Source organism: Pan paniscus, chromosome 6 (assembly GCF_029289425.2).
Source record: "Pan paniscus chromosome 6, NHGRI_mPanPan1-v2.0_pri, whole genome shotgun sequence".
NCBI lineage: Eukaryota > Metazoa > Chordata > Mammalia > Primates > Hominidae > Pan > Pan paniscus.
The window spans coordinates 149648977-149793155 of NC_073255.2; the positions used below are offsets into that span (position 1 = coordinate 149648977).

Below are 144179 nucleotides of genomic sequence, written 5' to 3' on the forward strand. Positions count from 1 at the left end.
ACTAGCTTTCTCATAACTTAGCAAAGGTGTTATGGTTGAAAATAAAATTCAAAATAAGTTGAACTGCTTAACTCATAATTACTAAAAGTTCATACTCTATAGTGCCATATGTAACAAGATTCTCATTTAAAAAAATAGATGCATACTAATTTAGAAACTACTGAGATGGTTATTTTCCTTTTTTGAGACCTAGCTGTCACCCAGGCTGGAGTGCAGTGGTGTGATCTCAGCTCACTGCAACCTCCGCCTTCCAGGTTCATGTGATTCTTGTGCCTCAGCTTCCTGAGTAGCTGGGATTACAGTCACATGCTGCCATGCCTGGCTACGTTTTGTATTTTTAGTAGACATGGAGTTTCACCATGTTGGCTAAGCTGATCTCGAACTCTTGACCTCAAGCAATCCACCCACCTCGGCCTCCCAAACTGTTGGGATTACAGGCATGAGCCACCCAGAAAACTACTGAGATTCTGAAACAAATTTAGAAAAAAGCATACAAACCAAAGTTTAAGGTACATTTAAAAGGCTTTCCAATTGTTGAGATTTCCATTTCTCTGACAAGAGAAAAACAGGGTTTAGAAAAACCAGCGTATCTCCTTTTACGCATTTAGAGATCTTTAAATTGTTAGCTATTGTAGCCTGCTTGTTCACTGGGTTTTGTAGTGTGTATATATATAGGCCACCACTAATATACTTCGGGAGCTTTGCATTCACAGTAGCTCATGGATATGACTTTAACATGAATTATCATACTATCATGGTTATGGCAATTCAGTATTTTTTAAGAATAAAGTTATTATAATACAAACATTCCTTGTAGTACATGTTTGTATTATGGGTTGTTTTTTTTTTGTAACAAAGAATTTGTTTTCTACCTTTGTTATCATTTAACAAGCAATTTACAAAACCAAGAAGGAACCAAATCTTTGATTTACATTTCTGCTGACCTAGTGTGTGGACTCTTGCAGAGGAATAGCATTGCTGCATAGTGCTCAGAAAGTGTGGGAAAACGGAACAAAAAGCTTGAATCCATTTTTTTTTTCTGCTTTTACATCAGAATTTATATTTAGGTTATACTTTTCTAGAGGAATGAACAATACATCTCTCTTATCCACAATGTGTAATTTGCTAGTTTTGTGTTTAAAGCTTTTCTTATTTCCTGTTCTACTTCTGTGAATTAAGGATTTTAAGCAGGGGCAAAACTGTAGCATCAGCAGGTAATCATTTTTGGATACAGATACTAAGTACATGTAGCATGCTTGTCTTCACTCTTAGGTCACAAGCTCCATGAGAGCAGGGGACAATGATCACTCCAATCCTTGCTGCTTTCCCAGCATATAGCACATGGCAGAATTCAAACATTTGTTTAATAAACAACAACAACAAAAAACCTTTCATATCATGAGAAAGACATCTGCTGTCCTGAAAGAACTGATAAATTATGTAGCTTACTTAAAAAAAAAAAAGAATATGATATGGTTGACATACAATAAAGTAGAATTTATGCTGTTGCCCTGCTTCTGCCATAAACATGACAAAACATGACAATGGGAAGTCACCTGAGTTCTCTGGATCTCAGTGAATAAATTTATGACATTAAGGGATTTAACAAAAATGAAACCCAGTGGGAAAATTGTACAAGTCACTCAAGTTCTAAATTGCTTCCCAATGCTGAAATCACTTAGTGAGATACATCAAAGACCACAGAACTTTCGGTTTATAAGTAACAGACAAAGAATACTAGAAAATTTAAAATTTTTAATAAATGTGCTTTGTTCACAAAATGTGAAAAAATACAACAAACACACACGTACATTTTCAGGTATGCTACCTCCCACCACTTGGCAACTATGGTAAAACCACATGATCTAGTCATGATACTGAAGAATCCAACCAAATGATTACCATTTGTTTTTGAAACAACCAAATTATTTTGGAGAACCAGCTGTGAATGTGACAGGAGGCCTCATAACTTCTTTATATCCAAAATGAAATAATTCTTAGGAGTACCCATACAGTATTAGAAGGCCCTATTAACTTCCACTTGTTATTACATACATGATCTGGCATCAAGCTGCAATGACTGCTTATACTTCAATACTTATACACTGAATTGGCTTTGGTGGAATGTGTATCAGTTTAAATCTGTGCTAACCTAATTTGAATAAGCTGAATTTACAGTAACAAATGATATAAATTCAAACAAATTTATACTAAGTGGTAGTAGGTTTTATAAAGAGACTTCCTCAGAGTACTACGTAAAATACATCATGCACACTTTGGAGCATAAGCAGAATCAACATCTGTAAACAATCAGAATTTATAGCACCAACATTTTCGCTGTAACACAAAGGCTGACTCCAGGGTCATACTATACCAGCCTTTCAAAAGCGCTGTTTTCATTTACTTTCAAAGCATTTTCATTTGGTGTATTGTTTTCTTTGCTCTTAAGATATTTACCCAAATCAAAAAGCAAACAGTATGGTAAAAGGTACTACCAAAATAGTTCAAAATAGTTCTGTATTATCCTTAACACAGTGCTTTTTTTTTTCTTCCCCTTCTCTTGGGGAAGCTACAAGACATAATCCTTTAGTGCTTAACTGGAAAGAACAGTCAATCCTAAATATTAAAGAATCTTATGCTGTTGAAAGTAAATGAAAAATTTCGAGTTACTTGTGGCATATTTGAGCAACCAATATTTATTGCATTTAATCAACTGACTTCTAAAAATTACAATCTTGTTACTTTCATTAATTTAGCATGTGAAATTTAATTAGAAATACTGGGTACATACACTCAACCATTTATATCATAAAGGATAAGTTTTATATTTCTAAATAAAGTTTGACATTCAAAGGTACTACGGCAATTCACAATAAGCACAAAAACATCAGCTTTACCAGAGTAAAGAAGTGCAGTTTATGAAATTTAGGATCAACTATTGAAAATGCAAGTTTCCTTTAAAAACATACAAACATACGCACAACATTAACCATGAAATCTGAAACTGTGATATTTCAGTGCAAAAACCTCAGTATGAGGTAATTTTAATGTAATAACCACTTGAAAAAAAAATCCACACAGTGGCACTCTTAAAAATGATAGCTTCCATGACAATTGCTGGCTGACAAGACAATGTGGACTAAATGTTCTTAATTGTTTAAACTAATCTTGTCTTGTTTGGACATACATTTTTCCCTAATCATTTGCTTCTGATTCAGAAACACAGAAAGGCATTTATTAATGTGGAAAGGGAAAATTCCCACAGCCAACTAATTGATATATTCAAAGAAAATTTTCTGATAAAGTTTAGATAGAAATTAAGATACCAAAAGGTCAAAACCATTTTATGAGATCACCAACAGAGGGTTAATTTTAGGTTTTTCCATATAATTTGAAACTTGTAGTGCGGCACCTCCTTAACGGAAAGGTGAGGACCCTATCAAAGTTGGTTTCAACAGAACATAAACTCTCTTCCAAGTGCAAACCCTTTCAAAAAGGTGTTTTAGGTCATTATTGAGTATTACATTGTTCCTTGCTTAAATAAAACATTTTGTAAATGAAGCCTAAGTTTAAGAAAAGTAAAAGTGAACTCTCAGGTAAATATACTTCACACCAAGGCCCAAATCAACAAGAAAGTTATGAAAATACTACTTTGGCAATGGTGTTTATTGGATAGGGCTAATAAAATTAGAATACACACTTTGGGGGACATCTCTCCCCCAATGTCTGATGCTGTCAAATGAGCTTTTAATATAAGGAAGAAAGAAAAAGAATTATCACCAATTACAAAAGATTCAGTAAATATTGGATCATCAGACAAAAAAGGAACATAAAATGACTTTCTGTAACATCACAATTTTAGTTAGAAAAAAGAAAAAGATAAGTGCATCACAAAACAACTAACCGATCTATTTTTCTGTATCACATTTAACTTGTGAGTCATCAAAGTGCAATCTACAGCTTTCTACATCTTAAAGTTTTCCATTCAATGGTTTATAGTCAACACTGAAAAGTTGAAAAGGAAAACATATAGCAAATTATGCTTGTTTTCACAATAGCACTAAAGAGAAAAAGGTACCTTTCTATGATAGTGCTAAATGCTAAAGTAACAGTAGTTTCTGCTATGACATGAGTCACTCTGCATGAAACTTTAAGCTTTCTATATAAGAATAAATTTTAAAATTGAGAAGTAGAAAAAAATAGCAAACTCTGTAAACCTCTGCATTTCTTTTATGCAAACCAGGTTTTCAGTACTGAGTTCATGTTAGTATTTCCAATTGGTGTAAGCAATTAGTTTAGGAGCCTGGACTGAAAGGGCCTTTTTGCTTCCATATTAACTTAAAAGTAATATGGGGTCTTCTAGCTCATAGAAAGGAATAGAGCTGGCTTGACTTTCTCCAGAATCTGAGTCATATGGCGCATCAGGGAGTTCTGTGAAACCATATGCTAGTTGTTCATCTTCTATATCTGATCGAACATAGCAGGAAGGGTTAGAATATTCCTCATCTTCTATACTGTTGAAATCTTGAGGAATATATAACATTCCTGGGTAGTTCCTACTAACCAAGTCACTTGTGGTTTTTAGAGAGATTTTCCTAAATGCCATCAGATGCATATGTGAAAATTTTGAGTACTTGAAGCGTTTAAAGCCCAGGGACTCTATAGCAATCTTCCAGCTTTTCATCATCATAGCATGACGGTTCTGATGGGAGGAATCAGGTGTGATGATTAGTAATAAACCATTTAACACTAACAGTTCATGGGCTTTCTTGCAGCAAATCCATCGCTGGTAAGGAGATGGAAAATAAGAAAGAAGGAGAGAGAAAACAACCACATGGAAAAGCTCTCCAGGAAGAGAATCAATAGGGTTTTTCAGCTGCTTCAAGAAAGCATCTATAGCATCCTGTGCAAGCTGGAGTGGTTGCTGAAGCTGTAAGTTCAGGAAATCACATTTATAGACACTCTGCAGAAACAGAAAACAAGGCATATTAAGAACTTCAAGATTATTTCCACTTTAATACACAGACTTTTCAGCAAACCATTTCACATATCATAGTAATTCCAGCATTGATTATACATTTTTCCTTTTAAATTATTAAACTTGAACAGATGTATTCAACCACAACTTTTACAAAAATCTCAAAGTAATTAAGTCCAAAGACCTGCTAATCATCATTTAAATATATATTTTTTGCCTAACAATTTAAAATGGGAAATAATTTGTGTATTTTGGGTTGGGACTTACATGAATTTTAATTTGGGTAGGAGTTTACAGGAATGACATTTCTATTTACATTCACTTTAACATTTACAGTTACCAAAAACAAACTAATATAAAAACGCTAAACAAGAAATACCATGAAATAAAGATGAATCAAATAAAGAGGATAATGAAAGAGGCATTATAAAATTTGTACCAGCAGAACGATTCCAAAACTTTAGTTCTTTGAAACTGTTAACTTTAACCATTTAAAAAGTAACCCTCAACATTACTTTTATTCTATTAAAAAGTTAATCCCTAGTTTGGAACAAACTAGATTTAGTTAGACAAATGACCATGGGAAACAATACAACAGAGGAATGAATAACAGTATATAATTTGCTAAATCTTAAAACTATGGAAATGAATCAGAATAAGAAAGCAATTTTAAAATTAGACAAAAATAACTCTATCATATACCAATAGTTATTAACAAAGATATGATCTAATACCTTAATCCCTCACTCATGTTAGTGTATATACAAGCCGGCCACATAGTCATCTGGACTGTTTATTAGGAAAAGTGATATGCAATGTTCTAGTACCTGAAAAAAAGATGCTTTTCTTCTTCCCTTTTTCTTAAAGGCAGCTTTATTGATGTATAAGTGACAAAAAGCATAAGTCTGATAAGTTGTGATGTATTTTTACACTCATGAAACCACTGGCATGGTCGAATTAATGAACAGATCCAACACCCCATAATTTTCCTTATTCCCCTTTATAGTCCCTTCCTTCTCTTCCCCTGCCAGCAGGCAACCATTGAAGTTTGTATTTCCTAGAATTTTATATAAATAATCATTTTGAGATTTTTCTTGCAGGTATTAATAGTTTATTCCTTTTTAAATTGCAGAATGGTATCCCATTGTATCAAGGATGTACCACAGTTGGTTTATCCATATACACCTGTTTATGGATATCTGGGTTGTTTCTAGTTTTTGGTTATTACATTTCAAGCTGCTGTGAGTATTCCCATACATGTGTTTGAATCAACATTCTTTAATTTGTCTTGGGGAAATATCTTGGGTGGCTAGATCATACAGTAGGTGGTGTAGTAGGTTTAATTTTTAAATAACTCCCAACTGATTTCAAAAGTGGTTATGTAGTTTCATGTTCCCACCAGGAGTATGTGAGAGTTCCAGTTCCTCCAAATCCTTATCAACTCTTGGTATAGCTAGTCTATTTCATTTTAGTAATTGTAATAGATGTGTAGTGGTATTTCAGTTTTAATCTGCATTTTCCTAATGAGTTAGTGATGTTTATCATCTTTTCCTGGACTTATTTGCCATCCAGATATCTTCTATGTTAAAGTGTCTGTTCAAATATTTTGCCCATTTAAAAATAATTGGGTTGCTTTAAAAGTTTTAAGTATTTTCTTTCTGGGTTTTGAGAGTTCTTTATTTATTCTTGATGCAAGTCCTTTATGATATATGACTTGAAAATATTTTCTCAGTATCATGTGCCTTATCTTTTCATTCTTTTAACAGTGTCCTTTGAAGAGCTGAAGTCTTTAATTTTGATGAAGACTAATTTATCAATTTGTTCTTTCTTAGATGTTGCTTTCAAAGTCAGGTCTAAAAAGTGTTTTCCTATCCCAAGGTCATAAAGACTTTTTTTCAAAATGTTTTCCTTTAGTAGTTTTATAGTTTATGGCTTTTTCATTTAGGTCTATGATACATTTTGAGTTTTTTTTGTTTTTTGTTTTTTTTTGAGATGGAGTCTCACTCTGTTGCCCAGACTGGAGTGCAGTAGCGTGATCTTGGCTCACCGCAACCTCCGCCTCCTGGGTTCAAGTGATTCTCCTGCCTCAGACTCCTGAGTAGCTGGGACTACAGGCATGCACCACCATGCCTGGCTAATTTTTGTATTTTTTGTAGAGACAGGGTTTCACCATATTGGCCAGGCTGGTCTCGAACTCCTGATCTTGTGATCCGCCCACCTTGGCCTCCCAAAGTGCTGGGATTACAGGCATGATCCACCACACCCAGCCAAGGTCATTTTTTTTATATGGAGTGTGGTATGGTCTGAAGTTTCTTCTTTTGTATATGGATACCCCTTTGTTTCAACACCATTGTGGAAAAGACTATGCTTTCCATCTTGGGCAAAAATCACGTATGTAAGTTTGGGCCTATTTGTGAACCATCTATTATATTTCACTGACATTCTTGAACATCAATACCACGCTGTCTTGAATACTGTAGCTTTATAATTTTGAAATCAGGTAGTGTTACTCTCCAACACTGTCCTTCTTCAAAGTTGTTTTGAGCTATTATTCTAGGTCCTTTGAATTTCCACACAGATTTTAGAGTAAGTTTTTCAATTTCTACAAAAAAGCTCACAAGAGTTTTGATGAGGACTGCACTGACTCTATACAGACAGGGTCTCACTCTGTCACCTAGGCTGGAGTACAGTGGTGTGATCTTAGCTCACTGCAACCTCCACCCTCTGGGCTCAAGCAATCTTCCCACCTCAGGCTCCTGAGTAGCTGGGACCACAGGCGAGTGCCACCACATCTGGCTAATTTTTCTATTTTTTTTGTAGAGACAGATTTTTGCCACATTGCCCAGGATGGTCTCGAACTTTTGGACTCCAACAATCCACTTGCCTAGGCCTCCCAAAATGCTGCGGTTACAGGTGTGAGCCACTGCACCCAGCTTAGGTCATCTTTACTTTCTCCTAATTTGTGGTTTGCAGCATGTGGATTTTTCTACTTTTGTCAGATTTATGAGCTACATATTTCATATATGCTCACATATGAAATAAACATTTCATATTTTTGATGCCAGAGTATGGTACTGTTTTTAATTAAAATTTCTGATTGGTTGCTGCTAGTATATACACACAAATTTCTGTATATTGATCTTGTCTCTTGCAACCTTGCTAAACTCATTTGTTAGTTTTAGGAGCTTCTTTGAAGAAATTCACAGAACAATCAAATAGATGATCGATGACACCTGTGAATACAGTTTTACTTCTTTCCAATGTGCATGCTGTTTATTGCTTTTTCTTGCTTTACTGAATTGTTAGAACCTCTAGTACAAATGCTAAATAGAAGCTGTAAGAGTAAACATCCTTATCTTGTTCTTGTGAGAAAAGCATTTTTCTTTCACCATTAAGGATGATGTTAGCTGGAGATTTTTCAGATACCCTTTATCAGGTTCAAGAAATTCCCTTAAATTCTGAGTTGTTTTTTTTTTTTTAAATCAGGAAAGTCCAGATGTTGAATTTTGTCAAAGCTTTGTCAAATGCCTTTTCTGTGCCTACTGAAATGATCAAATGACTTTTTCTTTTTGAGTTCATACGATAGATTGTTTTTGAATTTTAAACCAATCTTGCATTCCTGAGATAAACCAAACTTGGCCATTATATATTATCCTTTTAAAATACCTTGTTGGATTCAATTTGCTAAAATTTTGTATAGAACATCTATATCTATATTCATAAGGGATATGGATCTGTAGTTTTGTTTTATAACATTTGTCTGATTTTGATACCAGAGTAATGGCCTCATAGAATGAGTTGGGAAGTATTCCATCCATTTCAATTTTATGGAAGAGAATATATATAATTGGTATTATTTCTTCTGTAAATATTTGGTAAATTTTAACATGCAGGCATTAGTGCCTGGAATTTTCTTTGTGGGAAGGTTTTAAACTGCCAATTCATAATTTCTTCAATAGATTTAGGGCCATTCATCTTATCTGTTTCTTCATGAATAAGCTTTGGTGGTTATGTCTTTCAAGGAATTGGTCCATTTGAATTGTCGAATTTATTGGCATAAAGTTGTTCAAAATATTTTCTTATCCTTTTAATGTTGGTAAAATCTGTCATGATGTTACCTTTTTCTCTTTACTTCTGATCAGTAGGCTAGAGTTTATAAATTTTATTCATCTACTGAAAGAACTAGCTTTTGCTTTCATTAATTTTCCCTATTTTTCTGAAAGTTTTCTATTTCATTTGATTTCTGCTCTGATCATTATTTCCTTTCTTGTACTTTGGATTTAATGCTCTTCTTTTTTCTTCTAGTTGAAAAGTTGATGTCATTGCTTTGAGACAGTTACCTAATAAAGGTGTTTAGTGCTATAATTTTCCCCTAAGTACTACTTTTGTGACTTTAGTGACATTTATGCATTTTGATATCTTGTATTTTTATTTCAAAAAAGTTCTAATTTCCATTGTGAATTCTTCGCCAAGTGTTCAGTATACCTGTTCTAGGAATTATTTAGAGGGGTGCTGAAATCTCTATAATTTTATCAATGTTTATATTTCCTTGACAGTTTATCGGTTTTTGGTTTACATATTTGGAAGCTTTGTTATTAGGTGCATAGACCAAGTTTGGTTTAGGATTGTTATGTACTCTTGATGAACTGACCCTTTAATCATTATGGAATGGTCATTTTTATCCCTGATCATATTCTTTGCTCTGAAATATACTTTGCCTAATTTTAATGTAGCCATGCCAGCTTTCTTTTCTCCATCTTATTGCTTTCACTCTATTTGTGTCTTAATAATTGAAGTACATTTCTTATGGGCAACATATATTTGGGTCTTGGCTTTTTTCCCCCAATCTGCCAGTCTCTGCCTTTCAATTGGGGCATTTAGGCCATTTCTATTTAATGTGTTGATTGATGTGATTAGGTTTTAAATCTATAATCTTGCTATTTATTTTCTACTTGTCTCACTTGATTGTTGTTCCCTTCCCCCTCTTCCTTCATCTTTTGAATTAACTAAATTTTTTGATTTTATTAGCCTTGTTGGCTGATTAGGTATAACTCTTTTATTTCAGCAGTTGCTTTAACTTATCAGTCTACCTTCAAGTGATATTATAGCACTTAATGTACAAGAACCTCAAAGTACTAATATTATCACAGTGGACTGGTTCCAGGAACCACTGTACATACCCAAATCCACGTTCAAGTCCTTTATATAAAATGGTATTATTTGCATACACCCTATGCATATCTTCCCATATATTTTAAGTCATCTCTAGATTACTTACAATATGTAATGCAATGTAATGTTATGTAAATAGTTGTTATGCTATATTATTTTTATTGTTGTATTGTTATTTTTATTTATTGAGACAGGGTCTCCCTCTGTGGCCCAGGCTGGAGTGCAGTGGCACAATCTTGGATAACTGCAGCCTCAACCTCCAGGGCTCAAGCGATCCTCCCATCTGTCTCCTGAGCAGCTGGGACTACAAGTGCACCATGCATGGCTAACTTTTTTATTTTTTGTAGAGATGAGGTCTTGCTGTGTTGCATAGGCTGGCGTCAAGCTCCTGGGCTCAAGCAGTCCTTCTGCATTGGCCTCCCAAAGTGCTGGGATATTACAGGTGTAAGCCACCATGCCCTGCCGCAAATATTTTTGATCTGTGGTTGACTGCATCCACAGATGTGGAATCCAAGTATATGGAGGGCCAAGTATATTTCTGATTCTCTCATGTCACCCTTTATGCTACTGTCATAAATTTTCATTTTATCTATATTAAAAACCCCACTCTATATCATTATTTTTGCTTAAGTTGTTGTATTAGTTTGCTAGTGCTGTTGTAACAAAGTGCCATGAACTAGGTGGCTTAAACAATATAAATTTTCTCATAGTTCTGGAGGCTTAGAAGTCTGAGGTCAAGATTGTGGGAAGATTTCTTCCTTTTGAGGGCTGTGAGGGAGAATCTAATCAATGCCTCTTGCCTTGCCTCTAGTGGTTTGCTGGCAATCTTTGGTGGTCTTTGGTTTATAGATGCATCTCTCCAATCTCTGTGCTCATCTTCATGTGACGTTCTCCCTGTGTGCTTGTTTCTGAGTTAAATTTCTCCTTTTTATAAGGATACCAGAGTCTTATTGGACTAGGGGCCACTGTAATCACCCCTGTTTAATTTGATTACCTCTGTAAAGCTCCTATCTTCAAATAAAGTCACATCTTTAGAGTTAGAACTCCAAGATATCTGTTTTAGGTTGACATAATTCAACCCGAAACAATGGTAAATTATCTTTAAAGAGTTTAAACAACAAGAGAAAATCTTTTTAGCTGTATAGTTATCACTTCTAGTATTCTTCATTCCTTTGTGTAGAGCCATATTTCTAACTGGCTAAAGCACTTCCACCTTAACATTTCTTATAATACAAGCTTGCTAATATTGAATTATTTCAGCTTTTACACATCTGAAGAAAATCGATTTCATCTTCATTTTTGAAAGACATTTTGGCTGGGTATAAAATTCTAGGTGACTTTTTCCTTCAGTACTTTAAGGTGTCTTTACAATTTCTGGGAGCTTTTAAGATTTTATCACTAGTTTTAGAAGTTTGATTTGATGTTCCTTGGTGTAATTTTCTTGATGTTTCTTTTGTTTGGGGTTTGTTGGGCTTCTTTGAATTTGTGAGTTTAAAGCTTTAATTAAATTGGAAAGTTTTTGGCCATTTTTTCAAATCCCCCACCTTTTGGGGGATTCCAATTACGCTTATATTTAGTTGCTTAGATTTGTATCACTGATGCTCTTCTATTTTAAAAATTTTCTGTTTCATTTTGGATAGCTGCTATTGTTGTATCTTCAATTTCCCTTTCCTTCTGCAACATCTAATATGCATTAATCCTATCCAGTATGCATCTTCACATCACACATTATAGTATCTGTCTTTAGAAGACAGATTTGGGTATTTTAAAATATCTTCCTATTTCTACTTAGCTTTTTACACAGTTTTGATTTTTTTAAATAATAAAACTGTATTGAAGCATAACACATATAAGTAAAGAATATAAACTGTGTAAAAGTTTAGCTTAAGTAATTTTCCCAAACTGGTATTATCTCTATTTTAACGTCCCTGTTTCTGTGTCAGTTCAGGGTTGGTCATTGTTGGCTGATTTATCTCCTCACTGTGGGTCCTATTTTCTTGCTGCTTTGCATGGCTGTAATTTTTTTTGGATGCTAGACATGGTGAATTTTACCTTGGTGGGTTCTACATAACTATGGATTGCTATAAATATTCCTGAACTGTGTTCTGGGATGTAGTTAAGAAACCTGGAGACAATCTGAAGTTTTTAGGTCTTACTTTTAAGATTTGTTACGTGGGACTAGAGCACTAGTGTTTAGTCTAAGGCAAATTATTCTCCATTATTGAGGTAAGACCCTTCTCTGTGTACTCTATTAAATGTCTGTAAATCTTGAATGCTCCAGTATGGCTGATGGGAACAGGTACAATATTAATACTTCTCTGTGTGAGTGCTGGCCACTGTAATCTCTAAGCCTTTTGGACAGTATCTTATCCAGTCTCATGTAGTTTTCTCATATACATGTGTGCTGATTTGTACTCAGCTGAGTATTCAAAGGGGACCTTTTGCAGGCCTCTGGAGTTTTTCCCTCTATGGCTTTCTTATTTTCAGTAGACCATTCTAGAAACTCTAGCTGCCTCGGTCTCCTAGGACTCTCAACTCCCTAGGACTCTTCACAACTCACAGAATCACTTGAACTCTGCTTGGGTTTCTCCCTGCGCTATATCCTGGAAACTCTCTCAAGGCAATATCCTAGAGTAATTGTAGGGCTTGTCTCATTTGTTTTCCATCTCTCAGAGATCACTGTCCTTCATTACCTGATGTGCAGTGTCAAAATTATTTCAAATATTTTGTTGCTTCAAGTGGAAGAGGATAAAGCTGGTCTATCTTATCCCATCTTGGCTGGAAGAGTAAGTCCCTTTACTCTGTTTTAAAATTAGTTATAGGATTCTGAACTGTGAAACTCTGATTCTACTACTTAAGTTATGTATAGCCGTCTTTTGTCTTCCTTGGTGACTATACAATTCAGTGTTTATAAACTTATCCATAAATAGATTTAATGTTAAGCTTAAGGATCAGATCAAATGGTCATGGTGTCTCAGCAGTCCCTGAAGAACATCTCTCATGTATATCTTGAGGAAGGAAGAGAAGATAATCCATGCATGAAGCCACTTGGGCTTTAAAATTAGTTCCTGATGGCACAGAACTTCTCTGCAGTGGTAAGCTAAGAACAGTGATTTTATAATAGAGAAAACGAAAGTAGAAATAACAGTAATGGTTTTAGGACTTGCTTGTTCCTTGATGTTATACAGATTTAATCATGCTCATCAAAATGATTCATAATCAAAGTTTCATATGAAAGTTAAATCTTCATGCAGGAACTTACCAGTAGTAACAACAAACATTTATTTAGCAGGCACTGTATAAGAGCTACTATGCTTGGTGCTTTAAATACTTTTTTTTTTTTTTCAAGAAAACATTACAACAACCTATGAAATGTGGTCTACTACTAACCCCATTATACAGATGAGAAAACTGAGGATCAGAGACTAGAAAATGGTGATGGAGAGGTTCAAACCTAGGCTGGAAACATGATTCTATTCTTTTATTTAAAAAAGTATTAAATATACTAGGCACTCTTCTAGGTACTGGGAATACAGCAATAGAGGGAAAAAATCCCTAATAATTAATATATTAATACTCTAATCCATACTTTAAAAATAACATTAAAATGCATTTTGTAAATATTTAAATGCATTTTGTAAAAATTTTTATGTCTAGAGTTCTATCAAGAGTAAAATGGTAAACATAATGAATTAATGTTATTCTGGAAAAAAAGTCTTTTTCTGATATAAATAATGTGCCTACTTTAGAGTTATCTATCTTTAAAAAATGCCTTTAACACAAACTCTTGGCATCACATGATTAAGGTAAAAGAAAGTTCAAGCTGGCTGGGTGCAGTAGCTCATGCCTGCAATCCCAGCACTTTGGGAGGTTGAGGCAGGTGGATCACCTGAGGTCAGGAGTTCGAGACCAGCCTGACCAACACGGTGAAACCCTGTCTCTACCAAAAATACAAAGTTAGCTGGGCGTGGTGGTGCATGCCTGTAATCCAGCTATTTAGGAGGCTGAGGCAGGAGAATCACTGGAACCCGGGAGGCATAAGTTGCAGTGAGTGATCATGCCACTGCACTCAAGCCTGGGCAACAAGAGCAAAACTCCATCTTAAAAAAAAGTTCAAGCTGATAAGGTGATCCTGCTTCACTGAATTGAAATGATAGTGTCATAATAACTGACCCATAGGAAATGTTCTCAAAAGAAAGGATAGTATCTATCATTTATTGAGTTCCTATAATGTACCAGGCCAAGTGTTAAGTAGTTTCATCGACTCAAGTACAAACAAGCTGGATTTAATAAAGTTCTGGCTGATGCCAAAGCCCTTGCCTCTTTCTACTATTCCATAATGGCTCTACAACACTGTATATTTCAGAAAGAGATGCATTAAAAGAAAATAATAAACCAAATATAACAAAATGCAAAACCCAAACACTACAGCTATGTGGAATTCTGTAATCTACTGAAGTTTCTTTTTTTTTTTTTTAAACGGAGTCTCACTGTGTCACCCAGGCTGGAGTGCAGTGGCGCGATCTCGACTCACTGCCACCTCCGCCTCCCGGGTTCAAGCGATTCTCCTGCCTCAGCCTCCTGAGTAGCTGGGATTACAGGCGCTTGCCACCACGCCCAGCTACATTTTTTTTATTTTTTAGTAGGGACGGGGTTTCACCATGTTAGCCAGGCTGGTCTCAAACTCCTGACCTCAGGTGATCCACCCATCTTGGCCTCCTAAAGTGTTGGGATTACAGGAGTGATCCACCATGCCCAGTTGAAGTTTCTTAATTGCAATGATTTTGCTTTAACATAGTTTTAGATTATGGCTATTTAGATGATAAAGAAAATAAAGACAATATTTGGTTAAATGCTCAATTTTTCACAAAATGTATTTAGTTTTGAAATCTCTCCTCAATGGGTACACAGGAAATACATTTGCTATTTTAGGGATGCAAAGACAGTGCTTTTCTTTTGTAAATATACATGTAAAATATTAAAGTCCAAAAACAAAACTATGCATACCTCTACAGCAGGTACAATATCTATGCCAACAGTTAGAAATTCTTCAAACTTCAGAAATGGGTTAAAGCAGCTGCCAACATCAAGTAATCTGATTTTTCCTGAGGCTTGTAGCAACCTAAAAACAGATATTTTATAAGAACAAAATCAAATATGAGAATATAAGAAATCACATAGATTATCAGTTCTTTAACTTTTTGGTCTCAGGACCCTTTTACACATTTAAAAATTACTGACGGCCCCAATGAGCTTTCATTTCTGTGAGTTATATCTATTAATAATGATCATATTTGAAGTTAAGATGAACAAGTCTTAAAAATATTCATTTATTAGACTTAAAAAGGATAGTAAAAAAGTACAGCCTTGTTTTATATATATTTACTTATTTAATTTTTTAAAAATTGAGACAAGGTCTTGCTGTATTGCCCAGGCTGGTCTTGAACTCCTGAGCTCAAGTGATCCTCCAGCCTCAGCTCCCAAAGTACTGGGATTAGAGGCGTGAGCCACTGAGCCTGGCTCCCCCACCCCCAACCCCCATTTTTAAAAAATATATTTTTTCAAGTCTCTAATGTCTGGCTTAATTGAAGATGAATGAATTCTAATATCTGCTTTTGCATTCAGGCTGTTGCAACATCACATGCTATGTAGTCTCTGGAAAACTCCACTCTACACTCAGAGTGAGAGTAAAAAACAAATGAGAATCTGTAACAATATGTAATACTATACACACTACTAGTCATTCTTACCCTTATTGGGCTATGGTTAAGGAGTTCTCGAATCAGAAAGGCTAAGACCATAACCTGACTCTGACCCTTAACATGTAATACGGGGATAATAGTGGTATTTACCCTTAGACTTTTTCCCAGAATTAATAAGATAATACATTTAATACTTGACCCTATGCCTAGTACATGGTAAGTGCTCAAAAAGTGGTAGATATCATTGCTCACTATTACCATGTTATATAAAAAAAATTGTATTTCTTCCACTAATGATCTTCCCTAGTAAAAGCAGAATTTGCTATATGCTAAATTCTGTAGTATAGATTCTAGTAAACTGAGTAGCAAAACATTTCTGAGAGTCTTAAAAAAATATACTTCTTATAAATTGAATTTTCTTTCTCAATGAAGTATCCTAAACCATTCAAGTTACTTCAACATTATGGAACAATCACCAATAACTTAATCATATCATGGATTAGCTTAATAACTGATCAATTCTCAGTAATATACTAAGCCTATTTCAAATTATTTGGCTTCGCTCCTTAATTTTTTATTTGCATAAAATATACACAGTTTAAAGAACAGTCACTCAGTGAGTGACCATGTAATTACCACTCAGGTCAAGACATAACGACTGCATCCTGGAAACATGACCCTCCCTGATGACATCCCCCACACCTTTATTTTAGGTAGTCACTATCCCTATTTTAGTCACTTATCCTTATTTATTCCCTTGATTTCCTTTTATAGTCTTAAGTACCTACGACTGAATGTCTACAGTTTAGTTTTACACTACATTTTGTAACTTGCTGCTTTCATTTGCTGTTGTTTTTGAGTTGTTTGTGCTTCTATAATTCACTTTTACTTCTGTACAGTAGTACACTTAAGACTTTTATTAGCATGGCATTAAGTCTAAAGATCACTTAAGGAGAATTAACATGTTTACAATATTCAATCTTCAAATTCATGAACATGAATAGTTATCCATTTACTTAAAAAACTGTCAATAGTTTTGATCATTTTCTCTAAAAAGTTCCCTCACATCTTTTGTTGGAGTTATATTCCTTGGTATTTCCTAGTTTTTGATGCTTTTATTATCTTTTTTCCCATGGATACACTTTACTGTTTTTTTTTTTTCCAATTTCATTTTTTATTGTTGGTTACACAGATGCAATTCACTTGGATACAATACTCCCCCCTTATCTGGTGTTTCACCTTTTGTGGTTTCAGTTACCCGCAGTTAACCATGGTCTGAAAATGCTCAACAGAAAATTCCAGAAATAAACCAATTCATGAGATTTAAATTGCATGACATTCTGAGTAGCATGGTAAATTCTCACACCGTCAGACCCAGGACATGAATCACATCCATTTGTCCAAAGTATCCGTGCTTTTTGCATTAGTCATTAACAGGATATCTTATGATCCTGATATCTAACAATTGACATAGGCATGGCTTCATGATCTAGGATTACTGAAAGCAGGTGATCCTCCTCCTCCTGATGTACGGTCAGAAGGTCAACAGTAGCCTAATGCTAAGTCACCATACCTATGTCATTCACTTCACTCCATCCCATTGTATGGGCATTTTATCATCTCACATCATAAGTGTAAGTGAAGTACCATAAGACACTTTGAGATACCATACTCAAATACTTTAAAAATTATGTGAGTAAGTGAAGTACAATAAGATACTTTGACATACCATACTCACGTAATTTTTATAGCATTTTGTTATAATTGTTCTATTTTATTGTTATTCTTATTGTGCCTAACTTATAAATTAAACTTTATCATGGGTATGTATATATAAAAACATAGTATGTATAGGATTCAGTAATGTCTGTGGTTTTAGGCCTCCATGGGGGGTGTCAGCATGTACTCTCTGTGAAGAAGGGGTGGCTACTATGCATTATTTTTTTTAGATCCAGCAGCTTTACTAAATTTATCTCGATTGTTTATCTGTATATTATTTTGTGTACTCTAGGTACATAAGTTCCTAATCTGTGAAAAATGACATTTGTGTTTCATCCTCTCCTATCACCCACCTACCCATCCATTTTTTACCCCCTTACCACTCTGCTGAGGACTTCCAATATGTTGGTAGATAGAAGTGGGCAAGTGGATGGACACTATTAATCTTACATCAGAAGGAACATTCCAGTGTTTCACCATTAAATGTAATAACTGGTATAGGTTTTAGATACTACCCTTGATAAAGTTGAAGTTCCTTTTTTATAAACTTTTATTTTAGGTCCAGGGGTACATGTACAGGTTACACAGGTAAACTACGTGTCTCAGGAGTTTGGTGTTTAGGGAGTTTGGTGTACTGATTATTTTGTCACCCAGGTAATAAAGATAGTTCCCAATAGGTAGTTTTTTTTATTCTCTCCCTTCTCTGTCTCCACCCTTAAGTAATCCCCAGTGTATGCTGTTTCCCTCTTTGGGTCCATGTGTTCTCATCACTTAGCTCCCACTAACAAGTGAGAACATGAGGTATGTGGTTCTGTTCCTGAATTAGTTTGCTTAGGATAATGACCTCCAGCACCATCCATGTTGCTAAAAAGGACATGATTTCATTCTTTTTTATGGCTGCATAGTATTCTATGGTGTATATGTACCATGTTTTCTTTATCCAGTCTACTGCTGTTGGGCATTTAGGTTGATTCCATGTCTTTGCTATTGTGAACTGTGCTGTGATGAACATATGTGTGCATGTGTCTTTATTGCAGAATGATTTATAGTCCCTTGGGTGTATACCCAATAATGGGGGATTGCTGAGTCTAGTAGTAATTTTGTTTTAAGTTCTTTGAGGAATTGCTACACGGCTTTCCACAATGGCTGAACTCATTTACATTCCCACCAGCAGTTTATTAGCATTCCCCTTTCTCTGCAACCTTGCCAGCAGCTGTTATTTTTTTGACTTTTTAATTAATAGCCATTCTGATGCCTGTGAGATGGTATCTCACTGTGGTTTTGATTTGCATTTCTCTAACGTTTAGTGATGTTGAGCATTTTCTCATATGCTTGTTGGACACGTTTGTCTTCTTTTGAGAAGTGTCTGTTCATGTCCTTTGCCTACTTTTTAATGGGGTTGTTTTCTGCCTGCAAATTTGTTTAAGTTCCTTATAGATGCTGGATATTGGACCTTTGTCAGATGCATGGTTATATTTTCTCCCATTCTGTAGGTTGTCTGTTTATTCTGTTGATAGTTTCTGTTGCTGTGCAGAAGCTCTTTAGTTTAAGTAGGTCCCACTTGTCAATGTTTTTGTTAAAATTACTTTTGGCATCTTTGTCATAATCTTTCCCAGGTTTTATGTCCAGAATGGTATTTCCTAGGTTATCTTCCAAGGTTTTTCTAGTTTAACATTTAAGTCTTTTTAACTGATCTTGAGTTTACTTTTGTGTATGGTGTAAGAAAGAGGTCCAGTTTCAATCTTCTGCATATGGCTAGTTATCCCAGCACCATTTATTGAATAGCGAGTCCTGTCCCCACTGCTTTTGTCAACTTTATTGAAGATCAGATGGTTGTAGGTTTTATTTCTGGGTTCTCTATTCTGTCCATTGGTCTGTGTGTCTGTTTGGGTACCAGTACCATGCTGTTTTGTTTACTGTAGCCTTATAGTATCATTTGAAGTTGGGTAACATGTGATGCCTCCAGCTTTGTTATTTTTGCTTAGAGTTGCCTTGGTGATTTGGGCTCCTTTCTGGTTCCGTATGAATTTTAAACTAGTTTTTCTTAATTCTGTGAAGAATGTCATTGGTAGTTTGATGAAAATAGCACTGGATCTGTAAATTGCTTTGACAGTATGGCCATTTCAACAATAATGATTCTTCCTATCCATGAGCATGAAATGTTTTCCATTTGTTTGTGTCATCTCTGATTTGAGCATTGTTTTGCAATTCTTGTTGCAGAGATTTTTCACCTCCCTGATTAGCTGTATTCTAGGTATTTTATTCTTTTTGTGGCAATTATGGATGGGGTTGTGTTCTTGATTTAGCTCTCAGCTTGAATGTTGCTGATGTATAGGAATGCTGCTGATTTTTGTAAATTTATTTTGTATCCTGAAACTTTGCTGAAGTTGATCATCAGATCTTGGAGCTTTTAGCAGAGACTATGGGGTTTTCTAGATATAGAATCATGTCATCTGCAAACAGAGATAGTTGGACTTCTCCACTTCTATTTGTTCCTTTTATTTCTCTTGCCTGGTTGCTCTGGCCAGGACTTCAGGAAATCATTTTATGCTTAGCTAGGGTAGTTTTTCCTTTTTTGACACAAATCCATGTGGAATTTTATCAAATGCATTCTATATATTTGTGCAGATATGACTAATCTATGTGGTAGAAAAAAATTCATTAATTGTATAGTGTCAAATCAATCTTGCATTCTTTGGAAGGTCCTAATTTGGTTTCTATATATTATTCTTTTCATAATCTGAGGATTTGTTTTATATGTCTGTGTGTATATACAGTAAATTCTGGCTACTTGTGGTCATTTGGTTCTATGAAGTGACCATGAATGTTGAATTAGTGAATGCTAAACAATGGCTCTTATGGAAACTTCAGGATTAGGTCTCTGGTCACAACATTTTCATCAATACATACCTTGAATTTATATGTTTCTGTTTAAAAGCACTGTATTTAATACATATTGTTGATGCATTAACATTGAACTCGTGGCCAACAGCACTATAACTCATGCCTGAAGGAAGCTTACATAACACATGTATTTTTCTTTGTTAAGGCACAATACAGCTTTCTTGTGCTCAGGAACACTAGACTTCAACACCATATGTGGGGGTTGTTTTAAAAACAAAGACATCAACAAAAAGCACAAACAAAAAATGTAACACCAAATAGGCTGTGAAAAGGGTGTTTGTGTGAGAGAGTGGAAACAAGGCATAGCTCACCTTGTTGGACCTCAGTTGGGAGGTTTATGTGTAGAATGAGTCAAATTTTTTGCCACAAGTATTGATTGTAGGGTTACAAGTAAGTAAGTTTTAGTAAGTTAGGTAATTCACAGACAGGGAATTTACAAATGAGAATTGACTGTGTGTAGGTATTTTCAGGATTTTACATCTATGTTTATAAGTGGGCAAGTTTGTTAATCATGTTGTTCAAATATTTGATAGTCTTACTTTTTGAATGTTTCCTCAATCTTCCACCATTAAGAAAAAAAACAGAATAATCTCTGCAAATTGATTTAAAGGTATTTTATTTTCATATATGTTTATTTTTGCAAAAAAGAAACCTAGAAAGGATAAACCAGAAACTAATAAAACCTCAGAAGATCTGGAACAAGGTGGATGCTTTAAGTATGAGATGGGATGTCTGAGTATACCGTTCATTGTAGTTTTGACTTTTGAAAGTTGTTAATGTTTTACATATTCAAAAAATAAAACCACTATAAACTAATGAATCTAGTTAAATGTCAAATAACACAGAAGGAAAATCAATAATTCAATACCATTTGAGCATACTGTTCTAAAGACAATAATCTTGATGGGTAATATCCTAAGGACAAAAAAAAAGAACTGCAAAAATATCCTGAATTTTAATGTTTGTTGTTGTGGTAGTGCTGATATAGTCATCTTGAAATTATTTTGTGTGTCTTGAAGAGCTGAGCAAATAAACTAAAGTTGCTGAGAGATACAAACTCAGAATGAGGGAACGGAGGGAAAAAACCCTGCAGTGATGGATTAGAATTAGAGGTTTCATAAGAAAGGATGTCAAAGCAGTGACACCACAGTAACAAAAAGCATATCTAATACTCAGAATTTGGTTTCTAAATACCGTTCTCTCACTAAAAGGAACCTGTACTTCTTAGAGGAACAGCTTATGCCAGGGTTGAAGCAGAGAAAGTATACGGTAAGCCTCGATGATCTTATTGTACAAGAAAGTAAAGCACTGCTCAAACACTATGACAAGGTATAAGAAACTACTTTAAAGGCATTTCCATTGGCCTAATTTGGGATGATTTCACCATCATAAGAATGAACTTTAACACAATGATTTAAAATCTGAGTCTACAGGTACTTAAATAAGAAAGGGGGAGAAAGGAAAGATGTTTTTACAAAAGAATGCCAACCAATATATTTGAGCAAGATAGAAATTAATCACCATTTTGCAACCACTGTAATAAAAACAACTTGCTTTAGGCAAGACCACTAATGGATGCTAAAGCCACTGGTGAAAACAGAAACTTCACTTGGTGTTTATGTATATAATTCACTCCACAAATTACAGACTAAAGGTACTTGGGAGGAATCTGGTAGACATCACCTTAGTCAAAAGATCAAACATCACTGAAAATGGCACAAATTGACATTTGTCCCTGAGTGATGCCCTGAGAACCCAATATCACCTATGTAGCATGCTTACCAGAAACATTAATGTAATCACAGGGAGTTTTCTGTATTAATGCAGTCCAAGAGATATTTAACTAGATACTATATGTAATCTTTGATGAATCCTGGATCAAACAACCATCAAAAATAAATCTCCCCAAAACAACTATAGATTTGTCTGTCAATTTTCATTATATATATGAAGTGTTAATAAATTTCATTATTTATTCAATATTTGTTTCATATATGCATACAATACTATTAGGCACAAATTAAAAATTGTTATATTTTCCTACTAAATCACACCTTTTATCACAAAAAATGTCTCCTTTATCTCTAGCAATGATACTTACTCTAAAGCCTCATGTTTTGGATATCTCTCATAAGAGCATAAATTGGATTTTTATATTCAGAGTCTGACTATGTTTTAATTGGAATATTTTGATCTGTTATATTACTTTTGCACTTTCTATCTGCTCTACCTATTCTATGTTTCTTTTCTCACACTCTGTACTTTCTTTGGAATCACACTGGAAGTTTTAACAACACCCAGAGATTCTGATTTAATTGAGGGGTATGATGGAGTCTGGGCATTATGATTTTCAAAAGCTCCCTAGGTGAATGTATTGTATAGCTAAAGTTGAGAACTGGTTTTAGATTTTTCCTTTTTAAATCTTAATAATTCCATGTTTTTGATTTTGCTAATTTGAAAATTTTACATTGCCTTTGTCTTCACCCAGACCATACAAAACCTTGAGAACACTTAAAATTCTGTTAACCACATAAATTAGTCATTTTGTGTATTTCAATTCTATTATTATTACTGGTGTATATCTGTTTAGACTTTCCATTTGGGATCACTTTTTTTCTGCCTGAAAGATAGCTTTAGAATTTCTTTTAAGTGAGGTTTGGCTTTCCATTCTCGCCTCTCCTTCTGCAACTCCAATAAAGATGTAAGTTATACTTCATTTTTATCTTCTGTCTTTAACCATTTTATTTTTTTTATATTACATTTTCTTGTCTGTGTGAGGCAAGACAAGATAATAATGTTACCTGGATGATAATGTTTCCTAGTTTGATAATTCCTCTTCAATTCATTCCATATACTGAGTTTATTTTAAATAATTTTGGCTTTCCAAATGGCTAGTCTTTAAAGTTTCTATTTCCCGTAGAAATTTTCAAGCAATTCTTTTCTCTAAAATAGCATCATCCCTGGGATGCAAGGCTGGCTCAACATATGCAAATCAATAAATGTAATCCATCACATTAACAGAACCACATGATTATTTCAATAGATGCAGAAAAGGCCTTCGATAAAATTCAACACCCCTTCATGCTAGAAACTCTCAATAAACTAGGTATTGGTGGAACATATCTCAAAATCATAAGAGCTATTTATGACAAACCCACAGCCAATATCATACTGAATAGGCAAAAACTGGAAGCATTCCCTCTGAAAACTGGCACATGACAAGGATGCCCCCTCTCACAACTCCTATTCAACAAAGTACTGGAAGTTCTGGCCAAGGCAATCAGGCAAGAGAAAGAAATAAAGGGTATTCAAATAGGAAAAGAGGAAGCTAAATTGTCTCTTTGCAGATGACATGATTGTATATTTAGAAAACCCCATCGTCTCAGACCAAAATCTCCTTAAGCTGATAAGCAACTTCAGCAAAGTCTCAGGATACAAAATCAATGGGCAAAAATCACAAGCATCCGTATACACCAATAATAGACAAACAGCCAAATCATGAGTGAACTCCCATTCACAACTGCTACAAAGAAAATAAAATACCTAGCAATACAACTTACAAGGGATGTGAAGGACCTCTTCAAGGAGAACTACAAACCACTGCTCAAGGAAATAAGAGGACACAAACAAATGGAAAAGCATTCTATCCTAATGGATAGGAAGAATCAATATCATGAAAATGGCCATACTGCCCAAATTTATAGATTTAATGCTATCCCCATCAAGCTACTATTGACTTTCTTCACAGAATTAGAAAAAACTACTTTAAATTTCATATGGAACCAAAAAAGAGCCCGTATAGCCAAGACAATCCTAAACAAAAAGATCAAAGCTGGAGGCATCACACTACCTGACTTCAAACTATACTAGAAGGCTACAGTAACCAAAACAGCATGGTAGTGGTACCAAAACAGAGATACAGACCAATGGAACAGAACAGAGGCCTCAGAAACAACACCACACATCTACAACCATCTGATCTTTGACAAACCTGACAAAAACAAGCAATGGGGAAAGGATTTCCTACTTAATAAATGGTGTTGGGAAAACTGGCTAGCCATATGCGAAGAACTGAAACTGGACACCTTCCTTACACCTTATACAAAAATTAACTCAAGATGGATTAAAGACTTAAACTTAAGACCTAAAACCATAAAATAGCTTGTTTTATAAATTCTGATTCATAATTCTAATATACAAAGCCTTTATAGGTCTGTTCTTGCTGCCTCTGCTGACTTTAGGTCATACCTTGTTTTCATACATGCTTAGTAATGATTTTTACTATAAGCAATTTACATTTCCTGAAAAATTATTTATGAAAATTCTTTGAGTAGAAGTCTCTTTGCTGTGTCAAGCTACCTGGAGTACCACCAGTTTAGGGCCACTTTCAACTAAATAAATACAAGGTTTAAAGTTTTGTGGACCCACTTTGCAGATATGAATTTGTGCTTGGGATATACTATGGTTTCAACCTGTTCAGGGTCTGTCTGCTTTGGATGAAGGAATAGATTTACTTCTGGTTCACCAAATTGAGAAAGCAGCTGTTTGGAGATTCAATTCTATAAGAGGAGTGTAAAAGCCAACGCTCAAGTTTGCCAGTTTGGACCAATGCTCTTAGCTCAACAGAAGCTTTGTGCTTTGCTTACTTTTCTGGCTTCCTGTCATCATTTGGATTTTGGCCTTATCAGTTCTTACCTAAGAAGATTTATCCATCATTTTAAAAAAGTTTTCAGTTTGGGAGATAGGTTAGAATATCTAGATAATCATATTCCAGTTTAACTTTTAAAGTAAAATAAGTAAACAGATAAAATTATCTTAGTCTAAGTAGTCAGCATAAAATCAGTTTGTGACAACATAGTCAATAGTTACGAAAGTGTATGTAAATAAACAGTAGTAGTGTTTTGTTACTGTTCATTGATGTGAAAGTACTGTATTACATGAATACGTTAAGTATGCTAAAGACAATAGACTTTGAATATCTATTAAAAGACTGTACTTTCTTCATCAAAAAAGGCTAGAGGGCCAATCTTAAGTGATCTTAACTGATACACTTTACTTCCACATTAATATATGCAATGCACACAGCAGGAGAACCTAACTTGAGAATCAATCCCTCATTAAATTATTAAAAAACTAGAACTATAGAGAAGTGCTTATTATAACACAAGAGGAACTACCTGAAAATGCATGTTCAGTTGCTTAAATGTTTTCAAACAAATAAAACTTCTTTGCCAATTATAACTTAAATTCAGCAAATATTTAAATCATCTAATGAATAAATTTGAGTCTTGAAAGATTGTATCATACAACCATGTGTACCTTCTTCCTCTAAGTCAAAGGTTTTAAAATAATTTTTGGACCCTCAAACCCCTTTAAGCAGTCTGAAGACAGATCCCTTTTCAAAATGCTTTCAGAAATGCATGAATAAATCAAATCACAAAATTAGTTATCCTGAAATAGTTATCATACTATTACAAGAAAAACAAAGCTATGATATAGTAACAAGTTTCTTTAGTAACACATTAAATAATGAGGATTCAGCAATGTAATGACTACCACAATTTCTAAGTAGTGATGAGAATAAGTATTCTGATATATATAACTACAATATGATACAAACATCTGTAATTTCTCTAAGTAATAAAGTCATAGATACTAGTTTTGCTGCCTACATTCATAAAAGAAGGAATTGCTAAATTTTAATTGGAGTGAAACTAGAAAACTAGAAGAGACCAATAAATTCCTGAACACATATCCCCTTCCAAGACTGAACCAGGAAGAAATTCATTCCCTGAACAGACCAATAATGAGCTCTACAGTTGAATCAGTAATAAGTAGCCTACCAAACAAAAAATGCCCAGGACCAGATGGATTCACAGAATTCTACAGCTGTAGAATTCTACAAAGAGCTGGTACCATTCCTACTGAAACTATTCCAAAAGACTGAGGAGGAGGGACTCCTCCCCAACTCATTCTATGAAGCCAGCATCATTCTGATACCAAACCTGGCAAAGAAAACAAAAAAAGAAATATCCTTGATGAACACTCATGCAAAAATCCTCAACAAAATACTTGCAAACCAAATCCAGCAGCACAATGAAAAGTCAATCCACCACAGTCAAGTAGGCTTTATCCCTGGGAAGCCAGGTTGGTTCAACATATGCAAATCAATAAATGTGACTCATCACATAAACAGAACTAAAGACAAAAACCACATGATCATCTCAATAGATGCAGAAAAGGCTTCTGATAAAGTCCAACATCCCTTCATGTTAAAAACTCTCAATAAACTAGGCACTGAAGGAATATACCTCAAAATAATGAGTCATCTATGAGATACTCACAGCCAACATTATACTGAATAGGCAAAAGCTGGAAGCACTCCCCTTGAAAACCAGCACATGACAAGGATGCCCTCTCACCACTCCTATTCAACATAGTACTGGGAGTCCTGTCCAGAGCAATCGGATAAGAGAAAGAAATAAAGGGCATCCAAATATAATAGAGAGGAAGTCAAACCATCCCTATTTGCTGATGACATGATGATCCTGTATTTAGAAAACATCATGGTCTTGGCCCAAAAGCACCTTCTGCTGATAAACAACTCAAGCAAAGTTTCAGGACACAAAACTCAAGGTACAGGAATCACTAGCATTTCTATACACCAGGAAGGCAATCCCATTCACAATTGGCATAAAAAGAATGAAATACCTAGGAATATGGCTAACCCGGAAGGTGCATGATCTCTAGAATGAGAACTACTGCTCAAAGAAATCAGAGACAACACAAACAAATGGAAAAACATTCCATGCTCATGCATAGGAAGAATCAATATTGTTAAAATGGCCATATTGCCCAAAGCAATTTACAGAGCCAATGCTATTCCTATCAAACTACCAATTACATTCTTCACAGAACTAGAAAAACTATTTTAAAATTCATATGAAACCCTAGAAAAGTACCCAAATTGCCAAGGCAATCCTAAGCAAAAAGAACAAAGCTGGAGTCATCACATTATCCAACTTCAAATGATACTACAAAGCTGCTACAGTAAACAAAACAGCATGGTACTGGTAGACAGACGCATAGACCAATGGGACAGAATAGACAGCCCAGAATAAAGCTGCACACCTATGACCATCTGATTTTTGACAAAGCTGACAAAAACAAGCAATGGGGAAAGGACACTGAATAAATGGTGCTGGGATCAGTGGCTGGCCCTATGCAGAAGATTGAGACTAGACCCCTTCTTGACACCATATACAAAAATCAACTCAAGATGGACTGAAGACTTAAATGTAAAACTTAAAACGATAAAAACTTTGGAAGACAACCTGGGCAACACCATTCTGGACATAGGAATATGCAAAGGTTTCATGACTAAGATGTGAAAAGCAATCGCAACAAAAGCAAAATTTGACAAATGGGATCTAATTAAACTTAAAAGCCTCTGCACAGCAAAAGAAACTACCAACAGAGTAAACAGACTAGCTATAGAATGGGAGAAAATATTTACAAACTATGCATTGACAAAGGTCCAATATCCAGCATCTATAAGGAACCTAAACAAATTTACAAGAAAAAACAACCCCATTATAAAAAGTGGGCAAAGGACATAAACAGACACTTCTCAACAGAATACATACACGTGGCCAACAAGTATATTTAAAAAAGCTCAATATCACTGATCATTAGAGAAGTGCAAATAAAAACCACAATGAGATACCATCTCACACAAGTCATAATGGTTATTATTAAAAAGTCAATAACAGATGCTGGTGAGTTTGTGTAGAAAAGAAAATGCTTATACACTGCTAGTGGGAGTGTAAATTAGTTCAACCATTATGGAAAGCAGTGTGGCGATTCTTCAAATAGCTAAAGCAGAAATACCATTTGACCTAGCAATCCTATCACTGGCTGTATACCCAAAGGAATACAAATCATTTTACCATAAAGACACATGCACATGTATGTTCACTTGCAGCACTATTGACAGTAGCAAAGACATGGAATCAACCTAAATGCCCATCAATGGTAGACTGGATAAAGAAAATGGAATAGTATTGCAGTCATAAAAAAGAACAATATAATGTCCATTGCAGGAACATGGATGGAGCTGGAGGCCATCATACTTAGCAAACTACTGCAGGAACAGAAAACCAAATAGTGCATGTTTTCACTTATAAGTGATGAGAACACAAGGACATAAAGAGAAAAACAACAGACACTGGGGCCTACTTTAAGGGCAGAGGTCAGGAGGAGGGAGAAGTTCAGAAAAAATTACTGTTGGGTACTAGGTTTAGCACCTGGGTAACAAAACAATCTGTACAACCTTTTTTTTTTTTTTTTTTTTTTTTTGCACGAGAGAAACAATTCTTTTACATTAATGCTAGGTATAGCTATCCTGGTTTCTCTCCAATTTACAAGTTCTTACAGGATTTGTAATCATACCTAGCAAACTAATGCAGAAACAGAAAACCAAATAGTGCATGTTCTCACTTGTAAGTGATGAGAACGTATGGATATAAAGAGGGAAACAACAGACACTGGGGCCTACTTGAGGGTAGAGGTTGGGAGGAGGAAGAAGATCAGAAAAAATAACTATTGGATATTAGGCTTAGTACCCGGGTGGCAAAGTCATCTGTGACATGAGTTTATCTATATAACAAACCTGCACGTGTTCTCCTGAGCCTAAAATATAAGTTAAAAAGAGGTGAATGAAAAAGATTTTTCTCTTGCTGTTCTTGGACCCCATAAAGGGTTAAGTGTCAAATGAAGTAAACCTGGACAGGTTCATTTCACACAGAAAAGGCTGTCAAATAAAAATCATTTTAAAGGAATGGAGCAACTTTCTAGGGAACCTACGGTGATGATGAGCTAAATATGTGGCCAACTTCTAACGAGTACACCAGCATTTTCACTGGTTTATATTAATTTCACTTCTGGTTCCATATTCATATATTTTATTTTCCTCATTTAAAAAATTGTATCTGTTTTTATAAGCCACTGTATCCTTTTTGGAATATGAGCATTCTAGAAATCTTCTGCAAATTAAATAGTTAATACCTAATATAAATATGAATAAAATTAAACTGAATTACTCATTTTTCCCATTTTAATTACTGCTTATAATTGTTTCTCAAGAGAGAATTCTTTTACATTAATGCTATGTATAGCTACCCTGGTTTCTCTTGGATTTACTCTTGGTAAATTCTTACAGGATTTGTAATCATGTAGTCCAAAATAAATCATTCTATAAGAACTACTTTCACATCAAGATAACTTTTATGTATGGAATCAACAACATTGATAAAGACTAAATTCCAGCACTAATCCTTATGCAAATTCTCACAGCATAATTTTACTCAGGGGAAAAATCTTATTTGCAAGTTAAATGGCAAAGTTCGTGGTTAGATATCTGGATTTCAAAAAAATTGCCTTAGCAAATTAAGAATAAATGATTTAACAGCAGAAATACTCAAATAGTACAACAGGATCTTTATTTTTCTTGATAATCCTAATTGAACTATTCTTTCTTACTATAATTAAAGGACCTGGAAATTCCAGTATTTTGTTATCCAAACTCTATTTCAGATTACCTTTTATTCACAGAGTACTACCCACCAAACATACATAAGATAAACCTGTGTCAGATCATAATTTGTAATTTTTGATGTGGAAAATATTACAACTATAGGCCAGGCATGGTGGCTCATGCCTGTAATCCCAGCACTTTGAGAAGCTGAGGCGGGCGGATCACCTGAGGTTGGAAGTTTGAGACCAGCCTGACCAATGTGGAGAAACCCTGTCTCTACTAAAAATACAAAATTAGCTGGGCATGGTGGCACATGCCTGTAATCCTAGCTACTCAGGAGGCTGAGGCGGGAGAATTGCTTGAACGTGGGAGGCGGAGGTTGCGGTGAGCCAAGATTGCGCCACTGCACTCCAGCCTGGGGAACAAGAGCGAAACTCTGTCTCAAAAAAAAAAAAAAAAAAAGAAAGAAAAGAAAATATTACAACTACAAGGACTGTCAACCTAGAAGCCCAAGTTCTAAAAACAGAAATATGAGTATAGGCCAGGTGCTGTGGCTCATGCCTGTAACCCTAGTGCTTTTGGGAGGCTAGGGCAGGAGGACTGCTTGAGACCAGAAGTTCAAGACCAGCCCAGACCACATAGCTAGTCACTGTCTCTTCAAAAAAATTAAAAAATTAAAAAATTAGCATTACAGGTCATGGTAGTGCATGCCTGTAGCCCTAGCTACTCAAGAGGCTGAGGTGGGAGGATCACTTGAGCTCAGGAATTAGAGGCTATACTGAGCTATGATCATGCTACTGAGCTCCAGCCTGGGCAACAGAGTGAGACTCTGTATCTTAAAAAAATTTTTTTCTGAAAGACAATAAATAATAGAGGCTTATATTAACTAACTATAATTATAAATATATAGCTATTAAAACTTTCTCAGTTTAGAAATCATTTTCATTTGAAATTTAGTGAAAAAGTATTTCAAATCTATAAAAATTCAAGTACCTTTAGCATCATTAAAAATACTTTACATGTATACATACCTATAATTTGACAAACATTATTGAATACCTATTCTATCTGTTAGCCTGTTTCAGAGCTTGAGATATAAAGTTGAGTAAGAGATTCCAGATACTCAAGAAATTAGTCCAGTGAAGAAGACACACGTGTAAACAGTGCAATGTTTGCATTAGGTAGACGAGTATACAAAATCTTATGGGAGTAGAACACTCACAGAAGGAAAGGGAAACTCAGAGCGCTGGAGCCTGCAGAATAAGTAAGGTTTTCCCAGGATCAAATGGAGAGGGATGGTGGAGAGTAAAGGAGAAGACTATTGAGGTGGGTGACTATCATTCTAGTTGGAAAGCATAGTTAACTGAAAAGGTGTATGTTTCTAAGTAGGTATGGACTTTCCACAGACTCTCTGAATCTCATTATAAAAGTGCCTTTTGAAATGTTGTGCAGTCACTTATTTCACTATATTATATTTCTTTAAAAATTCTCCAATGCGGGAGGCCGAGGTGGGCGATCACGAGGTCAGGAGTTTGAGACCAGCCTGATCAACATGGTGAAACCCTGTCTCTACTAAAAATACCAAAATTAGCTGGGCGTGGTGGTACACGCCTGTAATCCCCGCTACTCGGGATGCTGAGGCAAGAGAATTGCTTTAACCCGGGAGGCAGAGGTTGCAGTGATCCAAGATTGTGCCACTGCACTCCAGCCTGGGTGACAGAGCAAGACTCCATCTAAAACAAACAAACAAATAAAAAATTATCCAGTACTACTTTTTTCCCCTATGCTTAACATTGCTTTAAAACTCACTTTGATTTTAAAAATATTTTTTAAAAAGAAAATATCTTAAATGGTTCTTTCATTGGTTTCTGCAAGATTATTAAATCCAATTCTGCTACCACAAATAAACACACATATGTATATGGCAGCAGTTTTCAAACCAACTTATGCTTTAATATAAAAAAATCACAATGTAATTTCCCTTCACAGAAATAGAAAATAGTTTGGTACAGTAAAAAAAGACTCTGTAGACAGATAATCAACAGAGCTCTCTCTATCTTTACCTACACTTTACTAGTATGTGACCTTAGAAATTTTACTTATCTTCTTTAGGTCTCAGTTTCTTCATCCATGAAATGAGGGGGTAGAAGTAGATGACCTCCAAAGACCATTCTAACTATACAATTTTAGAGGACTCTTTAGGGTTTTCTAGGTATAATTTCATCAGCGAACAGAGAAAATTTGACTTCTTTTCCAATTTGGATGCCCTTTATTTCTTTCTGTTGCTCGATTGCTCTGGCTAGGACTTCCCGTACTATGTTGAATAGTAGTGGTGAAAGTGGGCATCTTTGTCTTGTTCCAGTTCTTAGGGGGAGTGTTTTCAACTTTTCCCCATTTAGCATGATATTGGTGGTGGGTTTGTTATAGATGGCTTTTATTATTCTGAGGTATGTTCCTGCAATGCCTAGTTTGTTGAGGGGTTTTATGAAAGAATGCTGGATTTTATAAAATGCTTTTTCTGTGTCTATTGAAGTGATCATATGGTTTTTGTTTTTAATTCTTTTTATATGAATGACATTTATTGATTGCATATATTAAACCATCTTTGCAGTTGGGCATGGTGGCTCATGCCTGTAATCCCAGCACTTTGGGAGGCCAAGATGGGCGGATCACCTGAGGTCAGGAGTTCGAGACCAGCCTGACAATGTGGAGAAACTCCGTTTCTACTAAAAATACAAAATTAGCCGGGTGTGGTGGTGCATGCCTGTAATCTCAGCTACTTGGGAGGCTGAGGGAATCGCTTGGACCCGGGAGGCGGAGGTTGTGGTGAGCCAATATTGCGCCATTGCACTCCAGCCTGGGTAACAAGAGTGAAACTCCGTCTCAAAACAACAACAACAACAACAACAACAAAAAACCATCTTTGCATCCCTGGAATAAAACTCAGTTATTCATGGTATATTATATTTTTGACATGTGTTGGATTTGGTGTGCCAGTATTTTGTTAAGGATTTCTGCATCTATGTTCACCATGGATACTGGCCTGCAGTCTTTTTTTGTGTGTGTTCTTGCCTGGCTTTGGAATTCGGGTGATATTGGCTTCACAGAAATTAGTTAGAAAGAATTCACTACACCTCAATTTTTGGGAACAGTTTCAGTAAGACTGGTACCAGTTCTTCTTTGTGCATCTGGTAGAGCTGGCTGTGAACTTGGTCCTTGGCTTTTTGTTATTTTGTTGGGAGAGTTTTTATTACTGATTCAATTTCACTATTAGTTATTGTTCTGTTGAGGATTTCTGATTCTTCCTGGTTCAATGTTGCAGGGCGCTGGATGTTTCCAAGAATTTACCCATTTCCTCTAGGGTTTCTAGTCTGTGCATGTAGTTTGTGCAAGACTCAAGGCATCTCTGATGATTTTTTGTATTTCTGCAGTATCAGTTGTAATGTCACCTTTGTCATTTCTAACTGTTGCTTATGTGAATCACCTTTTTTCCCTCAGTTAATCCAGCTAGCAGTCTATCAATTTTATCTTTTCAAAGAAACTTTTGTTTAATAAGTGACTTCAGTAAAGTCAAAATCAACATACAAAAGTCAGTAGCAATTCTATCCACCAATAACGATCTGACGGAGAACCAAATCAAGAACTCAATCCCATTTCCAATAGTTACAAAATATAAAATATCTGGGAGTACATTTAACCAAGGAGGTGAAAGGTCTCTACAAGGAGAACTACAAAACACTGATGAAAGAAAATGTAGATGATGACACAAACAAATGGAAAAACATCCCATGCTTATGGATTGGAAGAATCAATATTGTTAAAATGACTATACAGCCCAAAGCAATCTCAATCACTATTAAATTATCAACAACATTTTTCACCAAGTCTAAAATTCATATGGAACCCAAAAGGAGCTCAACTAGCCAAAGCAATCCTAAGCAAAAAGAACAAAGCTGGAATCATCATATTATTCGACTTCAAATTACACCACAAGGCTGTAATAACAAAAACAGTGTGGTATTAGTATGAAATAGATATATAGATCAGTGGAACAAAGCAGAACCCAGAAATAAAGCTACATACCTACAACCAACTGATGTTTGACAAAGTCAACAAAAATATACAATGGGGAAAAAAGCCTACTCAGTCAATAATGCTGGGAAAATTGGATAGCCATATACAAAAGAATGACACTGAACTCATATCTCTTGCCATATACAAAAATTAACTGAAGATTGATTAAAGATTTAAATGTAAGACCTGAAACTATAAAAATCCAGGGAAAACTCTTCTGGAGATTGGTCTACGCATGAATTCAAAAGCACGAGAACAAAAACAAACAGACAAATGGGACTTAAAAGCTTCTGCACAGCAAAAGAAGTAATCAACAGAGTAAACACACAACCTACGGAATGGGAGAAAATATTTGCAAACTGTGCATCCTACAAAGGGCTAATATGCAGAATTTAAAGGGAATTCAAACAACCTAACAAGAAAAATAACAATCCCATTTAAAAAGTGGGCAAAGGACATGAACAGACATTCTTCCAAAGAAGACATACAAGTTTCCAACAAATATATGAAAAAATGTTCAACAACTCTGATCATGTGAAATCACAATGAGATATCATCTAACACCAGTTAGAAAGGCCATTATTAAAAAGTCAAATAACAACAGATGTTGGCAAGGATTCCCACCACACAATTGGTAGGAATGTAAATTAGTGCCACCTCTATGGAAAATGGTGAACTAAAAATGTAACTACCATTCAATCTAGCAATCCCACTACTAGGTATCTACCCAAAGGAAAAGAAATTATATATAAAGACACCTGCCCTTGTATGTTGATCACAGCGCTATCTACAATAGCAAAGTCATGGAATCAACTTGTATCCATCAATAAATGGCTAAATACAGAAAATGTGGTGTATATATGTACATACACATCATGGAATTCTACGCAGCCATAAAAAATGAAATTATGTCTTTTGCAGCAGTATGAATGGAACTGGAGGCCATGACCTTAAGTATAATGACTCAGAAAGCCAAATACATGTTCTAACCTGTAAGTGGGAGCTAAGCAATGTGACAAACACATTGACATTGTTTGTCAATGTGGCAAACAGAGTGAAATAATAGACATTGGAGACTCCAAAAGGTGGGAGGGGAGTGGGGGATGGGAAACTACTTACTGGGTACCATTTACACTAAAAGCCCAGACATCACTACGCAATGTATCCATGTAACAAAAATGCATTTGTACTCCCCAAATCTATTCAAATAATAAGAAAAAAGTAAAAAATAATTATAAAATTTTTGGTCAGTCCTTGACAGAATAAAATATCACTCTCTTGCCCAATTCTAGTTTTTCTATATCAACTTGCAGCAGTAAATTATTTAAAAAATCACTCTCTAGTAAATTAAGAACCACATTTCATGAAAATCTAATTTGTCATGTTAATATACATCTAACAGCAGCAAAGCTCTAACAAGAACCTTTCTTAGTGTGTCATATATTGAATAAAAACTGGTGTAATCCTGGCACTGTCAGATCCAATGATAATGAACCAGAGTTTCTTTCACTGCCTCAACATGGAATCAAGAGTGTAAAGAGACTCTGTCACCGAGAAGCAAAAGACTCTCTAAAGGACAACGAACTAAAATGCTGTTAGGCTGGTTTCTGTTTTCAGCATATCTGCCCTACATTTCATTTGCATTTTGTAAAGTGATAAAACACACTAATTGGAAAACAAAGCTTGGCTAAAAAGTTTATTTCTGTTATGCTGCCTCTACATTTTAATGCTACTTTGAAATGTTCATTTATATTCCTTAAATTTTCACTTCTGATTCTTTAGACAAATTTATGCAGATAATCTTAAAACTGCATTATTTAAAAATATTTTTATAACTTAAGAATTTACAGCCCTTATAACTTCATTTGACATTTTTTCCTTTATTCAGCGGAAAAGAATTGAGGAAATACCCTTGGTATATATAATGATGTATATAAGCTATTCAAATTATAATTTTCTACTTAAATTTAAATTTCATATATAGTTTTTAACTCAATATTGTCTTTTCTTTTCCAAAACAGATTTCAAGATCGTATTTCTTTACTCTCGCCCCCTTGATTCCCACCCTGCTGGTTATGTATTTTAATAAGGAAATATAGGATTTTTATTTCCTACATAATTTTGGTGTGTGGCCAGTGCTGACAACAGCATTTTGAACTACTCAAGACATGTTAAGAAAGAGCTGTAATTCTAAGTAAGCTTTTTTTGCTTATTGAGTAAGAAAACCTGGCAATATTTACCCAAGTATGTAGTTTACAGTAGCTTTTTTGTTGTTTTTTCAAAGTGCTCTCTACAGAGCCGGAGGCATTCTCTAGAGTCAGTGAAGGGCCAGCAAAGGCAGATATGGGAGATAACAGTAGGCTATAACTTTTATAACCTTCAACCAGAACAGCAGTTTTGATTCATATGGTGGGCTTCCATAAAAGGTTTCTTCTGAATAAAGATTCTATGGTTAAAATACTTTGAAATCAATGATCTAGGCCTTATTTATCATCTCTGCTGCTTTGAAGTAGGGGAATGAGAAAAATAGGTTTCTATCTCATATCTTTTAGAGCAGGGAAAATTCAAAAAGAAAATGTGTTGAGAGTCAGTTTGTACACAGCATTGTCACTTCTTGAATTGATGACAGTCATACACATGAGAAATTTTTCTAATGTCCACTTTTGGGGCTGTTAGATGAGAAGTGGGTAAAATTTATTACTAGATACCTGAGATGACATAAAATCATTAGTTCCTCTTGTCTCAGTCATTTAAGGAACAGCAGAAAAAAATAGTTAGAAAATATCTGACTCTGCATGAGACTAGGCTTATTCTCATTTATTTGGCAACTTACCCTTAGCATTTTTCATATAATCCATTTCATTTCCGTATGCATAAAAAAATCCCTGAAATACTGACTGGTTAAAGATTATTGGTTTTGATTGCAATGTTTAAGCCAGAAAACAGCTTCTCCTCTGTATTTTGGTGATTAGGAAATAAAAAATTCATTGCAAGAGGTAAGTGTGGTGATCAAAGGTTACTTATGGGCTAAACAACCTGCACAAAGTAGATGAAAAAAATTCTGCCTATCATACCATACTTAAGCTTTAACAAGAAAAGAAAGGAACCAGATATTGGCTCATAGAATTAATGATTTATATCTGAAAAAAGTTTTTCTCAAAGAGCATTTCATGAAATAGTCTTGCAAGAAGCTCTTTAGTCAATAGGTCAATGAATGTAGGAAATGTATTCTCTTTTTGAAAAGCTACACAAAGAATGTAACCGTCTAATAGCTGTATGGTTAAGGAACTTAATTTCTTTAGTCCAATGTTTCCCCAAATTTATTTTGCTGACAAACTCCCTTTTCAAGAACATATTACTATCTTACAGACCTTTTCTGGAAAATTGAGACCAGAGATCTGAGAATAGAGGCTTCTTAACAAAGGCAAGTATATCTGGTTTCTAAGTAAAATATCTGGAAAAAACAAAAGGATAACCCAGAAACTCCATATACAGAGCTCAGAGAAAGGTATAAAGAATTAAGTAAAAAGATCTTAGCTATGGCTTTTTTCCCCGTAGATGTCCAGATTCCTGCTCTTATTGAGAATATTCTTTGTGTTGCTATCATCATGAATATCATTACCATATAACAATGACAGCGGCCACTGCAGCAGCAATGCAAAGTTCTTATCAGTAGGTACTACTACTCTCATTTTGTAGATGAGGAGACTAAGTCTTAATACACCAAAGGTCATATAGCTAATAAGTGATTTCAGATGGGATTAAAATATTTAGCAGCCTGAGCTTTTAATACTTATGCTTTCTATATCTAACATAGAAGGAAATGGCAGTTTGGATACATCTTAATCGTTTTCCATGCATAAGATTAATATGCAATGGAAATATATACTATGAATGTTATACTTCACTTTGAAAACAACCCTAGGTATTAGGTTTTTATTGCTGGGTAACAAACTACCACAAACTTTAACTTTAAAACGACACCCAATTCCATAGGTCAAAAGTGCAGGCAGGCATGGCTGGTACTCTTTTTAGACTCTAATAAAGCTGAAACCAAGGTGTCAGCTGGTCTGGGCTCTTATCTAGGGACTATGTGGGATAGAATCTACTTCAAGCCTCATTCAGGTTTTTGGCAGAATCTAGTTTTGCGTGGATGTAGGACTGAGGTCCCTGTTTCCTTGCGGGCTGGCTTCTGGGAGTCATTCTCAGCTTCTGGAGGCCACCCATATTTCTTAGATCACTGCCCCCTCCATTTTCAAAGCCAATAGCACATTAAATCCTTCTTATGTTTCAAATCTCCCTGACACCCTCTTTTCCCCTCCTCTTCTGCTAAATCTGAAGAAAGTTCTTGGTTTTTAAGGACTTAGATGATTAGGTTAAGTTTACCCAGATAATCTATTTTAAGTAAATTGATTCTGTAAAATCATTTCGGCAGTACCTAGATTAGCATTTGACTGAATTAACAAGGAATAACAATTTTGGAAGCGGGGGCACCCTCAGAATCCTGCCTACCTCACCATGCTTGGGGGAGATTAAAAAAAAAAAAACTTTTACTTTCTATTAGCCACTAATAGTTTTAGAAGTTTATTCAGAATTTTTACTTTTGTGGTTAGAGAGTGACATGGAAACACTGAGACTTAAGTGTTTCGTGTGTGTATATGTGCGCACATTTGCTAATAAAAACCCGGAACTTTATGTTGTTTCTTTGAAGCCATGAATATAAACAAGTATACAACTCGGAAATTCAGTTAAATGAATGTCATTTTGATTGGACTGTTACAAAATGAAGAAAAATCACAATGGCAGTAGAAATTAATACCTGAATTATAGACTTTTTTAAAAAGTGTATTATTTTTATTTACTTTTTTTTTTCTTTTTTTTTTTTGAGACCGAGTGTCACTCTGTTGCCCAGGCTGGGGTGCAGTGGCGTGATTTTGGCTCATTGCAACCTCTGCCTCCCAGGTTCAAGCAGTTGTCATGCCTCAGCCACCTGAGTAGCCAGGACTACTGGCGTGAGCCACCACGCCCAGCTAATTTTTGTATTTTTAGTAGAGATGGGGTTTCACCTTATTGGCCAGGCTGGTCTCGAACTCCTGAGCTCAGATGATCTACCTGCCTCGGCCTCCCAAAGTGCTGGGATTACTTATTTACTTCTTTGAGGATGTAAAGAAGCAAATACCAGCTTAGCAGCACTGACCTCTGCATATCTTTTTTGCTATAGTTTTGAAGTATTTGAAAAAGTTGCATTCAAAATTAACAACTTTTGCAAATAACAGAAAACATAAGGGAATATTAATATTTCGATTATCTCAAATAATGTTCCTGTACAAGAAAACTAAGTGATGTAAAAATATTTATTGTCCAAATGTATTTACATATTTAATTCAATTTAAATGAGTATCTCCTAAAACAATTCTTTTTGAACTAAAAGAAATGAGGAAAAATCAGAAATTAAACAATATTCAAAACTATATCGTAAATAAAACTGAACAAAGGAACAGAATACAGATAGCTTCAGCTCCATCTATAAACTTATCTGATAAGTTAGGTTCATTCATTCCCTAAATCACATATACACATAAACCTCAGGTAAATTGGTATTGAGTTACATATAATCTGAACACAAAGTATTTAATATAGAGTTTATGCTAAAGAAAAAAAATAATGAAGTCAGCAGTAAAATGTTCTTTTAATCTTTACAGCACTAAAATAAAACCACAAAACAATGGTTTGAATAAAAATATAAACACAATAAGAAAGTAAAAAACAAACTGAAAGCCATTAATACTAATCTATATTAGAAATCACAAAACAAATACAAACATGTATCTAAAGTCATAAATTACAAAAACTATAAAATTTACATATACACAATCATCACACACTAGTGACAAAATGAAAAAGTTTCAGAGCTGTGCTGATCTATATTGTGTCTTTGCATCACAGAAGAAGAATTTAGAAGAAGAGGTACCCCCAGCTTCTTCAAATAAAAATGTTAAGTTAGTCTATTCTGTATAAACTAAAGAACTGTATGCAATGGCCCAAGTTGCCTGCCCAGAGAGGCTTTCCAGAGCCCATGAAGCAGCAACTTGGCTGTGCAAATGTGTGTCACACATACCCTGAACCTGTAAGTGCACACACTGCCAGCAACCTATGACATCCCAGTGAGATGAGCTTGTCAGGGTCAGAGTAGGAGGTGAGCAAACACTGGGCATCCTAGAGCAGCAAGTAGGTCAGGGAGGTGTCCCCTGGGATGCACAATATGGCTGGGAAAGAGGAAGCAATGCTATGAGTATTTGGGTAATAAATGATGATGGTCTTTTTTGTTGCTCCAGGGCTGGGTTAGGAGGCAGGACCACCATTTGTTCTTATTTAAGTCAGTATAAACATCTACCCATGTGAATGGCTTACTCCTTGGATGTGGCTAACTTGTGTGGTGTGGAGTCTGAATACTATTAGTGGCAACCTTTTAAATTACTTTTAAATCAAAATGAAAATATTTAGTAAGAACTATGAAACATTCATAGTCTTTGAACTGCAATGTCACTATAAATTTTCTCTTAAGGATAACATGATAGAAACAAAGACATGAAGCATGAACTTGATTATACAGCCATTAAAAATAAACATGAAGACCACACTAGATACAGAATGTTTACCCTGACAGTAAAAACAGAATATAAATATACAGATTTTGAAAGCAGCAATGTAAAAACATATAAGAAAATAGAAGATAATAGTAATTCTGATAGTAAAATCATTACAGAATATTTTTTAAATGTCTATAATTTTTAAAATAAAAATCAAGTTGTTATTCTTAAATGCTTAAATACTTCTTATTTATTTGTTAAAAATCATTTTTCCAGTTAGCAAAGATAAATTTTTGATTAGATGTTAATCATAAATTCAAACTAATGTGATTTTAATATATGTCAGTGATTTACTTGTGAAAGTGTATATACTTAATGAAACATTTGGCTTTCAAGTTTTAACAAGGCTATTTGTACAGGGTGTCCACTACTATGTTCCTAAAAGTAGAGAATATATAATATTACTTACAAGTGTGGGAAGCCAGTATCAGAACTTCTATTTATCTGTGATTTTAATTTCTGAAAGAAATGAAGCTGTACTGATATTTAATACATGAAATGACACTTCGGACCCTGTGATGATTAATATTATGCATCAACCTGACTAGGCCATAGTACCCAGATATTTGATCAAATACCTGTTTAGATGTCGTTGTGAAGGCACTTAGATGAAATTAACTTTAAATTAGCAGACTTTGAGTAAAGCGGACTACTCTCTACAATGTGGGTGGGCCTCATCCAATCAGTTGAAGGCCTTAATAGAAAAAGACTGAGTTTGCTCCCAGAAAGGAAATTCAGCCTCCAGATTCAAGCTGCAATATCAACTTTTCCATGGGTGTCCAGCCTACTAGCCTGCCCTGCAGATTTTGGACCTGCCAGCCCCCACGATTCATGTGCATCAGTTCCTTAAAATAAGTTTCTATCTCTATATATACAGTTATGAGCCACATAACAACGTTTTCAGTCAATAATGGATGGCATATATGATGGTGGTCTCATAAACATAATGGAGCTGAAAACTTCCTATTGCCTAGTGATGATGTAGTGCAATGCATTACTAACATTTGCGGAGTTGCTGGTATAAACAATTCTGCATTGCCAGTCTTGGAAGAGTAAAGCACACAGAATTATGTACAGTATATAATACCTGATACTGATAATAACTATTGGTTATGTATTTACTACACTTTTGTTATATTAGTGTATTCCTTCAGGCAGGTCCCTCAGGAGGTATTCCATAAGTATTGTTGCCATGGGAGATGAGAGCTCCTTTGCCAGTAATGACCTGCCAGTGGGACAAAATTTGGAAGTGGAAGACAGTGATATTAATGGTCCCGACCCTGTGTAGGTCTAGACTAACAAATGTGTTTGTGTCTTAGCTTTTACCAAAAAAGTTTAAAAAGTAAAAAAAACAAAATTTAAAAGCTTATAGAATAAGAATATAAAGGAAGAAATTATTTTTTACAATGTGTGTTTTCAGCTAAGTGTTACTGCAAAGGAGTCAAAAAGTTAAAAATATTAAAAAATTTATAAAGCAAAACAGAGTAAGCTACGATTGATTTTATTGAAAACAAAACTTAAAAAGTAAATATAGTATAGCTTAAGTGCACAGTGTTTATAAAGTCTATAGTAGTATACAGTAATGTTATAGGCCTTCACATTCACTCACCACTCATTCACTCTCACCCAGAGCAACTTCTAGTCCCGTAAGTTCCATTCGTGGTAAGTGCACTATACAGGTATACCATTTTTAATCTTTTATAATCATATTTCTATGGTGCCTTTTCTATGTTTAGATACACAAATACCATTGTTACAACTGCCTTCAGTATTCAGTACAAAACATGCTTTGCAGGTTTGTAGCCTAGGAGCAAATGACTATACCATATAGCCTACAGGTATGTATAGGCTATACCATCTAGGTTTGTGAAAGTACACTCTATGTTCACACAACGATAGACTAATGACACATTTCTCAGAATGCATCCCTGTTGTTAAGTGACACATGACTATATATATATACCCATTCTATTCTGTTTTGTTCCTCTGGAGAACCCTAATACACAACCCTACACAGACAACCCTGTTATCTGATGGTTGAGCTTTCTGTTTGTTAAGGAGGAATAACAATGGCATCCCTGCTATTCGTTCCCTTATTGCATCCTGCGACTGTATTGAGTTTCCTTGCTCTTAGTTAAGTGCATACAGTGAATTATTGACTTAATTAAACTAAGTCTCACAAAGGAGTAGCTCATCAAGATTCTTTGCAAAAAAAACTAAAACTAATACAAATGCAAGGAAAAAAGTCAACAGATTTGTCAGGCGCTGTGGCTCACGCCTGTAATCCCAGCACTTTGGGAGGCCGAGGCGGGTGGATCACGAGGTCAGGGGTGAGGAGATCCAGACCATCCAGGCTAACACTGTGAAACCCCGTCTCTACTAAAAAAATACAAAAAAATTAGCCGGGCATGGTGGCGGGCGCTTGTAGTCCCAGCTACTCGGGAGGCTGAGACAGGAGAATGGCGTGAATCGGGGAGGCGGAGCTTGCAGTGAGCCGAGATTATGCCACTGCACTCCAGCCTGGGGGTGACAGAGCGAGACTCTGTCTCAAAAAAAAAAAAAAAAAAAAAAAGTCAACAGATTTGATACTTCTCTTCCTAGTAAAAACACTCTTTGCAATAGTGAGGCAAAAAGTGACTAAATCAGATCCTGACAAAAGCTGGAAAAAATTATAAAAAAGGCTAACGTAAATACAGATTTACATTTGCTCATAACATTGCCCTAAGTGATTATGTCTTGAGATATGGGAGTACAACACAGGTGAGTTATAATAATATTTTAAAATATTATTTCCTTCAATTATTTCATCTCTTATTTATAGCACAAATAACTTGTTGGCAACCTATACTGCAGTAGTTTTTGACAACTAAATTTTGTGGTAGGACATGTTTCTTTAACAAAGGGGAAGTATCTAGTGCTTAAGAATACATTTTATATTTCATAGAAATTTCTTATGATTTAATACAGACTTATCAGTCTTCTTAAAAATGACTTAGTGAGCTGAGTGTGGTGGCATGCACCTGTAGTCCCAGTTACTTGAGAGGCTGAGGTGGGAAGATTGTTTGAGCCCAGCCTGGTCAATACTGTCAGACCCCATCTCAAGACAACAGAATTTCTTGATAATAGGAGTAGACATCATGACCATTAGTGATTTTTATAGACATATAGGAGTTGGCTTCTACAATAAATATGGCTGTTTTTGGAATTATTTATTGCTTTTCTCTAAAACAGTTGGTCCCTTGACTCACTGTCACATTTTGTTATTAATAAATCTGATCCTTCTTCTGCCTTCTTGAGGTTTCTAATCTGCTATGCTTGAAAAATTCTCTCCTCTTCATTAAATATAAGTCAGCTGAAAGTGGACCTACTGTCTGATGCAAACTAGGGTAAGGAACTAAATAGTACAGCCATTAGATTACGAACATCTTCTGAAGATATAAAGTCCCCTTTTAAAAAAAACCTTTTCCCGAATAGTCTACTCCCTAACATTTTAATCCTTTGTTTTTCTCCTTGGGATCGTCCATAATGTTTTCATCTGTTGTATTTATGATTCCATCCTATTCTAAATACTTTGGGTCACATCGTTGTACTAAATGGTAAACAATTGAAAAGAGGCCAGGTACAGCGGCTCAGGCCTTTAATCCAAGAACGTTGGGAGGCTGAGGCAGGGTGGATCATTTGAGCTCAGGAGTTCCAGACCAGGCTGGGCAACACTGGTGAATCCCTGTCTCTACAAAAAATAAAAAATTAGGTGGGCATGGTGGCACATGCCTGTAGTTCAAGATACTTGGGAGGCTGAGGCAGGAGAATTGTTTGAGCCCAGCAGGTGGAGGTTGTGGTAAGCTAGGATCACGCCACTGCACTCCAGCCTGGGCGACAGGAATGAGACTGTTTTTTGTTTTGGGACAAACAAAACATGGAAAACATGGAAGAGATCTTCTAGGGGTAAAAAGAAAACAGGATTATTAATTTTCCCTGTTTCTAACCTCAATGTTGTCATCTTCATATTATAACGTTAGAGTTAACTTAATCATGAGATTGGCACTATTGGACATTTGGAAATTAACTCTATGGTCCCTTCTCACAGAGAATTTATTCATTCACTCAATTATTGGATTGCATTATATGCAAGGCTACTGGTGCCAGGCCTTGAGACATAGAAAATAATATAGTTCTAACATGTTTTCATGGAGCTTTACAATCTAATACAATGGTATGGAAAATTAAAATGCTCCTTGGGCCAGTTATTAAGTGAAGAATTAATGGTTTTAGAATTCTCTAACCCGGGCTGGATATGGTGGCTCATGCCTGTAATCTCAGCACTTTGGGAGGCCGAGGTGGCTGGATCACCTGAGGTCAGGAGTTTGAGACCAGCCTGGCCAACATGGGGAAACCCTGTCTCTACTAAAGATACAAAAATTAGCAGGGTGTGGTGGCAGACACCTGTAATCCCAGCTACTCTGGAGGCTGAGGCAGGAGAATCGCTTGAACCCAGGATGTGGAGGTTGTAGTGAGCTGAGATCATGCCACTGTACTCCAGCCTGGGCGACAGCGTGAGACTCCAGAAAAAAAAAGGGGGGGGGTGCTAGAATTCTCTAACCCTTTCTTAAGTTCTCAGCCACTATGACAGCTGATGAAACTCTGGCATCACACTACTTGACTTCAAACTATACTACAGGGCTACAGTATCCAAAACAGCATGGCACTGGTTTAAAAAAATACATATATATAGGCCAATGGAACAGAATAGAGAATCCCGAAATAAGATCACACACCTACAAGCATCTGATCTTCGACAAAACTCAAAGAAACAAGCAATGGAGAAAGGATTCTCTATTCAATAAATGGTGCCAGGATAACTGGTTAGTTATATCCAGAAGTTTGAAACTGTATCCCTTCCTTAAGCCATACACAAAAATAAACTCAAGATGGATTAAAGACTTACAGATAAAACTCAGAAGTATAAATCCCTGAAAGACAACCTCGGCAATACCATTCAGGACATAAGCAAAAGCAAAGACTTCATGATGAAGATGCTAAAAGCAGTTGCACAAAAGCAAAAATTGACAAATGAAATCTAATTAAAATAAAGAGCTTCTACATAGCAAAAGAAACTGTCAACAGAGTGAACAGACAACCTACAGAATGGGAGAAAATTTTTGTAAGTTATGTATCTGACAAAGGTCTAGTATCCAGCATCTACAAGGTACTTAAACAAATTTACAAGAAAAAAACAACTCCATTAAAAAGTGGGCAAAGGACATGAACACTTTTCTAAAGATGACATACACACAGCCAAGAATCATATGAGGAAAAGCTTGATATCACTTATCATTAGAGAAATGCAAATGAAAACTGCAATGAGATACTATCTCACGTCGGTCAGATGTCAAAAAATAACAGATGCTAGCAAGGTTGTGGAGAAAAAGGAATGCTTACACACTCCTGGTGGGAGTGTAAACTAGTTCAACCATTGTGGAAGACAGTGTGGTGATTCCTCAATGAATGAAATAAATAACTTTCCATCCCATTACTGGGCATATACCCAAAGAAATATAAATCATTCTATTATAAAGACACATGCACATGTATGTTCACTGCAGCACTATTCACAATAGCAAAGACATGGAATCAACCTAAATGCCCATCAACAGTAGACTGGATAAAGAAAATGTGGTACATATACACCACGGAATACTATGCAGCTATAAACAAATTAGATCATATCCTTTGCAGGGACAATGGCCATGGTGGCCATTAACCTCAGCAAACTAACGCAGGAACAGAAAACCAGATACCACGTGTTCTCACTTATAGGTGGGAGCTAAATGAGAAAACATGGACACAGAGGGGGACAACCCACACTGAAACCTATTGGAGGGTGGGAAAAGGGAGAGGATCAAGAAAAATAACTAATGGGTACTAGGCTTAATACCTGGGTGATGAAATAATTTGTACAACAAACCCCCATGACACAAGTTTACCTATGTAACACACTTGCACTTGTACCCCTGAATTTAAAAGTTAAAAAAAAAAAATCTGGCATTTGGACATGGGTTCTCCTGTGTTTTTATGATAAAGTTTAATGATAGGATACTGTGAATTCTATTTGTATTCAACCTGGAGTTAATCCATAACAGTACAAAGATCTTTGGGGGGTAGGCTTTTCCTCAAGAATGATTCTTAAACAAATACTGCTTAAAGGCTTAGAGAGTGAGTGAGTACTTCACTCTGAAGTACTTGACCACTCTACACTCATATTTACAGCTGAAAGTTCTGTGTTTTAACCACTATCAAATTAACACAGGTAACAATATTTCTTTGGAGTCCAAAACCACTGCTTTGGAGAACTGAGGTGGGAAAATAATCCAGATGGCTAAAGTTCTTCAAAAATTTATATATTTCTTTTTCTTTTTTGAGACAGGGTCTCTCTCTGTCACCTAGGCTTGAGTACAGTGGCACAATCACAGCTGACTGCAACCTTGACCTCTCGGGCTTAAGTGATCCTCCTGCCTCAGTCTCCCAAGTAGCTAGGACAGAGGTGCGTAGCACCGTGCCCCACTAATTTTTATATTTATTGTAGAGATGGGGTTTTGCCATGTTGTCCAGGCTGGTCTCAAACTCCTGGACTCAAGTGATCTGCTTGCCTTGACCTCTAAAACTGCTGGGATTACAGGTGTGAGCCACCAGCCCCGGCCTAAAAATTTCTGTATTTCAAAGATGGCTTCCACCTGTAGTTCACATTTCATCTTTGGTTAGATTTAAAATTAACGCTATACTCTTAATTTTAAAATTTTAAAATTGGCATTCTCAGTCGGGCACAGTGGCTCATGCCTGTAATCCCAGCACTTTGGGTGGCTAATATGGGAGGATCACTTGAGGCCAGGAGTTCGAGACCAACCTAGGCAACACAGCGAGACCCCCCGCCCCATCTCTCTCTTTTTTTTGAGACGGAGTCTCTCTCTGTCACCAGGCTGGAGTGCAGTGGTGCAATCTCAGCTCACTGCAACCTCTGCCTCCTGGGTTCAAGGGATTCTCGTGCCTCAGCCTCCCAAGTAGCTGGGATTACAGGCACACGCCACCACACCCAGCTAATTTTTGTATTTTCAGTGCAGACAGGGTTTCGCCATGTTGGCCAGGATGGTCTCAATCTCCTGAACTTGTGATCCGCCCGCCTAGGCCTCCCAAAGTGCTGGGATTGCAGGCGTGAGCCTCCATGGCCTGGTGTCCCGTCTCATTCATATATATACATATATTCATATATATATCATATATATACATATATTCATATATATATTTCATATATACATATATTCATATATATATTTTTCATATATATACATATATTCATATATATTTTCATATATATTCGTATACATTTTTTCATATATACATATATTCATATATATTTTCATATACATATATTCATATATATTTTCATATACATATATTCATATATATTTCATATATACATATATGAAATTTTTCATATATACATATACATATATACGTGTACGTATATACATATACATACACGTATATATGTATATGTATATACGTACATATACACGTATATATGTATATGTATATACGTACATATACATTCATATATATACATATATTCATATATATTTTTCATATATACATATATTCATATATATATTTTCATATATATTCATTCATATATATACTTATTTATATATTTATTCATATATATATTTATCTATATACATATATTTGCTACTTGGGAGGTTGAGGGGAAGGACTGCATGAGCCCAGGAGTCCACTATGATGAGCTATGATTGCACCACTTCACTCCAGCCTGGGCAACACAGCGAGACCCTGTCTCTTAAAACAAAATACCTAAAAAACTCATGATATTCTCCAGAAATAAAGCAATTACCCTCTAACATTCTATATTAGATTATTCAACTATGTATTAACTATTTACATGCCAGGCATTCCACAGGTTTCAATAATACAGTGATAAAGAAGACAAAGCTATTATCCTTAAATACACACAGCTAAAATATAATTTAGGTAATTGCTATATAAATAAAATGCTTTATGAATTATTGTTACATGCTTTTCTATATAGAGAGCTGAACTGAGGAAGAATGTGAACCATACACAATATAATAAATGTATAATACTACTGAGGACTGTAATTTAAAAAACAAAGAATAAGATTTGAGATTAAATGTCTATATATTTTTCCATATACAGTTGCTCAATACCAGGAATTTGGCTATTATCCACATAGAAAGAATAAGCTTACAATGGAATATATTATAAAACTTGGAATAGGGAAACATCTCAGAATTCTGTGCAACATTACAACTAAAGAAGCCACCTCTGCCTTTGGCCAACCCACAGCTAGGTAATCTCCTCAGGCCAAGTGAAACAGGGAGAGTGAAAAAGAGCCAGGGAAGGAAGGGTGTGAGTTCTAGTGGCCACCTGCCTGCGGCTACACAGCTGTTGCCTGGTAAAATGAAAGAAGTCAGGAAGGGAGTTGGGTGCAACCCAAGAAGAGGGCTCTTTTATAGAGTTTCAGTTTCTGTTGTACCTCTTTAAATAGCAGCTGCCCCATAAACTTCATGGTAGAAGGTTTAGAAAGCCAAAGACTCAACCTCCATTCTCCACTATAGGTCCCAAACATAGACTCTGCCCAGGCCTGAATACTACATCTCGAAAGTGTTTTAAAATTTCCTTTGTTTTCCAATTAGCAGCAGACTTCATACTAATCCCTGCTTTTCTTACCTGTTTTTTTTCCTCCTCTCAAGATGCTTTCAAACAATGTTACTGCTATACTTTCTCAAAAGAATGCGATTGTAAACAAAGTGGGGAAGACATTAAATACCAGATGAAGGAATTTAAAAATTGGGCTCTGTTTTCCCCTGCATATGCCATTGTCAATTATACGTTTTTGTAATGTCCATCATTTGATACAAATTACTGGAAAACTGAAACACAATACAGCCAAAATGTTTCAACATCTCCAAAGGACTGCACTAGCTCCCTAGCAATGGATCCTAACCTGAATGAAATGAAAATTAAAATAGTGTCAGGGATAAGAAGCTTAGTTGTCAATCTTAATACAATTGAGACAAAGATAAAATTCATTCAGCTTGCTTAAAACAGTGAATTTTCAACCTCTCAATTTTGTAATCACTGGACACGTAATTGAAAAGCTAAAAATTCAATCGTGTACTCAATTTTATGAATATTAAAGAACATGTATAACTACTGAAAATATATTGTTACTAATTCTGTTCAAAGCATGAGGCATAATTAAGAATTTTCTATTTCTCAAGGAAATGGAATTAAAAGGCTTCTTATAACTGTCCAACTTCTGAATTTCATATTACTCTTACAAAAATTTTCAGGAATTCTTTATGATACAAAACTACCCATATGTGAAGAAGTTATGGTGTCTATAGGTACAATGCCACTTAGTATGCTGACAGTCTAAGTAAAATTATTTTCTTACTATAGTAATAGGATAGGATTTTGCATGTGTCAAAACTTTTGGATAATGTTCCTGAATGGATAAATCATAAAACATGGAATAATATTCTAAAAAGCACAAGACCTTTTCTAAACTCTGCAGAAAAGAACTATATTTAAATAAAATGCCTATCAGTTAGCTTGTTTACCAAATACAGTTAATATTTAAAAGGAAACATGAAAAATTATGGCTTGGCTTTAGAACAGGGGTCCCCGACCTCTGGGCTGCAAACTGGTATTGGTCCATGGCCTGTTAGGAACCGGGCTGCATAGCAGGAGGTGAGCGGCCAGTAAGCATTACCACCTGAGCTCTGCCTTCTGTTAGATCAGCAGCAGCATTAGATTCTCATAGGAGCATGAACTCTACTGTGAAATGCACATGCAAAGGATCTAGGTGGTGTGCTCCTTATGAGAATCTAATGCCTGATGATCTGAGGTGGAACAGTTTCATTCCGAAACCATCCTTCACCCCTGTCCATGGAAAAATTGTCTTCCACGAAACTGGTCTCTGGTGCCAAAAGGGTTGGGGACTGCTGCTCAAGAACACCTTACACTTGCAAACTACTATGTCTACTATTAAGCAACCAAGAGTTTTGTCTTTTTTCCCCGAAAATGGTGGATTAGAGGCTTTCAGCATTACCCATCCACTTGGAAATAGCAAAAATAGTGCATAAAGATCAATATGTAACTTTAATTCAAGAAGGAAAATGGGAATTCACCAGACTAGTAAAGGATACCCTAGACCCTGGGGAGGAGAAGGCAAGCCAGCAATCTTCGTGAAGGTGTTTGGCTGGTTACATGAATGAAAGCCCCAGTATGTGAAAGGGGCAGTCTGTCTTCCTGTGTGTCTCACCTTTCTGCTAGTTATCTGTATAACCTAGGCAAAGGGAGAGCGCCCTGTTTCTCCCAAAACTGGGAGGTAGTGTGGGGAAAGGCTAAGAGATAGAGAGGGAAAGACACCAGGAAGCTGCAGGCATTTTCCCAGACCATTCAGGCTCACACAAAGTCAGTCACTGTTTGGCCACCTGGCAACAGCAGCCACTGCAGACATTTTAGTATCAGCCAGAGACTGGAGTGCTTGCTCTGGAGCAGGGAAAAGGCCCCCACAGCCAGAATCAAGCAGTGAGTGTGGAGAGTGCCCCAGCAGTAGTTGCTGGAATTAGGCTGTCTCCTGTTGCAAGACCGGAGTGGAAGGAGAGTTGCTGAAGCTGGTATTTCTCCTACGTGGTTTGACTTGCAGCCAGGGACAGCTTTGTGACCTGGAACAAGTCTGCATGGGTCACTGCTGGGTGTCCCGGGCTGCTTCCTTGGTTGGTTGCGGGAGAGTAGCCCACCAGTCCAAAGACAGGGAGGGAAGCAGTCTCCAGTCCCCTGGAGATTTAACCTTCAGTGTGGACTGCCCCAACAGAAGGAGGAACGTGGCCTGCCAAAGCCTTCCTTGGGTCAAAGGAAACAAAAGTGAAGCACAAGCCACTGAAGGGGGCAACAGCAAAGCCAAGGAATGAACTCGGAGAGCGGGGGTAATCTCTCGCCCCCAGCCCCGCTCATTAGTGCACTGGGACGAAGGCGGCAGCAGCTCTACATGCTGGGGACCAGAGCGTGTGGGCTGAGAGAGGTGCTGTGCAGGTCTCTCCAGCAGCTCCACTCCCGCTGAAGACCAGTGGCGCTGGCGGGGTAAGGATGCTTCTTTTGCCTCTGTCGCCTCCTGCTGGCTCTTACTCGTAAGCGCCATCTACTGGACTGCAGCCTGAATTACACCACCAAACAAGAATACATCTCTACACCAAGCAACATCCGAGAAAGCCACTGTAGAAACTATCTGCAACCAAGGAACCCATAACACATGAATACACCCAGAAATGAAATCAAATGATCATATTCAACATACACCAGTCATATCCTCAACGAAATAAAGCATAAAAATTAAAAAAAACCATCCCAATGATAGCAAATTCAAAAAAAGCAGCACCAGTTTCCTCGGATGAGAAGGAACAAGCATAAGAACTTTGGCAATTATAGAAATCCAGTGTTCCATCACCTCCAAAGGATCACATGAGCTCCCTAGCAATGGATCCTAATCAGAATAAAATGACTGAAATGATACAGAATTCAGAATATGGATGGCAAGAAAACTCAACAAGATTCAAGAGAAAGTTGAAATTCAACAGAAAACAGAAAAATGATCCAGGAGTTGAAAGATAATATAACCATATTAAGAAAGAACCAAGCACAACATCTGGAATTAAAAAATTCACTAGAGGAATTTCAAAATACAGTTGGAAGCCTTAACAGACTAGACAAAGCAGAAGAAAGAATTTCAGAGCTCAAAGACTGGTTCTTCAAATCAACCCTGTCAAATAAAAATAATAAGAAGAAAAGAACACAAACAAAGCCTTGGGGAAATAAGGGATTATGTAAAGCGATCAAATCTACAACTTACTGGCATTCCTGAGAGAGAAGAAGAGAAAACAAGCCACTTGGAAAACATACATGAGGACATAATTCATGAAAATTTCCCCCATCTTGGTAGAGAGGTTGACATACAGATGCAGAAATCCAGAGAAGTCCTGTGAGATACTAGACAAAATGACCATCCCCAAGGCACTTAGTCACTAGACTATCCAAGGTCAAAGCAAAAGAAAAAATCTCAAAGATTACCTATAAAGGGAAACCCATCTGGCTAACAATAGATTTCTGAGGAGAAATCTTACAAGCCATAAGAGATTGGGCTCCCACTCCCTGCCTTTTTAAAACAACATTCTTAAAAGAAAAGAAATGCCAGCGAAGAATTTCATATCCCACCAAACTAAGCTTCATATATGAAGGAGAAATAAAGTATTTTTCAGACAAGCAGTCGCTAAGAGAATTCACTGCCATCACAGGCCCTACAAGAGATACTTAAGGGAGTTCTAAACAAGGAAAAAGAACAATATTCACTACTACAAAAGCATACATAAACACACAGCTCACAGATCCTATAAAGCAACTACGTAATTGAGACTACAAAGCAACTAATAACACTATGAAAGAAACACAACCTCTCATATCAATATTAACCTTGAATGTAACTGACCTAAATGCTCCATTAGAAAGACATAAGTTGGAAATTGGATTAAAAAAAAAAACCCCACCCATCTTCTGTCTTTGAGAGACCCATCTCACATGTAATACACAGTCTCAAAGTAAAGGGATAGAGAAAGATCTATTGCATAAATGGAATATAAAAAAAAACAGGGGTCACTATTCTTTTATCAGATAAAACACAATTTAAACCAATAGTAACAAAGCACAGAGAAGGGCACTACATAATGATAAAGAGCTCAATTCCATGAGAAGACTGAACTACCCTAAATAATATAGCACCCAATGTTGGAGCATGCAGATTCATAAAATAATTACTTCTATAGTCAGGAAAAGACTCAGACAGCCACAGGGTAATAGTGGGGGACTTCACCTCATTCACAGCTTAGATCATTGAGGCAAAAAACTAAAATTCTGGACTTAAATTTGACACTTGACCAACTGGACCTAACAGACATCCACAGACAACTTCACCCAACAACCACATAAAACACATTCTTCTGTCATCTATACACAGAATGTAGTCTAAGATGGACCACATGCTCAGTTATAAAGCAAGTCAATAAATTTTAAAAAGGTCAAAGTCATATCAAGCATGTTCTCATATCACAGAGGAATAAAAATAGAAATCAATATCAAGAGGAACTCTCAATACCACACAATTACATGGAAACTAAATTAACTTGCTCCTGAATGACTTTTGGGTAAACAATGAAATTAAGGCATAAATCAAAAAACTATTTGAAACAAATGAAAATATAAACACAACATACCAAAACCTCTACAATGCAGCAAAAGCAGCATTAAGAGAAAAGTTTGTAGTGCTAAATGCCACACCAAGAAGATAGGAAGGTCTCAAATTAACAATCTACTATTGTACCTAAAGAAACTGGAAAAACACAAACTGATTGCAATGCTAGCAGAAGAAAAAAGTAACTAAAATTAGAGAAGTAAATGAAATCAAGAACAAAAAACCATACAAATGATCAATGTTAATAGCATAAACAAGATTGACAGACTACTAGTTAAACAAAGATAGACCACTAGTTAAACAAACAACCAGAATGTTCAAATAAGCAAAATCAGAAATGACAAGGTGACATGATACCAATCCCAAAGAAATACAAGAGATCCCTAGAGACTACTACGAACACCTCTATGCTCACAAAATAGAAATTCTAGAGGAAATTCCTAAAAACACACAATGTCCAAAGATTAAATTGGGAAGAAATTGAAACCCTGAAGAGACCAATGTGTTCCGAAATTGAATCAGTAATTAATAAAATCCAGACCAGAGGAATTCATAGCCGAATTCTACCAGAAGCACAAAAAATAACTGGTATCAATCCTATTGGAACTATCCCCCCAAAAAAATCGAGGAGGAGGAATTCGTTCCTAACTCATTCTATGAAACCAGTATCACCCTGATGCCAAATCTAGCAAAGACACAATGAAAAAACAACAATAAACTACAGCCAATATCCTTGATGAACATGGATGAAAAAATCCACAGTAAAATACTAGCAAACCAAATCCAGCAGCACATCAAAAAGTTAATTCATGATTCAGTAGGCCTTATTCCTAGGTTGCAAGATTGATTCAACACATACAGATCAATAAAGTCATTCACCACATAAACAGAATTAAAAACCATATGATCATCTCACTAGATACAGAAAAAGCAATAGAAAAATCCAGCATTCCTTCATGATAAAAATCCTCAACAAACTAGGCATCTAAAGAATATACCTCCAAATAATAAGAGCCACCGATGACAAACCCACATCCAACATCATGCTGAACTGGCAAAAGCTGGTAGCATTCTACCTAAGAATTGCAACAAGACAAAATGTCCACTCTCATCACTCCTATTCAACACAGTTGAACATAAAATGATAATGAAGTCCTAGCCAGAGCAATCAAGAAAGAGAAATAAAAGGCATCCAAATAGGAAGAGAGGAAGTCAATTATCTCTCTTCACTGATGGTATGATTCTATTCTTCAGAAAATTCTAGAGACTCCACCAAAAGTCTCCTAAACAGTCAGTGAAGTTTCAGGATACAAAATCAATGTATAAAAATCAGTAGTAAAAAAATAAAAAGAAATTTTAAAAATCAGTAGCATTTCTATACTATTTATAATGGCCATTCTACACCAGTAACACTCAAGCTAAGAACCAAATCAAGAATGCAGTCCTATTTACAGTAGCTGTGTGCGTGTGTGCACGTGCGCACGCACACCCACACACCCACACACACACACAAATACCTAGGAATATATCCAACCAAGGAGGTGAAAGATCTCTGACAAAGAGAACTATAAAACTGCTAAAAAAAAAAAATTATAGGTGACATAAACAATGGAAAAACATCCCATGCTCATGAACTGGATGAATCAGTATTGTTAAAATGTCCATACTGCCCAAGGCAATGTACAGATTCAATGCTCTTCCTATCAAATCACCAATGTTATTTTTCACAGAATTAAAAAAAAAACTATTCTAAAATTCACATGGAACCAAAAAACAGCCCAAATAGCCAAAGCAATCCTAAGCCAAAGTTAAAAAGCTGGAGACATCACATTACCCAATTGCAAACTACAATACAAGGCTACAGTATGCAAAATAGCATGGCACTGGTACAAACACAGATACATAGACTAATGGAACAGAATAAAGAACCCAGAAATAAAGCCACACACAAGGAGCTGATTTTCAAAAAAGTCAACAAAAATAAGCAATGGGGAAAGAAGTCCCTATTTAATAAATGGTGCTGGGGAATCTGGCTACCCACATGCAGAAGAATGAAACTGGACCCTTACCTCTCAGCATATAGAAAAATTAATGCAAGATGGGTTAAAGGCTTACGTGAAGACCACAAACTATAAAAATGCTAGAATAAAATCTAGGAAATACTGTAGTGGACATTGGCCTAGGCAAAGAATATATGACTAAATCCTACAAAGCAATTGCTACAAAAACAAAAACTGACAAGTGGAACCTAATTAAACTAAAGAGCTTCTGCACAGCAAAAGAAACTATCAATAAACAGACAACCTAGAGAATGGGAGAAAATATTTGCAAACTATGGATCTGACAAAGCTGTAGTATCTAGAATCTATAAGAAACTTAAATCAACAAGCAAAAAACAAATTACCCCATTAAAAAGTGGGCTAAGGACATGAACAGATATTTAATAGAAGACATACCTGTGGCTAACAAACGTTGAAAAAAATGTTCCACGTCACTAATCATCAGAAATGCAAATCAATACCACAATGAGACACCGTCTCCTATCAGTCAGAATGGCTATTATCAAAAAGCCAAAAAACAGATGTTGGCAGGGATACAGAGAAAAGGGAACACATACATTGTTGGTGGGAATGTAAATTAGTTTAGCCCACATGAAAAGTGGTTTGGAGTTTCTCAGAAAACTAAAACTAGAACTACCATTTGACCCAGCAATCCCATTACTGAGTATATACCCAAAGGAAAATAAAAAATACCAAAAAGACAGCTGTACCCTTATGTTTATCACAGCACTATCTACAATAGCAAAGACAGAAAATCAACCTAGGTGTCCATCAATAGTGGACTAAAGAAAATGTGATACATGTGTACCACAGAATACTATGCAGCCATAAAAAAGAACAAAATCATGTCCTCTGCAGCAACATGATGCAGCTGGAGGCATGTTCTCACTTCCAAGTGGGAACTAAACACTGGGTACATAGGGACATAAAGATGAGAACAAGGCACTGGGGACTCCAAACGTAGAGGAGGGAGGTAGGAGTGTAAGGGATAAAAAACTTCCCATTAGGTACTCTATTCACTATCTGAGTGATGGTATCAAGAGAAGCCCAAACCTCAGTATCACGCAACATATCCTTGTAACAAGTACCCCTTGAATCTAAAAATAAAGCAACCAAGAGTAATAATACAGAAATATGTTGAATTAAATATAAACTTAGCCATCTGTAACTTTACATATATTTATCTGTCTTAATCTTGATGTTTAAAAAAACCTTACCCTTCTTTTATTACTTTCCATGTTACCTAGCTAGAAATACAGTAACACTCAGCAAATATTTTTTTGAATGACTGAAAATATATCATTCTATGTGCTGTCATAACCACATAAAACCAATCTGGTTCAACTTTTATGTAAAAAAGCTGTGAGCTATTTTTCAGTTCCCATGGACCCTTAGGTCACATAACCTGATAAGCCCAGATCAACCAAGCATGCAATCACAGGGGGAATCTAAGTGCTAAGTGCTTAGACTGCATGGCAATATCCGTGATCCAATCCGACTGAGGTCTGGTATCACCCATCGCAGGATTCAGTCAGATGATGCCTCTGGCGTCACCTGACTGCAAGATCCAATCACATCTCACCTCATTACCCTGTGCTTATAAAACCTGACCCAGCCCCCAGCTCAGAGGGGCACTGCTTTGGGAACTCTTCCTGGTGTTCTCCTTACTTGTAATAAGTAACAAAATTCCCTTGATCTTTAATTGTGGTCACTGGGTTGATAACCAGCAAGTGATCAAACCCACGGGTTGTGTGAGTAACATTCTGGTTGCTTGAGGCTACTTGGTACTGTCATGGATAAAGCAGAAAATTTTTCTGCTTTTCAATTATAGCTTTTCAGACTGAATAACTTTTCAATTCCAATAGTCTCTACCTTTTCTCTTCTTCTTCTCTCCATCCCCTAATTTTGTTAATACTGTGTATTAGCATTAAAAATGAATTTACCTTAGATATTCAAAAGATTAATATTTTTCACTATAGATTTACAGGTACAAAATAATATGTGCTATAGTCAAGTTAGGTAGAACTGATCTGAATTTCCCTCAAGGCATTACCCCTTAACCTTTCCCTATCACACTCCTCTTAAGAGTATCATTACTCTATAAACATCCCACTTGAACTTCAAATCATTGAAATTTAGAGGTCACCCTTAACATTGCACAAATCCCTCTCAGGGTCAATGATGACTTAATCATTAAATCCAAGAACATCCTCTTAATCTGTATCCCACTGATGACTGACTTTCTGAACTGTTATGTTCACTGTGGCTTCATCATTGTTATATGTAAGCCTTCTCTAAAGTTCCACAGTTGAAGTTTCTCTCTTTCTATTTTATCATCTTTCTCCAGACGGATTCAGGTTATGTTCCAGATGACATGTGGTTCCACCAATCAAAATAATGCCAAATGTAGTAGAGACTTTTTTTTTTGAAACAGGGTCTCGCTCTGTCACTCAGGCTGGAGTGCAGTGGTGCAATCTTAGCTCACCACAGCCTCCGCCTCCTGAGCTCAAGTGATCCTCCCACCCCAGCGTCCCAAGTAACTGGGACTACAGGCACATGCCACCATGCTTGGCTATTTTTTGTATCTTTTTTAAAGGTGAGGTTTTGCATGCTGTCCTGGCTGGTCTCAAACTCCCGGCCTCAAGCGATCTGCCTGTCTCAACCTTCCAAAGTGCTAGAATTACAGGCATGCACCACTGCACCTGGACTGCAGTTGAGACTTCTGTATCTATTTTCTGATTTTTGAACGTGTTTCTTAGGTCCAGGCTAATATTTTCAACAACATGCAAGATAAATATTTTGGCAAAGGAGTCCTGGAAATACGTACAAATTCAATTTATCCCAAACCATACTAAACTTCCCATTCCTTAACTCTTTTTCTCATTTTTTACCCCATAATATGTTCTCTACCCCATAATATATCTTCTACTCTGTGAAATAACGCTAAGTTCAGCACAACCTTTGTATTTCCCTACCTCAACCAGGTATTACAACTCCGTAAAATCTCTTGTACTTATCTTCTCTCTGGCTCTACCCAGAGTTCACAGTCTCATCTATTATTACTGTAATTGGTTTCTCCATTAAAGACTATCTTTCAACCCATATAACGGCATATGGATGGAGAGACCTCCTCTTAAAAATACATTGTTTCTTAAGATGTTAAGATGGCTTCACCTGTACTGCAGAAACACAGGATAAATTGCTTGGCATAATATTCAAAGCTCTTTATTATCTAAAACTCAGTCAGCTGTACAAGTCACTGTTTTCTGAAAATACAATGTACTTATGTACTTATACGTCTTTGTTAATCTTTTCCTTCTCACTGTTAAGCCCTCACTCCTTTGCGAGTCATCCTTCAAGGTTCACACCAAATATTAGCTCTGAGATAAATTCATCAAATCTTCCCATAAAAATTATCATTAATTCCTCTGCCTTCACAGCACATTCCCTTTTACTACATTTATAACACTCTCTTGCTAGTTGCATTCACGGTCCACTGGACTATGAGATCACTGTAAATGTAAGAGGGTGCAAAAGAGGAAGAAACATGCTCTATTTATCTTTGTAACCCTTTATGACTAACCTATGTTAACAGCACATGCTTGCTGAACTTAACAAGTATTTACTGAGGGCCTAGTATGTGCTGCCAGTTTTCTAGGAGCTAAGTTATCCACAAGGCAGATGTGGACTTTACCTCCAGAGTTTACAATGTGTTCTAACAGGAAAGACAGACCATACATAATTATAGTAAAATCTAAGAAAAGTTAGAATAAAAATAAAATGTGTTACAGCAGGGGTTTTCAAACGTTTTGGTCTCAGAACTCTTTTGTACTCTTAAAAATTACCAAATACCCAAAAAGAGCATTTGTTTATGTGGGCTAAATGCATTGCTATTTACCATATTAGAACGTATAGGTGAAATACTTTTAAAAAATGTATTAACTCATTGAAAATAGCAATGATAAAACCATCATATACGAACATAAATAATTTCTGTAAAAGAACCATGGTTTTCAAAACAAAAAATTTATCAATAAGAATGGCATTCATATTTTTGTAAATTTCTAGTGTATGGCTGGTATAGTTTGGGTATTTGTCCCCATTCAAATCTCACGTTGAATTGTAATCCCCAATGCTGGAGGTGGGGCCTGGTAGGAGGTGTCTAGATCATGGGGGCAGACCCCTCATGGATTAATGCTATCACTGCAACAGTGAGTTCTTGTGAGACCTGGTTGTTTAAGTGTGTGGCAACTCCTCGAAGTCCCTCAAACTTGCTCCTGCTTTTACCATGTGACACGCAAGTTCCTGCTTCGCCTTCCGCTATGAATAATAGCTTCCTGAGGCCTTCCCAGAAGTTGAGCAATGTTGATGTTATGCTTCTTATATAGCCTGCAGAACCATAAGCCAATTAAACCTCTTTTCTTGTAAATTACCCGGTCTCAGGTTAGAGATAGCAATGTGAGAACAGCTTAACACAATGGCTAAACAGAAAATGGCTGGATAACTGTCATACCATCATGTTTTAGCATGTAGCAGAAGTACTTTTTCTGCGCTTCCCATTTCATCATGTAACGCAAACACAATTACTCAAGAGTTTAGTTTAATAAAATTAATTTTTACTGCTTCATCCATGACATTTTTAAGTAAAACTGGCTTTAAAAGAAATTGCTAATGTATGAAGAATGCAATGACTATTACTATAGTTTGGTGCAACTGCCTTGATTTGTGCCAAGGTGCCAGCAGTTTTATCCACTGTTGCTTTTGAACTATCAGTACAAATTGCAACACAATAAAAAAGGCAAATAATGTTTTAGTATGAATATAAAAATTCTTTGAATTCACAGACCATTCTCTTCCTCCCCCAACTCTATGAAAGGGCTTCTGAGACTCCTAGGGATCCACAGAGCACACAGATTTGCTGTGCTAGAGAAGTATGCACCCTGTTGATAACAACTCTAGGAGTAAAGGAAGTTATCTATCAGAAAGTTTAATATTTAACACTATATCTAAGGACAAACAGGAAATTATCCTGGTGAAGGGAATAAGCAATGGGTTGTAAAAGGATGTTCTAGGCAGAAGGGAAACACCAGGCATGAGCTGGAATTTTGCAGGAGCAAAATGAAGTTCAATATTACTGAGTTATACAGTTAAAAATGTACTGAGAAATGAGGGAGGCATATTTATGTTATATTAAGGAACTTGAATTTTATCTCAAAGGCAAAGTGACATCACTAAAAAGTTTTAGTAAAAGAGCTGGCATTATTGGGTTTGTATTTCAAAGAAACTCTCAAGTTGAATTGTGAAAAACAGATTGGAGTAAAACTGGAAAAAGAGACTACTTAGTAAGAGAAGAGATAGAGGTAGACAGACTAACACAAAATTGAGAATTTAGAATTGATAGTAGGACTTGGTGATTAACCAGATGTGCGAAGTAAAACAGCGGAAGGGGTCAAAAATAAATCTTAAAAGTTTCTGGCTTGGATATGTGTATGGATTTAATTAGAAATAGGGAACTCTGGAAGAGGAATCAATTTGAGTGGTTCAGGAGGTAGGAAAGGAGAGAAAATTAGCTCGCTTATGACACAAGGATATTTCACTGGCACAAAAAGCAACAGAGAGGTCTAGTGGGCAACTAGATATATGGAGGTCAAGTCAGAGGTCTGAACTGAAGACAGAGATTTGGAATAATCAGCATATATGTGGAAACAAAGCTATAAAAGTTAATCAAGCCGCCATGTGCAGCTGCCATATGCTGAGTGTGAAGAGTAGAGAATCCAGGACCAACAATTAAGAGAGACACAGAGAAAGGGAAAATACTGTTATTATGAAACAAGTAGATGGACTTATTTTTAAAAAACAGGTTTTTATAGCACAAGAATTAAGATGAGGATTTTTAAAAGAAGATAACATCGCAGTGACAGAAGAAAGATAGGAAGGAGAATACAGAAGTTGATTGTCGTTAACTACTAAATTGCCATTATTGCCACAAAATAAGCTAATACAGGCTCAGTACTAATCTGAAATGCTTAGGACCAGAAGTGTTTTGGGTTTTGGAATACTTGCATTATATTTATCTGAAATGCTCCAATGAACACTTCCTTCAAGTAACATATTGGAGCTTCAACAGTTTGAGATTTGGGGGCAATTTTGATTCTGAATTTTCAGATTTGGAGTGCTCAACCTGTAGAACATGCATCTGCCATGCCCATAAAATGAGTAATATTCACAGATATTTGCTCTGGTAAGGGTTTTAGCTTAAAACTCATTTGAAAATAGTCATTTGTTAGTTAAAACTAAACAGTGAAGACTCAATTCTCTAAATTATCTTTCTATAATTTTACATATAAGTCTAGTTAACCTTTTAAATTAAATTAGATTCAATTCTAGTTACTAAAATAATAAACAATTTGTTTTAGATAGTAAATATTTACTAGTTAGGGACATAATATACAGAACTACATTAAGAATCTTATAAACAGGTTAACAGAATAAATTTTTTGAATGCTGTACCTCTGACTAAGGAAACACATTTACTTTATGAATTCCTCCAGACAATTTCTTTCAGTAGAAAATATTCCGCAATCATCATTTTCATTTATACAGTCACATTATAGAAACCTGGATCATGACATTCTTCTAAAAAGAATTTGCCAATTGAGCTGTTACCCAAATGATTTGAACCTTATAATCATCACTATTTTCATTCTCAATGCCTAGAGCTTTGGGTCATGATCAGAAAATGTAGAGCTTTAGGGTTTTTAAACATAGTAATTCCCCCCAAAAAACCAGCTAGACGATCATACAGTATTTTTTTTATAAAAGAAAACGAGACTCAGAATGTTAGATATTTCCCCAAAGTTATTCCCTGAGCCAGTGCTAAAAATTAGGTAAGTAACTGTAAAGAAGCAACTGATAAGCACAGATCATTTGCACTCCATTTATTAATAAACTTCAATATAATTTTTTAAGTCTAGAAAATCTAAGGAGGGAAACTTAATTTTGAAATTGATAATAAGCACTCTTTCTGCATAAATAGCTTTAAAAACTAGATTATGCATTTTTTACAGAGGACTTAATATCTTAATATTAAATACTAAGCCTCCAGAGACATCTGGTATTTGTAATTATAAACTTATCCAATTAAGATTTCAGCAAAATACATGTAGGATTTAACTTTCAGGTTTCAATATATTTGTATATACATTTGATTAATATACAATGGATTTCAAACTAGAAGCAAAACTATTAAAAACCATCACTGAAATACTTACAATTTTGTATGTGTATATTATTGATGGCAGTGGTAGCCTGTCTGGAGTGGCTGCTGCAAAGACACTGGCTGCAGCAGGGGAGGTGTGGCCAGAGCTACACGCTCCATGAAGCTGGCAGGATCCGGGAACAGGTGGAAGACCCTTCCCCTCCCAAGTTGGAAGGGAAAGAGCCCCACCCTCCTGGGCGCAGCTGCTCAGCTGCGGCTGCAGACCCGGGCATCCCTGCGCTCTTGGGGGCCTGGGAAGCTCCACTGCCCCTCAGGCTCAGAAGTGCCTGCTCCTGCCGCCCACTCCAATTTCAGAGCAAAGTTGTGGGCCGAGTCCAGGCATTGTTGTAACCTGGCTGGGTGTGCGTGTATAGTGCTGACACTCCAGCCCCCTGCCACCTTGGCCCCCTCCAGACTTTGGGCACTGACGAGCATAGGAGGGAGGCCAAGGGCAGTGTAAGGGTAGCCTGGTGCAGGCACCCCTTGGCATGAATAGCCTGGGTGCCATGGATGACATGAAGCCCCACCTTCAAGCCAGGGACAGCTTGAAGACTCAACTCAGCCAGGGGGCTGAGTTGTCAGTTCCAGATGGAGTCTACCACCCAGATTGAGAGGTTATGGTGCTTTTTCTGGGCCTGCCAATGGCCCAGTCAGCACACACTTCCTCCCTTCTGAGTCCATAAAAACCCTTGACTCAGCCAGACTCAAACAGACATTGGGACTACCAGCTGCGGTAAGGAGCTACTACCCAATTCAGGTCTCCTCGACTCATTGGGATGACATGCCTGCAAATAAGAGCTACTCACTCCGGGTCTCCCCTCCATGGAGGGTTACACTCAGGACTGCCTGCCTACAGAAACAAGTTACCAACTCTGGGTCTCCTCTCCGCTGAGAGCTGGACACTTGTCAGGACAACCTGCCTGCAGAGAAGCTACCACTTGGGTCTCCTGAGAGCTGTTCTGTCACTCAATAAAGCTCCTCTCCATCTTGCCCACCCTCCAGCTGTCTGTGTACCTCATTTTTCCAGGATACGGGAAAAGAACTAGGGACCCACCCAAGACAGGACTGAAAGAGCTGAACAAAACAGGAGGCTGAAATGGCCCCCTACCCCGCTTGACACATTGCGGGCAACAAGGAGAGAAGAGCTGCGGCCCTTTGGGGAGCCCAGACCAATTGGCTCCCTGAGCCAAGGCTGTGAAACCCTCTTTGGGGCTCTGTGGTTTCTGGTGTCTCCATGCTTCCAGGCACCACTGCATTCCCCTTGTTCAGACATGGATGCCCACAGCGGAAGCTGCTTGTGGTACACTGGATCCAGCAGCAGGCTTGTCTGGAGCTGCATGCCCTGCCACAGCAGCTGGCACGCCTGGCTGTGTGCAGTGGCCGGACCCCATGTTCACTCACGCACCCCTTGCCACTCTGCACCTGGCTTGCCCTTGGCAGGCATGGGATCTGGGCTGGTAGCACAAGCTGATAACAACCTGCCAGGCTGAGTCAGCAGAATGAGCCCAGTGGGCTCAAGCAAAACTTGGACAAAGGCACCACCAGCCATAGGAATTTCTGGCTGGAAAAGTGACACCCTAAGGATCCAAAGACATTATGTTAAAAAGACATTTAACTGCCAGGTGCAGTAGCTCACGCCTGTAATCCCAGCACTTTGGGAGGCCGAGGCAGGAGGATCATGAGGTCAGGAGATCGAGATCATCCTGGCCAACATGGTGAAACCCCATCTCTACTAAATATTAAAAAATTAGCTGGGCGTGGTGGCACGTGCCTGTAATCCCAGCTACTCAGGAGGCTGAGGCAGGAGAATAGCCTGAATCAGGGAGTCGGAGGTTGCAGTGAGCCGAGATCACCCCACTGCACTCCAGCCTGCCAACAGAGCAAGACTCTGTCTTGAAAAACAACCAACCAACCAACCAACAACAACAAAAAATTTAACTTCCTCCTTTACTACTGTAACAGCTTTTTTTTTTTTTTTTTTAAAGAAAAGGACGTTTAACTTCCTCCTTTACTACTGTAACATCTTTTGCTCACTAGGATCACCTCCAATATTAAAAAGTCCAAGAAAATAAAAAGAATGTGAAAACTGAACAGAAATGAACTGCTAACTTAAAACAAAAACTCCTAAACCAGAGAGCATTAAAGAGGATATTAAAAAATCACGTTTAAACTGTATAAACTGAACTAGCAAAAAAGCATTAATATCTAATTCAGTCCTTTTTATTAGATAATTTCCTATTGTCATGCATTATATTACTCTTTGTCACAAATCTTTTAAGAATATGTCCAATATTTTATATCTTAAGGCAGAATGGAGATAAGGCCTATAGTAAGACTCTCGGATTGGCAGCGACCATCTAATATGTTTTGTACTCTTTCCTTTGGCTGACTGCCACTACTCCTTCCCCTCTTCCTTTTTTCCAGTTAACAATCTCAAGTAGATTGTTATAAAAACATGACCCTGCTATTCTAAATATGTCCTTCCATCCTTTCCATCCTTCTTTCCTTTTGTCTGTCTCTTCCATTCTTTCACCTGAGAAGCATGTGTTAAAGCCCCTCCTTCAATAACTACATATATCAAGTATATCTTGAGTACTAAAGAACTCAAATTGGTAAATACTTAATATCCCAAAACAGATAATTCTAAAAAACAATAGCAAAAAAGGAAATAAAGAAATGATTCTATTCACAGCTATGTCTTAGTTGCCAAGAAGCTTAAAGTCAAAACTGTATTCCTATTTATAGCAAGGGTAATGGACATAAATGGCAGATGAGGATGAGTTTCTTTTCTCAAACTGACTACTGGTAATGCTTCTTAGAGCACTGTGCATAAAGCATTCTTAGGCCAAGCCCAGGCTCTGTAGGAATGATCCTATGATAAATTACCTATATTTATCATAGATTTTGGAAAGTATGATGATGACATGCATGCCATACTTCTGCCATGGCAAGTACTAGAATTTCGCAGAATGCATTTTACTTTTCTGACTTCCCACTATTTTCCTTCTATTTTACAAATTTGCTTTTCCTTGTTGTATTTTATGTATCCATTAGAAATGCACACTAATACAATGGTGTATTAGTCTGTTCTCATGCTGCTGATAAAGACATACCCCAGATGGGTCAATTTATAAAGGAAATAGGTTTAAGTGACTCACAGTTCAGCATGGCTGGGGAGGCCTCAGGAAACACAATCATAGCAGAAGGAGAAGCAAACACGTCCTTCCTCACATGGCAGCAGCAAGGAGAAGTGCAGAGCAAGGAGTTTTATAAGCCCATTAATAAAACCATCAGATCTTGTGAGAACTCACTCACTATCCTGAGAACAGCAGCATGGGGGTAATTGCCCCATTATTCAATTACCTTCCACCCGGTCCTTCCCACAACATGTGGGGATTATGGGAACTAGAATTCAAGATGAGATTTGGGTGGGGACAATGCCAGATCACATAATTTTACCCCAGCCCCTCCCAAATGTCATGTCCTCACATTTCAAGACACCATCATGCCTTCCCTACAGTTCCTTGAAGCCTTAACTCATTCTGTTATTAACCCAAAAGTCCAAGTCCAAGGTCTCATCTGAGACAAGGCAAGTCCCTTCTGCCTACAAGCTTGTAAAATAAATGCAAGTTAGTTACTTCCTAGATACAATGGGGGTACAGGCACTGGGTAAATACACCCATTCCAAATGGGAGAAATTGGCCAAAACAAAGGGGCTACAGGTTCCATATAAGTCCGAAATCCAATAGGGCAGTCATTAAACCTCCAGGTTCCAAAATGATCTCCTTGGACTCCATGTCTCACATCCAGGTCATGCTGATGCAAGAGGTGGCCTCCCACAGCCTTGGGCAGCTCCACCCCTGTGGCTTTGCAGGGTACAGCCCCTCTCCTGGCTGCTTTCACAGGCTGGTGTTGAGTGTCTGTGGCTTTTCCAGGTGCACAATGCAAGCTGCTGGTGGATCTAACCATTCTAGGATCTGGAGGATGGTGGCTCTCTTCCTACAACTCTGCTAGGCAGTGCCCCAGTAGGGACTCTGTGTGGAGGTTCCAAGACCACATTTCCCTTCCACACTGCCCTAGCAGAGGTTCTCCATGAGGGTTCCACCCCTGCAGAAAACTTCTGCCTGGACATTCAGATGTTTCATACATCCTCTGAAATCCAGGCAGAGGTTCCCAAACCGCAATTCTTCTATTCACACACTTTGTATGCACCCACAGGCTCAACACCATGTGGAAGCCTTCAAGTCTTGGGACTTGCACCCTCTGAAGCAATGGCCTGAGCTGTACCTTGGCCCCTTTTAGCCACAGCTGGAGCTGAAGCAGCTGGGATGCAGAGCACCATGTCTCAAGGCTGCACAGGGCAGGGGGGCCCTGGGATCAGCCCATGAAACCATTTTTCCTTCCTAGGCTTCTAGGCCTGTGATGAGAGGGGCTGCTGTGAAGATCTCTGATGTTCCCTGGAGGCATTTTCCCCACTGTCTTGGTGATTCACATTTGGCTCCTCGTTACCTATGCAAATTTCTGTAGCCAGCTTGAATTTCTCCCCAGAAAACGGGTTTTTCTTTTCTATCGCATCATCAGGCTGCAAATTTTCCAAATTTTTATGCTCTGCTTCCTCTTGAGCACTTTGCCACTTAGAAATTTCTTCCACCAGATACCTTAAATCATCTCTCTCAAGTTCAAAGTTCCACAGATCTCTGGGGCAGGAGCAAAATGCTGCCAGTCTCTTTGCATAGGATGAGTGACCCTTACTCCAGTTCCCAACGAGTTCCCCATCTCCATCTGAGACCACCTCAGCCTCAGCATGGACTTCATTGTCCATATCACCACCAGCATTTTGGTCAAAACCATTTGACAAGTCTTTAGGAAGTTCCAAACTTTCCCACATCTTCCTATCTTCTGAGACCTTCAAGTCTCTTGGAAGTTCCAAGCATTCCCACATTTTACTGTCTTCTTCTGAGCCCTCCAAACTGTTCTGACGTCTGCCTGTTACCCAGTTCCAAAGTTGCTCCCACATTTTTGGGTATCTTTATAGCAACACCCCACTTTCTGTGGTACCAATTTACTGTATTAGTCCATTATCATACTACTAATAAAGACTGGGTAACTTATAAAGGAAAGAGGTTTAATTGACTCACAGTTCAGCATGGCTGAGAAAGCCTCAGGAAACTTACAATCATGGTGGAAGGGAAAGCAAACATGTCCTTCCTCACCTGGTGGCAGCAAGGAGAAGTGCTGAGCAAAAGGGGGAAAAGCCCCTTATAAAACTATGAGATCTTGTGAAAACTCACTTGGTATCATGAGAACAACGGCATGGGGGTAACCACCCCCATGATTTAATTACCTCCCACCAGGTCCCTCCTATGACATGTGGGGATTATGGGAACTACCATATAAGATGACATTTGGGTGAGGACACGGCCAAACCATATCAGATGGGATGCCATTTTATTCCATCATGTTAATAAAGAGTGAAAAAATGAAAATACTTAATGCTAGTGAGTTTTGGCAAAATGGGCATTTATATTGCTAGAGATAATGGAATTAATATTATCTTTCTGGAAAGGAATTCAGTAATATGTACAAGAGCCCATTTATACTCTTCAACCTAAAACTCCACTTCTGGGAATCCATCCCAAAGACATGAAAACTCAAGCACAAAGATTTATTGCTGAAATAAAACAGCTGTGAGAAAGGAAACAACCTAAATGTCCAATGAAAGAACAATTCATATAAAGCAAGATTCTTTCTACCATACTGTCCTTCAAAAAAGCATCAGCTTATGTTTGAGCCGTACAAAGTTTCTATGCTATTCAGCCCTCTCAATTTTTTTACTTTGAACAATAAAGACTATTTTGGGGAAAACTAACACTGGCCTGAAAGGACTTCATACAGTGTAGCTTGGTTACTTACCTGGTAAGAAATCACTTGATAAACTTGGTTCCACCATATCTCCCTGCCCCCACACAGAGGCAAAGAAATTTAGTACCAATTTGGTAATTATACATTGAAGTACAGCTTTCCAATGGCAATTATTGGATGTCTTCTTTAAAAGATCATACTGGGCCAGGCACAGCGGCTCACTCCTGTAATACCAGCACTTTGGAGGCCGAGGAAGGCAGATCACGAGGTCAGGAATTCAAGACCAGCCTGGGCCAACATGGTGAAACCCCATCTCTACTAAAAATACAAAAAATTAGCTGGGCATGGTGGCATGCACCTGTAATGCCAGCTACTTGGGAGGCTGAGGCAGAAGAATTGCTTGAACCAGGACCTGGGAGGCAGAGGTTGCAGTAAGACTAGAATGTGCCACTCTACTCCAGCCTGGGCTACAGAGCGAGACTCCATCTCAAAATAAATAAATAAATAAAAAATATAAGATCATATTATTCGTTTTTAAAAAGATTGTATTAAACAGCCGTATCATCAGGCAACTAGATAAATTCTCCAATGTCCTACTGGCCTTAGGTTTGTTTCCATCACCAGCAACCAAAGTGTAACTTAATCCCCAAATACAGATTCAGTCATTATCTAATAATCATGTTTATACAATCAGTCAGGAACAAGAAAATGTTAATTCACATTTGGAAATGGGAAAACTGGTTCAGTGTCTTAAACTTCATTCTCCTGGCCTCACAGAATGAGTTAGAAAGTGTTCCCTCTGATTCTGTTTTCAGGAACAGATTGTAGAGAACTGGTATTCTTCCTTCCTTAAATGTCTGGTATATTTCACCAGTGAAACCATCTGAGCCTGGTGCTTCCTGTTTTAAAAGGCAGTTAATTATTTCTTCAATTTCTGTAATAGATATAGGCTTTCCATATTATCTATATCTCCTTGTCTGAGTTTTAGTAGATTGTATCTTTCAAGGAACCAGTCTATTTCATCCAAGTTATCAAATATGCAGTTATAGAATTGTTCATAATATTCCTTTTTATTCTTTTACTATTGATGGAATCAGTAATGATGAGCTCTCTTTCATTTTTGGTATTAGTAATTTGTATCCTATCTCTTTTTTTTGTTGGTTAGCTTGGCTACAGGTCTATTAATTTTGTTGATCTTTTCAAATGAAACCTTTTGGTTTCACTGATTTTCTCTATTGTTTTTCTGTTTTCAATTTCATTAATTTCTGTTCTAATTTTTCTTTTCTTCTGCTTAGATTTAATTTGTTCTTACTTTTCTACTTTCCAAAGATAGATGCTTATATTATTGATTTTGCACCTTCTTTTCTAACATGTGCATTCAATGCTACATATTTCCCTCTAACTACTGCTGTCAGAACATACTACAAATTTGATGAGGTATGTTTTCATTTTCAGTTAGTTCAAAAACATTTTCTAATTCTTCTGAGACTTACTTATCTGACCCTTGTGCTATTTAGAGGTGTGATGTTAGATCTACAAATATTTTGGGACTCTTCAGTTCTCTGTTACTGATTTCTAGTTTAATTCTGTTGTAGTGTGAGAGAAGGCATACTCTGTATAATGATCTATCTTTTTAAATTGGTTAAGATGTGTTTTATGGCCAAATATGGTAGCATACTTGGTGAATATTTTGAAAAATTATAAATGTTTTTAAAAAGTCAGCAAAGTAAGTATTTTGTGATAATTACAAATATATGTGTACACAATGAAGGAGAGGTAGACACACAGCTTTCCTAGTGTTAGGGGAATGGGTAATTGGGGTTTGGGATAAAATTTCCAGTAATCATGCTATACACATATTCAAAAAGTGCCATATCTAAATTCTGAGATATAGATGACTTAAAGGTGACTCCAGTAGTAACAAAAATTGGGTATGCATGAAATCTAAGTGCAAAAAAGTATATCTTTACTATGTGAACCCTTGCTATCTGAACCCAGATATCAAATGACTTGAAAGATATTTGGAGATAAGCCTGAGAAAAAGATAACTCTTGATATCCGAACTTGCTATCTAAACTAAAAAGTTGAATAGTTTTTGATAGTAAAGGATACATATCTTCCTATATAATATCTGTGACTAAACCAGTAAATATCTGACCTTTATTTCATCTACATATTTAAAAGTGGTATGTGAGGTATGTATGTTTGAGAGAGAGAAAGATTTCTCTTTGGGAAATTGGAGTATTATTTGGTATTTCGGATCATTTTATATTTAGACACAAACAGTGGTAGATTTTCATGATGAAATATTATGCAAAACAGCATTCTAGTGGCATGGGAAGAGAAGTTTACAAAATACTTTATGCAACATAGCCTCTTTTGTTTAAATAACAATGCCTAGTAAAAAGACTAGAAAGAAGTGTACCTAAATGTAACCAGGATTGAGTGATCTTTATTCTATGTCTATAATATCTGTTCTATGGCAAATTTTTCATACCTCAATTTCATTTGTAGTTAGAAAAATGTTCAACAGTGAATTTTAACACAATATAAATACCACAACAGAGTTATAAAGAAAGTTCAATACTGGTATCGAAGAGTATCAATTCTTTTGGGAAGTTCTGAGAAAGTTCTGGAAGAGAACATGCTTCAAATATAGTCTAATATAAAATACACCAATAGTTTATCAGAATTAGAACGTATCCCATTTGCAATTGCCAGAAAGTGAGAACAAGCACGTACCACACTAGAGGAATTTAAAATAGGTCCATGTGACCAGAATACAGGCTGCAAGAATAGTGGGAGGAGAAGGAAGAATGAGAATACGCACACACACAATGGGGACTGATGCTATATTAAGGAGTTCAGAGTTTTTAGAATGAACAAAATCTAAACCAAGCCATCCAGGGCTAAATCATTTTAATGCTAAATTTCAATACTAAGTTAATCCCTTCCACGATTCAAGAAACAACTATAAAACTATCCTGGATAAGATCATCAAAAACAACTACTTTAGGGCTCAAACAAAGGCAAATAAGATGAAAAGTGTTTATTCATAAAAACCAGGTGAACCTAGTTTAGGAACAGTGAGGATCTGTCCTATCTTTGCCTGGAGCTGCTCTCACCACCCCCAACCCCTGCTTAGCTGGTATGAAACTTCCTCCAGGACAGGACTCATTAAAAAATAGCAGCTTCACTGCTAGAGGCGGCTAACTTGATTTGGAGCAAAGGGTAAAAAACCTACACAGAGCAGTGTCAGTAAAAGCAGCAAACTTGGAAGAAACAAGCATGGAAAGTCAGCAGCTACGCTAGTCTCAGGCTGTAGTTGTGGTTGGGTTGAGCTGCAGAATGGAGGACTAGTCAGAAATTTAACAAAGATCCTGGAAATGAGATAGATATAGAGGAGTTAGATAAGCTCCCCACAAAGCCATGGCTAATGGGGAGGCTATGTGAATATGCAGAGAAAACCCAAGAGGGCCTAGAAGAAAGTAAAAGGTGAGGCAGATTTGAAAAGCGCCTAAATGTTTAATGCACTCCCCAGTCAAGACGCACTCTACTGGAAGAGGGTGGAAGCCTTTACTGACTGAGGTGTTTGAGCGCAACCTCTAACCTATCATTGTTTGGCTACTAAATTATGCAGATACTGGTGCAACCCCTAGGAAATCAGCCTAAAAAATAACAACCCCCTCCACCTCTGAAAAAAACACTAAACATAATAAGGGAGACAGATTCCACAGATTAAGTCTAAGCAAATTACTGAGAAACAATCACTACTACTAACGCTTGTAGGGGAAAAAATCCATGACAGTTTCTATACTTTTTAACCACAAATTATGAGACATGCAAAAAAACCCGGAAAAGCATAGTCCATACTCAGGGGAAAAAAAGTAGTAAATGGACTCTTGAGTGAGCCCAAATGTTGGATTAAACAGACAAAAACTTTAAGGCAGTGATTACAAAATATATATATATTATAAAAATAAAAAAGTATACATATATACATATATATATAAATACTTTTTTTTTTTTTTAAGACAGGGTATCACTCTGTCACTCAGGCTGGAGTACAGTGAGAGGTGTGATCTCTACTCACTGCAACCTCCACCTTCCAGGCTCAAGTGATCCTTTCGCTTTAGCCTCCCGAGTAGCTAGGACCACAGGCACACGCCACTACACCTGGCTTTTTTGTTATTTTTTTGTAGAGACAGGTTTTGTCATGTTGTCCAGGCTGGTTCTGAACTCCTGGACTCAAGCAATCCACCTGTCTTGGCCTCTCAAAGTGCTGGGATTACAGGCATGAGCCAATGTGCCCAGCCATAAAAATATTAAACAAATTTAAGGAAATCATGCTTAAAGAATCAAAGGAAAATGCAGTAACAATGACTCAATAAATAAGGGAATCTCAACAATATAACAGAGCTATAAAAAATATAGAGAAATCTAAAGTTGATATTTTCCATACATATCTGTGTTTGATAGAAGTATAACTATATAATTTCTTTAACTGGCCAACACTTAAAATATTAATATTTAAGAACGTCCATAACACATGAGTTAAAGGATGTTTAGTAAGTCGTTATGCATTATAAGCTTTGTAGTAACCTTTCAATAAAGGTAAAGATGGCTTATGGTTCCCTACTGAAGTAATCAAAGATATTTTGATTTTTAAACGTAATTGCTTAAAACTAGGTAATATTTTCAACATGATTTAAAATCAAAGTAACCAAAAGTAATGCTTGTTATTATCTATAGTTTTGGAACTGCTTAAGAGTATCTTACTTTCATGATTATTTTCTGTGTCTATCAAGAATATTTCTATAACTATTCAAGTTTAGCATTTTCAAGTAATTAACAAAATACACTTGATACCACAAACCAACAGGGTAAAAGGGTATAAGAACAATTTTAATATTACAGCGAAATACCTCAGAGATACTACAGCTTTGGTTCCAGACTACTGCAATAAAGCAAGTTACAAAATTTTTTTGGTTTTCCAGTGCATATAAGTTATGTTCCACTACACCATAGTCTATGAAGTGTGCAATAGCATTGTCTAAAAAACAATGTACAGATCTTAATTTTAAAATACTTTACGGCTAAAAAATGCTAGTCATCATTTGAGCCTCCAGCAAGTTGTAATCTTTTTTACTGGTGGAAGCTTTGCCTTGATACTCATGGCTGCTGACTGATCAGCATGATGGTTGCTGAAAGCTGGGGTGCTATCAGAATTTCTAAAAATAAGACAACACTAAAGTTTGCCACATACATTGACTGTACCTATCATGAATGATTTCTCTGCAGCATCAGCATGTGATGCTGCTTGACAGCATTTTACTCACAGAATTTCTTTTAAAATTGGTCAGTCCTCTCAAACCCAACCACTGCTTTATCAATTAAATTTTATATAATATTCTAAATCCTTTGTCATTCTAACAATGTTCACAGCATCTTCACCAGTAGATGCCATCTCAAAAAGACACTTCCTTTGCTCATCCATAAGAAACAACTCCTCATCCATTCAAGTTTTATCATGAAATTGCAGCAATTCAGTCCCATCTTCAGGCTCCACTTCTAATTCTAGTTCCATTACTTTTTTTTCCCACCACATCTGCAGTTATTTCATCCATGAGGCTTGGAATAAACTCCTCCAAACTCATATTCATGTTAATATTCTGATCTGCTCCCATGAATCACAAATGTTCTTAATGGCATCTAGAATGGTGAGTCCTTTCCAGAAGGTTTTAATGGACTTTGCCCAGATCCATCAGAGAAATCGCCATGACAACTACAGCCTTACAAAATGTATTTCTTAAATAACATGACTTGAGCCAGGCTCAGTGACTCATGCCTGTAATCCTAGCACTTCCAGAGGCTGAGATGGGAGGATTGCTTGAGTCCAGAAATTTGAGACCTGCCTGGGCAATATAGGGAGATTCTCTCTCTACAAAAAATTTTTAAAAAGTTAGCTTGGCATGGTGGTGCATGCTTGTGGTGCCAGCTACTGGGGAGGCTGAGGTGGGAGGGTCACTTGAGCCCAGGAGGTCAAGGCTCCTGTGAGCTGTGATCATGCCACTCCACTCCAGCCTGGGCAACAGAGTGAGACCCGTCTCCAAAAATAAATAAATAATAATAATATGACCTGAAAGTCTAAATTACTCCTTGATCCATGGGCTGCAGAATGGACGTTGTATTAGCAGGCACGAAAACAACATTCATCTCCTCGTACATATATATCAGAGCTCTTGGGTGACCTGGTACATTATCAACGGGCAGTAATATTTTGAAAGGAATATTTTTTTCTGAACGGCAGGTCTCAATAGTAGGCTTTAAATATTCCGTAAACTATTCTTTAAACAGATGTGCTGTCATCTAGGCTTTGTTCCATTTACAGAGCACAGGCAGAGTAGATTCAGCATAATTCTTAAGGGTCCTAGGATTTTCAAATGGTAAATGAACACTGGCTTCAACGTAAAGTCACCAGCTGCATTAGCCCCTAACAAGAGAGGCTGCCTGTCCTCTGAAGCTCTGAAGCCAGGTATTGACTTCTGATCTCTAGCCAAGAAACTCCTAAAAGGCACCTTCTTCTTCCAATAGAAGGCTTTTAAATCTACATTAAAAATCAGTTGTTTACTGTAGCCACCTTCATGAATGGTCTTTGGTAGATCTTCTGGATAACTTGCTGCAGCTTCTAAATCATCACTTGCTGCTTCACCTTGCACTTTATGTCATGGAGATGGTTTCTTAGACCTCATAAACCAACCTCTGTTAAGCTTCAAACTTTCTTCTGAAGCTTCCTCACCTCTCTTAGCCTTCAATTGAAGAGAGTTAGACCCTTGCTCTGGATTAGGTATTGGCTTGAGGGAATGCTGTGGTTGGTTTGATCTTGTATCCAGACCACTCAAACTTTCTCCACATCCACAATCAAGTTGTTTTACTTTCTTCTCATTCCCGTGTTCACTGAATAGCACTTTCAATTTTAAAAATAACTTTTCCTTCACTTTGGGAGGCCGAGGTAGGTGGATCACGAGGTCAAGAGATCCAGACCATCCTGGCCAACATGGTGAAACCCCGTCTCTACTAAAAACACAAAAATTGGCTTGGCACAGTGGCACGCACCTGTAGTCCCAGCTACTCAGGAGGCTGAGGCAGGAGAATGGCGTGAACCTGGGAGGCGGAGCTTGCAGTGAGCCGAGATCATGCCACTGCACTCCAGCCTGGGCGACAGAGCGAGACTCCGTCTCAAAAATAAAATAAAATAAAATAAATGACTTTTCCTTTGAATTCACAACTCAGTTAATTCTTTGGTAGAAAAGGCCTAGCTTTCAGCCTATATCAGCTTTCGACATGCCTACCTCACTAAGTTTAATCACTTCTAGCTTTTGATTTAGTCAGAGGAGTGCCTCTTTTTACTTGTATACTTAAAGGCCATTGTAGGTTTATTAACTGGCCAAATTTCCCTAGTGTCTTATGGAATAGAGAGGCCTGGGGGTGAAGGGAAAGAGAGAGAGAAGAGGGGGACGGGGAGAGGGAAGAGTGGGGAGAGGGCAGAGAGACTGGGGAACAGTGGATCCATGGAGCAGTTAGAACATACATGACATTTATTGAATAAGTTCACTGTCTTATATGGTGCCCCTAAAAAATCTTAATAGTAACATCAAAGATCACTGATCACAGATCACCAAAACAGACATCATAATAATGAAAAAGTTTGAAATATTGTAAGAATTACTAAAATGTGACAGTGTATTAGTGCGTTTTCATGCTGCTGATAAAGACATCTCTGAGCCTGGGTAATTTATAAAGAAAAAGAGGTTTAATGGACTCACAGCTCCATGTTGCTGGGGAGGCCTCACAATCATGATGGAAGGCGAAAGGCATATCTTACTTACATGGTGGCAGGCAAGAGAGAATGAGAGCCAAGCTAAAGTGGAAACTCCTTATAAAACCATCAGATCTCGTGAGACTTACTCACTACCACGAGAACAGTATGGGGGAAACCGCCCCCATGATTCAATTATTTCCCACAGGGTCTTTCCCACAACACATGAGAATTATTGGAGCTACAACTCAAGATGAGATTTGGGTGGGGACACAATTAAATCATATCACAGAGCCACAGTGAGTACATGCTATTGGGAAAATGGTGCCAATCGACTTGCTTGACTCAGGGTTGCCACAAACCTTCAATTTGTAAAAAATGTAGTATCTGTGAAGTACAATAAAGCAAGCGCAATAAATGAGTTATGCCTGTACTAATAATTAATTGGATTATAATAGTCATGTACTTATAAAATTTATGCCTATATGCATATAATCTTACTAGCAGGCAGATTTTCTTACCAACAATAAAACAATGGTAATTGGTTCTATTAATAACCTTTCATTATTTTTCCTTATTTGTAAATTCTTAGTGGATAGCCACTTTAATTGTATTTTGCTGTTTTGATTCTTTGTTTTGATAATTACATAAGAATTACATATTGTTATATAATTATATATTACATTGTACATTATAACTATATAATACTATTATATAACAATTATATGTTATATACACACATATAGCCATAACATATATGTAATATATATAATTATGTAACATAATGTATAATTATATAATCGTATTTAATGAACTATTCTTTCTCATTTTCAGTTAGAACAACACATGCTACAGAACCACTAGTTTTCCAGATAGCTCTTACAATTTTCTGCTAGTTTTTAATCTAATAATATTACCTATCTGCATTTCTCAGTCTATCATGTAACTACTGGAGGAGCAAGTAAACTGCTCACTGTTTAGTATGAACCACTGCATTATTTCACATTAATACAGTTATCCAGGATAATCAAAGTAGAAAAAGTATACTTACTCAGTTATAAATTCAGGGTTTGTAAAGCTGAGGTTGGTTAAATGACCTTCAAGTTGAGAAGACTCATGCATATTTAAGGCTGGAGTGGTCTTAGTGGCAAGTACAGCTCTTTTTTCATCTTTCTCAAGTGCTTTTCTCTTCCCACCATTTTGGAAATATTCTCTGCATACACTACAAGTAAAAATAAAGTTGTATTTTAACATACTGTGTACGACTATAAAATAAGACGGAAAAATTGGCTTTTATTAATCAAGATGGGAAACTTTCAAATTTAAGATTTCTGCTTTGAAAATGTCAAACTGAGATAAATTTGAGCACCTTGTAGCACTTTCAAATTTTTAAAAATTACTATACAATAAAGAATGATCACAAATTATGTTTAGTAAATAAAAAATATGTTTTTTCAGGATTACAGATGTGTTTGTATATACTTTACTGAACTTCTCTCTTGACTAAAACTTCTCCAGCAAAGCTTACATAACTCTACCATGCAGTGACAACATCCAGAAGGAATAGTAGTCGCAGTTAATTTTGAGCTGGCTTTACTAGTAGTAGACAGATAACCCAACAGCTGTTCTTGAGGTCCCTCTTGGTTTATGATAACAAAGTCAGGGTGAGTGTGAGCACGCGCGTGTGTGTGTGTGTTTGTATGTATGTGTATATATATGTATATATGTATATGTAGAGAGAGAGCGAGCTCATTTTTCTTATTTGCACTTAATTTACTACATATAGCTCATACTTTACACAAAGCTACTTTATCATTCTCCACAGACATTGCTTGGTGAAGTTCCAAAAATACATGGCAAGAGAAGAATTGAAGAGCAAAGAATTCATGCAAAACTGGTTTCAGCAAGTACAACCATGGTCCAAGGGAACTATGCCCATTTCTCCTTCATGCTTACAGGATCCCATTAGTTCAACTTCAGTTTTTCTTAGTTCCTATTATGCAAGACTTCTTTAACTTATACTATGTAGATTTACTTTTAACTCTATACGCAGAAGTTGAAACTTATTCAGCATGAATTAAACATTTATTAAGTATGCATCATGTGTAGAGGTGCATAATGATGGCCAAATTGCAGAAGGCATAGTTGTTACCCTCAAGAAGCTATTGTTACCTCAGTAAAGGACACAAATAATTACTATATATAACAATAAAAAACATGATTGATAAACAGATAAACAAAGATAGTTATTTCTATAAATAAAGTACCTAACCCAATCTAAAATCAGCAATATAAATGGATTTTAGAAAGATAAGTAGGAATAAACCAGGAAAGTAAAGTAGAGTGGAAACTTCCTAGGCAGAAAGGACAGCATAAGCAAAGACATGAAAGAGAAAAGCAGAATGAGTCTTCAGAGATGTACCTCAGTTCAAGATACATGAAGTTTAAAGTACTGGGCAGAAGATGAGTGGACCTATTCTCAAATGAAAAAACCCTGAGCCTAGTGCACACATAAAGAGGAAGGAGAGCCAAGGTATGCAAGCTTCAAATCACGCAGGATCCACAGGCCAATTTTTAAATGCAGTCTTTACAAATCTAATCTAATGACAGAGAGCAGTTTAGAGGTTGCCTGGGGTAGGGTGTGGGGATGAGTGCAAAGGGGTACAAGGGAGCTTTCTGGAGAAAAATGTTCTATATCTTGATAGTGGTGGTGGTTACATAAGTGTAAACAACTGTAAATACCCACTACCTGTACACTAGATGGGTGCATTTTATTGTATATAAATTATACCTCAGTAAAGCTGATAAAAATGTAGACTTTATCAACTTGAAATTAATACTAAAAAGCTTGCTTATGTTTCTATCAGGTAGAACCATATAAAACTGGTGATATTCAAAAGTTCTTGAGCTACAAAAACTGCAATTTTATGTGGTCTAACCTAACAGCTACTAAGGCAGTAAAATACTTAAAGGGCCAAAATTCTAAGTTCTCATAGAATAATGACAACCATCTAAATTCCAATATCCACATATACCCTCAAAAAAACATACAGATCAATAAAGAGAGCGAATAAAAGCACTTACCATTTATACCTATGGCATAACAAGGAAATAAAAAGTAACACTTCATTTTACTTGTTATTGAAAATATAAAAATCTGAAACCGAGTTGGCTTTGGAGGCCACTCAAAGTACAGAGTCAGATGACGACTGCATAAAAGAGAGAAATGTATGAAAAGGTGGCCAAACAGAATCTGCCAGCAATCACCCCCTAGACCTGCAAGAATATCAAATTGAGTAACTATCCATGCAAAAAAGCACCTTCATAAGAACTAAGTCAGTAAAGAGATCACAGTTTCTGGTTTTAGCCTAACAAGAAAAGATGCATTGAAGATGATAGGAACTCCATAGACAGTCTTGAACTGTCTATACCATCCTCTCCCAAGCCCCGGCAGTACACCCCAGAGAGATAATCTTTGTGCTTTGTGGAGGGAGTGTGAAATAACTATGGGACTTTGCACTGGAACTCCACGTTGCCCTGTCACAGTGGAACACAGCACTGGGCAGAAATCTACTGGTGTCCACAGGGGGCATTTAGACCATCCTTGAACAGACAGAAAGAAGTCTGCTGCCCTAGTGGGAGGAATCTTAGTCCTAGTCTGCTTCGCTACCGGCTGAATAAATTGGCCTTGGGCTCCCAATAAATGTCAGTGGCAGCCAGACCATGGCAACTGTAGTCTTTGGGTGAGCCCCAGTGCTGTGCTGGTCTCAGCAGAGGCTGTGAGCCCAGGGTACTACAACCAAGTGTGACACCAGCTGTGGTGGCCATGGGAATGCCTCCATCACCCCTCCCCTCATTCTAGGCAGTGCAGTGTAGAGACTTCTTCCACTTGGGGGAAGGAGAGGAAGAGTATAGGAGACTTTGCCTTGCAACCCAGGTAGCCCAGCCACAGTAAAACAAAGCAGCAGGCAGAATCCTAAAGCCCCTGATTCCAGGCTGTTGTTCCCACATGGCACTTCTAGACCCACCCTGGGACAGAAGGGAATCCTCTGCCCTGGGGGGATGGACCCCAAGTCCCTGCAGGATTCATTACCTGCTGACTAAAGTGGCCTTGAACCTTCAGTAAACATCAATGACAGTTCAAATATGACCCAGCATGAGGCCAGCTGTGGTGGCCACAAGAGTGTCTGTGTCACCTCTTCCCCAACTCTGGTCAGACCAGCATAAAGAGACACTCATTCCACTTGAGGGAAGAAGAGGGATTTTGCCTGGGAACCCAGCAACTTCTCCTTTATCTTCAAGTCCATTAGGGCTGGGAATTCAGCAATCTGCAGAACTTGCAGTGTACCTGGGCTTAGAGTGCCCTCTAGTGCTGAAATGGTTACAGTGACCACAGGCTTAGATAATACTTTAGATAAACTCTGAATGCTTAGAAGGCCCTCTGAAAAAGGATGGATACTAACAAGTCCAGATTACAAAGACTGGAATAAATATCTAACTCTTCTATGCCCAGACACTGAAAAACATCCACAAGCATCAAGAACAGTCAGGAAAATGTGACCTCACCAAACAGACTAAATGAGGCACCAGTGACCAATCCTGGAGTAGTACAGATATATGACTTCTCAGGGAATTCCAAATAGCTTTTTGAGGAATCTCAATGAACTTCAAAAAAACAGAGAAGGAATTCATAGATCTTTCAGGGAAATTTAACAAAGAGATTAAAATAATTTAAAGAATCCAACAAAAATCCTGGAGCTGAAATATTCAATTAATGAACAAAAATATGTATTACTATCTAAACAGAATTGATCAAGCAGAAGAAAGAATTAGCTTAAAGACAGGCTATTTCAAAATACAGAATCAGGGGAGAAAAAGAAAAAAGGAGTGAAAAAGAAAGAAGAATGCTTACAAGTCTGGAAAATAGCCTCAAAAGGGCAAATCTAAGAGTTATTGGCCTTAAAGAGGAAGTACGGAGACTGGGGTAGAATGTTTATTCAAAGGAATAATAACAGTTTTCCAAACCTAGACAAAGATACAAATATGCAGTTATAAGATCAAAGAACACCAAGCAGCTTCACCCCAAATAAGACTACCTTCAAGGCATAAAATCAAACTCTTATAGGTTAAGGACAAAGAAAGGATCCTAAAAGCAGTAAGAGAAAAGAAACAGGTAACAAATGAAGGAACTCCAATACATCTGGCAGCACACTTCTCAGTGGAAACCTTACAGGCCAAGAGGGAATGAGATGACATATTCAATGTGCTGAAGGGAAAAAAAAAAAAAAGGAAACAACTTTCAACTGAGAATACTGTACCCCGCAAAGCTATTCTTCAAACACAAAGGAGAAATATGTAGATAAACAAAGATGAAGGACTTCACACCAGACCTACCTTACCAGAAATGCTAAAGAGAATTTTTCAACTTGAAAGAAAAGGATGCTAACACACAATAAGAAATCATCTGAAAGTATAATATAAAACTCACTGGTAAAGGTACATACATAGTTAAATTCAGAATACTCTAATACTGTAATTGTAGTGCATAAACTATTCATATATTCAGAGGAAAAAACCCAATAGGATAAATTTATTATATCTGTACATATATATATATAAAAATAGATATCTAAGAAGAGATTTGTAATAAGGAATTGGTTTATGTGATTATGCAGACTGAAATGTCCCACAATCTGCTTTGCCTAAGCTGTAAAACCAGGAAAGCTCCAATCCAAGTCCAAAGGCTTGAGAACTATTTTATAAGTTCTGGTCCAAGTCCAAAAAGGCTTGAGAACCATTTTATAAGTTGTAGTCTAAGTTCAAAGGCCTAAGAACAAGAAGTGTCAATGGTGTAGGTTCCAGCTAGAGGGAAGGCCTCAAAAGAGGCCTACTCACCCACAATAGAGAGGGCAATCTGCTTTACTCAGTCTACAGATTCAAATGTCAATCTCATTTGGAAACACTCTCGCAGACACAGCCGGAAATAATGTTCGGCCAAATATCTGCGTACCTTTTGAATCAGTAAAGTTGTGAATAATATTCCATAATACCTAAAATTAACATAGGCAACACAATATTGACAGAGAAAAACAAACTGAAGGACTACTACCAACTTCAAGACTTACTATAAAGCTATAGTAATCAAGACAGTGTGGTAATGGTGAAAGAAAAGACAAATACATCAATGGAACAATAGAGAGTGCAAAAATATACCTACAAAAATATGGTCAACAGATCTTTGAAAAAGGAGCAAAGGCAATACAATGGAGAAAAAAGATAATTTTTTCAACAAGTCATGCTAGAACTAGACATCCACATGCAAAAAAAGAAAAAAAGTAAATCTAGATATAGACCTTACACCTTTGACAAAAATTATCTTGAAATGCGTCATAAATGCAAAACTATAAACTGTCTAAAAGGTAACATAGGAGAAAACCTAGATGGCATTGGGTATGGTGATGACTTTTTAGACATGACACCAAAGGCATGATCTGTAAAAGAAAAAATTGATAAGCTGAATGTCACTAAATTAAAATTTTTTGCTTTGTGAAAGACATTGTCAAGAGAATGAAAAGAAAAGCCATAGACACTGAGAAAATATTTGCAAATCATACATATCAGGGGTCCCCAACCCCCAGTACTGGTCCGTGACCTGTTAGGAACTGGGCTGCACAGCAGGAGGTAAGTGGCAGGTGAGTGAGTGAAGCTTCGTCTGTATTTACAGCTGCTCCCCATCGCTCACATTACTGCCTAAGCTTTGCACCCTGTCAGATCAGTGACAGCACTAGATTCTCATAGAAGCACGAACCCTTATTGTGAAATGTGCATGTGAGGGATCTAGGCTGCATGCTCCTTATGAGAATCTAAAGCCTGATGATCTGTCACTGTATCCCATATAACCCCCAGATGGGACCGGCTAATTGCAGGAAAACAAGCTCAGGGCTCTCACTGATTCTACATTATGATGAGTTGTACAATTATTTCATTATATATTACAATGTAATAATAATAGAAATAAAGTGCACAATAAATGTAATGCACTTGAATCACCCCGAAACCACCTGCTTCCACTCCAGTCAATGGAAAAATTGTCTTCCACAAAACCAGTCCCTAGTGCCAGAAAAGTTGAGGACTGCTGACATATACAATGAAGAACTGTTATCTAAAATATAGAAAGAACTCTTAAAACTCTGTAAGAAAGCAAATAAATTTAAAAACCAGGTAAAAGACCTGAACAGACATCTCATCAAAGAAGATACACAGAGTGGAAGCAACAAGAATGCTTATCAAGTGCTGATGAGAATGCAAAATGTTACACTTTTTACAGCAGCTTTATTCATAATTATCAAAACTTGGAAGCAACCAAGATATCCTTCCATAGGTGGATGGATAAACTGTGATACATCTAGACAACAGAGTATTATTCAGCAGTATAAAGAAATGAGATATCAAGCCATAAAAAGACATAGAAGAACCTTAAATGCTAATTACTAAGTAAAAGAAGCCAATCAGAAAAAGCTACAAACTTTATAATTCCAACTATATGACATTCTGGAAAAGGCAATCTATGAAGTCAGTAAAAAAGTTGGTGGTTGCAGGCCGGGCGTGGTGGCTCATGCCTGTAATCCCAGCACTTTGGGAGGCCGAGGTGGGTGGATCACCTGAGGTCAGGAGTTTGAGACCAGCCTGACTTATATGGAGAAATCCGTGTCTACTAAAAATACAAAATTAGCCAGGCATGGTGGCGCAGGCCTGTAATCCCAGCTACTTGGGAGGCTGAGGCAGGAAAATTGCTTGAACCGGGAGGCGGAGGCTGCAGTGGACGGAGGTTGCGGTGAGCTGAGATCGCGGCATTGCACTCCAGCCTGGGCAACAAGAGCAAAACTCCGTCTCAAAAAAAAAAACCCAAAAAAGTTGGTGGTTGCAGATGGGTGAAAAGGCCGGCACAAAGGATTTTTAGGGCAGTTAAACTATTCTGTATAATACTATAATGGAGGATACATGTCATTATACATTTTTCAAAAACCATAGAATGTACAATATCAAGAATGAACCCTATGGTAAACTATGGACTTTGGGTGATAATGATCTATCAGTGTAAGTTTAACAACTCTAACAAATGTACCACTCTAGTGCTGGATGTTGACAGTGGGGGAGGCTATGCATGTTTGGGATGGAGTGGTTGTATATGGGAACTTTCTGTACTTTCTGGTCAATTTTATTGTGGGTTTCTGGTCAATTGTGTTGTAAACCCACTGCTCTAAAAAAAAAGTCTACTTAAAAGAGAAAACAAACCAACCTTGGGATAAATATATCATGTATCTCCTGATGTATTAAACTGAGAGGGACACAACATCACCTATGCAAAACTCTTGCTAATGATACACTTAACTTATATCTAATCACAAATAAACTACACATATCCAAATTGAGAGGCAATCTATAAAATGTTGACTTTTAAAAAATGGCCGCATAGGCCAGGCACGGTGGCTCATGCCTGTAATCCCAGCACTTTGGGAGGCCGAGGCAGGCAGATCACCTGAGGTCAGGAGTTCAAGACCCGCCTGACCAACATAGTAAAACCCCGCCTCTTCTAAAATATAAAAATTAGCTGGGTGTGGTGGCAGGTGCCTGTAATCCCAGCTACTCGGGAGGCTGAGGCAGGAGAATTGCTTAACCCAGGAAGTGGAGGCTGCAGTGAGCCAAGATCGTATCACTGCACTCCAGCCTGGGTAACAACAGCGAAACTGTCTCAAAAAAAAAAAAAAAGTCATATCATAAAAAGACAAAAAAGAAAAGAAAAAAAATGATGAATTTTTCTAGATTAAAGACCAAAAAGGCTTCACAACTAAGTGCAATGAGTTATCCCTGATAGGATCCTGGATTGAAAAAAAAAAATACAGGTATAAAGAACACTATTGTGAAAACTGGGGAAATTTGATTATGGATTACATTATTAGTTAGCATCACATTAATGCTAAATTTCTGGAGTGTGATAGTTGTATTATGATTACGTAGAAGAATGTTCTTACATGATACACACTGAAGTATTCAGGAATAAAAGTCTGGTAATTTCTGTAACTGACTCTCAAAAGGTTCAGCAGAGAGCAAGAGAGAAAAGGGACCCAGAGGAGAAAGAGGAACAAGAAACAAAAGTAAGACTAAGTAGAGTAACATTTTTTCAGAAGCTGAAGGAAAGAAAGTGTGAGTCAAGGATTTTATATCCATCCAAACTACGTATCTTGTAACAAAATTATACAAAACCAGTTTGTAAGATGGGTGAACTCAGAGAACATCATAATTCCAAGTTGTTTTTAAAAAATCTACTGGAAGATAAACTTCATCTATGAGATGATTAAGAAATGTTGGTGAAGAAGTAGGGAATAAAAAGCATTAAATCACTTTTTAAAAAGCGGGTACTTTAAAATGCTAAAGGCATTCAATTCACTTCAATTCCCAGTGAAGATATAACTATTATAAATAGTTATGTATCACTTATCACAGCAGACATCTTTACAAAGAAGAAATTCCATGAGATGTATGGAGAAACAGACAAACACCAACAACAGGGACTTTCCACTTTCAATCAAGAGAATGAAAAGGTTACAGAAGCCCTAAAAAACATAATAAAGTTTACCTTATTGCTAGAAGATGAACTCTGCATTCAGAGAGAACAGCTTCTTTTTAATTATACATGGAATAGTCACAAAAATTACCATATATGTGTATTAAGTCATGAAGAAAACCATAGTAAAAACCATAATGAAAAAATACAGACAAAATTATACAATTGCAATGCAATAAAATGAGAATTAACCAAAAACAAGAAATCCATTCTGCTATTTTTTAAAAAAGTAAATAACTGGGTCAGAGGGCAAATACTAATAAAATCACAGAATATCTAAAAAAAATTAATGAAAGCATTACAAGTCAGAAGCTAAGGAATGCAACTAAAATAGCAATCTGATGAAAATTGAGATGCTTTAATGCTTATATCAATACAAACAAAAGAAGAAAATCAAATGAAATAAACATGGAACTCAAAGGATTAGAAAATAAAGCAAAAGAAAGGAAGAGTGCCAACAAATACACAAAAACTTGTGCAACTTTTTTCCAGAAAAATACACCAAATATATAGAATAGAAAAATTTCTTAAACTTGACTCAGTAGAAATAAAAAGTTTAAACAAAATCCAAAGATGAAATAGTTATCAGAGTTAATCTTACCAAAAAGCACCAGTACAAGCCTTCAAAAACCAGATAACCCCTGTATTAATCATGTTTTTTACTTTATCTTTCATATTTTGATATTTTGGGAGGGGTGTTGGAGGGTGTGCTTATACATCCAGAGAGAGACTGCCCCTCTCAGGACCAGCTAATTCCTTAAGGCGGTAAACTTACTTGGGAAAACATTTCTCATATGCAAGCCAACCGCTATCTAACTTTTACACATAGAACATTAATTCCCCACTACTAAATCAACTCAAGACCATATACCAGACAACAACGGACAGCCTCTAGTCCCCAAAGCCTACTGAAATTATTCAACCTAGCCAATCCTAAACCGTTTACTCTGCCCTGCCTTGGCTTTTCCATAAAAAGGTCAATAACAGCTCTGGTCTAGGCTTTCCTTTAGCTCCTGCTTCTGACTCCTGACAAAATCTGGTGCTTCCTTTGTAGCCCTGCATGGTGCAGTATGTCCCCTTCTCTCAGGAAATATAAGTAATAAATAATTATTTCAATGGCATTGATCACTCCATGTTTTCCCTCAGTCACCTCTATAAATTAAAATTCCACTGATACATGTGAGACAACCCCAAAAGTACTTAAACTGTTCCAAACCATAGAAACAAAAACATTTTTCCAAATTCATTTTCAGGGAGCAAAATTACAATAATACTTATCTGATCTCATAAAGACTACAAAAATAAAGGCCAATATCACTTATAAATATGAATAAAAATATGAAATTAAATTTTAAACAGAATTAAATATGACCAAGTGATACGTATTTCAGGAATGCAAGGATGGTTCAACATAAGAAAATCCACTAATATAATTCACTATATTCATAAATCTAAGAAGAAAACACATTTATTCTTCTCCATAGATGTTGAAAGGCCATTCAACAAAATTCAAACCCATTCCTAATATAAACAATAAAATACAAGTTGGCAAACACTTCCTTAATATTAGAAATATATATATATATATACACACACATCAGCCAAAAAGCCAGCAACTTAATGAAGATACACCACATACATTACTGCAAAATGAATAAAGCACAGCTATGTAATAGACAAGAGAAAAAGATTTAGTCAAATGAATAAGAGAGGAAGAAATAAAACTTTGTGTATTTATAGATGACATAACATATATACCTTGACAACCCAAGAGAATCAATCATAAACTCATATAAACAGAAAGAAAATTCATTAAAATGGTAGGATGTAAAACACTAAAAAATGAAAATCATCCATATGTATATGTACACACACAACAATATCCTGTTAGAATATAGTCATGTGTTGCTTAACAATGGGGATATGTCCCAAGAAGTGCATCATTAAGGTGACTTCATTATTGTGAAATCACCCAAGTATACTTAAATCTAGATGGTATAGCCTACTACACACCTACAGCATGTTACCATACTGAATACTGTAGGCCACTGTAACACAATGGTTAAGTATTTGTGTATCTAAACATAGGAAAGGTATAGTAAAAGTACAATATTATAATCTTATGGGGCTACCATTGTATGTAGTCCATATATTTCCACTGTTGATGGAGATGTCATTATGCAGTGCATAGCTGTGTAACAGAAGGGAAGGGGACATTTACAACAGCAATAAAAATGACAAAATACAAAATACCTAGGAGTAAGCCCAACAAGAAATGTGCATAACCACTATACAGAAAACCTTAAAACACTACTTTGCAAAGTAGTCTGCTACTTTTGACTAAAGTAGACTAGAACAAATGGAAAGACATATCTTTTTTTTTTTTTTTTTGAGACAGAGTCTTGCTCTGTCACCAGGCTGGAGTGCAGTGGTGTGATCTTGGCTCACTGCAACCTCCTCTGCCTCCTGGGTTCAAGTGATTCTCCTGCCTCAGCCTCCCAAGTAGCTGGGACTACAGGTGCACACCACCATGCCCAGCTAATTTTTGTATTTTTAGTAGGGACAGGGATTCACCATGTTGGCCAGGATGGTCTCAATCCCTTGACCTTGTGATCTGCCCGCCTCGGCCTCCCAAAGTGCTGGGATTATAGGCATGGGCCACCATGCCCGGCCGACATATCTTTTTAATGGATAGGATGACTCAACATTATTGAGATATCTGTTGTTCCCAATTAATGAAAAATTAATGTAATCTCAATAAAAGTAATTTTTAAAATGTAGTTGGACCAGTTGATCCTAAAGTACATGTGGAAAAAAGCAAAAGCAAGAAAAACCAAGAAAACCCTGAAAAAGAATAGTGTGAGATGGGGGTATGGAGAGAAGATGCTACAGCGTACATAATCTAAACCTACTCCAATGCTAAAACTAATCATCCCAACAATTATATTACTACCACTAACATGATTCTCTAAAAAACGTATAATTTGAATCAACACAACCACTCACAGCCTAATTATCAGCACCAGCATTGTAAGTCTTTATGATTAAAATAGTGATAGTAGGCATGGATCAATGATATACACAATGGAATATGACAGAAAAGCTAAAACAAAACCAACTATGTGGGAAAACTTAGTACATCATCTAAGTGTCATATCAAATTACTGAAGAAAAGGTAAAGTTTTTAATAAATGTTGGGGAAATGGATAACTTTGGTAGAAAAAAAATTAGATCAATACTTCACAAGAAATACCAAATTTGACTTTTAAACAGGTCAGAGATTTAATGTAATAAATGAGAAATCCCCTAAGTACTAGAAGAAAACATGAGTGAATAACAAATTGTTATTTGAATTCCTACAGTCTGGTAATTAGGAAAGCTTTTCTAAGACAATAAAAATCTGGAAGCAATAAAACAAAAGACTGATACATCTAACTACACAAAAGCAAAAACTTTCTGTATGGCAAAAGATATAGTCAAAGACAAAGGGCACAAATATTTATAAATGATATAAAGAGCCCTAAAAAAATCAAGAAAAATTAGAGACCAAAAGTCAACAGAAAAAAAAAAAACTATCAAAAACATGATCACATAATTCACAGAAAAAAAAGGCAAATGACTCCTAAATATATAAAAAGGTACTTTACCTCATTCGTAAGAGAAATGTAAAATAAACTCAAGCTAGAGATACCAATTCCAATCTATCAGAGAAAAATTCAATAGCTGAGCCACATACTATGTTGGTGAAGTTATAAAGAAATAGGTATTCTTACTTATTTACTTATTTATTTATTTATTTATTTATTTGCTGGTGAAACTGCAAAATGATATAACCTCTACACAGGGCAATTTGGCAGCACATCTAATAAAATCACACATGCATTTAATCTCCATTCCTGCAATTCCACACCTAGGAATCTACAAATATACAATGACAAAAATACAAAATGCACATACACAAGGTTATTCATTACAGCACTATTTGTAATAGCAAAAGCTTGTAAACAAGTCATGAAAATGAGGAATATATCTGTATACCTGTGATGGTTAATTTTAGGTATCAATTGTCAAACATTATCTTAGGTGTTTCTTTGAGGGTGTTTTTGGATGATATTAACATTTACATTGGTAGACTAAATAAAGCAGACTGCCTTTCCTTAATGTGAGTGGGCCTCAGTCAGTCAGTTGATGCCTGAATAGAACAAAAAAGCTGACTCTCTCATGAATAATTAAAGAGAATTCCTCCTGCCTGACTGCCTTTGAACTGGGACACCAGCTTTTTCCTGGCTTCAGACTCGAAGTGGGTCTAGAGGCTGCTGGCCTTTAGACTGGATCTATACCTTCAGCTCTCATGGATTGCCACCTTGTCCCCTCACCTTGCAGATCTTAGGAGTTGTCAAACTCGATAATCATATGCATTAATTCTTTATAACAAATCTTACTATACACACAAACAGACACATCCTATTGCTTCTGTTTCTCTGAAGACTCCTGACCAATACCAAATACAGTAATTCTCATATCAAGTAAAAAAGAAAGGTACAGAGTATGTAACAGTATACAACACACTACCACCTACAGGGATAAGAAAGGGTGGATATATGTACATATGCATATGTACATGGATATGAATTTGTTTATTGTTGCAAAAACAAACACTGGTAGGATAAAAACGAAACAAATGAAAATGGTTACCCATAGGAGGTGTTACCCGGTGTAATGCCTATATGACAGTTGAATTCTGATCCTGCCCCAACTCTGCTTACCTTTAAGAAACAGGATACCTGTAATAAAAAGTTCCCTTTGAAATAATGAGACCAGGTGAGACTGGTTAGAACCAAGATAGCTGACCTAATGAAAAGACCTCATGTTTCATTATCATCTCATTTCCATGCTAAATGAAATGGTACTCCCACCAGTTCCATGACAGTTGGCAAATGACCATAACAACTGGAAGAAGCCATAAAAGGACAAAAAGGATGGTGGCACTCCAGTTCTAGAAAGTTCACTGCCCATTTCTAGAAAAGACATGAATATTAATCCTCTTGCTTTTAATGTCCAATGCCTTCATTAGAAAACCCTGTATTTTAACCCCCCAGCCTCTCACTAGTGGAGAAGTTGAATTGTGAGCCATGCTCCTGCTTCTCAATTCCATGGCCATCAAATAAAGCCTGCACTGCTTGATACTCACTTCTGGTTTTGTGTACTGGTTTTGTGACAATGAACAGGGAAAGACCCCATCTTTTGGGGAACCAGCTTTGTTGGTAACAGAGGCAGGTGTAAATGAAGAAAATAAAAGGGAGTCTTTTTTGAGTACATCTTTTTATAAGGTTTGACTTTTGAACCACGTAAATGTTTTATATTCTCCAAAATTAAAATAACAATAAAAAATGCCCCAAACTGAAAATTAAGTGAAATCAACTGTATAGCAAATTGGTATTACAACCATACAGAAAATAACTGTTTCAAGCAACTTTTAAGCATATATTCTGATCCTTGGTGGGATATGTTCTAAAGACAAAAGAACTGCAAAGAAATCTTACATTTCAGTTATTTTATTTTTAGAAAATCAGTATTGCAATTTTTAAATCATTTTATGTAAATTGTAGGAAAAGGCTAATGTATTAATGTAATTCAGAACCAAGTCCTTCGGTGTAACAGAAGAGAAATAAAAAACAGATAAGTTAAGCAAAAATAAATATAAATATAAAACAAAGTTGTTAAGCAAAAATCTTATAATATTAAACTGGAGTGGAAAATATCAATTAGGAATTTGATTGAATATTTATATATAACACTATATAATATTATATATTTTTCTAATTCTCTTTACCAAAAAGATGCAGAATAAAGCACACCCTGTGCACATCTAGTATCCACATGTTACTTTTCAAATGCCATTTCCCACTAAATGAAACTAGGACTCCCTGAAGAAACAGTCTGATGCCAGGTCTCGACGAGGGGAAGCAAAGACTCATCTTTGTACTACAGAGCAAGAAAGTGCTCACAGGTGACGTAAAACACAGAAGTAAACTTTGACTGGGCTCCTGCTGCCTAACATGAAATTATTTGAACACCCCACCCCCCAAAAAAAAGACTAATAATGAAAAATGGAATAAAAACCCAAGATGTTACTGTGACAGTCCAAAAAAATAAACCCCACAACCCCGTTGTCCTAACTGTAATTGACTATTATACCAATTGCTTTCGTGAAAATTGGTAATTAAACAGAATTACATATTTTTTTAATCTGATTTTCTGGATAACATGTAATCATCATTCACCATTTATAAAGGAAAATTCTTTTATTTACAAAAGAATGCCAGCTAATAAATGTCAAGAAATAATACAATTTTAAAAATAATTGTTTTGATACCCCAAATATTATTTAATAAATGGAAGTAAAACTGTTTGTTGAAAGACTTTAGGAAAGAGGATTGATCCACAAGCCAAAATATCACTGTACATATTACTTAATTATAAAGGGATAACTTAAGTTTACAATGGAAAGATTGAGTAGATACCACCTTAACCAAATGATAACATTTAGTATCTCTAATGGCGGTACACCTCACAACAAAAACCTACTAATATGACACAAAATGATGTATGAAGCTTCATCTAATAGATATTTTTGCAAAAATATCTGACCTGAATCAATCCTTTAGACCCAACTTTCAGTTTACAGGAAATAAATGAGATTGAGGAAATAATTGGTACCATGAGAAAACAATCAGATAATCCTGCATGTAGAACACAAAACTAGTTTGGAATTAGGATACAGATTATCAGAACAGCTCATATGATACAATTTAAAAAACAACCTATTAAAAAGAAATCATGAGAGATGAGAATGCAAAGGGGTCTAAAGGAAATAAATTACAGACAAGCACAAGTCCTTCCAAAATGAGAAGGGATCACAGGCACTGGGGAATTTGCTGAAATGGTACCTGGGCTGCAGAGAATCAAGCCTTCCAGGGTAGAAATACTCTGCTGGATTAAAGGGAAATGGCAGAGCTTTTAACAACTGCTTGGCTGTGTGACAGATTGATACCTTTAAGAAACTCAAATGTAGAGATAATTCTCCCCATTCTCCTCCTGATTCCCTCCACAGGTCTATTTATGAGTATGTGAAGGCAGCAACAGCACTGGTGGCTGCGAGTGGAACTAAAAAGCAGAAAAACATTAGGCTTATGTCCTGCAAGAGAGTTGCACCTGTAATACACACAGAACAGGATTCATTCACTATCAAAGCACTTGAGACCAGAAGTGAATTGAAACCACCTAAAGAGGTCATCCAGCTCCAATACAGCTCAACTCCTGATGGTATCAAAGTGTTCAGTCTTTCATTCCAGCTGCCTTTCAGAGCAAAAAAAGCATGTCTCTCTGGAGAAAAGGGGTATTTATGCCAATCTCTTCTAAACACAATGCCAGTATAAAAACAGAATTACCACACATAAAGCAGGAAAAAATGACCCATAACCAAAAGAAAAAAATAGCCAAAAGAAACAGACCAACAGATAAGACATGTTAGAATAAGCAGACAAAAACTTTAAAATAACTATTTTAAATTTTTTTTTTAATAGAGAAAAAGACAACCCAAATGGACAAAAACAGAGAACTTCAACAGAAAAATTAAATCTCTAAAAAGCCAAGTAACTATTATAGAAAAACTGGGAAAAATGGTATCTTAAAAACATCTTTATTGGTTAATGATAGATAAAAAAGCCAAGAAAGAAAAATCAGTAAAGATATATAGAATACTTGAACAACACTATTAACCAGCTTGAACCAACAATTGCAAAATGCAGAATGTGGGATATTCTACAAATTAACTGACATTTGTCTAAAAACTCAATGTTATGAAACAAACAAAAAAACCAAGAACCTAAAGAATTGTAACCACCAAATGCAATGTATGAGACTTGATTGGATTTAGAAAAAAAATATATATATATAAATTTTAAAATATATTTTGAAGACAGTAAGAAAAATCTGAACTTATGAACTAAGTATTTTAGAAAATTAGATTACTGTTAACTGTCTTAATATGATGACGGTGTTGTGGTTATGTAGAAAAATTTCCTAATTCTTAGGAGATGTGTGCTAATAGATTTAGGGATAAAATGTAATGTTATCTGTAATTTACTTTCAAATAGTTCAGGAAATAGTGTGTTTATAGTATATGTTTCTCTGTATTTAAAGAGCTAAAAAAGGCAAATTCCTTTATTGAAGGTATAGCTATACCTGTATATTGCATTTTTTCCCCTGGCTTTTAATGATTCATATTACATATAAAATTTTATTATTCTGTCCTTGGCAGGATAATGTCAGTAAGGCTTACCTCATATAACATAGTCCCATAAGTTTTAAGTATAACAAGAAGCAAACTTTTGTCCAACCCTTTTTAAAGCCCACTTTAGCTTTCAAACTGACATGCTTTTAGAATTATCAAAAAGAGAAAAAAACTGCATATAGCTCATAATTATATATAACTCAAATTTCAAAACATAATATTGTTTTAAAGTCTTTTCCCCAAACCTAGTTTTATGTTTAAAGATGTTACATAACTTCTCTTAGTATTACTTCTGATAGAAAAAAAATAAAGAAATTTAACCATATCTTGCCACTGTTCTTTTTTTAACAGTATGACCTAAATTCCTAATGATTTTTTCATCAGTTAACATAAAAAATGACCTCGTGATAATATAACGATTGATAAAACAAAAATCCAAGGAAAAAGGAAGAAGACTGAAGTTTGAGGCAGATTCATTGTTCAAGTAGAAGGTGAAAGCAATTGCTCCAATAAGAATACTACCTATCAAAGTTCATTTAAGAGATATAGTTTGAGGGCCTGCCTGCTGCACTGTAATAGTAATTTAAAAGCACTACGCTAAAATCCAACAATGATGGTCTTAAACAGCAATAGTACTGATTTCCTGACTTTCTGTTACAGGGGAACTATTTGGTTCAGTAGTATGCCTCATTTTGTGTTTCTTAACTTGAGGGAGAAAATGTATATTCTGTAAAACAGTCAGATTTATAACCATCTTCTCACCCCAACCATCCCATTTCCTATTATTTTGGCACCTTTCTTTAGTTCCTTAACTCCATTATTCTTTGACTCCACAATCCACTGATGGTACCACTTTCTCACTATACCTTATATTTTCAATTCCCTTACATATCATAATCACTAAAATGTGTGCCCCATCACCTCCCTGGCTCCTCTGAGTCATTATACTTATTTGAGCATTAATCCTAGTACACTGTCCTGTCAACTCACTATCTCATTCACCAACTGTTTAACTATAATTTCGTGCCATGATTATTGAAGTAGTTTTCTAACTGGGTTCCCTTACTGACACCCTTGCCCTTCCTATAGTCTATTCTTAACACAGAAATTAATTCTTAAGAATTCTTGACATCTTGCAAAAGGTTAATAAAATCCTGTCACTTCTTTTGTCAAAACAGCCATATGACTTCCCATGTCAGAGTAAAAATCAATGTCTTAAAATGGCCCACAAGACCCTACAAAATCTAGCTGTTCATTATCTTATTTTCTACCTCTCTCCCTCTGTCATTTTGCTCTGGCCACACTGGTCTCCTGGCTGTTTCTGAAACATGCCAGCATGCCTCTTCTTCAAGGTCTTCAGACTTGCTAGGGCTGGCTTACTCTCTCATTTCCTTTATATCACTGGCACACATCACAACAGTGAAACCCTCTTCCCCTACCTTACTTAAAATTGTTTTAGTTTTCCTTGCTTTATTTTTCTCATGGTGCTCACCACTGTCTGAACTAGTATAAATTTAACCAACATATTGTTTCTGGCCACTCACCCCAACTAGCACGTAAGCTCTATGAGAGCAAGGATTTTGTGAGTTTTATTGTACTCCTAGTGCCTATAATATGACTGGTACAAAGTAGACAATCACTAAATATTATTTATTAAATAAAAGAACTAAATACATATTTTTCTCTGAATTATTTGTTGAATGAATGAAATATGCATTATTACAGTTTTAAAATGAGATGTAAAAATTTTTGAATAAAAATGGAAAGAAAATGTAAACCAGAAGTTATCATAAACTTACTGTCCATGAGAAAGACAATGCTTTATTTTTGGGAATTCATGTTTATTTATTTAGCCTCTAGGTTTTTTTTTTTTTTTTTGGTCCAGCGTTACTTTTGCAGGTTTGTTATATAGGTAAATTGCACGTCACAGGGGTTTGGTATACAGATTATTTCACCACCCGGGCAATAAGCATAGTACCCAATAGGGAGTTTTTCAGGGAATTCATGTTTAAGTTTAGTCAATATACTTATCCTTTCTTATAATTTTACCACATTAAGAGAACTAGTATCTGCATTATTTCATTTTCTGATATTTTTAGCATTAGAATCAATATCATGAGAAAATAAACATTATCCAAAGTCAATATAAATGCTGGAATACCCTGAACCGTACATCAAAAATTCAAGATTTAAAAAATTTTAAGATGTTTTAAGACTTTATAGAACTCACTTTTACTTGAATCTAAATAATTATCTAAAGAAATTTTTATACCATAACTTATTAATGAGTCAAGTATTAAATCATTATATTTAAATGTATTGTATGTATTAAATGCATTTAAAGCCATATCTTTTAAAAGTTAAAACAAGTGTGTCAAAAGCATTTTTATTTAAAAAGGTGAATGAAACACCTAGGGAAAGTGAAGCAAAAGGGAGAAAAGTTGTTTTAAAAGACATGATCTCTTTCACAGTATTTCTGGTATTCTATTTTGGCACTACGAATTATACACAGCATCACTTAAGAGTTTTGGCCAGGTGCGGTGGCTCACGTCTGTAATCCCAGCACTTTGGGAGGCTGAGGCGGGCAGGTCACGAGGTCAGGAGTTTGAGACCAGCTGAAACCCCATCTCTACTAAAAATACAAAAATAGCTGGGCGCGGTGGTGGGTGCCTATAATCCCAGCTACTTGGGAGGCTGAGGCAGAAGGACTGATTGAACCCGGGAGGTGGAGGTTGCAGTGAGCCAAGATCACGCCATGCACTCCAGCCTGGGTGACAGAGCAAGACTCCGTCTCAGGAAAAAAAAAAAAAAAAAAGAAGTTACAACAATACATTCGAAACCAAAAACGTTAATTCATAAAAGTACTTACCTACAACACCATTCAATACGACCTTCGCCCTCACAAGTTTTTGCCCAATGATTATCTGCCAAATTTTTCATTGCAACGGCATATTCACAAAGAGTTTCTTCATCCTCACAGTGTTCTCGCCAGATCTTATCAAAATCTCCCACTAAAAACAAAGAGATAAATGAATTAAGTTTACACTGAAACATGTCAGACTCTTGAAATAAGTTTTAGCACAATCTGAAATTATTTAAAGATAAATACAAGCAAAATTATAAAGTAAAACCATAACATTTTAAACATTTAAAATGTTTAAATAAATGTTTACACATTTAAATAAAAATAAAAATGTTTAAATAAAAGTTCCTTTATGTAAAGGGATGCATCGTTTTAATTATTTTTAATAAATAAATGAATGATAACAGATTTGTGAAGCTGGAAAAATTGACAACATATACGCAGATACTGTATATATGAGTTATCAGTTAATAATCCAAAGACATGCTGGTAAGAAACAATTACAGCTGAGTACTCAAGAATTAATTTTCCTGTTACTGTTGGGCGATATAACTTTGCAGGAGCTCAGTACAAACACATAAACCTGCTTCTTGACTGTTATTTTCTTGTGTTTCTGTTGACTGTTATCTTCTTGTATTTCTACATTTACTAAAAAGGGGTTGGTAGGTAAGATGACAATGTAAATTAAGCAATGAAGTAAATATTTCTATTTACACACTTGGACTTGCTCTAGGCATAATGTAGTTTAAAAATTTATAATTCTAGGTAAAAAAAGTCAAAAACTGCCTTAAAGGAAATTACTTTGGAAGCCTCTCCAAAGTTTGTAAGCCTTAAAAAATGTCCTATATAAAAACTATAAGCTGACTACATTATCCATTCAACTACTACCTTTTATTTAAATAAAATTAAATCAGTCATCACAACATGAAATTGAAAACATCACTGTGATGACTAATAAAGGTAGGAGAATGCTATTGCTAAATAAAGGACATTAACGCAACTGTAATGGTAATAGAGTAAACAAAATTTACAGGGTAGTTTCATTCACTGTCCTTGGACATAGGAGTTAGGTTCTCACACCCCATAATGAAATGTAGGCCATTAATTGGGGACAGAATGAACTTAAAACTATAAATAGAGGGGGTCAGAGCCAAGATGGCCGAATAGGAACAGCTCCAGTCTACAGCTCCCAGCATGACTGAAGCAGAAGACAGGTGATTTCTGCATTTCCATCTGAAGTACCGGGTTCATCTCACTGGGGAGTGCCAGACAGTGGGCGCAGGACGGTGGGTGCAGTGCACCATGCGCGAGCCGAAGGGGGGCGAGGCATAGCTTCACTTGGGAAGCGCAAGAGGTCAGGGAGTTCCCTTTCCTAGTCAAAGAAACGGGTGACGGACAGCACCTGGAAAATCGGGTCACTCCCACCCTAATACTGCGCTTTTCCGACGGGCTTGGGAAACGGCGCAACAGGAGATTATATCCCACACCTGGCTCGGAGGGTCCTGCGCCCACGGAGTCTCCCTGATTGCTAGCACAGCAGTCTGAGATCAAACTGCAAGGCGGCAGCGAGGCTGGGGGAGGGGCACCCGCCATTGCCCAGGCTTGCTTAGGTAAACAAAGCAGCGGGCAAGCTCGAACTGGGTGGAGCCCACCACAGCTCAAGGAGGCCTGCCTGCCTCTGTAGGCTCCACCTCTGGGGGCAGGGCACAGACAAACACAAAGACAGCAGTAACCTCTGCAGACTTAAATGTCCCTGTCTGACGGCTTTGAAGAAGAGAGCAGTGGTTCTCCCAGCACGCAGCTGGAGATCTGAGAACAGGCAGACTGCCTCCTCAAGTGGGTCCCTGACCCCTGACCCCTGAGCAGCCTACCTGGGAGGCACCCCCCACAAGGGGCAGACTGACACCTCACACGGCCGGGTACTCCTCTGAGACAAAACTTCCAGAGGAACGATCAGACAGCAGCATTTGTGGTTCACGAAAATCTGCTGTTCTGCAGCCACCGCTGCTCCAGGCAAACAGGGTCTGGAGTGGACCTCTGGCAAACTCCAACAGACCTGCAGCTGAGGGTCCTGTCTGTTAGAAGGAAAACTAACAAACAGAAAGGACATCCACACCAAAAACCCATCTGTACATCACCATCATCAAAGACCAAAAGTAGATAAAACCACAAAGATGGGGAAAAAACAGAGCAGAAAAACTGGAAACTCTAAAAAGCAGAGCGCCTCTCCTCCTCCAAAGGAACGCAGTTCTTCACCAGCAACGGAATAAAGTTGGGCAGAGAATGACTTTGACGAGTTGAGAGAGGAAGGCTTCAGACGATCAAACTACTCCGAGCTAAAGGAGAAAATTCAAACCAAAGGCAAAGAAGTTAAAAACTTTGAAAAAAAATTTAGACGAATGTATAACTAGAATAACCAATACAGAGAAGTGCTTAAAGGAGCTGATGGAGCTGAAAGCCAAGGCTCGAGAAGTACGTGAAGAATGCAGAAGCCTCAGGAGCCGATGTGATCAACTGGAAGAAAGGGTATCAGTGATGGAAGATGAAATGAATGAAATGAAGCAAGAAGGGAAGTTTAGAGAAAAAAGAATAAAAAGAAACGAACAAAGCCTCCAAGAAATATGAGACTATGTGAAAAGACCAAATCTACGTCTGATTGGTGTACCTGAAAGTGACGGGGAGAATGGAACCAAGTTGGAAAACACTCTGCAGGATATTATCCAGGAGAACTTCCCCAATCTAGCAAGGCAGGCCAACCTTCAGATTCAGGAAATACAGAGAACGCCACAAAGATACTTCTAAAGAAGAGCAACTCCAAGACACATAATTGTCAGATTTGCCAAAGTTGAAATGAAGAAAAAAATGTTAAGGGCAGCCAGAGAGAAAGGTCGGGTTACCCACAAAGGGAAGCCCATCAGACTAACAGCAGATCTCTCGGCAGAAACCCTACAAGCCAGAAGAGAGTGGGGGCCAATATTCAACATTCTTAAAGAAAAGAATTTTCAACCCAGAATTTCATATCCAGCCAAACTAAGCTTCATAAGTGAAGGAGAAATAAAATACTTTACAGACAAGCAAATGCTGAGAGATTCTGTCACCACCAGGCCTGCCCTAAAAGAGCTCCTGAAGGAAGCACTAAACATGGAAAGGAACAACCAGTATCAGCCACTGCAAAATCATGCCAAATTGTAAAGACCATCAAGGCTAGGAATAAACTGCATCAACTAATGAGCAAAATAACCAGCTAACATCATAATGACAGGATCAAATTCACACATAACAATATTAACTTTAAATGTAAATGGACTAAATGCTCCAATTAAAAGACACAGACTGGCAAATTGGATAAAGAGTCAAAACCCATCAGTGTGCTGTATTCAGGAAACCCATCTCACATGCAGAGACACACATAGGCTCAAAATAAAGGGATGCAGGAAGATCTACTAAGCAAATGGAAAACTAAAAAAGGCAGCGGTTGCAATCCTAGTCTCTGATAAAACAGACTTTAAACCAACAAAGATCAAAAGAGACAAAGAAGGCCATTACATAATGGTAAAGGGATCAATTCAACAAGAAGAGCTAACTGTCCTAAATGTATATGCACCCAATACAGGAGCACCCAAATTCATAAAGCAAGTCCTGAGTGACCTACAAAGAGACTTAGACTCCCACACAATAATAATGGGAGACTTTAACACCCCACTGTCAACATTAAACAGATCAACGAGACAGAAAGTTAACAAAGATACCCAGGAACTGAACTCAGCTCTGCACCAAGTGGACCTAATAGACATCTACAGAACTCTCCACCCCAAATCAACAGAATATACATTTTTTTCAGCACCACACCACACCTATTCCAAAATTGACCACATACTTGGAAGTAAAGCTCTCCTCAGCAAATGTAAAAGAACAGAAATTATAACAAACTGTCTCTCAGACCACAGTGCAATCAAACTAGAACTCAGGATTAAGAAACTCACTCAAAACCGCTCAACTACATGGAAACTGAACAACCTGCTCCTGAATGACTACTGGGTACATAACGAAATGAAGGCAGAAATAAAGATGTTCTTTGAAACCAATGAGAACAAAGATACAACATACCAGAATCTCTGGGACACATTCAAAGCAGTGTGTAGAGGGAAATTTATAGCACTAAATGCCCACAAGAGAAAGCAGGAAAGATCCAAAATTGACACCCTAACATCACAATTAAAAGAACTAGAAAAGCTAGAGCAAACACATTCAAAAGCTAGCAGAAGGCAAGAAATAACTAAAATCAGAGCAGAACTGAAGGAAATAGAGACACAAAAAACCCTTCAAAAAATTAATGAATCCAGGAGCTGGTTTTCTGAAAGGATCAACAAAATTGATAGACCACTAGCAAGACTAATAAAGAAGAAAAGAGAGAAGAATCAAATAGATGCAATAAAAAATGATAAAGGGGATATCACCACTGATCCCACAGAAATACAAACTACCATCAGAGAATACTACAAACACCTCTATGCAAATAAACTAGAAAATCTAGAAGAAATGGGTAAATTCCTCGACACATACACCCTCTCGAGACTAAACCAGGAAGAAGTTGAAACTCCGAATAGACCAATAACATGCTCTGAAATTGTGGCAATAATCAATAGCTTACCAACCAAAAAGAGTCCAGGACCAGATGGATTCACAGCCGAATTCTACCAGAGGTACAAGGAGGAACTGGTACCATTCCTTCTGAAACTATTCCAATCAATAGAAAAAGAGGGAATCTTCCCTAACTCATTTTATGAGGCCAGCATCATCCTGATACCAAAGACTGGCAGAGACACAACCAAAAAAGAGAATTTTAAACCAATATCCTTGATGAACATTAATGCAAAAATCCTCAATAAAATACTGGCAAACTGAATCCAGCAGCACATCAAAAAGCTTATCCGCCATGATCAAGTGGGCTTCATCCCTGGGATGCAAGGCTGGTTCAATATACGCAAATCAATAAATGTAATCCAGCATATAAACAGAGCCAAAGACAAAAACCACATGATTACCTCAATAGATGCAGAAAAGGCCTTTGACAAAATTCAACAACCCTTCATGCTAAAAACTCTCAATAAATTAGGTATTGATGGGACACACCTCAAAATAATAAGAGCTATCTATGACAAACCCACAGCCAATATCATACTGAATGGGCAAAAACTGGAAGCATTCCCTTTGAAAACTGGCACAAGACAGGGATGCCCTCTCTCACCACTCCTATTCAACATAGTGTTGGAAGTTCTGGCCAGGGCAATTAGGCAGGAGAAGGAAATAAAGAGTATTCAATTAGGAAAAGAGGAAGTCAAATTGTCCCTGTTTGCAGATGACATGATTGTATATCTAGAAAACCCCACTGTCCCAGCCCAAAATCTCCTTAAGCCGATAAGCAACTTCCACAAAGTCTCAGGATATAAAATCAATGTACAAAAATCACAAGCATTCTTATACACCAATAATAGACAAACAGCCAAATCATGAGTGAACTCCCATTCACAATTGCTTCAAAGAGAATAAAATACCTAGGAATCCAACTTACAAGGGACGTGAAGGACCTCTTCAAGGAGAACTACAAACCACTGCTCAAGGAAATAAAAGAGGATACAAACAAATGGAAGAACATTCCATGCTCATGGGTAGGAAGAATCAATATGATGAAAATGGCCATATTGCCCAAGGTAATTTATAGATTCAATGCCATCCCCATCAAGCTACCAATGACTTTCTTCACAGAATTGGAAAAAAACTACTTTAAAGTTCATATGGAACCAAAAAAAGAGCCCGCATCGCCAAGGCAATCCTAAGCCGAAAGAACAAAGCTGGAGGCATCACGCTACCTGTCTTCAAACTGTACTACAAGGCTACAGTAACCAAAACAGCATGGTAATGGTACCAGAACAGAGATATAGATCAAAGGAACAGAACAGAGCCCTCAGAAATAACGCCGCATATACAACTATCTGATCTTTGACAAAGCTGACAAAAACAAGCAATGGGGAAAGGATTCCCTATTTAATAAATGGTGCTGGGAAAACTGGCTAGCCATATGTAGAAAGCTGAAACCGGATCCCTTCCTTACACCTTATACAAAAATTAATTCAAGATGGATTAAAGACTTAAACGTTAGACCAAAAACCATAAAAACCCTAAAAGAAAACCTAGGCATTACCATTCAGGACATAGGCATGGGCAAGGACTTCATGTCTAAAACACCAAAAGCAATGGCAACAAAAGCCAAAATTGACAAATGGGATCTAGTTAAGAGCTTCTGCACAGCAAAAGAAACTACCATCAGAGTGAACAGGCAACCTACAAAATGGGAGAAAATTTTCGCAACCTACTCATCTGACAAAGGGCTAATATCCAGAATCTACAATGAACTCAAACAAACTTACAAGAAGAAAAACCAAACAACCCCATCAGCAAGTAGGCGAAGGACATGAACAGACACTTCTCAAAAGAAGACATTTATGCAGCCAAAAAACACATGAAAAAATGCTCACCATCACTGGCCATCAGAGAAATGCAAATCAAAACCACAATGAGATACCATCTCACACCAGTTAGAATGGTGATCATTAAAAAGTCAGGAAACAACAGGTGCTGGAGAGGATGTGGAGAAATAGGAACACTTTTACACTGTTGGTGGGACTGTAAACTAGTTCAACCATTGTGGAAGTCAGTGTGGCGATTCCTCAGGGATCTAGAACTAGAAATACCATTTGACCCAGCCATCCCATTACTGGGTATATATCCAAAGGACTATAAATCATGCTGCTATAAAGACACATGCACACGTATGTTTATTGTGGCATTATTCACAATAGCAAAGACTTGGAACCAACCCAAATGTCCAACAATGATAGACTGGATTAAGAAAATGTGGCACATATACACCATGGAATACTATGCAGCCATAAAAAATGATGAGTTCATGTCATGTCCTTTGTAGGGATATGGATGAGACTGGAAATCATCATTCTCAGTAAACTATCACAAGAACAAAAAACCAAACACCGCATATTCTTACTCATAGGTGGGAACTGAACAATGAGAACACTTGGACACAGGAAGGGGAAGGTCACACTCTGGGGACTGTTGTGGGGTGGGGGGAGGGGGGAGGGATAGCATTAGGAGATATACCTAATGCTAAAGGACGAGTTAATGGGTGCAGCACACCAGCATGGCACATGTATACATATGTAACTAACCTGCACATTGTGCACATGTACCCTAAAACTTAAAGTATAATAATAATAAAAAAAGAAAAAAACTATAAATAGAACAGCCAAATGTGGGAGATAATTATACTAAAATTCTTCCTCCACTTAAGATTATTGAATTCTTACATCTAAGAGGTTTTTTTTAAACAGAAAAGGAATTATAATAGTCCAAATGTAACAACCAATACTTAACTATTCAAATTTGAAAATCTTTCTGTTAATCCCAGTTAATGGGTATTTTAGGGTCTACAGTCTAATAAGTACTGAGTTGAAAACCAAACTATTAGCCCTCTAATTTGATCAGGAAAGAAGAGTAAGGATACAAACAAACCCTCTCACACATTGTTAAGATGACTATATATCAGTCTGAGTCTTGGCCTGAATACTGATTTTAAACCTGAGAGAATTATTTTTGAGGGGGCTATGTACTCATATACAAATATTTCCATTAATCACTAACATTTGGGTAGTGACTGGCCTCTCAATTTGTTACATATCAGACTGGCAATAACTATTAACTTAAAAAAAGCAGGGAAAAGTTTTCTAGATTCTCAAATAAAAATTCCTCAGTTTTAGAAATGTTAAGGTATTCAAGTTCAATCATGTTAAATCATAATAAATTATGATTTATTTTAATATAATGGCCAATGTTATTTTTTTTTAGCAGTTTGACTTGAATTCCTATTAATGTTTTTTTCCAGCAGTTTCATTTGAAAATGACCTTCTGTGATAAAATAACTATTCATAAAACACAAGTCCAAGGAAAAAGAAAAAAGGGTGAAGTTTGAGGCAGATTCAATGTTCAAGTAGAAGGTATACACAAATGCTCCTGTCAGAATACCACATACCGAAGTTCATTTAAGACATACAGTTTGAGGGCCTGCCTGCTGTATTGGAATATTAATTTAAACACACTACTGCTTTCCTCAGTTTTAGCAACATCTTTCAGATGTAGTTATTTATCAAGTCTCTAAATAGAACTTCAGAAACTGAGGCATTTGAAACAATATTTTAATTAATGACACTTTCATAAACCCATGATGGTACATAACACTATTTCTGACTTTATCCATCAAATTTGAAACTAAATCATTCATTAAGGTATTGTATAATTTTAAAGGTGAATCGTCAAGTCTAGAAGGCCTTTTTTTGAACTTTTAAGTTTCACTGCCCTATAGAATCTACACATTATAAATAAATACATAAATGTATTATATGTGCTGTTAATAGGAGTCATTCAAACAAAAGTTCTATGATAACATATACCTGGGAAAAGCTATGCTTAAAACAAACATATTTTCTTTTCCTTTCTGCAAGACTTAGCATCTATAGAATGTACAACTTGGTTGGGTGTGGTAGCTCTTGCCTGTAATCCCAGCACTTTGGGAGGCCAAGGCCGGCAGATTACCTGAGGTCAGGAGTTTGAGACCATCCTGACAAACATGGTAAAACCCTGCGTCTACTACAAAATACAAAATTAGCCAGGTGTGGTGGCGTGTGCCTGTAATCCCAGCTATTCGGGAGGCTGAGGCAGGAGAATCCCTTGAACCTGGGAGGTGGCTATGAGCTGAGATCATGCCACTGCACTCCAACCTGGGTGACAAGAGCCAAGCTCTGTCTCAAAAAAAAAAAAAAAAGTACAACTTAAGACAAAGACCTGGGTCCATGTAGTTTAATTGGGTGAGAATCCTAGGAAACAGGAGTAAGGAAGTAGAGAGAAAGATGGGAAGGAGAAAAAACTAATACAAGGTTGCTTTACTGAGGTTGCTGCTGTTGGCAAACTGAAAAGCATACCGAATGTGTCCAGAATTGTGTACCTAAAGAATGGGAGGCCACGGCATTTATCGCTAAGTTCTTATCCCCATTAACTGAGAATTATTAACAATCTGCACTGCTAGTCTGCGCTTAGCCACTGAATAAGGGGACAATCTCAGTGGGCTCCAGCAGTGTGGGAGAAAGGCAGAACACAAAAAAGCAGCACTCATTTAAAGTGGGTCTATGTAAGGGCTAGTGAATCTGAGCTCAAAGTGTCTATCTACCATGGGTGAGGACAAAGGGTCTGCTATGTGAGGCAACAAAGGCATCTGTTAGAAATTCTTAGAGTCCTTGCCATGTCACTATATACTTTGAAACCCAATTTACTCTATAATTATTCTACTAGCTATAAGATGCAAAGAACTGAAAATATACAGAAACCTACTACCCTACAACTTTTTAGAAGACCTCTAGTTTTTCATACTCAACAAAATTCTATGAAATACCACCTAATGAAATTTTATGGCTATCTACCTCACTGAAGTCCTAAGGAAGAATTCAAACTTTGTAGGCTAATGCAACTCAGATTAACCAAACAACTTCAATTTAACGATTTCATTAACATTGAGGAGTCTGCAGACTCTCACAAAGTGTGTTGACACTGAAAATTGATGTGATTCATAAAGTGAAGTATACTTAAATATATAACTGACAGTAGATGATGCAACTGTATATATTTTTCCTTCTTTCAACAGATTTTCTTTTAAAAATACTCCATATTAAATGCTACAGAAAATAAAGTTAATGAGCAGGCATTGGTATCAAAAAAAGGGGAGAAGACATGTAAAATGTGGAAATGCTATAAAAGAGATATGAACCTGACGGGTTCCCTATATCCTATGCAAGGCATCCTGGACCCAAAACTTTTATTTCATATATTTATAAAATAAAAATGTTTCAAACTCTGACTACTGTGTATACATTTTGTTAAAAGTCTGGTGGTTATAAAATTGAACAAAAAACATAGCTGGCCTTTAGTTATGAGAAAATTCCACTTCCCAAAATACCTCTGAAAGCTTAAGGTAATTTTAAAAATAAATGAAATTATTAAAAAGGAATGAGAAAAGGTAAGTATTTTCATAATAGCCCATTTTTTGTTTTTATAGTATTTAAAATAATGGTATTTAAATTTTGAGCAAAGTTTTTCAAAGTAATCTATGATTCAGGTTCTAAAATCCAAAAAAAGTTAGGGTTCACCAGTGCCCAGTATAATATTTAAAACTCCTCTACCAACTCAAACTGCATATACAAACAATATATTAAAACTCAATTTTAAGGATTTTTTTATCACTTAGTTATTAGGTCAACTAATAATTAAAAGATATACTATTTAAAAGGACAACATTTTTTCATTATTAAAAGGTAAATCAGGAGCTAGAACTTCTTGAAGTTTGCATGAAAGGTCTAGTCAACACAGTATAAGAAACATTTAGGTCTTCAAGTTCTATCAGAACTCTCAATGAATTAATAATTAGCCTTATGATTTATTTTAATATAATGGCATCTGTGAATGACTCAAAAGTGTTGTAATTAATAACCCATTTTCTTACCAATTTCTTATAGGCATTCTAGAAAAAATACATGTGTCTTAAAGTAAAAGTGAGACAGAGAGAAAGAGAGAGAGAAAGAGACAGGTACAAGGGGAAAGGGAGGCGTGGAGAACAAAATCTGCAATGGGTACACACATTTTACTTTGACCAACTACAGAGAATTCACAAATTATTTTTAGAAAGCACAATTTAAAAATATATGCTCTACAGCTTAAATTGTCTTACAAAATTCTAGAACAAAGTTCACATTAACATGACTTCTATTTAGTTATCCCATAACATTTAAATTTTTTAAACACCCATTTTAAAAAACAAATTCATAATTTTAAACATGAGTGATGCCAACTTAAAGTTGCCAAACCAAGTTCAATATGATAATCAATGAACCAAATTATTTTGAATCTTATGTCAAGATAATACCATAACTATTGCATTGACTAAACTCACCTTCAAAAACACTATGTCACAACTAAAAAATAAATTAGGAGCTACTAATAAAAGGACAATGACAACTAGCAAAGAATAGCACCTTCATTAATTTAAAAAGAGTTCCATTTTTAATAACTTTGTGATTAAGACATTATTACAATGCAACTGCCTTTGTAAAAAAACAAGTACAAGGAAATGGGTTTAAAAGTATTTTTGCTCTACGTAACATCCAGAAGCGCAGCTCTAAAACAATTCCAAATTAAAGTGAACCAATGGAATCCCTAAATTATTTATTTAGAGTTGATATTATTCTTTCTTTATGAATTAACCTCTCTCCTGCCATCTGGTACAGCATTTTTTTTCCTTCAAAATGTAACTGAATTCATATTTTCTTCAAGAGGGTTTATCTGCCTCCCACTTTATCATCTTATACCTCCCTCATCTGCCATCCTTACGGTACTTTGTCACTCATTTATACATATTGTCTGTTAAAACCAGGTGTGATTTTCCCAATAGAAAGTATAAATGGAAAAGCAAAGACTACTTTTGATTTATAATTTGTATAAATTAGAGAAGTTAATTAGGGTGCTCAGTCAGTGGAGGACAAAATATTTAAATTTTCATCATGCTCAAATAATAAACATGAAAAGTATAAACAAATTAAATTGCTAAGATAAAATTCAAACTACAGATGATGGCTGTCAATAAATAGCAGTGACTCAAAAGCAGAATTTAAATTTTTCACAATAGTTACTGTTTTCAAAGTAAGAGTTCCAAGGTCAGAAAAGCAATAATTTCAATGTCATTTTTCTAGAGACCATTGTTTTAAGCTTATTAAAAAGGCTTTTTCATTTTGTGTTATTGTCAAAAGAAAACCTTGCAGCTGACAGTCCAGTCATATCCATTAAGTTCTTTAATAGCAGTACACAGATCTTCTCGAAAAATTTATTAGCTCAAGGAGAAATGAACAGTAACACCACCAAATAGATAAAGAATTACTTATATGTGAAAAAAATGAATAGGTGGTGCGAAGGTTCATGCATTTTTACATGCCAGGACCACTTGATTTTTATATACTTGATGTATATAAAAATAATATTTTTTCTCAATAACTATCCTAATTCTCCTTTTCAAAACATATAAAGCACAGAAAATAAGTTAGCAAGTATATATGTGATGCCATTTTAAGATAAAAATATATTTACAAACCATATACCTGACAAGGGGTTAATATCCAAAAGATATATAAGAAAAACTCATACAAACTGAATAGCAAAAAAACAAATAATCTGACTAAAAAATGGGCAATGACCTGAATAGATATTTTTCCAAAGACAACACAAAAAATGGCCAATGGGTATATAAAAGGGTGCTCAACAAAACTAATCATCAGGAAAATGCAAATTAAAACCACAATAAGATACTACCTCCCATCTGTTAGGATGGCTATTATCAGAAAGACCAGAGATAAGAAGCATTGGTGAGGATGTGAAGAAAAGTGAATACTGTATACTTATGTTGGGTATGTAAATTAGTACAGCCAAAACAGTATGGAGGTTCCTAAAAAAATTAAAAATAAAACTACTACATGATTCAGCAATCCCACTATGGGTATTTATCCAAAGGAAACGAAATCAGTATGTCAAAGAGATATCTGCAATCCTATAATCATTGCAGCATTACTCACAATAGCTAAGAAACGAAAATAAATGGAGGTGAATCTATAGTGAAAAGACATGTGAGACTGAGAGTATAGAGAGAGACTGACTGCAAAGAAGTATGAGAAAATTTTGGCAGTGATGAAAATGTTCTATGCCTTATTGTGGTAATGGTTTTACAGAGATGCATGCATTGTCAAAACTTACGGAATTATATACTTTAAAAAGACACAATTTACTGTACATGAATCATACCTCAATAAATTTAATTTTTAAAAATGATGTGCCACAAGCATGGTATATGTTACAAAATTAAGATTATATTTCATTAAATTTGAGGGACATCAAATTCTCTAAAGAAGCAAAAAAATACATGAGTATCAAAAGTCTTAAACTTTTAGAAATTCAGAACAATTTATTTGGTTCTGACTTAGGCATATTGCCAAATACGGGCCCTAAGATGCCTTATCTGTAGATGACAAGACTACCAAATTCAAGTTCAAAGTACCTTTAACGGTCATTTTCTCTAACACAAGGTAAGTAAAGAAACTCATGACTAAGTGCAAACAAGTTCAGCTACCATTTCAAGGCATTAAAACAAAATGTTCAGAATTCAGATTGTCTCACATAGTTAAGCCATACACAGACCAGTCTTCTCAGCTCTTGAGCACCTGATACAGTGACACATCTAAAAGTGGGATAAAAAACATCCAAGGTGTTTGGTAATTAAGAGCCAAAAAGTAACCAGAAAACAAAAAGTTTGAAAACCTGCATCTTATAGCCAACATGTTATGAATAGTTATTTCTCTCATGTGGGAAGAGACCACCACCAATATTCTGACATGCTAAAAAGGTTGGACTTTTCATATAAAAACTTAGAAACACAAACAGCAAAAGGGGCAAAAAAAAAAAAAAAAAAGAAGAAAAAGAAAAAGTCATTTTAATACTGAGAAGACTACAGAACAGTCTAGGTAAAAATTCCAGGAGCCATCCAGTCTTTAATGTCATAGTCCTTAAATGCACTGAAGCAGTATAGCTACAGATAAAAGAGCTGTTATTTTTAAATTTCTGTATTTTACAAGCTTAGTGTTTCCTATATGCCAAATGTTGTTTTAAGTGCTTTTCAAGTATTAACTCATTTAATTATAATACCAATCCATTGAGGCAGATATTTTACTTTATAGATGAGGAAACTGAAGTAGAGCGATTAAGTAAACTTTTCCAAGGTTACACAACAAACCTGGTAGTCAAAAGCTAAAGTCATGCTCCTAACCACAAACTTTGCTTCTCTTCATAAGTTTTTAATTCATGAACTTTCATGGATATGAGCAAAGCTTTGCAACAGAGGAAAGTACACAGACTCTACTAACCACAAACAAATGGTCTTTTGTCAGTCAAATGCAGTTATTTAGTCTCTGCAACTGCATTATTTGTTAGATTTCTGGCAGTGGTTCTCAACTCTGGCTGCCAATTCTGGCTGCACATTGGAATCACCCAGAAGTTTCATTTAACTGGTCTGGAGTGGCAACTGGTCATTTATTTTAACACTCCCCAGATGAATCCAACGTGTAGTTATGGCTTAAAACCAATGGTGTATAGCAAGGTTGTGAGCTTAAAAGCCTGGCAAAATAATATAGAGAGCAGGGGGATTGGGACAACCTTAAGAGTCCAATTTAATTAACAAAAAAAAAACACAACAAAACAAATCAATGCATGGATTAAACTTAATATCTACAAACATTGGCTCACGGTGTATCTTCTGTTCTTGGAACAGCCTTTTATAATAAACATATCAACGATAAAAATACTCCAAAATGCAAGTCTGTGAACACATCCTATAAGGGAGATGGAAAGAAATCAAGAAAAATCATAACCAATGTCACCAACATGTTATTCCCTTGTGAAAGTGAACTTCACAGATGGGTCTATGACCACACAGAGCACTTCCTTAGTTTAATTTTCAACTTTCAAACAAAAGGATTTATGAACAGCCTTTTGGAACTTAATTTTCATATGTTCAATGAAAAAGTCTTATCCTAATTTCTATATAAATGGAAATGGATACTCACATGCTGCTCTAAATGCATGAAGATTAACCACCTATTCTAAAATAAACACAGCAATGGGTATTAGTGTATCTACACTTAAAGCACAATAAGTCAGTATAGTTTAGTGGTTGTCAGATGTTAGATTTTGTAACTAGTATAAATTTCACTTCAAATTTAAGAGACTGATATACTGGGGTTGAAATTTTTTATCTGTAAATATAAACAAATACACAAAACTATTACTTTTTTTTTTTTTTCTTTTTTTGGGATGGAGTCTCATTCTGTCACCCAGGCTGGAGTGCAGTGGTGCAATCTCGGCTCACTGCAACCTCCGCCATCCAGGTTCAAGTGATTCTCCTACCTCAGTCTCACAAGTAGCTGGGACTACAGGCACATGCCACCATACCCGGCTAATTTTTTGTATTTTTAGTAGAGACAGGGTTTCACCGAGTTAACCAGGATGGTCTCTATCTCTTGACCTCGTGATCCACCTGCCTCAGCCTCCCAAAGTGCTGGGATTACAGGCATGAGCCACCGTACCCGGCTCACTATTACTATTTTTATTACCAACATACAGAGAGACATACATTATACCCACTACAACATCCTTATGAGAACAAATAAAGATACCATAATGAATGTAAGGATATATTTACCATTATATTTAGAGAAAAATAGAATGCTATTCAGAATAACTTGGACCATTTAAAAAAGGGTAAAATTAATCTAATATACTCAATTTAAGAAGACATGAGCATAAATTAGAAAAGATGGGTATCCACAAGTTAAAATTTTAAAGTTATGAATATAAAAAGATAAAACTCAACTATCTGGAAATATTTACATTAGCTTCTTTTGTGCGTGTGCCTTAAATCTACAAGGCCTGGTGCTATGTACTAAGGCTACAGAGATAAAAGGCAGAGTTTTACTCAAGAAACTAAGTTTAGTAGATAAAACAGACAAATGAACTGGTAAGTTATAAATACCATAAAGGTAGGCACAATCATGCTATGGAAGCACAAGGTAAGAGGGGCACTTAGGTAGGGGCACTTACTTATGTAGGATTCTGTGCTAGGTGCTGTACACAACTGTGTTTGTGGGGATGGGGTTGTGATGATTAATAAAAACCCAGATCTTGGTTTCAAGAGTTTACATTACAATAAACTGGCCTAAAAGACCAACCACGAAGAGGTCATTTCAAAAGAGGCCTGAAGATCGGACTCTAAGCCATAATCCTTAATAATCTAGATTTAAAGTTGTTAAAAACATTATGCTGCTAAACTTCCAGTACATCAGTACTTCTGATTTAAAGAGGAACATTTTAGAAAATTTTACTTGAATTGGTGGGGGAAGGAAGAGGGGCAGGGATAATGCCCAGGAGCCACCCAATCCTTAATGCTACCCTGAAGACATAAAGACAGAATAGCTACGGTTAACATCTCTATTATTTTTGTTACTTGAAGAGGGTAGGGATCCTGCTGCTTTTGCTAATTAGCAAGGACTAGTAAAAACAGGAGCTCCAAAAGTACTGTATGATAAAACAGGAAAGTCTCAACTTAATCGTCAAATGTGAACAATGTATGAGATTGCCCTAGGAAATTAACAAAAATACTGAAGAAGAGATGATTATAACAGGAACTATGTGACAAATGTGCCTGACTTATTTAGACACTATAGAAATGGCTACCAAAAGATAGAAAACTAATATAAAAATGTGTCAAAACTATCAATGAAGAAATTTAAAGACAACTTCTTAAAGTGTGCCTTAAAAACAAGTAGCTCCTTACACAGTGGTGTAGCGAGACTACCTATTATTGAAAAATCATTAACTAATTCAGTTATCTCAACTGATGTTTCACTCTGTATACTGTATTTTTATGACAGAAATAAATATTTCATAGACACATATGAGGAAGGAATGAATGTGAAAAACAATTTGAACTCCCAGGACGAGCACATCCTTTAGCAAAGTACCCTGCTTTTCTTTGCAACAAAAAATCTTAGTTCAACGTTTTCTCAAAAAGTGTTCCAATGATCACCTGAATTAGAATCACATGAGGGACATTAAGTATGCAGATTCCTGGGCCCCAAATCTCAGATCCACCAAATTGCTTTCTGGGGACCTAAGAATCAGCATTTTAAAAAGTTCACCGGAAGATTCTGGAGCCAACTAACGTTTTAAGAACCATGGCCTTAGACGCTTTAAAGGTGCAAACATGATATATACTTATTAAAGAAAACAAATGCACCAAAACCAACTGAAAATACTGATTTGTTTGATTTTGAAAGACTGGGACTCTTTGAAAATCAAAGCAAATCAATATTTTCTTAAGAAATATTATAGTAAACGTAATTTTACGTTTTCTTGAGGACTTTAGGCTGTCACTATGAACACCTTCACTCTACTGTAAATGAAGCATAAATGGCGGCAGATACAGTTCTACTACTGTGTTGGTACCCAGCACAGCAGACACCCGATCCCTGGGAGTACTCCCTGTGTTCTGCGATGGTTCCACTTTCTTCTTCCAAACTCTAACTACTGGTGTCTTCCAAGGATCTGTCCTCAGTTCTATATTACAACCCCATTGTGCAGTTTACTTGCCTCAAAGCTTCAGCCTCCACAGAGGGCTTCCAAATCCTAAACTTCCAAAGGATAGATTGCAAACTAAATCATTACCATTATCCCTATAACAAGCCAATCTGCCTGACTACCCTGTTCCTCTTGCCTCCAACTCCTACCATTTCCAAAGTGTATGCTAATAGCTATCTACATTTTTCCAGGAAAGAAATATTGGCATCATCTTTGACCCTTCTTTATTTTCACTGAAACTGCCTATTCTGATCTTCGAAGTCTGTCTTCTTCTATTTTCATCATCACTACTGTTATTTAAGCTATTATTAACTTTAGATCAGGTTAGTATAAAAGCCTCCTTTCTCCTAGATTCCTCCTACTACAATAGCCGTGTTTCTGAACCTCTTTGTCCACTGTGTACTCTGGGAGCTTTTATATATACAGATGTCTGTGTTCCACAAAGTTCCAAAGATTATACTGATGTGGAACCAAGGCTAAGAACCGCTATGTTAGTGGGTTTATTTTCCATTAAACAATCAAGGAATCTGCAACAATGCTTTTGGTTTCTAGTGTATCTTTTCAACTGCAAAAAGCCCCTAAAACGATACCTTGTCACAAAGAACACTAATAATAACAAAATCAAATAGCTAAACACTAATGTACATTGTATACCTACATGCCCTTCATTGAACTGACTATATAAATGGTCCCTTTATCTTTTAGTATTACTGATTACTGAACTCTTTTCATTATTTTTCTTCTGTTGGGAAAGGCAGTTCAAACTCTCCTAGTGCAAACTTAACAGGACCTTCTGTGACAACCTTCACCTTATTTATTTCACTGATCAGGCAAATATTCTATCACAAAAAGCTTTCTGATTCTATATCAGAATAAGTATAAGAAGAACACAAAAAGAAAACAGCAAAACCTCACTTGAGAAAAGAATCTGTTCAAAGTTTCTTAAGGTCTTGGACTTGGTCAAAATTTTAAAGCAGCTGTGTTTAAAGTCCACTGAGGAAAAAAAATAAGAAAAGTTCAATTAAAAGGAGTCTCATTCTAATTTTTAAAACAACTTCAAAACTTTGTTTCTGGAAAAACACCAACATTACATTCATTCTCTTATTTTTAGACTTTTTGGTTTAAAATTATTTTAATACAAAAGTTTTTCCCCTTCCCCCACAATTCTCATTTTAAGTGTTTGCTGAAGAATAGTCAATCACAAATATATTTTTCAGCTTATCCTACACTGCCGTGCTAACTCACCTGTTAAGATCACCCCCTAATTCCATGACCTTAAGAATACCTCTTTTAACAGTTTAGTACATACTTTTACTTTTTTTGTGATTGATTTATAAGCTGCAGGTGTTTATGTGATAAACTGTTTTAAATCTGTTTGGTATGCAGAACAAGTAAATTCAGGGATTGAATAATTTGATAAAATTCCCAAAGATATTCATAAGATAGGTTAAAAAAATAAAAACGAAATGGAATGAAAAGTGTACTTTTACTCCTGACAACTGCAGCCTTTTATATTTTCTTGGAATTTTTATATAAACGCTTTAAGTTTAGAAAGAGAAATGCCAGGCATAAAAGCAATCATTATAGGAATGGGTTCATGTGAATATGATTATGGAAAAAAAAATCATACAAAGACAACCAAAAACACACATGGCTCTACTTCAGTTCTTGATTTGATACATATTTGTCAGGCTCATCTAATTAAATAATGAAGTCCCTGTTTGAAAAGCGAAACTAGTTTTTTTTATTAAAAAGCTGTCTATAACTCTTATACATTTAAAATATTTTTGGTTTACATGGAGGTCAAATTTTAAAAATTATGTATGCAAAGACAGAAAACACCTATATGTGCAAGCATATTTCCATTTATAAATATGGATCTATTCACTAGATAGTGAAAAACCTATCTTATGAATATCTTATGAATATAACCTCACTTTAAAAGACTGTCTCTTAACTATCAATGGCAGACACCAGAAATACCCCTTTGCATCACCACTGCTAGGCATCTCCCTACCATTTCTTTTTAGTAACTGCTTCAGATACGAGTGCTGCCTGGAACACACCTTTATCTCCAGTTCTCACTTTACCTTTAGACAAATTGGTACAGCATCTCTTAAGTGGTGACACAGGGCAGGCCGTAAACTGGGGAAGGAAAAAGTGGTAAACGAAAAGAGTGCATTAAGCCTACCTGCGACTCTTTACAACCCTATTCACCCTTCCCCACCCCAAGCCTGTTCATCACCATCAACTAGCATCAGTTGGGCAAACGGTTGGAGAAGAGTGGAAAAAAATCTTTTCTTATCACAGCAAAAAAGAACAACACAACTTATTTTCATTGTTTTTCCTGTTTTATTTTCAATTCCACTAATAGAGATAAGGGAAAAGAAGGCTCTGTTCTCCAACCTCCCAGTCACTATCTAGTCCTCACTCCTGTCCTTAATATTCAATGGCTGTTTTGCCTCCTTATTCTACCCTAACTTATTTCCTTCCCTGCCATCTCTCCCCAAAAAACCCTCACCTTGTATAGCCCCAACTCAGCTAATCATACCTATCCTATGGATCATCCATTCCCATCAATTTATATCTTTTCACCTAATGGAAATTCTAGGGCCACTTCCTGCTTCTCATTTTCCCTCCTATTCTAACATTTGGAGTCACTAATATTAGGTTTGGAGTTGGGGGTGGGGAACCTATATTATTCCCATAAAATATGTATAGTATTAATAATGAACTACCAAAGCGTCAAGAAAGTTATTTTAATCTTTTTAGGACTCCGCTCACTTATCTGTAAAATGAAGAAGCTATTAGATCACCATTCTAATATCTGGCTGACAATTTCCAGTTCCTAATAATAGGGATCTTAAACTACAGATCTGAGGTAGAATACAGGAATTGTCTAAGAGGCACCCAGTTGAATCTGCTGATCAGCCATGTTTGGGAATCACTGCTAAATGCTAAGAGGTTCCTTCTAGTCTAAAACTCCAAGATCCTAAGCTGGAATTTTCACTGCATTTGCTGGTAGAAGAATTGTGATAAAAGGGGTACAGTTTCCATAGTTATTGGTGCTATAGTTCAGGTATGTTATTGATTCAATGGGCCTTTGCAGACTGATCTAGCACTTAAGCAATCTTCAGATTACCATAACAGCTGACTTGCAAATGAACTTGTAAAATATGTTTACAGACTGGGGACCATCAGCACAATACTAAGTCCTCAAAGTAAAACACTAAAAATTATTTCCTTAGTATTATTATGTGCACAGAGTTTTTCACAGATGACTTTTTTACTACTAATATTTAGCCTATATGTCAGAAATAAAGGCAGAAGGAGCATGCTCATTAGGATCACTTATTCTGCTAATTCACTGATGGGGCTTTGTATATCATTCAAGCAAAGCCTAGAGAAGTCTAGATCATCAGTGAAATTCAGGGTATTAAAAGGCCTAAAGAATAGTCTCATTCAAATGTTTAAACTGCCAGGACTTTAACTCCCCAGAAGCATACTAGATCATTCACTTATGAACTCCATGTATCTATTCTAGATCTGGTAACTCCCAATTCTCATAAACAAGAGTTCCTGTGGTTAATACTCAGGCTTAAAACATGGTTAAACATGTGGGAACTAAGCACATATAAACAGCACTTGAAGAGATGCCACATTAGTGTGTTAATTTGAGTGGAACCTATTCATTTATGAATAAATGAATAATGAAATTATTAAAATGTAAAAATAGAAATGGAATTCTATGCTAAAAAGATGCACTTAAATTTGTACAAAATAGCAGGATAAATTGCAGGAAAATGTGTCCATTTATTTCCTAATTTCTCCAAATAACATAAAATCTACAGTGAATGCCATTATGTAAGAGCATTCTTTGAATATCAAGAATGATGCAGTTGTTGCTATGGTAACTACTCATTTTATTGACTAAATTGTGGGTTTGGGTAGCATTCTTTCAAAAAACATATTTCACCATCCTAAGTAGGTCTGATAAGACTCTTTCTATTGCTATCTGTTAAACAATAACTACAAGCCCCATTTGGGGATGATTAAACAGCCTCTATTAAAAGCTAAGCTTGATTTGCTAACGAAAGAAACCTTTAAAGTTTGAAAAATGAAACATATCAACTACATTCAAAAGAACAAAGGATACTTAGTTTTAACTTTCTAGAGTAGTCGAAACGTGTGTATAAATCAACAGTAACATGATCTTACCTGTCTGTATTCCTTCACTGCCATAATTTTCCTTCTAATCCTAAATTATTAACTAAGTATAGGACTAACACCAGAAGGCTGCTGACTTTTCAGTTTGCAATTAAGCTAAAATGAGAACCAGTGGAAAGCTTTCCTCATTTCGATACTCAGGAGAAGTCTCTCTCCCAAGCCTATGAAAACAGAATTTTCACTGTCAAAATCTTATAAAACAGCTGTGTACAAAAGTCTATATTTAAAGATATCGAGGATAACTGTAGACTCCAACTATAAACACTCTTCAGGCACAGGCAAAAGCCACTAAGGCTTCTTCCTCTATGAGCTTCCACAGAGGGGGTTCTCACCGGAACCCCATCCACGGAAGCCGAGGGTGGGCTTTATCGGCATGTGTCTTTGGGAGGCTTCCAATACAAACGGTATTTTCAGAACCTGCCCAGATCTCTTCCTCACCGCCTAAATAAACAGTAAGACCAAGTATTTAAGAAATGGGAGTGGGGGCCACGAGTGTAGCCCGCCCCCTTTTAACAATGTGAAGTCCAGTCAGCTAAAAGGCCTGCTGGCTTCCCAGCCCTGGAAGCCAACGCGAGGAAGGCTCGGCATGGTTGTAGGAATGAAGTACTAGGAAGAGGGTCTGATAAGGAAGCAAATGGTACAGCCGGTAGGTCAAGCGTAAAGGAGGGACAACTCAGGTTTCTTTCCGTCTTTTACAAATGGATTTTACCTGTCTTGTTTTACCTCGGCATCTCTTGCAAAAAGCGACCCCCACCTCCTCTGTGAGCGTGTATGTGTTTGTGTGTGCCGTGACAACAACCTCAGCACCCCGGCTGGGGACAGGGGCTTGGAGGGGGTGGGAACTCAATTCCTTTACAGGCCTAGAACTCTCCGGAAGGGCCCTCAAAGAAAAGGGGGCGGGGAGGAGCGCGTCTGATGCCGACTACGGGGCTCAGACCAGGCCCGGGAGAGCAGCAGCGGCTGGGGGGACGTGCAGATCCTTTACGTTTTAATGGTGGCCTCTTTGGAGGAGGGAAGAGGTGACAAGCGGTTGGGGGTGATGAGGCCTCCCCTTCCTCCCTCACTCAGCGCGCTGTTTACCTTCTCGGTACTTCTTGCGGAGCCGCCGGTGGACGCTCTTCACCACACCGGAGAGCTTCTCCTGCTCCAGTTTCCGCTCCTGCTCCCGGGGCGGCGGAGTGTTCGGGGACCCGGCCCTCTGCCCACGAGCAGTATTTCGGCCGCCGGCCCCTGGCTCCATATCGCAGCCGCCGCCGCCGCCGCCGCCGCCGCCCCTCAGGCCCCCGCAGACGCTCCCCAGATGGAGGAGGTGGGGTAGGAGGAGGGAGCTGCGGAGGCAGCAGCCAGAGGAGGCAGAGGAGCCGGAGCGACAGCCTTGGAGGTGGACCCTCACCCAAAAGTGCAAGCTGATTGGTGGATTTTGAGGGCTGGGCGGAAACGGAAAAGGCTAAGGGCCAATGGGCAGAAAGCGCCGGCGGCGAACCCGGTTGTTTGGGAAGGCGAGCAGCTGGAGGAGGCGGAGCTTGCGGGGATAGGGAGGCTGAGGCAGTGGGAGCTCTAGGCCTGGGTGCTCATCTCTTCCCCACCCTCCCCGGATTCTGTGCGCCGGCGCTGTGGCCCGGCCTCGGGAGCCAAGCTGTGAGCAACGCGCGTGCGCGTCTCAGTTTGCTTAGTTTGGGCTTTTTTACAGCTCGGCTTTCTGATGTCTTCCATCATTTTCATCCCCTACACTTTATAATCTGTTGCGATGCGGCCGGGGTGCTCTGCTTGAACCTCCGCTGCACCTTGTCACATGTAGGTTCCCTTTAGTTACTTGCGCTTTGAGATGACGTTACACTTCAGGGACCTCAAGCACACAAGCTTTCTAAGGCTCAAGGAGAGGTCTGGCTACCAAATGATAATTTAATTCTCAGGTCGACGATGGTTAATGCCTGCAGTACTACTGCTGGGCAAAGGACATAGAAAATGCGAAAAGGAGAGGGCCAAGAAAAGCAACAGGAGATGCAGGAGGACAATAAGGAACGATGGAAAACTCACAGCAGATGCCCTCAAGAACTTTTGTAGTGACCACGGTGTTAATAAGCAGCCTTCCCTGATCTTATTCGCATCAGCACTCTGAGCTTTTATGGTCAGCTCAGGTGACCTCCTGCCCTTTAATTTGGAGAGTTAGTCTATGCGGAGTGTATCTAAGTGGGTTTGGTAACCTGTTCACCCTCCTCCACTTCTTTTCCATCTCTTGGGGAACGCGATTGTTGACTTCTGTCCCAGAAAGGTGGAACACTGCTCTCTGGAGAGAGGTAGACTGCATTGGCTCCTGAAGTGGTACTGAGGCTGCTGGAGTGTCAGAGATTGAATAGACTGAGAGCCCCTAATGAGTTGTGTTGGATTGTGTACCACTTCCCCATTGCAGGTGTTGGTTACGTGACAGTCTATGGAAATGATTGCAATGGTAACATTTTGATAATGATTTTCTAACTACGAATAAAGCTTGCATTATGTAACTTTTATATGCTACCTTCTTTATATTGAATACGCTGAAGAGCAAAGAATTATACACACTGTCTAGGACACAGGAGAAGCGGGAGGTGAAGGGAGATTGATGGAATTTAAAGGCGGAAGATGTGTCCCTACAGCACAGTGAAGAGACAGATCAAACACAAAGACAAGGACATATAAACTTCAAAAGAACTCCTTATAATTATGAAGAGAAGTTAAGCGGAAGTGCCTAATAAATTGAAAATATGGTGGTCTTATTTGGGGGAATTTCATTTGGGAAGAAAGGGGAGCTTGAATTACATGTCTCTTTTGGCTCTTTCCATATTTTAATACATATGGAAGGCAAATAATGGTGCAGATATTCGAAAGATACAATGATAGTAAAAAGAGCATTAAATTTCACTTGTGCTGAACTGTAGTTTTATTTTTTAAAAAAGAACTTTTCAGCATAATACTAGCAAATGAACTTTTAAGGCCTCTTAACTGAAGATGTTCACTGAAGGAAATTTGGAAAATACAGAAAAGAGTAAAGAAAATAAGTCATCTGGACTGAGAGATAACAACTGTTAACATTTTTTCTTTGTTTGTATATACTAATTTCAAATAGGATATTTCTTGATGCCTATGTGGCAATCTATTGTATGAATAGCCTACTATTTCATTAACAATTCCCAGTTATTGTAGATTTATGTTTTTTCCATCTTTTTTGTGTTACAGATGTCATGACAAACACATTTGCACACAAGTATTTGTCCATTTCTTTAATTATACATTCCATCAGGCTAAACTCCTAAAAGTTCAATTTCTGAAGCAAAGGATCAAACATGTTAGGGTTTTGATGTATATTATGAAATTGCCTTTTCTGAAAGATAGTAGCAGTTTATGCCATGTCCAGTAGTACCTATGGGTGTTTATTTCATTGCACCCTTACCAAAGGTAGGTATTACAATTTACAAAGTCATTAATGAGATTTTAAAAACATGTCTATTTTTTAATAAATATGTGGAATTTCCTGCTGTTTCGTAACTAGCTATTCTTATTGGTATAATATTTAACTTAAAATACCAACGTAAGAATAAATAAAAGGAACTTATTTAAGACTATCTAGTTGTCGTTGTTCAAGCAGATTGAAGAGTCCTACCTTTTAAAATTACTTTTTGACTTCACACTTTCTTGAAAAGCAACCGAAGAAATAACAATTGGACAGCCAGATTTTATTTTAAAGAAAATGAAATCTTTTTATTTTCTTTAAATTTTTTATTTAAAAAATTTTAAATTTTTTATTATAAAATAAAGATTTTATTTTAAAAATAAAAATAAGATTTATTTTATTTTATTTTATTTTGAGATGGAGTTTCACTCTTGTTGCCCAGGCTGGAGTGCAGTGGCGCATTCTCGGCTCACTGCAACCTCCGCCTCCTAGGTTCAAACGATTCTCCTGCCTCAGCCTCCCGAGTAGGTGGGATTACAGGCATGCGCCACCATGCCCGGCTAATTCTGTATTTATAGTAGAGATGGGGTTTCTCCATATTGGTCAGGCCGCTCTCAAACTCCCGACCTCAGGTAATCCACCCACCTTGGCCTCCCAAAGTGCTGGGATTACAGGCGTGAGCCACGGCGCCAGGCACAGATTTTATTTTAAAGATGCATGAATTCAAATGAGGTATAGGCCAACATGTCCTGAGAAACATTTTAAGGTGATTTTTTTTCCACTGACTATCCACCACAGCACAAAAGGGAGTTTATAACTACTTTCCTCCTGTGTAGTTAGTAATATTACAAAAAGCTTTCTATCTGTTAAGGTTGCTGAGGAATCATAATGGAATTCTCCATTTAAGTGAAACAACAGTCCTAATTGCTGATAAAATGGATTCACTGAAGGAAGCAGGCTTGGTGCCATATTCAATGAGCATATCCTATGCCCAGGAAAATGTCAGCAACTTTCCCCCCTTTGTGGTGACAGGTTTTTATTTACTGTAAATATCGTGTTTTAAAAAATTCTCTCATTATTTTAAATGCCTGTTAGGGAAAGAGGATGTTGGAATAAAACACTCTTCACTGAGCAGGACAAACCAGTCTGGGAAGTAGAGGCTTTTCTAATGACTGCTCTAAACCCCTGATAAGTAAATTTCTCATCCTCATTCTTTGCCTTACCTAACCAGCTTCTGTACCTAATTCCTTACACATTAGATAGGTCAAATAAGCTTCCTTTGTTCAAGAACCACTCAGTACAGAAAAAATGTTTTTGGTAAGAAAAATACCTGTCATCTTTGTTTACAGTTATATTCTTTATAAGTAACACAAATTCCTATAAAGGGTGTAAAGAGTCAACATATTGCAGTAATAAAATATGTTCTATTCCCAGTGTGAGTTTGAAAAAATTAATGGGTGATGAAAAGTCAACTTAAAAATCCATATCAAAATCTGGGATGAGGCACTGAGGTAACCAGTAGATTCTGGGTGTGCTTTGTAAAAGTGTTGTACATTTCATTCTGACCCTCTTGAGTATTGCTGTAGAAGAGAGAAGACTACATAATAGAAATTGGGGTTCTTGGCCAAATTTGGTGGCTCACACCTGTAATCCAGGCACTTTGGGAGGCTGAGGTGGGAGGATCACTTGAGACCAGAAGGTCAAGGCTGCAGTGAGCCATGATTGTGCCGCTGTACTCCAGCCTGGGTGACAGAGTGGGACCCTGTCTCAAACAAAAAAAAGAAAGAAAGAAAAAAAAGAAATTGGGCTTCTTTGAATGATCTAAGGCATTATTTATTTTTATTCTTCAGTGACTTGGTATTATCTACTTTGCTTTGGCCCTCTTTATTATAAAAATCATAAAAGCAATTAGACTTTAATGTTGTATAATAAAAGTATTAATATTAAACTTCTGTTTCTAAAACATAGAAATGTTAAAACAACAGTGTATGTCAATTGTGCAAAAAGACTTGATCAGCTTTATTATTGAAGATACGGCTGTATTCCAAGCTGGACAAATCTTTGGTTCATGACTATTTAGAAATAGAATCTTTAGGAATTCAATTAAAATGAGGACTGGAAAAGTAAAATCTATGTTTTTTGAAAATATTTACCACTCTTTCCAAAATTCTTACCCATGAATATAAAAATATCCATGAAGTTTAAATGATTTTTTGTATTCAGAATTTTTAAAAGTAGATGTATCTTTAGTTGAGCACATTATAGAGAAATTGTTAAGCCTTTTGTTTTTCGTATCTTATTTCAAATCATAGAAACTTTCTTTGGAAAATTCCGTATTTAATGTTTTAATAGAGACAAACAGTGGAGAACTAACAAGAAAAATATTTTTAGTGATATATTTCTATTCAATATGGCAGATTACAACTTAAAAATCCTTCTATTTATTAAAAATTAAAAGGGTTATTTTCTTTAAAAATTTATGTCTTTACTATTTCAATGACTTCCCTGCAATTCATAATTTAACTGTGAACATTAAAAGTATTCAAAATAACACTTAGATTTGTTATCTTTCAAAAGTTAATAGACTGGTGTTAACCAAGTGACAATCATTAATTAATGCTTACCTCAAAATACAATTATAAAACACACTATTTTGTGATATACTAATTAATGAAATATATCTGATAATCATAACAGGGATAATGTAGGAATAGATCTACATAAAAAAGAAGTACACTTCTTCTAAGTGATAATGTCCTTACAATGAAATGTAGGACTAAAATTTTCTGTGTCCTAATTCCAGCCTTGCATTAACCAACAGAGCAAGGTTCTCTGAGCCTTATTTATCCTCTGTCAAATGTAAAATGAAGAGGTTGGATTTGACTAGTGTTTTTCAATTTTTTTTTTTTACTCTGACTCTAGTAAGAAATACATATTACCTGATGGCACAGGACACTTATACTCTACATGTATATATATATGTGTATCTATATATGTACTCTACATATATATATAATAAATATATATGTGTGTATATATGTACTCTACATATATATATATTATAAATATATATATATGTAAATTTATACCCACATATATAATGAGGACAAAAGTTTCACCAAGCAATACTTATCTTCACTAATGCAGTGGATGGTGGTATTTTCCATTCTATTTTTAGTTTTTTAGAACTATAGGGTGCATTACGTTAATTTTATGGCCCTCTAATGAATCACGGCCTAAAATTTATAAAATACTGGCAATTGGAAAGATCCCTTTCAGTCCCCAAACCACAGTAATTCTATGACTCACATTGATTTTGAGAAAGCTTTATGAGATGTACCTTACCATGTTGAGTCTACTCAGTCCTTTCAAACATCATTTTTACCTTGGGAGATTTCTTACATTCTGAATGCGGGCTCAGAGAAGTGACCTAGACTCTGCTAACCATAGTCTCTGAATGAAGTGTCTATTTGGAAGAGAGCAAAATGACGAAATAGAAGCTATAGGGAATATTTTGGCCTGTTGAGGGAGAGTGGAGGTGTAGTTCTTTTAGGATCACCAAGCCCAAGGGTCTACCTTCCAGTGTCTAACATTTGCTTTATAAGCCAAATAATAGGGGCAATGGGTCTTTCCCACAGTAGTTGCTGGGTCGACTTATGTGGGGATCTGGGCTGCGTAGTCTCCAAGTCTGCCTCTCTGATCCTTCTGGAGATCTGGGATGCCTTTTCTATTTGAACTCGCTGAAGTGAGTTGTATTTTTTTATTGCACAGAGGTGGCTAGTGCTGAGACATTCTGGAAGAGAATTAGGTGATCGAGAAGCAGTGTTTGCTAGCTTTCTCTGTGACTTGAAGTGATCTGCTATCTGCTAGGTTCCTTGGTTTCCTAGCTGTCAGATAATGACGACTTACCATTCCTACCTCACAAAGTTGTGTGAATAAAAAGAAATTATGGACTGAAAGTGTTTCAAAAAGTTAAGAAAGTACAAATGTGAATAAATGGTATAGATGTAAATTGTTTCTAAGGGGCCAGAAAAAGTGAAATTTTTCTAAATGCAGGAAGCTAAATTTACACTTCTTTTATTAAATGTACATCAGTCTCTTTTTAGATTTTAATAGTTTGTCACTGACTTCCCATTTTTTTCTTTTCCTGAAGGTAGAACATATTCCCATATTAGCTCTGAAATTACAAGGTTTTATATGTCCAAGTATGAAGTAATCACCATATAATTCCATATAATTCCTAAAGTTGACTGTTATCTCTCCCCCAAAGTTTTTGTAAGATAATTAGAATAAATGTTTTATGAAAAGCCAGATCAAAATTTACTACCATATTTTAATAAACATATTTCTTTTTTAAAAATTATATATATTTAATTATTTAAAAATTTTTTTCTTTCTAGAGATAGGGCCTTGCTGTGTTGTCCAGGCTGGAGTGTAGCAGCGCAATCATAGTTCACTGTAACCTCAAACTCCTGGGCTCAAGTGATCATCCCCCCTCAGCCTCCTGAGTAGCTAGGTCCACAGGTGCATGTCACCATGCCTGGCTAATTAAGTTTTTTTTCTTTTTTAGAGATGGGGGTCTTGCTGTGTTGCCCAGGCTGGTCTTGAACTTCTGGTCCCAAGGGATCCTCCCTGCCTTGCCTTTCCTAAAGCAATGGGATTATAGGCATGAGTCATTGTTCCTGACCACATGATGTTTTGATATACACAGTGGAATGTTACTGCAATCAAGCAAGTTAATATACACATCTTCTCACATAGTTACCTTTCCCTCGTTGTGTGTTAAAAGCACCTGAAATCTATTCTCTCAGCAAATTTCCAGCATGCAGTGCAATACTATTAACTATAGTCCTCATGCTATACATTGGATCTTTAGTCTTACTCTCTAGACTTATTCATCCTACATACAACTACAGCTTTGCACCCTTTTACCTCCATCTCCCCATCCCCTTTGTGTGTTCCCAATCCCCACCTCTAGTAACCACCATTCTACTCTCTGTTTCTATGTATTTGTCTTTTTTTTGAGATTCCAGATGCAGTTTTAATTTACTTCACCATGTAATTCAAATCACTACCATTTGAAAGTGACCATATCATTCAAATCACTACCATTTGAAAGTGTACAGGGGCCTTATTAATTATTATGCTAAGACAATAGGCATACATTGGGACTTTCTCAGACAAACTGAGATGTGTGATATGTGGCCACCCTTCTTACACTTCAGTAATTTCTACAAAAACAGGAGGACAGATCAACAACCCAGTAGAAAAATGGATAAAGGATATGAACAAATGATGATGATGGCAATAAGAGTAACCACTTACATGGTGCTTATTATGTTCTAGGCACTGTTCTTGATATTTCTGCATACGAATTATTTTATCTTTACAACAACCCTATGAGGAAACTGAGGTACAAATGAAGAAACTAAAGTAAGAACATTTAAGTAGTTCATACAAAGAAATATAAATTGTTCTTAAATATATCAAAATATACTCACCTCATTCATAGTAAAAGAAATAAAAAACTGTGCTCTGATGACATTTTTCATCTATGAGATTTACAAAGATCTAAAAATTGAGAATATACATTTTCTATTGCCTTTGGATGGCAATTTGGCAGTAACTATCAAAAGTATAAATATCTATACCCTTTGAGGTGTCAATCCCGTTTTAAAGAATTTATTCTTCAGCTATGTACATACATGTAGGAAATTATGATTGTACAAGGTTATTTATTGTGGAATTTTTTAGTGGCAGAGAATTGGAAATAATCTAAATGTCCCTCACTAAGACACTGATTAAATAAATTATGGAACATCCTTACAGGCCATTTTATGGCCCTACATCCAGGGCCATAAAAATGAATGAGGAAACTTTTAATGTGCAGATCATGGAGGATGAGAATTGGGTTCCTGGGAGGCAAGAGTGGGAGGGATGCTCTGTATTCTTCTATAATTTTGGAGTTTTGAACCATATGAATACTATCTACATTTTTAAACTATGCATTTTTATTTTATCTCTTTTTAAAATTTCAATAGCTTTTGGTGAACAGGTGGTTTTTGGTTACAGTGATAAACTCTTTAGTGGTGATTTCTGAGATTTTGGTGCACCTGTCACCTGAGCAGTGTACACTGTACCCAATGTGTAGTCTTTTATCTCTCACCCCCCTCCCATCCTTCCCCACAAGTCTCCAAAGCTTAAGAATGATATCATTCTTAAGCCTTTGCATTCTCACAGCTTAGCTCCTACTTATAAGTGAGAACATACATTATTTGGTTTTTCATTCCTGAGGGTTACTTCATGTAGAATAATGGCCTCCAGCTCCATCCAAGTTGGTGCAACATACATTATCTCATTTCTTTTTGAGACTGAGTGCATATATACCACATTCCATGGTGTATATATACCACATTTTCTTTATCCACTCATTGATTGATGGGCAGGTATGTTGGTTCCATATTTTTGCAATTATGAATTTTGCTGCTATAAACATGCATGTGCAAGTGTCTTTTTCATATTATGGCCATTCTTGCAGAAGTAAGGGGGTATCTCATTGCAATTTTAATTTGCATTTCCCTGATAATTAGTGATGTTGAGCATGTTTTCATATATTTGTTGACTGTTTATATATCTTTTTTGAGAATTATTTATTCATGTTCTTTGCCCACGTTTTGATGGGATTATTTATTTCTTTTCTTGCTGATTTGTTTGAGTTCCTTATAGATTCTGGATATTAGTCCTCTCTCAGATTCATGCTTTGTGAATATTTTCTCCTACTCTGTGGGTTATGTGTTTACTCTGCTGATTCTTTCTTTTGCTGTACAGAAGCTTTTTGGTTTAATTATGTCCCATTTATTTATTTTTGTTTTCGTTGCATTTGCTTTGGGTTCCTGGTCATGAATTCTTTGCCTAAGGCAATGTCTAGAAGGGCTTTTCTGATATTGTCTTCTAGAATTTTTATGGTTTCAGCCCTTAGATTTAAGTCGTTGATTCATCTTGAGTTGGCTTTTGTATAAGGTAAGAGATGAGGATCCAGTTTCATTATCCTACATGTGGCTTGCCAATTATCCCAGCACCATTTGTTGAATAGGGTGTCCTTTCTCCATTTTATGTTTTTGTTTGCTTTGTCAAAGATCAGTTGGCTATAAGTATTTGGCTTTATTTCTGAGTTCTCTATTCTGTTCCATTGGTCTATGTGCCTATTTTTATACAAGTACCATGCTGTTTTGGTAATGATAACCTTGTAGTATAGTTTGAAGTTGGGTGATGTGATGCCTCCAGATTTGTTCTTTTTGCTTTGTATTGCTTTGGCTATGCAGGTTCCATATGAATTTTAGGATTTTTTTTCTAGTTCTGTGAAGAATGATGATGGTATTTTCATAGGAATTGCATTGAATCTGTAGATTGCTTTGGGCAGTATGGTAATTTTCACAATATTGATTTCCTCCCCCCACCCCGAGCATGAGATGTGTTTTCATTTGTTTGTGTCATCTATGATTTCTTTCAGCAGTTAAACATGATATTTCTAATTTTCCTAGAGCTTCTGAAAATTATTCCAAAACCTGTTTCAAAAATTCTTCTTTTATTTAATAAAAATATATTGAGCCATGAGTCAGAAGTCTCAATATGGTTATAATAAGTCAATTTTCCTTGGATTGACCTAAAGAATAAAAAAAGTGTCAAGCAAAATTCTGGCAATTTTTTTTTTTTTTTTTGGTAGAAATTGATAATCTGGGACAGGCATGGTGGCTTATGCCTGTAATCCTGGCACTTTGTGAGGTGGACATGGGAGGATTGCTTGAGCCCAGGAGTTTGAGACCAGCCTGGGCAACATGGCAAAGCCCTGTCTCTACAAAAACTACAAAAATTAGTTGGGCACGGTGGTGTGTGCCTATAGTCCCAGCTATTCGGGAGGCTGAGGTGGGAGGATCACCTGAGCCCAGGAGGTTGAGGCTGTGGTGAGCCATGATCATTGGCACTGCATTCCAGCCTGGGTGACAGAGTGAGGCTCTCTCTCAAAAAACAAACAAACAAAAAGAGATAAGCTGATTCTAAAGTTCATATGGAAAAACAAAGAAACTAGAAAATGTGAAACAATTTTGAAAACACAGAAGAAAGTTGAATATTTTAAGAGTAGTATATAACCACAGTAATCAAGACAGTGTGGTATTGGCATAAATAACAGATAGATCAATGGAACAGGAGACAGAGTTCAGAAACAGACCCACATGTGTATAAATAACTGAATTTTCCACAAAGACGCAAAAGCAATTCAGTGGAGAAAGAGTCATATTTTCAACAAATAATGCTGAAACAATCGGACATCCATATGCAAAAAACCCTTCAAATTAACTCAAAATGGAACACAGACCTAAATATAAAACCTAAAACTATAAAACTTCTAGAAGAAAATATAGGGGAAAATCTTTATGACCTTCAGTCAGGCAATTTTTTTTTTTTAGGGTTGACTCAAAATACAATCCATATAAAATTGATAACTTGGACTTCAGCAAAATCATAAACTTCTGCTCTTTGAAAGACACTGTTAAAGGACTGAAAAGATAAGCCACTGAATGGGAGAAAATATTTGAAATCATATGTCTCATGAAGGACTAATATCCAGAATATACAAAGAGCTCTTAAAGCTAAGTAATAAGAAAACAACCAACTCCCTTCCTATACCAAATGGGAAAAAGACATGAAGACACTTCACTAAAAATGATGAACAGATGGCAAAAAAAAAAAAAAATGTATGAATGCTAAACATCATTAAACATTAGAGAAAAGCAAAACCACAATGAGATACCACTGTATACCTATGAGAGTGGCTAAAATTCAAAAGACTGACCATACCAACAGTGAGAGGAAGGGAGAATGCTATACAATGCAGATGAAAATGTTAAATAGTAGAATCACTTTGGATAACAGTTTGGCAGTCTGTTAAAAAGTCAAACATACACCTACTGTATGATCCAGCCATCCTACTCTGAAGTGTCACCCAAGAAAAATGAAAGTATGTCTATATAAAGACTTACGTACCCATCATCACAGTAGCTTAATCTGTAAAAGCCAAAAACTGGGAACGACTCAAATGTTCATCAACAGATGAATGGATAAACAAACTGTAGTACAGCCATACAGTAGAATACTAGTCAACAAAAGGAATAAAAATAAATAAGCTATGGTTTCGCACATGACAAATGAATCTCAAAATAATTAAGCTGAGTGAAAGAAGCCAGGCAGAAAACAATATATACTGTTCAATTTCACTTATATCAAATTCTAGAAAATGCAAACTAATCTATGGTGACAGAAAACAGATCACTGGTTGCATGGGGATGGGGTGCGGGGTGATTGTTGGGCGAGATTACAAAGAAAGCATGAGGAAACTTTTGGGAGTAATGAATATGTTGATTACCTTGATTTTGGTGAGGGCTTTATGAGTCTGTACATGTGTCAAAACTTATTTTGTGTGTCAAAACAATTGTCAAAATGTCAAAACAATTTAAATGTGGGCATTTTATTGTATATTAATATACCTCAATAAATCTATTAAAAATAATTCTGCACTTGTTATATGCCAGACATTCTGCTAGTCATTGCAGCTTCAGTGGCAAAATAATTTAAAAATTGTACTTTTATAAAATTTGTAGTTACTAGTAAGAGGATGCACAGCAATGAAATTTTTATTTACTATGCATAAAATAATGTAAGTAGAAATTTGATACAGGTTCATTATCTTTTTGCTACCTAAATCAACCAAGTAATCAGTTTATTGTGAAAATAGCAAAGGCTCAGCATACCTGTTAACTGAGAAGATAAGTGGAAATGAAAGACATAAAATAATTCCTAAATATTAGTCCCTTATCAATACCCATGACTTTAAAATAGAAAATGATAGGCAAAGTTTTAAATTCTTAAGCTGGTCTAATTCCAAATAATTGATAGTGGTAGGAACTGAAAATATTAATAAGAGTTTTGTTTTAAATTAGTTTTAGAAGAATATGTCTTTTAAAGGAAATTTTTCATGAATGTATCAAACCAGTTAAACAGAAGTGATGGTAGACTAGTTGAAGAGAAGTGTAACACATTATTTTGTTTTACTCTTTGGTTTATATTGCATGTTTTGGGAAAAGCATCAGAAAGGAAAAGTCTTTTGTTTGTTATTTAAAAATAATTATCTGCCAAGTTGATTTTAGCCTAGAATAAATTGGCATATGAGTTTTACAAAACAATAGTTAGTAATTAACTTTTCTCAATTAAAAACACACTGTAAGTGACATGGTATTTCTAAGTAGAGAAATTAGGCAAAGAAAAATTATGAGCTAGATAACCCAAAGCAGTATAGTTTATATTGGATATGTTGGGCTCCTACATGGTGATTTTACATTTTTACATGTTTCCTTTTCTTTCTACTTCATTCCATACCCCGATCCTACCTCACTTCCACCTTTTTAAATACTTGGATCTTGAAAATATTCCTGTCTTCCCTTGTTAAAAGATAAATAACATTAGAAGGGACCCTTTGAACTAAAAAATAATAATAATTACTTAACCAGTCATCATTTGACATGGCATTTAAGGATAAATACTTATGATAAATAGAAGAGAAAACTTAAAGCTAGGAAAGTGAACAATAATGAAGCAAGAGGCCCTCTTGATTCCTTATCTCACAATTTAAACACACTTTTTTAATGTTCAGGGGTACATGTGCAGGACGTACAGGTTTGTTACATAGGTAAACATGTACTATGGTAGTTTGCTGCACAGATCATCTCATCACTTAGGTATTAAGCCCAGAATCCATTAGCTATTCTTCCTGATGCTCTGCCTCCTCCCCCCAGCACCCTCCAATAGGCCCCAGTGTGTGTTGTGCCCCTATATGTGTCCATATGTCCTCATCATTCAGCTCCCAGTTGTAAGTGAGAATATGTGGTATTTTATTTTCTGTTCCTGTGTTAGTTTGCTGAAGGTGATGGCCTTCAGCTTCATCCATGTTCCTGCAAAGGACTTGATCTCATTCCTTTTTATGGCTGAATAGTATTCCATGGTGTATATATACCACATTTTCTTTATCTAGTGTATTATTGATGGGCATTTGGGTTGATTCCATGTCTTTGCTATTGTGAATAATACTGCAGTGAACATGTGCATGCATGTATCTTTATAATAGAATGATTTATATTCCTTTGGGTATATACCCAGTAACGTGATTGCTGAGTCAAATGGTATTTCTGCCTCTAGGTCTTTGAGGAAATGCCACACTGTCTCCCACAACGGTTGAACTAATTTACATTCCCACCAACAGTATAACAGCATTCCTTTTTCTCCACAACCTCACCAGCATCTGTTGTTTTTTAACTTTTTATTAATAGCCATTCTGACAGGTATGAGATGGTATCTCGTTGTGGTTTTGATTAGCATTTTTCTAATCATCAGTGATGTTGAGGTTTTTTTTTTTTATGATTGTTGGCCACATGTATGTCTTTTGAGAAGTATCTTTTCATGTCCTTTGCCCATTTTCTAATGGGTTTGTTTTTTTTCTTGTAAATTTATTTAAGTTCCTTGTAGATGCTGGATATTAGACCTTTGTCAGATGAACAGATTGCAAAATTTTTCTCCCATTCTGTAGGTTGTCTGTTCACTCTCATCGTAGCTTCTTTTGATGTATGGAAGCTCTTTAGTTTAATGAGATCCCATCTGTCAATTTTTGCTTTTGTTGCAGTTGTTTTTGGCGTCTTCGTCATGAAATCTTTGTCCGTGCCTATGTCCTGAATGGCATTGCCTAGGTTTTCTTCTAGGGTTTTCATAGTTTCTAAACCCATGCTTAATTAAGAAAAAAGTCAGTGATTCACTCAAAAATATAGTGATTTAAAATGGTATAAATCATTTATTTGCTCAAAATGCTGAAATTTAGGCAGGATGGCTCAACTACTCTTGGAGGACCCACTTCCAAGATGGTCTCATTCACCCTGCTGACATGTTGATATTGTCTATTTCAACTGGGAGCTCAGGGCCAGTGGCCTCAATTCTCTACAGGACCTCTCCACCTGGATAGGTTGGGCTTCTCAGAGCATGGTTGCCTTAGGGTAGTTAGACTTTTTACATGGTGGCAAACTTCTCACAGAGCACAAAAGAGGATACTTCCAGGCCTTTTTCAGGCCAAGTTGGTCTATTATATCTTGAGCAATTCTAATGGACCTTTGCCTAACTTGTCTCTCCTACCTATCATGCCTTTTCCATGCCTTTTTGCTAATCTACATTCTATACTTTCTCCAAGGTCCAGCACAAAGAACACTTTCTTCATGAAAAATTTCTAATTGTTCCGCCTCTGTGTGATAGCTCTTTCCTTTTGAAATCTGGCAACTCTTATTCTTTGTACTATTCACTTCTCATTGAAAATAAGCTGTCATATTATTATTTACTTTCCTATGGATAGCATATCCTATTTCCTCAACCCACTGTATGATCCTTGAGGACACAACCCAAGGTCCGTATCTACATCAAAGTGTCCATCATGTAATATGTGCTAAATAAGTGTTTGATAGCCAGGTCAGCTGGTTGTATACTGAGGCATTTCAGTTCTTTTTAGGAGATGTTATTCTACATGAAGTGATGTACATCTTGAACTTATACAGATGCTTAAAAAAATCTATTTGAGAAAATATTTACCTGGACTACCAAAGAAGAATTTAAATTATTCATTGTAGGTATAATGAGTTCATATTATTTATTTTATAACATTTGAATTTTTTTTTTAAATTCATGTTTCTTGGTCTTTTTCAGTGACTCAAAGCAGCAGAAGCTTTTTAGGATGTTCAGCATCAATGAGGTAAGCCTAAAAAATGCAAAGATAAAACTAGTTAGCATGGAAATAATGAGTAGAATGTTTATTAAGCTAATTGTCTTCAGCTGGAGAGAGAACTAGAGGAACTTTAATAGTATTTCTTTTCTGAATCACATTAGCTCTATCAACATAGAGCTGTGATCAACACATTAACTGATTTTGTCTTCTTCTACTCTATATGTCTGCTATTATGACTTGGAGAGTAATAAATGTACCATTATAGTGAAGAAGGAAAATTAATGCTGATAGAAACTTAACAAGGAATGGGTTGGGTCTGTAAATCATTGAATACAACCCAAGAATTGTCTTGGCATACACATGTGTCAGTATCTTCAAAAGTAGTTTCTTTTCAGGACTCTACAGTGATTTCACTTTGAAGAAGTTTCTGAACTTTTACCTCAAGGTAATGAGCCAGTTAATAGGAGAGTGGGTTTTGTAGGAAGCAATTACCCCAGTTGATAGGAAACTTGAGAAAATGAGCACAAGTTGTAATGAGATTGGCAAAAAGGTCATGTGTCTGAGAGCTGAGATGGAGTAAAAGGGAAAGATGGTGGGAGACAATACCATGAATACCACTGAAAATAAATACCATGAATACCACTGAAAATAAATACCATGAATACCACTGAAAATAAGGATGAGATATATTATTGGAGCTATGTCTACAGAAGGCTATAGAATTAATTTGCCTGCAGGTAAGATGACTTCTAGAAATGTGGAAGTCAGGAGTCCATGGTTCAATTCGAGCTTTTTAATGATCTAGTTTTAGTCCAAACAATATAGTGATAAAATAAATTTTAACAGAATAAACCATTATCTAGCAGTACATACTTCAGTTGACACCGTTTTGGAAAGAGTAGGTCATAGGCATTGCTTCCACTTCCTTGTCTCTCGGTCTAATTTCAGCCCCCTGCAACCTGGTTTTCACCCCCGCAACTCTGCGGAAATTGCTTCGAGAAAGGTCAGCAATGATGTGATTGTCAAATATGTTAGCCTCTTTCAGCTCTCATCCTACTTTTCTTTTCTGCAGAATTTGATTGTTTATCATTTCCTTCTTCTTAAAACTCCTTCTTGGCTTCTAAGATGCAGCTCTTATTCTTCCCATGTGTCTCTGTTTGCTCTTTACTTTCTTTTAGTACCATCTCTTCTGCTGGAATTTTCTGAGCAAACTACTCTCTTTTCTCACTCTACATGAATTTTCTGAATGATCTTATGTGATCCTGAAGCACCAACTATTACCTATGTATCTCTCAAATACTGATTACTCAACATTCTGAAGCTTTGGATCTGACATTGAATGTACTGTAACTTTTCAGGCTCAAGATTGCCCTCTCCAATCTTGTATTTTCTTTTCTTGTTTTCCTTGTCTCAATTCTCAGCAATCCTATCTATCCTATTGCCCAAGCTAGGAATCTTGAAGTATTCATTTCCTTTACACCTTTCCTCACTACTTATATTCAAATATGGTCCATTCAACCTCTGAAATGTGTTCAGTATCTGCCCATGCCTTTCCATTGCTACTATTACTCTCCCAATACAAAAAATAGTCTCTTATTTTTTGCTTGTAACTTTTCTTAATGGTTTTCTCATTGGGCTTACCTCTTTGAATCTGGTTAATCTCCCTTCCAATCTGTTATTCATATTGCTGCTGGAGTTCTCTTTTTTAAATGATGGATTTGAGCATGTTCCTTCCATGCCATGCTTAAAACAAAAACAAAAACAAAAACACTTTCCAATAGCTTCACAGTTTGAGAACTGCCTACCTATCTTCTAACAATATTATCTTCTATGAGATCAACGATTCACAGGAATGGGCCTCCAGAAGCCAGCTGCTGATCCATAGGAATGGGCCCCCAGAAGCCATATTTATTCCAAATGTCTCCTCACTCTTCAGCCATAGTTGATTGAAACAGGAGCGAACACTTGAATGGAGTCAATTATTCTCCCCCTATAAAGACTGTAATTATGAGTTATGTAGTTGCCACATTATAATATGTGGAATGGAGAAGAAGGAAACAGACTGGGAAAGAAAAGGATAAATTATTGACAAAGGACTGGCAATATTCTAGCCTCTTCTCAGGTTGTCATTGTATTCCCACTCTTGGATTCTATAGTATACCTGTACCCTTTTATTGAACAGCCCCCTTAAGTTTATTATTTATTTATTTTTTGTTGTTAAGTTCACCTATGTAGACCTCTGTTATTTGCAACTCTACTAAAAATACAAAAATTAGCAAGGCATGGTGGCGGTCATCTATAATCCTAGCTACTCGGGAGGCTGAGGCAAGAGAATCGCTTGACCCCAGGAGGCGGAGGTTGCCGTGAGCCGAGATCATGCCACTGCACTCCAGCCTGGGCGACAGAGCAAGACTCCGTCTCAGGGTGGGGTGGGGTGGGGGGAATAGTAGCCATTCTGACTGGTGTGAGTCGGTGTCACATTCTTTTGAGAACATCCTAATATACTATGCTCCTCTCTTTGACTTCTTAATTGACAGTCCCTCTTTCCCGGAATCATCGATCTTTTTGTCTATACTAGAGCATTCCCATCAATGCACAAATATTCTCTGGTATCTCCTCTTCAGTAATAGTTTCCTCCAGCTCTCATTTCACTTTTCTGCTTCCCTTCAAAACTAAACTTGAAAGAGTTGTCTACTTCAGCTTCTTCAACTGCCTTGCTTCCCATTCACTTTTCAGCCTACTCCTATCTGAATTTTATTTCACTCACTCTACTGAAATTGCTTCAGTTAGGATTACTGATAATCTTCATTTTGCCATATTCAGGGGATTCTTTTCTGCCCTTATCTTAGCTGCTTAGCACCACTGAGCGTATTTGATCACTTCTTCCTTCTTGAAATACTCTAGTTTTTAAGGGAGATTTTTAGATTCTGAGATTCCTCATGCTCTAGGGGTTTTTTTTTCCTCCCTCTCTGGTTACTCCTAGTTGGTTCCTTTTCTATCCAAATTTTAAATGGTGGAGTTGACCTATTTTTTCTCATCTATGCAGATATTTCCTCAATCCTTCCATTTGTATAAGCCAGAACTCTGGGGTTCATGTTGATTCTTCGTTCTCTTTCATCCACTCAATCCCTCACCAAGTCCTAACAATTCCTTCCAAATATATTCCAAGCTGCTCACTTTTCCCCTTTGCCACGGTGATTGCAGCAATGTATTGCCTCTATCATCTCTCACCTGGACTTCTGCAAAGGCTTCCTAACTAGTCTACAAGCCTCCACTTTTGTCCACACTTGAGTCTATTCTACATATAGAAAAAGAAATAATCTTTTAAGTACACAAATTGCAACATGCCATTTCTTTGCCTAAAACTATTTAATAGATTCATGTTGTACTTAATAAAATTCAAACTGTCTACCATGGCCTACCAGGCTGTGCATTTTATAACCCCACCTTTTATTCCACTTTCAACTTGTTCTACTTTCTATTTATGTTCCAGCAATTGGATTCTCTCAGGTCCTTGAACATGCCAAGTTCTTTTCTACTTCAACTATTTTGAACATATTTTTTCTTCTGCTAGAAATTCTCTCCCCTTAGCACTTTGCTTTGTTGGCTTCTTTTCATCGTGAATGTCTCCACACAAATGTTTCCTCCCTAGAGAGGTATTTTCTGACCATCCAATATAAAATAGTGCTCTCCACCTGACCAAAATTCTGTTAATACATAACACCATTGTACTCATTTAGGTCATCAAATTCATCACAAATTTTATTATTTGTTTCCTTATTTATTATCTTTCTCCTTTACTAAACAGTAAGCTCCTTGAGGACAGGTATTATATTTGTCTTGTTTGCCACAGTGTATCCTAGCACATATGTGTATGGCACATAATAAGCACTTAATAAATAAGTGCTAATCAATGGATTAATGGGTGAATGCTTATATGCTAGACTTTCTCTTTGCCACTAATCCATAATAGACTGGGAATTTCCCAAATGCACGTTCACATCTTTTCACATTTATAAACCTGACTCTAGCATGAAACCTGATCCATAGGAAATTTCAATAAAAACTTAATTTTCAGCTAAAGTTAATACAAATTATCAAACATTTTAATAAAATAACAGCTTGGCATTCCTTCATTCTACATCACCTAAAGGAATTCTGCCATTATGTATAAGACCAAAATGATTCCTTGGCTTTCAAAAACTTGTTTATCATTCATTCATTCATTCATTCATTCATTTATTCATTGAGCCTACTATGTGCCAGGCACTGTTCTAAGCTCTGGGGATGTAACAGTAAATAAAATAGAAAAAAAGTCTTTCCTCATAAAGATTCTGCTTTAATTAATAAGGCTCAAGTCCTGGTAAATAGTATTTTATAAACTGGCCAGGTGATTCTATCGTATAGCTAGGGTTGAGAACAGTTGCTTTAGAATCACACACTCCTTATTGTCTTTTTTAAAAATCATGTACCTCTAGTGACAACTTTTTAAAAATCAGAATATAAGTGAGTTAACTTTCAATTTGTCACTATTTTTTTAACTTATAAGATTTTAGGATACAATGAATATGCAATTTAAAATGCTATGTTATAATAATTTACTCTGCTTAGCTGGACCCAGAACCCATTCCAAAGAGTGGAACAATTTGAATTCTCTCCCACTTCTAATGTAAATTTCTGAAGGCAAAAAGAATTTTAACAAGGAACAGAAAATATCTGTAGTTTCCCTTTCCCAAGTAAGCACTATTTTGTAAGACTGGAAAATTTCTTGTTCCTTTTTCTTTTTTTGTATTCACATTGCTTTCTATATTTAGTATTTATGTTTGATCACATGGACAACTATATACAGCAATGATTTTTCATGGAGAGTAATTAAATGCAGTGGGTTCATATTCTCTAATGGTCTTGAGGAATTTAAATTTTATAAGTGAATATATAGTCTGCAGATGCTTTCTGATACCATTTTTAAAATTCAGATAAAATATACATACATGGTGGTGAGTTTCAATAGATGAATACAGCCATGTAAACATCAATTTAAACAAGATATAGAACATTTTAAAATCATTCCAGGAGGTTACACTATGTCCCTTCCAATCAATCTCTGCTCCCCATATGCAATCAATATTCTGATTGTGTCAGTATAGGGATATTTTGTTTATTGTTGAACTTCTTATGAAAGGAAGGATACAGTGTGCTCCTTTGCATCTGGCTTCTTTCAAACAACATGATGTCTTTCATATTTATTCATGTTGTTGCATAATAGTACATTCTTTTTCTATTGCTGGGTAGTATTCCATTGTATAAACTGATCATAATTAATTATCTAATAACCTGCTAATGAACATTTGAGTTGTTTCTGTTAACATTTGTTTGCAATATTTATGTAGACATATTTTTTTATTTGTTTTTTAATAAATAAGAGTGGAAATGTTGGGATTTCCTAGGATAGGTATATATTTTACTTCATAAGAAAGTGACAAAACTTGTTTCCAAAGTGGCTTTATCTTTTTTACTCTTCCTAGCAATGTATGAAAGTTCTGGTTGCTCTACATCCTTGCCAACACTTGGTGTTGTTACCTTTTAAATTGTAGCTATTCTAAGGGTGTGAAATGCTATTTCATGGTGTTTGTAATTTGCACTTCCCTGATGACTAATAAAGTCATAGAATTGTTATTTGGTTCTTTTATATAATTTTGTTTCTCTGTTGAGATTTGCCCATCTGTTCACTCATTTTGATAATCTTTTTCTTTAAGTCATGAACATCTTTATGATTATTTCTTTTAAAGTCCTTGCCTGCTAATTTTAACATCCAGGCCAATTGGAGACCTTTTTCTATTGATTCTTTTTTCTTTTGAATAGGGGTTTTACTCTTTTATTTCTTGGCATGTCTAGTACTTTTTGAGTGCACACTGTGAATGATGCATTATAGAGACTTAGGATTTTTAAATATCTCTCTGAGAAGTGTTAATTTTTATGTGCCCAGTCAGTGAAGTTACTAGCTGATCACCTTGAACTTGTCAAGGCTTGCATTTTATACTTTGTTAGGGAAGGTTTTACCCGTAATCTTAGTGTTTACCTTTGCTCTTAGTCTTAGGATATATAATTCCATCGTAGAAAGTAGACTATTATTAGAATCAAAAATTATGATTGTTCTGGTATTTCAATGGAAAGCTCGAGGCATTTACCAAGCCCCTTCAACTGGACTAAAGTCAAACTTCAAAATCCATTTTCTATGATGTAGTCAATAGCTAGATTACTTGCCCAGCTTTTAAAACCTTACTTCAGTTGCCGTTCCCTGTCTTCCTTGGACTCTGCCCTAGATATGTGCAGTTTGGGGTTATCCAAAAGTTTAAAAGTAGTCTATATCAAGATTTTAAGTCTTGCCTCTCTATGGCACCCTCCTTTGTGGATTTATTTACAAAGTTTCCAATTATCAGCATCCTCAAATTCTGTCCTCTGATACTTAAGCCAATAAAAATGTGGCTTTCTGTTTGTGTTCTAATTGCTCTATGGCCTTAGGGGAAAATATATATAAATATGGATCTTATTGAGTGCCGTTTTCTCCTTTCAAGAATTGAATTCCTTTTCAGTTCCTACCTGCTTTTGATCACTTTATAATGCTTTCAAATAGTTGTGTATGTGTTTGTATTTTTTCTTGTAATTTGTAATTAATGTTTACAAGAGTTTGTAATTAATGTCTACAAGAGGTTTAGTCTGATACTAGCTACTCTGCTATTCCTGTACTGTTACCATTATTATAAGGAGAAATTTCCCTATATGTGAGCCCATCTTGTAATCCTTCTTTATAACGTATCAAGAATTATGAAAGGCATAGTCCCAAGAAGGGGGACTGAGCTTACTTAAAGAAGGGAGCAGACACATTCACATTCTCCTTTCAACATAAATATGCTAAATATATTGTGTTACAATCTTTCTGCATTGTTTTTCTTGGGGGCAAAGCATAAAATTCTTATAATATGATAATACTGAGATGGTCTTGTGAATTAAAAATTAACTTTCTGTGATTATCACAATTAGTAAACATTTTATAACAATTATCATGAAATGCTTGACCTGAAGTAGAAAAGCCAATATTTTGGGGGTATTCCAAAAGATACATGTTATGAATGGAATTGTGTTCTTCCCTCCCCCAAATTCATTTTGTGCTGCCCAATCCCAATGTATTTGGAGAAGAGCCTTTAAAAAAAATCATTAAGGTTAAATAAGGTCACAAGGGTAGAACCCTAATCTCATAGGACTGATGTCCTTATAAGAAGACAAAGAGATGCAAGAGCTTTTTCTCTATATATACACATGCACAGTGGAAAGACCACGTTGAGGACATTTTGAGAAGGCAGCCATCTGCAAGCCAAGAAGAGAGCCCTCACCAGAAACTGAATTTACTGGCATCGTGATCACAGACTTCTGAGAGAAAATAAATTTTATTATTTAAACCACCAGTTTGTGGTATTTTCTTATGGCAGCCTGAGCAGACTAATATACCAAGTTTTAAATCTTCTTGATTATTCATTATTAAAGTAATGACGTTAATTTTTAGGATTTATAACTAATGGCTATTTAAGATTCTTTAACCAGATAATACTATTTTTTTCTTAAGTTTTTCCATCTTCTCCCTTTTCCTCTTTGTTTTAAAATCATCTGTATTCACAAATAAGAAGACAGGTAGCCTTAGAATCACATCTAAGAGAACTGATTCTTAAGATTTCTTGAATAACTCTAAAATTTTCTAGAAAAAATAGAAAACCTGACAATGAACTATCTCAATCATTGCATTTCAATATCTAACATCAAACTTACTTTGGCTTCAGAAAATGTCAAATGTGCCACTCAAGATTATTTTCAGAATAATAATCACTGGAATCCAAACATTACATAAACTAAGGCATCTTTCATCTTAATTCCTTGTGTTTACTCTTGTCAAGGAGGGTCACTTTTACTTTACAGTTCAGTTCCTATGACTGGATGCCAGTGTTGGTAAGTAAAATAAATACCTCATCACAAGAGTCTATAACCCAATTTTATGATTATATAATTTTATAATACTAATATATGATGTCTTACTTACTCAGAGTTCTACTATATGTTGTAGCATAATACAAATCTGTCAGTTTTTATTCTTTTATAGCCATATGAAGGAAATAGTTGAAAATCCAAGGGGGAGAAGGTGTATTTAAATGTATTGGGGAACAGCAATTTCAAAGAATATCTACTTAATTTCATCTTCCAAATCCTGAATATAGTAAGGCGTTAGGCTTATCACAGTGCCTATCATATCATGTGTTGTGGTTTTACAATTAAAGAGACTATGACTTCATTATCTGTAGACCTGCTACCAGAGTAGAAAATCTCATAATTACATCTTTATGGGCTTTTTGGAAATGTATGTTTATTCCAAACCTGAGTTCGGGCAGGCAACAGGAAAGGGGAGTGTTGTGGGCTAACAAATTGCTGAATAACATTACCTGATTATGTTACTATGCTATGTTATAGG

General features: G+C 36.4%; 1 protein-coding gene across 1 annotated transcript; it reads right to left on the reverse strand.

Annotated features, from left to right (window-relative positions):
• Positions 1 to 1735: 1735 nt before the first annotated feature.
• BMT2 (base methyltransferase of 25S rRNA 2 homolog) lies at positions 1736 to 120988 on the reverse strand. Its single transcript, XM_003811233.6, has 5 exons — positions 120510 to 120988; positions 97863 to 98004; positions 78124 to 78294; positions 15158 to 15272; positions 1736 to 4963 (listed from the first exon to the last, which is right to left on the reverse strand). The coding sequence occupies exons 1-5, from the start codon at positions 120667 to 120669 to the stop codon at positions 4334 to 4336; spliced, it is 1218 nt and encodes a 405-aa protein (XP_003811281.1). The 5' UTR covers positions 120670 to 120988; the 3' UTR covers positions 1736 to 4333.
• Between the last annotated feature and the right edge of the window lie 23191 nt (positions 120989 to 144179).

Bases quoted from the DNA above. Each gene is read 5' to 3' on its own strand.
- BMT2 (XM_003811233.6), bottom strand. From the start codon at position 120,669: ATGGAGCCAGGGGCCGGCGGCCGAAATACTGCTCGTGGGCAGAGGGCC. The intron at 78,295-97,862 runs GTAAGTACTTTT...TTTTACTTGTAG, and splicing joins CGTATTGAATGGTGTTGTAG to TGTATGCAGAGAATATTTCC. The intron at 15,273-78,123 runs GTAAGTATACTT...ATCTGTTTTTAG, and splicing joins AACCCTGAATTTATAACTGA to GTTGCTACAAGCCTCAGGAA.